Source organism: Lutjanus erythropterus, chromosome 8 (genome assembly GCF_056507025.1).
Source record: "Lutjanus erythropterus isolate fLutEry1 chromosome 8, fLutEry1.hap2, whole genome shotgun sequence".
NCBI lineage: Eukaryota > Metazoa > Chordata > Actinopteri > Lutjaniformes > Lutjanidae > Lutjanus > Lutjanus erythropterus.
This window is the reverse complement of record NC_139324.1, coordinates 28,807,948-28,952,126: the sequence shown is the minus strand read 5'-3', so window position 1 is coordinate 28,952,126 and position 144,179 is coordinate 28,807,948. Positions and strand designations below refer to the sequence as shown.

Sequence of the window (144,179 nt, the reverse complement as noted above, 5' to 3'; positions counted from 1 at the left end):
TGTATGTTATAATAAAAAAGAACTCACAGCTCCACTAAGTGATCATGAAAATGCACAAACTTAAAGACAAACCTTGGACATTTTCATCTACAGGAACTGGTTCTTGGACAGCAGCACTCGGGGACGTGGGGGGCGGAGGAGCTTTGCGTTTGGTTCTCTTCAGTGAAGACTCTGCTGACGACCCACGACTTAAACCAGACATCTTTGAGACGTAACAAGATTTAATTAAGTTATGAACACAGGAATCGCATGTCATTCTTTTACTACAGCTGTAATATTCGCCCCACTCTCACCTGGTCGCTGCCAAGCTGGCCAGTAGGTTCAGAGTTGAGTCTCCGGCGGGCGCTGGGGTCCGAGGAGCAGCTCTGGGACACGAGGATCGGGGGCTGGGGTGCACGTCTCTTCTTTGGCACTTCGGTGGGGAACGTAGGGGAGCCGAGCGGAGATGAATTTGAGCTGGGTAAGGCCATGCTGAGCGGTCGAGGCTTGCTCACGAGCACAGGAGAGGCAGGGGCACTGGCTGTCATTGCCTTTAAAGAACAAACATCCAATCAGAACATGATAAGAGGCCTGTTCCCAAACAACATAGTGCACTTCAACCAATGGCAAACCAAAGTAAACAAACCTCCCTCTGAACATTTAAAGTTTCTTTCTCATACGGCTGTATCTTTGCATAACCAGTGCATAAGAAAGTAGGGTCTGACCGGTACAGGATTTCTGGGGCCGATGCAGATACCAATATTAGGGAGTTTAAAAAAAAAATCAGTAATGATAAATTGGTCGATATTCTTTATATAGATTATAATACACAGAATATAGAATATATATTCATAAACACCCCTCAAAAGTGGTTAACTCTTGTGACAAAGATATGTAATGGACGCAGAATATTTTACAGTTTAACAATAAACTTGATTGTGCAAAACGACATCAGGGCACTGAAACAGTAAATGTTCACCAGTATTTCTTAATAATTATAAATAACAATGAATAAAAAAACACACATGGAGAAAAATACATGTAGATATTAAGCCTGAATTAAGAAAAATGATTGAATATACATAAAACGCTGCCCATAGAGCTAAACATTTAAAACAATCTGCATTACGTCAAAAAAAAGTTTTCATAAAGGCACACATCAGACAACTTATATGCCGATACCATTATAGACCGATATATTATCAGGCTGATAATATGATGATAAAAGATTCATTACCTGGTCCGATTTTTTCTTGCTTTTTCTAAACTTGCTGAAGAGGCCTTTGTTTTCTTCCTCCTTCTGATTTTTATCTTTTCCTGGGATGACTGTGACTGAAAAAATAAAATGAAAGAAAGATGAAAGAAAACTGCGAGATAACAGTCAGACGTGTGGACAGCTGTGCGTGGAAACCGATCACACACTTTACAAACCGGCATACCTGAATGAGATGGTGAGGCTGGACACACAGGAGAAGGAGGTGGTCCTGCAGAGCAAAACGAGCATGAGATTCAGCACAGAAAAACACTGAATAATTAACATGCTAAGAATATGTAAAACTTTCATTGCTTTTTTTAATACAACCCCAATTCGTCTTTGTACTGTATTCAAGTTAATATAGGTTTTATTATGTTTTACCCAGCATTCCATCTTTTTTGGAACTGGGGTTGTAGATTAGTACTTACCTCTTGTGTCTCTTGCATAAACCTCCCTTATTGCATAATCATTAAGAGAGCTGGACAGGTCTAAAGGGGCCAGTGATTGGACATCTCTCAACAGAACTGTAGTCTCCGGGTTAAATTCACATTTCTCACAGATGGCTGGTAAGTGCTCGGCCAGGGGAACTCTGGGATTGACTCGTAGTATTGTTTTCTGGGTCTTTTTGTAGTTTATCACCATCCGAACAGTTGCCTGGAGAAAAAAAAATCTGTTTACTCAACACGAACCACGGCGTGGTGTCATCTCACGTGTTTAATTTACCTCTGGCATCTGGGGTCCTGTCTTCTTATTTTTATCTTCCCCTTTAGGTTTCAGTATGATCTTCTCTGCGTCCAGAGCTCCTATGAGAGCGTTGGGCTTGAGTTTGGTGTTCTTCTTGCTAGCGGTGACCAGTTCTAAGGTGTGGCTCGATGGGTTCAGGTGATACTTTGCACAAAGCGCCACTAATAGATCCATGAGGGGTTTGCTGAAAGACACAATGGACGCAGTTAAACAAAGGGGAGAGGAGATGCAACGAAATGTGGTGCAAGTGCCAGTTACACAGTGCAAAATAAAACATCAAATTCAATTAAATTTTATGTATATAGCAGCAAGTCATAACGGACTTGAACTGAGGACATTTTTTTTTATCTTATTTACAGACAGAGACTCAACAACTGCAAGCACTAAGCAACAGCGGTGAGGAAAAACTTCGTTTTAACAGGCAGAAACCTCGAGGAGCTCCAGACTGTGTGGTTTGATCAGAGCAGTTTTAAAATAGTAAAAAAATGCATGATTTGACATTTCATTCATTAATTATTTTCTCAATAAAAAATGTAAATGGAAACTGCCTCACTTATCAATTGATTCTATGCTTTGATTTTTAGTTAGTTTGATGATTTTTAGGGCTTTGAGGGCTGTAGCTGATTATTTCCTGATGCACCAATAAAATAAAATGTCAGAAACTATAAAATAAGTCCAAAGTGTGGTCTTCAAATGTCTTATTTTGTCAAACAAATGGTCCAAAACACAAATATATTCGGTTTACATAGAGAAAAACATAAATTTATCATGTTTAGGAGGCTGAAACCAGGGAATATTTGTCATTTCACTTTAAAAAATGACTTAAAGGTCCAGTGTGTAAGATCCATGAGGATTTATTGATAGAAAATGGCAGAAATGGAATTGCAGCTGCACTATACAGTTATAAAAACTATAGATATTGCCATGCCTTTTTTTCAAAATGTTCATTTTTACTGACAAAAACTATTACATGATGATGTGACAGTTATTGAGATCTGTGCAAAATGTTTTCTTACATCTGGAGAGTAGGATTTATAGTCCAGGGCGTCTCTGCAGCACTACAAAACTTCATCATAATGCTGTTTTGTCACACCTTTATCAGAAAATTGCAGCTCCTGCAATTTGGATATTTGACTATTGCACTTGGCCATATTGCAATTGTGCTTATATTTCAACTAACTGTTCAGCTCCAGAATATAATACTCAGAAATATGTTTTCATTGGTGTATAATCTCCTCAAAATATGAATCACAGTCTGCCATGTTGCACCATCGCGTTTCTACAGAAGCCCAGAATAGACAAACCAAACGCTGGCTATCTGCAAAATAATTTTTGGTTGATGCTGTTGTTGCAGCTCTAATCATTTTGAAAAATGAAACACAGCTGATTTTGTAGCTCGGTACACTGGTGCACAGTGGTTACGGTAAGTTACCGTGGCAACAGTAGCCCCATGAAGCTTTGCAGACACCGATAATGCAGTTTAAATGCGACGCCTTAAACTTAATCCTCAAAACAGTAACATTAGCGTTAACTCTGCAGTCCAGGCACTTAGAGCAGGTTTACAGGGAGAAAAGAAGGTAAAGAATTCAGTGCTTAATCCCCTCATAATGGATCGGTCTCAGTACTTTCTCAAGAGGCCAAGGTGCAAAAGACACCCAGGAGAAAATGTTTGTAAACTGTGTGCATTATGTGGAAGATAATGATATCTTAAGTAAACTCTGGTGATGGAAAGTCTGAGACTCCCAGAAGGACACACAGACCTTGTTCTGAAAAACTTTGACATAGAGGTGTGTTGACACATGCTGATCTGATTATGCGGCGCAGTCACAGCTGAAGACGTGAACAGTAAGATCTGTATCTGTCCTCGTGGCACTGGAGCGTGCAAGAATACAGAGTTTCAAAATCAAAATTTATTACTCCCTTTAATGGGAGAACAAAAACGAAATGCAATCAATTTTGCTCCTAGTACAAATATTAACTGAAAGCACACATTCGGCTACTCCACCTCTCTGACTCAGCCTTACTGGAGCTGAACTTTACGAGATGACTTAATGTGACATCAGTCTCATGATGTGGTGCTTGAATGCAATACTGAAAAGTTCAGCATGAACAAATGAACAGTGTTGTTCTTGTTCAAACTGCAAACGTAATCATCCTTTATACAGAATGTACAGGGTTCTTATGGATGCTGGAAATCACTGAAAACACTTGAATGTCATGTTTTCAAGGTTGGAAAAGTGCTTGGATTTTGGATAAACTGCTTGAAAACGCAATTGCATTATTTTCATAATAAATCTCTCTCTGGCTGAATTATTTGATTTTAGATAAAGGAGTAAATAGGTCGGGGAGAGGCTAATTGCCGTTTCCTTTCGCACAACAAATGAAGCCTCTGTTGATATGTGCCCACTGATGGAACAGTGAGTGGGAGGCTAGCAGGCTGGTTTTTACATGGTGAAACCTTCATGCAGCTCGCTACAGGTTGCAAATTGTATTAAACAAACTCCATGCAAGCTGACAGTTACATGAAACATTTAAAAAACAAATTAAAGTCTTATGCAACACAATTTAATAGTTTATTTCAATAACATTTGATTGCTAGATCAGTATTTTTCAAAGAATAATTGTTTCCTTGCAAGATCGTTGTTACTACATTTGCATCTCTGTGAAATGTTTCGCATCATTTTCTCATTGGATAAATATCAATTTGGACATGCATCGCTATTTCTTCTGGCACTGACTGGATACTGCCGATTACTTTATTTTGTAAAGGCTGTCATGGAGAAAAGGAAGAGAACTATCAGTGCATTAATGTTTATTAATCTACTGGAAGAAAAAACACTCTCTTGGTTACTCAAACGAAAGACCAGTTGATCGTTTCACACTGATCTAATAAATCTCCGATGAACAGAATCAAATCTGTTGCCACCGTCTGACATCAGTATGACATTTGTCCCTTGACATATGATGGTATTTTATGTAACAGCTCTGATTCTCATTAAAACTTTATATTAAAGCATAATCTAGCTATAACTAAGGTAGCAGTAGCATTAATCACCTGCTAACTGCAATGAAAACCAGCTGTTTCTCACTCATGTTTGTTTTTGTTGACAGCATTACCAACCCTGCATGAAGTCTCATGTTTTATTATTTTGTTCACGTTAGTGATGAGCTGTTATCAAGTCGAAAGCAGGTGAGTGTTTGGAACGTCGTCACGTGACACCTTCCGAGCGTTTTGATTGGCTGTTGCGTGGAACTTGTTTCGCCAAGTTTTGCAGGTGCATCGCAGACGGCTTCACACCGTGCAGCTCTGTGGCAACTTAGCTTCACCTCAGTTTCAACAAGCTGAGGTTGTGTGAAACTTTCACGCAACGAGATCACAATAAACAAGATTTTTAAAAGAATTTAGACCATTCTGTTGAAATCGCAGTAATTTGTCTAGTTTTATTTGATAGTTTGAGTCTCAGTCAGGTTATACAGGATGTCAAGAAGAAATGAAATAATGCCTGATCATCATCAAATTGAGCATATACATAAAACGCATATATAAATATGTCATTTACCACAGCTGTATTTTGGTGGAAAAGCTTGAAAGTGCAACTTGAAACTGTTTGACAAGTGCTTAAATGTGACTTTGGAGAAGGTGTAGGAACACACTGCACACGACCGTATGATTTTAAACTTCCCACATCGTGATTTAAAGACGCTGATTTAGACACAGCGGTGTCCTCTAAACTGTACCTTCCGTGGACTGTGGTCATCTTCTCTTCTCCGCCAGGCAGAACCACGACCAGAGAGAGGTCTTTATCAGTGAGGTTCTCTTTCTGGTCCATGGCTAAATGAGGGTTTCCTGGGTACCACTGGGAGAAACCTGGGGAGTCCAGCTGCTTCAGTCCTGGCGGGGATGGTGCTTTGCTTTTGGTCGACACCCTGCAGTTGGAAAAGAACATGTAAATTACTCCCAGGGTTGCTCCAGCATTTGTTAAAGTCTGACTTTTGCTTCGGCAGAAACAAGATAAACACTTCAGAGACCGACTGTGAACGGTTTTACATTTTTGTGTGCATGTGTGGGAATTTTAAAAAAATGTCACTAAAATTGTTTCAGACAATAATCTGATTGAAAATCAATGTGCACCAGACAGCATGAAAGGAATCCTTTCTTCCTCAGGTTTTAGAAAGCAATGAGGCTGTTACATGAAAGAGCTCAAGTCCACTTTGCAAACAAGTCACAAGACAACCGAGTGGACAGATTTACTCATTGAGCCTGAAGAAATGGCTGCGAATGGACAGACATGTGAGAGAGACTGATAAAAAGATGCAAGATGGAGACCACAGTCTCTGTAGCTGCACACACTGAGTTTTACAGTGTAAGCTCTGGTAAAAAATGGCTTTACAGAGCGCCATGTGTTCTTTTAAGGCAGCCTTGGCAAACATTCCTCTGTGTGCTAGATTTAGTTTTTTTTTAAGTGCGACTGACTATGACAAACACATTTCAGTTTTAAAGTGTGTTTTTGAGTGTTTATCTTGACTTAACATTCCTGAAAACTGTGTCAATACAGTGCGGGAGAGAGGAGTGCAGTCATGTGAGAGTTACAGACCGAGCAGGTATTCAAACCACACACAACAACAACAACAACAAAAAAACAAAAAACTAGAAGAGTTCACTCAGTGCAGATATGTGCCAGGCTGCCAAAAAGAATATCTGGATGCAACCCCTTTATAATCACCAACATTTTGATTAGTAACTATAATTTGATTACATATTTTTCTCTGTAACTATAATTACATTTATTTTGCAATTTAATTACATGTAAGTCATCAGTATACTGACATGTGTGATTGCAGTGAATAATTTCCAGTAAGAAACATGCTGTCCTCACTTAGAGACCTTTACAGAGGAGTACAGATGACACAGTGAAGTTGACCTTCGACCTTTTGGATATAAAATGTCACCACTTCATTATATGATCCTATGGAGAGGCAAAGTCACGCCCCTTCCAGTCGACCACCATGAGGCTTAACTACAGAAAAAATATTAACGGCAGTCAATTATTTTTTGATCCCGTTTGAATTGTGCCACTGAATTACACATATGATGTTTGATAATTTAAAAGACAATTTTAGAAGTCAAGAAAGTCTCCATTTGTTGTAGAACTGTTAAAGTATTAGACTGAAAAGATGCATGACTTCATGACTTTCTCCCTCAAAAAGCTTTCGTTAGCCGCTGAAGTCTTACAACAGCGGGTCTTACTTTTTCTTTCCCAGCTGATAAAAGGACCAGGAGTCGCTACATTAAACACTTCAGTTTCTATAACGTTACACAGGGAAGTGAGATTGCTGTTGGTGATGTACTGTATGTTGTGTTAGTGAGTGTTCACCAAGCAGTTTCTCACAAAACTAAACTATGACAAACCTACGACAAATTGTGATTTTCTTGTCTTGTAAAATTAGGTTTTAAATTGATAAACAATATTTGTGCAATTCATAGTACATTGCCACAACTCAAATCTTGAGTTATGGCAAAGAATGGTTGACTGATACCATAAAAAGTATCCAGGTTTGGTACCCAGCCCTGTATATACACCACTGATTTCATTCATCTTGTTGGACAGCCATTCATTAAATCGATGACGCGTTCCTGTTCAGATAATTACATCTTTCACATGATGCACCTGAGAGGCGGTGGTAAAAACCTGCTGTCTGTAAACAAACAACTGATTTGATTTGAACGGGCTCGTGATTACAGGGTTGTAAGTCTTGCTGTGACACATTTTGTTTTGTGTTACTGTTATGGTAACAAATCGACGCAAACACAGGATCACGTCACGTCAGCGAAGGTCCCATGACTGTTCTGCATCCATCAGGTTGTTCAGAGGCCCGAGGAATCAGTTAGTTCGCAGACATTCAAGTGTCACATCAGTCAGTCAGCATATAGATAAAACAGGGTTCTGCAGACCCAGTGCCTTGAATTATGGCCTGTAAAGTCTCACGTGGGGGCACCGCTTATTCAAACAGAGGAATCCCAGCAATGCAAGGTCACCGGCTCCACTGAGGCACGTCTAGCAAAGGATTATTAGTCTTGCTGTGGGGGCAGCTGTCCTTAAACTCTGTGACTATGACATATACGTAAACACACACAGAGTTATCATAGTGTGTAGATGTGCTAATCATGACATCAATATACTGTGGCTGCTACACCGTATGTCAAAATGACATCAGCCCAGCTCTACAAATGACTGCATTCTTGTTTCAGTCATGTTTCTTGAAATGGTATTTTCAAAGATTAGTTGGGGGAGAGTGGGGCATCTTGCCACATGGGTACGTTATAGCGCTGGCTATATCTCAAACACAAGAGGGAGCGATCTAAAAAAAACAGTTCAAGTGCAACTCACTGTACTGATTTTGCCCTGGACATGTAGTCACTGTATTCTAAGATGAGAACAATTTTCGTATTATTTAACCATGAAAGTAAAAAACTAAACTGCAATATTTCTGTAATAAAGTGAGAAAGTAACTATGCTCAGTTATATTATTTTTGTACAGAATACACAAGAGAAAAGGTTTATTTTGATAACTAAATCAAAGTTCTGTACTAAAACTAGCTTGTGCTATAGCTAGCAACTGCACACATGTCACTCTGGGGCAAATTGTCTCCTGTGACGATTTGACCCGTTGTGAAGACGTCTTTTGTAGCTGCAAAAGTTCATGGTTGCTCTGCAACGTGTAAAGAACAACATGTGTGTTGATATGCTGTTTGACACAGTATTAGTAGCAATTAAATTGTAATATAACTTAATTCTAATTAACATAACAAAGATTTTTAATGATAAAATATGTTCTTGCAGGAAAATGCAATCAGAAGGGGAAAAAAAGACGGAAGGAAGGACAAAAGAAAGCCAATTAAAATGTTTCAAAATGGAAAAAGTAGGACCAACAATGGCAGCAGACCACACGTAATAATGCTGATAGCAGTGAACAAGGTAAAGCTGGAAATTCTTAATAATACGCAAAATATCTGTCTAAATAAATCTGACAATTAACTGCAAAAATTAGCGTGGAAAGCTTCTGTTTCTATACATGTTCTTATTTGTTGACAAATATAATGTGACACCTTACCCCTCGTGGTGTTACAACTTAGACGGTGCAACTTGTGTACATTCTGTACTTAACCATTTATAACTCTATATTAAAATGAGATGTAAAAATCTAAAGTTTATACATTTGTGCACAAGAATCTAATACTTGATTTATTATGGAAAATGACTGACTGTGATATACTGAGTCTGAGAAATTGAAGTGAAAGCAAAAAATGTGACAAGACACCCCAGTCTCCCCTACTCTAAGTGCAATTTTAACACAAAAGAGTCAGGTGGAACAGCACTATGCAATTAACCTATTAAGTAGAGCTAAGAAATATTGTGCTGATACAACTGTTATACCACCATGATATAAAACTCATTATCATCACCCTTTCCTTCGCATGTGGACAAACAGCCCCACCATCTAGAACTAATTCTGAAACTATAAATAAGTCTGTGGTTCTACAGTTTAGAGTGCTGTGAAAGATCAGTTACTCAAGTGATGGTACGAGGATAACAATTAGGAGTACAAGCTTGAAAGGAAACGCTCACAGAAACCTCTTTTAAGTTTATTATGTTTGAAAGAAGCTACATGCACCCACAGATTCGTGTAGCTAACATTTTAGCATGCTATTGCTAAAGTAACTCCTGCTACTTAAGATCTCCAAGACTCTAGGTGTGTCTGAAATCATTCAGTATTTATCTTTATTTAATTTAGCATCCAGTAAGACTTGTCACTTCTCTGATAAAGAACTGAAATAAACCCTAATGCATGAAGTAAACAAGCAATGGTTACTAACAAAACTCACATCACTCATCATGACCTAAAATGACCTTTGTAGTTTTTTGACAACTGACAATATATTTCATGTTTTTTGTGCATAGTGAACAAGTTTAACAACTTCAGCCTCAGCCATATCTACAAATGTCAGAAAGCATTTTTTTACATGAATGATTATTGTTTGCTCTTCCTCGAGCAACGAGATGGAATCGATCGGATCGTGAAGCGGACAGCAGACTGCAGGCAGCACACAGGAGGACACACAATAATTTGAGAAGTTGCCAAAAAGAGCTGAGGCAGCAAGAGAAAAACAAACAAGCGGTGAGCAGTGGGACACAACAGAAACATGCTGGTTTATCTGCTCATCTCTGAGCAAATAGCACCAGCAGCCGGGACGATAAAACCACACTATCCACAGAAGCACAGAAGATAATGAGCAAAACCAAACGATATACTGCCGTGACTTGTGAACTGTTTATTTTTGCTAATTGATCTGCTCCTGCGTGTCAATAACTAACAGTTACTTGAGGTTGAAACTTCCTCAAAAAAAATAAACAAAGGAACAACAACTGAGAACCAAGCAAGGAGCTCTGCAGACCTCTCTGCTGGGGACCCCTGGATTGGGTTGCATCTATTCCTAAATCCAACATATAATCCATCAGTTTGTGTGCAAAGCCTGTCCTAACTTCTTAATAACTAGCTAGTTTTGCAGCACAGGAAATGATTCCTGCCTGTGGCCATCAAACTGCACGACTCCTCCCTCTGAGTGGCCCTTGGACTATTTCACCCCCGTCAACAACTCTAACCCCTTAATTTATTCCATATTTATACTGCGACAGTGCACTGCTGACCGACTACAATAATCCTGTGTAATTACTGAACAGTGCAATTATTCAACTTGTGCATTAACTGTCACACAGCATTTCTATTTACACTCATATATAAATCTTGATTTTTTGTACCATGATGCACACTGTGTTTGGGAAAACAAGGCGCAAAATGTACCTTTATATTTTTTTTTATTATCTATTATTGCCATTTTGTCTCTATATGTTTGGTATATGTTTTCTTCTAATTGCTCTATGCAATAAATTGTCCTATTCTTGAATGGGAGCATCTGTAATAAAAACCTGAAGTATTTCTGATTCTGATTCTGTTTGAAACTAGTGATTTACTAAATCAGATTGCACCAGTAAAACCTAGGAAACATTACAAACACTTTAATGTGTACGTCATTGGGAAACATCTATCGCAGCTACACAACCACAATCAGTGTAACGTCATGAGCTGAAACATATTCTGACCCCCAACAGGAAGCCAAACTATATATTAATCTAAAGTGACAGTCTTTAAATGTAAGTATGACTTTGCTTTTTGTGCAGAAAAATGGAGAATTATGTCCTTCTGAGTTCAAAAGTACGCTAACCATCATTATTTTGTGATTTAGTCCAACATTATTGGCATAATGTTTTGAAATTGGAGGTCTAGTTTGTGACATTTTGAGTTTTTATATATATCAATGCATTGATAAAGAGGCAAACAATAAATCATTAAATAATAATTATACCAATTAAAGAACAGTACTTTTTTCCTTTCTCTTACCAAGTTAGTAACTTAACATATAATCACACTACAGCCACACTAATGTGACATTTACACTATTAAACATCATTTTGATGAAGTGTCAGGTCAGATACAGAATGGCGACCATATAGAGTGAATCACAATGTTTGTTTAGAATTAAAAAACCTCTGGGCTGCAGTTTCAGGTTTGTAACAAATATCCACAGAACACTGTCGGCTCTACTGTCATTTGCATATGTTATTTATTATTGTGCAAATACTAATACAGAGATTTGGAGAAAAAAAATAATGTGTCTAATGCTAAGAACAGTCCCAGTATCATAACTGAAGACTATGAACAGAAGACTGAAGAAGAATAAATCTTTTGGACAACATTGGATGCTTCTCAGGAAGTTTTGCTGCTAAAAAAAAAAACAGTGACTGACAAAAAACAACCATTTATGTGACAATGTGAGGTGTCTTGCTACATAAAAATAACAACTTGTCCATCATTTTCTATATCAGGACACCACAGAGTGTAAATTTGCACTTAAAACGGCCAATTCCCACAGGAAAAAGAGACACTTATGTTCAAATCATTATACATTTAAAAATGTTTGTGGTCTCTGGTCTGTTTTACCAGTGACTTATAATGCACTGAGAGGAAGTTTTGTTGCTATGGTTACTTGTAGTTTAATATTTAGCATGATTAAACTGCCAACCAGTTCCTTCTTTGACGTACATACTGACCTTGAATCAAATGACTTATTTCAAATGGGCCACACATAGTGGCCAAGACGGAGAATTATCACCTACTTATGAAGCGGAGGTCTACACAGATTTTTTGGCCAATTTAAGCTCATCATTTTGGTTTTACAGCCCAGAAATTTATGGCATGGTTCGGTCTTACCACTCTCACCAGCCTGGTTTCAGTGGCAGGCAGTCGTTTTCAGCAAACAAGACAAAATAAACCCAACGCTGATCAGACAGCGGACAAAATTAGCAAGCAGCTGGTAAAGACAGACAAACATCTAGCATCAACTGCCATACATTTTTCTCAGGAGTTTCTGGAGATCAGCTGGAGTCAGAAGTGAATAATTGACTTAAAATTTGTCCAGTGGCGGAAAAAAAAAACCTCCAAGAAGGAAACGGTATGCTGACTTGTTAGCCATAACAACATTATAAGGTCAGGTTCTCCAGATACTGTTGTTTTTGGAGTTCATCCGTCTTCTAGACAATGCAATCCAACTTCTGAACAGTGATGGGTAAATGCCTCTCTCAGCCTGCCTATCAGCACTTCCACTGAAAAAACCAACAAAACCTGTTCCAGTGAGGTGTTAGCTGGAGCAGACATCAGAGGGAAAAAGGAGGGAACTGCACTCTCACAGCTCTGATGCAGTCCTGATATATCTCAGGGCTGGGCAGTATATCAATACTAGATATCGTCTTTTGACATTTCAGCTTCTGATCAAGTTTGGATATCGTCATATATCATAAATGTCGTCTTTTCTTGGCTGTTAAGGCTGCATTACAGTTAAGTGATGTAATTTTCTGAACATACCGGACTGTTGAACTTTACACACTTTCATTTTTACCAATGATAATTTATCAAAAATGTTACTGTGTTACTACTTTGTGAAAGAAAAAATAACGATATTTGATTTTATCCATATTGGCCAGCAGTGTTTAAAAATTTATGGTATGTTATATTAGAGAAAATGTATATATCAAGGTAAATATTTTTTAAGCCATGTCGCCCAGCGCTAATATATCTACATTCAACATTTGACTCACATTGGCAATTTTTTTCATGTACATATGGCCTGTACGTCTCTACTTTGAAAAAATAATAGTGAAGATGTGCAACAATTCTTAGGTAAAAACACAGCAGGACTACAGATCAACAATTAACACTTCTGCTGAAATTTTGTATTTCAATTTGTTAGATTAAAGATCTAAATGTATCCAAATCATTTTGATCTGATCATTTCAAAATCAATGCAGTTCAAAGTCTTGCAGTTACATAGTCTGAGATTAATATTGACACATTACTTTTTTTTTTTTCAAAATCTAAAAAAGTTACCATAACACTTTTGTTTTTTTTTCTGGAGACCCACTTTTAAAAATGACCAACCCCGCCCCCCAGTTCACAACAGGCCTAATCAATAAATGAATGTCCTTGACCCTTTTTACTGACATATGCACATGTTAAATACCTTATAAATGAAAAATAAATGCATTTAGGCTGAATTAACAGGCCATCACATTGATTTCATTTCCTCTCATCTGGAAAACAATATAGGACATTTTAGCAGGCTCATAAATACAGCAAAATAAGTTAATTTAGGCTCAGTAAAACAACATACTTATTATACTATTTATTTGGCAACCCAAATAAAATCTCCTGTGACCCACCTGTGGGTCTCAACTCAACAGACTCTGTCCATTTTGACCCGACGTGAACTTTGCATTAGTCCCACCCATAACGTTTATCAGGTTGATTTTAATTTTGTGTCTGTGTGACAGTGCATGTGAAATATCTTCCTTATTTTCAAAAATGTGACATGCACACTGGCCTCTGTCCACGCTTCCACAGTGATACTCGGGTGTGACACACTAACTGCAGCAAATCTGCATCTGTTTGTGTGTGTGTGTTTGTGGCTTTCTTTTGCATGCAATCCTGCCATCTGTAATGTCTGCTTCATGTTAATCTGAATGCTGCTTTAAGCAACATCAACACTGTCCCCTAGAAGACTCATTCCTGGCAGAACTGCTGTGACCTTTGCTGTTAATATTCACTGTCCCCAAAGGATAAAACACTGCAACAACAATTTCATAATTTAACAGGCTCATTTCCATCACATTTGCAAACCCAGACACTCCCAAGAGCAGCGTGGTAGTTTCACCCCGAATGTTTAATCTTTGGCCCATCTGAATGGTCTAAAAACAGCTAAACTGTCAGCGGCTTCACTCATACAGTATTATGGGGTGTAACTGTACCGCTGTAACTGAAACACAACCACCTCTGAGGACCAGCAGTGGTGCTTTACACATTTCTGTCGTGTGAATAATATCAAAAGGGATCAAAAACTCACAGTAAATGCAGTCCAGCATCGACCAAAGTTAGCAGTTAACAGTCTCCCAGACACATTTTAGCAAAACCACAATAATAATAATAATAATAATAATAATAATAATAATAACAATAATAACAATAATAATTAAAGCTGCAAGCAGCTGTGACCGGGCCCGAGCACCCCCGCGCCACTCGGGGGGGCCGGCCACCGCCGCCCGCCGGCCGGACCCGCCCCGGGAGCGGAGAGGCCACGCGTCGCCGCGACCGTCGGACGTCGCCCCGAAGCCACAGTGAGCCCGGAAAACCAAACGGCATTCGACACCCACTCTCCCCCGTGCCGATGCGAGGACGGGCGAAGACCTCAAGTGCGCACAAATAACCCACAAACTGTCTCCGTACCGCTCCCGTGGTGTGATTTAAGTGTCTGTAAGAGGTGACAGTAAAATGTAACCCAAAAAGACACCATTTACACCGTGTTTTCAGCCTCATTGCCAACTGTAGCCTCTGAGACTGGAAATGCATGCACACGGCTGAAGCTGGTACACAAGCTCTATCCCAAGCGGCACAGCTGCAGCCATAAAAACACTGTTTCTCCTCTATGTCCAAGTGCTCAGACATTTTCTTCCTTTTTGAAAGTTTGCTAAGGAAACTCTATGCATAACAGGTCACTGTTTCTGAGAAAAACTCTGTCTGTTGTCTGAGTGGTTTCCAGGATTAAATCATTCATGCAGCATGGAGACATTTGTGGGCTTTTTGTGTTCATTTTTTCATTATAAAACTGATCACTCTTCACTTCAATTGCACTGGATGTCACTATGGTTTTGTTTCCTGTTGAAACTCAGGGAGTGTCTTGTGAACTGGAGATCTTCATCCATCCTCACATCAGCACAGGAATGAGTAGATATTGAGTGCAAGTTCATTTTAGGGTGAACTCCTTTTCAAAGGAATTCACTGTCATTTCATGCCCCCAGTATTACATTGCTGTGTTCAGGGCATGCCTATTATCCCACATGTTAAGTTTGATGCAGATTGGTCAATTTACACTAAACTTACAGCAATTTCCTGTTTCATGGCGAAACGCCAAAATTCAGCGCCACGCCACAGCCACAGTGTTTAATGCTGACCAAATCTTTTCAGAAGTTTTAATTACACACTTGTCTAGATGCTCCAGGCCAGTGTTGAAGTAAATTGAAGAATTTTTGTAGGAGGAATTAGTTAAAATAGGTCATGTGAAAAACGCCAAAATTGAGCACGAAATTCAAAATTGCCGACTTCCTGTTGACTTTAGCCTATGGGTCCAAGAGGCTTTTTTGTTCATCTCCCTGTGTTACATATGTGTACCAATTTTTGTAAACATCGGCGAAACTCACTATTTGCGGCGCCGCACGTCAAAGGGCGTGGTCAAGCCATTTGGCCACGCCCATGTACAAAACTCATATCACATGTTCAGACTGGGACTGTTAATGAACATGTAAAGTTTCAGGCAGTTTTGACCAAGTACAGGGAGGCTAAAGCCACTTCCTGTGTTTTGGCGAAACGCATTAATGGGCGTGGCCAAGCCATTTGGCCACAGACATGGACGAAACTCATACCATATGTTCAGACCGGCACTCTTAATAAACATGTGAAGTTTCAGGCAGATCAGAGCACGTACAGTCCAGTTATAGCAACTTCCTGTGTGTTGGCGAAACATGGACCTTCGCCATGCCGCCAGGGCCACGCCGTTTCACGAGATGCCCTGATCTTCATGATGTAGCATCATCATGGTCTTAAGGCTTTTCAGACCAGATTGGAGTTTGATATGGTCAACGTGGTGGGAGCAGGACCTCAAACAGTAAAACAAATCATTTCCTGTCGCCAACAGGGGGCGCTATGAGAATTATTGAATATTTTCATATAGGCCTGTTCAGGGCTGGACTATTATCAGACATGTGAAGTTTGGTGCAAATTGAACCATTTACACAGAAGTTATAGCAAAAAATTAAAAAATTGAATTCATGGCGAAACGCCAACATTCGCCGCCCCACTATGGCCACGCCCTTCAATTTGAAGAATATCTTTCAATAACTTTTGCTGAGAGTGTAGTGCAGAAGGTAGCCAGCGAATTTGACACTGTTCTGACTCTTCCTGTAAGAGGAGTTCGTTAAAATGCGAGACAAGTGAAACGCCAAAATGACCAGGAAATTCAAAATGGCCGACTTCCTGTCGGGTTTAGCCTATGGGTCCAAGAGACTTTTTTGTGCGTCTGGGTGTGATACACATGTGTACCAAGTTTCGTGCACGTCGGTCAAACGTGGCGGGGGGGCTGCTGTTTAAAGGGCGTGGTCAAGCCGTTTGGCCACGCCCATCGACGAAATTAATATCATACGTTCAGGCCAAGACCTGTCATGCACACATGAAATTTCATGCTGATACAAACTTGTACACAAAAGTTATTGATGAATATGTCGTTTTTTCGGACCGCGGTCCTTCGCCGCTCTCTAGCGTCGACACCCTTCGCCGGACCGTCACGCCCTTCAAAATGTAGCATCACCCACTTGTTAAGGTCATCTTCACCAAATTTGACCTAGAAATAATGAATGCATTTGGAGCAGCATGTCAAAACCCGGAAAAAGTCATTTTCTGCCACCACCAGGGGGCGCTATGACAATTATGGAATATTTTCATATATTTGTGTTCAGGCCCATACACTGATCATACACATGAAGTTTGGTGCAGATCTGACCATGTACCCCAAAATTATAGCCATTTCCTGTTTCATGGCGAGACATCAAAATTCGCCGCCACCTGACGCGCAGGCCCTTCATCAAAAACGTAAACCTTCAATAACTTTTGATCACACAGTTGTCTAGATGGTACACAGCGATTTTGAAGTTGATACGACGAATCGTGTGGGACGAGTTCGTTCAAATACGACACGTGCGAAACGCCAAAATTGGCCGCGCCGTTCAAAATGGCCGCCTTCCTGTACGTTTTAGGCTCTTGGTACATACAGACTTTTTTGTGCGTCTGGGCATGTTCTATCTGTGTGCCAAGTTTCGTGCATGTCGGACAAACATGCCGTCGGGGCTCGCCTTTAGATGGCGCTATTGAGCCAATTCGCCGCGCGCATTTTCGAGACCCTTAAAATACGTAATTTTTCGCCGGGACTGACGCGCCCGCCAAATTTGGCGGCCCTACCTATATGGCAAGTCCCCCAAAAATGCGATTAAGTATTGTGAACGAGAATAATAATAATAATAATAATAATAATTCTTGCGATTTCAATAGGGTCCTCGCACCGGTTCGGTGCTCGGGCCCTAATAATAATAATGATAATAATAATAATAATGATAATAATAATAATAATAATAATAATAATAAATGTTATCTATAATCGTGATATGAAATTTTCAATGAGTTAAGAAGTAGGGCTATGATGATAACCGTGTTACAGTGGCCATGTGATGCCTACCGCAACGTTTAGCTCGTTGCCGTCAGCATCACAAATATTATTTTGAAGGGTCGACATGAGATTGACACTTGAAAACAAAATTTTGAAGGGTCAATCTTTTCGATCTCAGATCAGCATATCTAGATCTATTAATACATCTATGGATCAGCACTGTCATACAATAACTAAGGAGCACAACCTCTGATTGGCTGACAAGTCAGGAACAAAGCCTCTGATTGGTTGACACTCAACCCTAGGCATCATAGGGTTGCCAGTGGATGGCTAACAACAACTGTTTTCAACATGGGAAAACGGTTCAATTATCATAGTGGACATTCAGTGTTGGATTTATCAGCATGTATTCATTTTACGAAACAGACATTATAGTTTAAAGGGGCAGTTCACCCCACAATCAAAAATACACATTCCCCATTTCCCCTAGCCTAGTTATCCATCTAAACTTTTTTGAGTTGCTTAGTTTTGGAGATATCCGCTCTAAAGATGTCTGCCATCTCTCCAATATACAAGGAACTGTCTTTCTAGTTGAAAATAAAGTAGTTCTGGTAGATTGTAAAGTAGTTTCCGTTGGCTCTACAGCAGGAAGTAGTTCCTCCATGAAACTCACAAGAAGCTCAGAACAAGGTCTGTGCTTACTTCAGGGTTAAAATCCCTTCAGTTATGAGACAACAGACGAGACTTCTCTTGGTCTTGAGAAGCTGCAGTGTTTAACTGTCACACTTTAACCTATATTGTGTATTTACTGCCAGAGTGACAACTTACTGCCAAGTTTAAATCTCTGCTCCCCCTGCAGCACCGTCACTTATCTGCTGCACGCTCGCTCTCACTTATGTGTACTTCCTTATTTCTTAAAGGAGGTATGCTGTGACCCTTCAATAAAATCCAGTAAAATGTCATTTTTTTTGGACAGTCACAGGAATATGTTGCTTTTTCACCATGGTCAGAAAAAATCTATATGGTCACAGCTCTATAGAGAAGTGGTTCTTCTCACGCCCAGCAGGGGAAGAAGGAGAGTGTTAGATGAATAATCATATACAGTAGGGCTGCACAATTAATCACAATACTATCAAAATTGCAGAACCAGAACCAAATTGCAATTATTTCAGAAAACAGCATTATAATGAGGTACTGTAGCGCTGCATAGATGCCCTGGTCAAAAGAAAACATGTTTGTTTGGTACAGACCCCAACAAATATCACATCATCGCTATTTAATAGTTTTATTTCCAATTAAAGTGAAAATTTTAATGCAAAAATAATCATTTCCACCAATTGCACTGGATATTGCAATCAGTCAAAATAATAGCAATATGACTTTTTTTTTTTTTTACCATATTCTGCAGCCCTAATATCTTGATTACACTCACTGTGTAGAATCAATAAATATGACCATAAATGCCATGAATCCCCTGAATATTATGTCAACAGACAGACTAACTAAAACAGACCTTCACATTGTGGTCTCTACTGGGTACAAAGTCCTGATTCATGGCTCTGGCTGTTTATTTGGCAATGAGATTATAACCCTTTAGCGCTGTGTCTAAACTTTTTCTTTTTCCACATATTTCAAATGCTCCAAAACTGGGTCTTTTTACTAGATTTATTTAATTGATAATTTTCCTCGTCAATGGAGGGAAAAAAAAACTCCATCATGTGATATGTTGACTATGAATGCCCCAAATAGAAACAATAATAAATGATTATGGAAAAAGTACACAACGGCCATGCGTCAGGTTCAGGGTCAGCCTGGTTTATACAGCTGTGTCATCAGTGATTGTATCAAGACACCTCGTGCAGGTGACAGACACTGACACACAGGCCGGTTTGTTTTTGCCATCCAGGCCTGTGTTTTCTCAGAGGCCCAGGATGTGTTGCTGAATAAGAGGAGACGTGTTGAAGCTTGACTGTGCTGATGCCTCATTCACAGGGTTTCCCTGGGAGGTCTGACACTCACAAACAGGCCCATTCAATACCAGAGGACATGCTCGACAGATGTGATCACAGGCTACCAGGAAATAACAGGCCTGTTGTCATTGTGCCATTTGTTATGTTTCATCGCGCAATAATCTTGTGAACTTCAGTAGCGCAAACAAACAGATTCTGAAATAGATATGTGCTGTGATAAATAAATACTGCCTGCTATGATGTGTCATGGTTTAGAGGTGCGGTAGTATTCTGGAGAAAGATAGTTGATTGTTGAGTCTGATTTCCTGGTCGTCAAATTCCCAACGCTTTCGGAATGAGACTCAAGGATCAACTACCTTAACGGCTTGGCCAAAGTTTTCTGTCATGGACTAGATTTTCTAAAGCCTAAAACAGAGTCAAGAGGAGAGAAAAAGGCCCGTTTTCTCTCAGACCACTTAAATTACATTATGCTAAAAATATGTCAATTCTGTCACCAGGGCTTTCTCACACATTAAAGTCATAACAAAAGAGGATGTAGTTTGATGTCGTCATGGAGTCGTCATTTTACGCGTCACTTAAAAAGACAGGAGACAGGAGCAAAAACAATGAATTTCAGGACAGATGAGTTAGAGGTTTTGGTGACATCTGAACAGAAATGCAAAAACGTCATTTTGGGGACATGTACAACAATGTTAACTCAAGAGTTAAAACAAAGAGTGAGGGCAAAGACAGCAGAAACAGTCTCTGGTCTCCTGTATCCAGCATCCGTTGTGTAAAAGCAATAAAAGAGCAGTCAGGCATTAAGAAAGTTAAAAAAGTTAGCTAATACTACTGTTAGCTACTGCTAACTTACACTAATTTTAGCGAGAAAATGTTACTATTTGCTAACACAACGATTAGCTACTGTTAGAGAAAAGAAAAGTTAGCGACTGTTCGAGAACATTATTGCTTGCTAACACAACTGTTAGCTACTGTTACAGAGCACTACAATTAGCTAGTGTTAGCTAGTTAGTAAAATAGCTACTACTACTGGTGGAAACATGAAAATTAGGACAGCTTAAAAGTTATCTTAAAGTTAGGAGAGTTTATTTAAGGTTTTGGGAAGATGCATTTTCCTATCATAAGATAGATGATATTCATCTAGCTTTTTCCTTAAATCAGGTCCTAACCCTAATTACCAGACTGTTAAGATAGGATCTGTAAGTTAGGACGTTTCTGTAATTCGGCCCCTGGACCCTATCACCTACAGTGTGAATGGTGTTTTCTGCAGATTTGATGGAAGTGTTTGATGTGATAAAAAAAAGGTGTAGCTTTGTTTAGCAAACAGTACACTGTCTGTCGCGAAAGCAATAAATTTTGCCAGTATGCAATAAGTTCTCACTGTCCCGTCCTTGCACTTTCTCAGGCACAAATCATGTTCATAATTAAGGTAATGTATTAAAGTTTTATTCACATTTGACATATTTCATGTATCTCTTAATTTTCCAGAAGTTATAGCTACTAGCAACTAGCTAAAAATGGCTGGCAGGAAACGCATCATTACCTTGAATAAAAAACAGATATCTCTGGGTTAAAACATTGTTGTAAACATTTGTATGTCCAGCGTTTTTAGACATTTTAATACAGAAATTATGCATATTATTGCTTTAAAGATAATTGTGGAGATTTTGCCAAATGACGCCAAAAATAAACTGCCTACCCCAGCTTTAAGCACGACCATTAACTACTTTGTGATGTGAATCAATTAAAACAGATGTCTTTTGCTCTGCCTGAGATAAATGGGCAGGATAAGTTGAGACAGAGGGGGAAAAATATGTTTTAGCAACTTCTACTGACAAACCTCAAAATGATAAAGGAAAATGAAAAGCCAGTATAAAATCCAGATGCTACCGCTCGTGTAAAAATACTTCAAATAGTTTTGTGCTTATGTGTGAAAAGGGCAGAATGACAGAGAGAGGCAGGTGGAAAGAGAGAGTCTGAATGGTGGAAACGCATATCTGTACTTTCTTATAAGTAATAAAAACTGAAAAATAATTGTAATATCAGCAGGAGTCGAGCAGCTCAACAAAAGAATATCCAAATTCCCTACATTCCTTTACACTTTGTTCCAGCTGGCACGACTTTTACCAGAAACATTTCAGTCACTTTTATGTAGGACTGTTCATTTCCACCCAATCAATTAAAATCCCCTCAGGCAAATCCTGAATCAAATGTAACGATGAGCAGGTGGGAGCAGCTCAGAGAAGAAACCAGACCGTCAGAATAAAGAACTTTTCTTTGAGGTTCTGAGAAGGTGCAGCAGGATTAGCAAATATGCCCGGTGTGGTATGTTAGCAGCTGCTGGGTAGCAGGATGGCCCCTGGGGGAATGGTGGGTTCACATACAAAGAAACAAACAAGTTTTCAAGGAGGACCCTTCTGCTCTGTGTTACTTTCAGACAACACCCTGATTATTTTAAGAAACAAGAGCAACAACTCAATGCTCCGGTGACCAAACCACTCTTAAGACTCTACAAGCAGTAGTTTAGTAGGTAGCTGCACAGCCACAGTTACAGGCTCAAACATGCCACGGTGCTGCAAGTCCAACACACCCTCCACTTCAAGTCAAAACACATAGACCCTGAACTGTTTGAATAAAAACATTTAGGACATTTCAAGGTCCTCTCCAGCACTTTTAGAAGAAGTCAGTGACAGCCCTGCTCTGCTGCAGAGATCACACTGCGAGCAGTACAAGAAGAAAGAAGCAGAAATTTGGAGAGCAGGTGTGACCGACCTGCTTTTCCTCTCAGTTTGCCAACATTTCATTCCACGCTCTTACCTCTTTGCCTAAGGTTGCCTCCACTCAAATAATTTCCATTCTGCTGTGTGTCTCCCATGAGTAGCCAGACAAGACTAAACTCTAATCAGCACAGCTTCAAAAGGCCCACCTTAATGCCACGCCCAAAGCTGTGACATCAGAAATCTGCCACCCTCTACCTAAATCCTGTCAGCCCCCTGACAGCGTCTCTGAAAGCTCCAGCGCGCGCACATTGTGTAGGTAGGCAGCACTCCCCCCGCGGACATGAGCAGAAAGGTAAGCAGCTTTGCTTCCCTGTGCAGACATGAACCTGTGGGTGGGGCCAAAACTGTGGAGCAACAGTGAACCGAAACACACTGCAGCATGTGCTCAGGAACTTAGACAGAGAGCAGGAATATGCTCCGTTTTAATCATGAATGAGCCTTTATTCTGATCATGCCTTTGATGATGTGATTATCAGAGTAAAACAACCAGGGGAGGCAGAGGGACTCTGTTCTCCTTCGACAGTGTTTTACACAGTTTTGGAGTCCTCCCCACTCCCTAATTTAATCAGGTATTTCTACTGTGTTTGCTTTTCGTTACGAAAAACACTGCCAGCTTTTCAAAACCACACCTTACTCAGAACTGACTCACTCCAGAGTCATGTTAGAAGTCTTGACTGGTGAGCGTAATGACAATGATGGTGACAGAAGGTTAAAACAACATAGATTTCCTTCCAATAAGCAGTTATACTGAGGAGCCTCACATTTGCAAAGACTGAATTATTTTTGCAGCGTGTAGATATAAAAGATAAAAAACTGACTAGACCTTTTCCACAGTAAGTGGAGGAAATATATAGGTCTTATTACGGGGCCATGATGCTCAATAACGAACACCTCATATGAATTTAAGGGATATTTCTTCTGCCACACAGTCAACAATGGACTGTAAAAGGGTGAAAAGCTGTAACCACCAGGCAGGTATTTTAAATCTACCAAGCTTGACTCATCTCGGTGAGGCGTTTAATCCCCGTAGCTTGAAGCTGCTGACATTAAAGTCGACTAACGGTAGACAACTAAATACTGCACACTGCAATTTAATTACATATACGTGTATATTTATTTTGCCTTCTGTGTCTTTTTAATTTTTTTATTCTAATTATTTATATTCTTTTGGTTATGTTTATCCTGTCCTTGCACTTGCTGGTGAATACCTGTCTCTAGGTTTTTGTGCGGTCATTTTTTGTGCTAATGTTATGGAAATGTGGAAAACAGTGACATGATTTTATCATAAAAACAATTAAACATACTTTCAGACAACAAAAGTTAAAAGACAAGTGTGCAGGATTTAGTGCCATCTAGTGGTGTGTCTGCAGATTGCATACATATTGTCTCATCCTCTCCTTCCAAATGTGCAAAATTGTGTTAGCAAATGCTAAACGCCCTCTCTAGAGCGTTTGGCTTGTCCATTCCAAATTACTGTAAAAACACAGTAGTTCAACATGGTGGCCTCCGTGAAAAAGGCCTGTGCCCTCAGTTTGGGTGATTATATACTAATGAGAACATACTTATGAATATTATCCTCCATTTCTGCCATATTCTGCCAATAAATCCCCCTAAATCTTACACATTGGACCTTTAAATAAATAAAGATATTCATGAAAGCAGTGGAGCACAATTGCTAGTAAAAGCTGTCAAAAGAGTCTGTCAGCACCTTGCACTAACTGTGACACACTGAGCCCCAGAAAGCGCTGCCTTTGTTAGGTTTTCTGATGTCATTGTTCACTTAATCAACACTTCACAATAGATTCAAATTAAAAAGCACTCTGTGTAAGAGGAGAAAATGTATCATTTCCTGATAAGGAATGACAAGTAAATATGAGACTTATTTTTCCCACATTTATTATGTTTGTTTTTTCTGTATATACAGAAGCATGTTTTCACAGAATAGATGCTTCCTTTCTTTAAAGTTGTAACCAAAAGCAGGAAGCTGTGAACTTGGCCTTGAGCAACAGCAACATGAGTCAGCCATTGTAGCTTATCTATAATGTATATTACTAAGCATTAGATTTAATCATTCCATTTCCTGAGGCTGTATAGGTCTTAAATTAAGATAGAAGGAGTCTAAGACAGGATTTTTCCCAAGTTGGTATTACAGAAGCAACTCCAAACTAACTTAAGGAAACATATCTTACTTCATCACATGTAATCTCATGTTATGAAATTCTAAATAGTCAATTCAACATCGCTTATCAATTTATAGGTTTGTTAGTGAGCAACTAACACTACTTTTGCCATTTCACCAAGCTAAAAAACTTAATAACCATTGTTTTTTTTGTCAATAAAATACAAAAAAATAATGCAAAATCAACTATGGGAACTAAGAGGTTTTACTAAGATCTCTAGAGAAATTGAGTGTTGAAGTGTTGTTCTTTTTGAGAAATGTACTTGCTAACTTGAGGGAACAAATGTATCTGGCATCCATAAAAACAATAAAGGAGAAGCCATGGAGATTAAACAAATTAGCTACTGTTAGCTAACATTACAGTTAGCTACCTTTAGAGAACTCTGCTATCTACTGTTAGTTAACAATGCTGTTAGCTACTGTTAGAGAAATCTACCATTAGCTACTGTTAACTAACACTACAGTTAGCTACTATTAGAGAACTCCGCTATTAGCTACTGTTAGCTAACACTACCATTAGTTACTGTTAGAGAAGTCTGTCTGTTACAGACCTCTGCTGTTAACTACTGTTAGAGAACTCTGCTTTTAGCTACTGTTAGAGAACCCTGCTATTAGCTACTGTTTGTTAATACTACCGTTAGCTACTGTTAGAGAACTCTGCCATTAGCTACTGTTAGCTAACACTACTGTTAGCTACTGTCAGCTAACACTACTGTTAGCTACTGTTAAAGAACACTGCCATTAGCTACTGATAGCTAATACTACCGTTAACTTCTGTTAGAGAACTCTGCCATTAGCTTAAGTATGAATGTGGTTTTCTGCAAATTCAATGCTTCATTCAATATAAAAGCTGTGGCTTTGTTTACTGTACACCGTCTGGTACGGAAGTAATAAATTTGACTTTCCATTATGAAATAAGTGCTCATTGCCAGTCCTTTATCAGTATCTTTGCACTTTCACTTAAGAATGTGCAGCCCAATCTACAAACACCACCAGCAAATGATAAGGATGTTAAGTGGTGAATGGAGATGTTAGTGTGTAGGAGCAGGCTGCAGGGGTGGAGTTAAGGAGTTACACAGAAGGGGGCGGTGGAGGGAGGAGTGGGGGGGGTGGGTGGTGGTCCCTGAGGAAAGACAAAACACAGGACCAGAGCCACAGCTGGTAATTTGGTGAGAGGTCACTCACAGTAAACACAAGCTTTTTAAAGAGGGTCTGGAAAGGCCATTACTTCATAAGCAGTGTGGGATGGAAAGAGATTAGGGAGAAAAGCAGCACAGGGGACCCTATGAGAACTTCCCACTTCCTATGTGTATCGTTTATTATTGCAGGCAAAACAAAAACTTTTTCCCACAGCGTCCTCCAGCACAGGCCTGGGCAAACTCAAAGTCTCGGTGCGTCCCTAACATCATTATGTGTTCTGATGAATATTTAAAAAGCAGGGACGTCTCTGAAAAAGACATTGTCTGGATGGCAGCATATTTTACTCCAAAACTGGTATTACCCATGATGCCATGGGCACTAACACACCCCCAAGGGATGTTCCTGGCGACTAATTTCCTTTGCTGTTAAAAACATCTGGAGTAGCGTGGGCCATCAGCACATAGGCACTGGGTGAGAGCAAGTGGCAGCAAGCGGCTTCATGACACCTTAGAGGCAACAGTTAACTTGCACTGTACGTGAATAAAACACTGATAAATAGTTTAACTGACTCGTATTTCTGGTGCCGACTAGCGAGGGTTGTGACAGTTAATCATGTAGTCGACTAATTGCACACATCCCTACCCGATACCCCATATTTCATCTCTAGCCCAGAGGAAACGATGTCCATAATTTCAGAAAACAATCTGAAATGTGAACCAATAGCTGTAAATAAAGCTGGAGTCACCATACCTTGTTCTCGCCCACACAGCCAACTGGCTCAATCACGGCATAAAACCCCGTTTTTTATCATCAAGTAACTAATTAAGAACAAACTGATCAGAAAAATGAAAACTTCAAACAAAAACAAACATCAGCATGATAAGAACTACCTGAAATGACAGAAATCGTCTTTGGGAAAATGTTATTTGACGTGCACTTTGATGTTTTAGTTTGGCCCATGTGCTGTCAGTCTTGTCAGGCCACAGCACACTTTTACACTTTGCGTAAGTCCATTCTCAGATAAACTCGGGCCCAGACAAGTCAGCTGTGTTTCTGGCTTTTGTTGACATATGGCTTTCACTTTGCAAGGCAGGGTCTTAACTTGCATTTGTAGCTGCAGCAACAAACTGTGTTTACTGGCGGTTTTCCATGTGTTTTCTTTTTTTTCTTAAACTGTTTGACTGTTTACCTACAGTTTTGCACAAAGTGGTGAACCTCACCCCATCCACTCTTGCGATGGCCCTTTAATATCCATTCATGATACAATCATCTGTTATCAGTTAACCTGTTTCCCTATCGAATATTCCACACCTACATTTTTGAGCTTACCACAACTTTCCAAGCCTTTTGTCGCCCTGTCTCAGCTTTTTTTTTAATTGTGTTGCAGGCATCAACTGCAGAATGAGTTTATATTTACAAAAAACAATAAAGTTAATCAGTTTGAACATTAGATATCCTGTCTTTGTATTGCCTTCAATCGATTGCAAGTCAAAAAGGATTTGAAAGTCATTGTATTCTGTTTTTATTTACAGATCGGCCCAACTTTTTTTGGCATTGGGGTTGTACTACCATTACTGAAAAGCCTGAGTAAGCTAACAGATCTGCAAGCCAGTTAGGTAATGAGATCTGAGATTACAATGCACAAGGCCCCAAACGGCCGACGCCACTCTCGTCTGTGAACTGGTGTATGCTATGGTACATTACCCTCACCTTATCTCAGAGCAGCTCAAGTATTTTACTCTAAACATTGCAGTGTAACAAACCAATGGTTCAGGAAGTGTTTCAGTCTCTGTTTATGTGCAAACACATGTCTTTGAAATTAATAAACCTGCTGAAAAGGTGAACTTAGGATAAGCTGTTTGGGTTTTTGCAGGCATTCATCTCCACATATGCACAATAGCCCTACTCAGCACAGAGAAGATAAGGTAATTATCACTCTAACCTCTGGTGACCAAATGTGAGCTTTTTTTTTTTTAAAGTGAGACCAACATTTAGATAAAATATCTTTGTGAGAGAAAAAAGCTCCCCCCTGAGTCATAATTATAACTATGACACTGTGTCCTTTCATCTGAAACAATGCAGCATTGTCTGCAGCGGGGCATCTTTCAAACAGCACACCAGCATGCTTTCCCTCTTTTGCCGATCACATGAACTGAGGTTTTTCTAAAGTGAGCGTGCACACGGTCATTCTGCTCTAAAACAGGCGCCTTCAGTGTCTTATTTCATTGCTAATAGTGTAAACAGAATATTCAGTGTTGCACAACCCTCAAGGTCTCAAAATGAAAACTTGATTGCATCTTAATGTCGCTGAGGTTACGCCCGTTCTCACATGCAATCTCAAGGCAACACAACCGACAAGAACTCTCAATGTCATGGTCAGAGGAGGAGCTTTTGCACCTTTACTTCAACTTTCTCTCTCTAAAAAAAACAACTGAGTGGCTTTTTCATAACCTGCATAAAGTTTCACAGACTTCTGTAAACAAAAATGAGCATCTCAGAGGCGTATTGTATGATGAAATACAGCTGGAATAGAAACAAAGTGATTGGATCTTCAGTACAAAGTAGCTCTACTTGCTTTATTAATGTTCGCCGTTGGTGTGAATATCCTCAACCAAACTGCTGGCTGCTGTTTGTTTTTTGATGTGCTGTGGTTCATTAACTTGCTACAGTGTATTTTAGATTATAATAAGGTTATCACTTCATTACCAGTCTGATATTTTAACACAGAAATTGGTTTTACCATAAACATTTGCACAAACAACTGAGTGGATATGAACATATGCACAGTGATAGTGCCATCTAGAGAACCATCTCAAGGTGTGCAATTTTGCATTTCCTGTTTTATTCCTGCCCTTTGTTGTCCTAATATTGCTTTAAGCTTGGATTACTAGTCTTATGAATTTAAAGTGTTTCCGACAAACTTTATCTATTTATTTTATTTATCTTTATTTAATTTTCATCTATCGGCCTGGTGGTTGAAGTTCAACATGGTTGCTGAGTTGCATGTTGGGCAATTTGCATAATTAGCTCATTATCAGGTAAAATAAAGAGAGTAAATTTATTTTAATTCTAATGAACTACAAAGTATATATGAAATTTAAGAAAACATTTCTAAATAAAAGTTGAGAAGTTTAGAAATAAACTTGACAAACCGACCTGTGATCTTTTGTTGAGATAATTTATGTTTCTTCTTCAGATAAACATGAATCTTTGAGTTTTAGAACCCCAGAAGATTTTGCATTTCAAAAATTGTTCACAGTGAGCTGTGAACCTGATTTGTCATAATATGAAAGCTTAAAAATTAGATGTTTGCAACTGAAAAGATCAAAACATTAACCATTATTCACTTTTACTTCAATTGATTTACTCAGCAATTTTTGAAATATAGTTTCTAAAACTCAAAGATTCAAATTTATCCAAAGAAGAAAAGTAATTTATCTCAACAAAACATTATTAGTTGGTAAAACTTTTTCAAACCTTAAGGGTCTAAGTTGGGATCGAAACTCATAAAGAGGTTAAATGATGTTTGCAGTTGCTCTCCATGTTGGCTAACCAGCAACAATAAGTAAAAAACATGAGCTTGTTGTAATGAAAATGTATCATGTCAGCTAAAGTTAGCTAAGTGGCAATGAAGTTAACTAACACACAATTTCATAACAGTGACATACCTTTATCCTACAGGGGACTGCACTGCTCACAGAAAAGTTTTACATCATGTTAGGAAACATTTGGAGCTTCAGGATTTCTGGACATTATAAATATGGAATTAGACTCTTAGATCAACTTTCAAAGTTAACAAAAAATTATAGCTATTTCCAGTTTTTGACAGATAATTACCTCATTATGCTAATTACTTAAGGTGCCCAACATGCAGCTCTTAGCAACCAAGCTCAATTTAATCTGCTAATCCTACAGATGACATTTTAATCACATGATTTCATAGAAAACAATATTACTGGGTCTTATTTAGGCCACATAGGAATATCCAGTCAGCTACTATGATTTGTCATTAGTTGAATAATTTCTAGCTTGTCAAGGTCCTGTCAACAGACCTGTAGTCTGCTCGGCCGATGCCTTTTTGATAAATATCTCATCTAAACTACACAAGCTCTGATAATGAAGGTTAAGCAAATGAACGCAGTTTGTTCCTTTGTCACATAGAATGTTTGAATGTTAGCGGAGATAAGTAAAAGTTCCTATTGAGAGCACACAAAGGACTAATTCATGTTAGGTCATTCTGAATGTTACACAGGCTGAGAGTAGGAGGCATTCAACTGTTATGCCCTGGAAGAGTGAATAACAGACGCACAATGAGGGGCCGAGACCGTTTAGCCAGTCAGGATCTGTGCAGCAAATCAGTCTGCACCAGGGACAGAAGCTAATAGTTTAGGCACCGGCCTCATGGGTCACTGAGCCCCTAAATTTTGTGGCTTAAATGTGAACTTATGTACAGAAGAGGCAAGCCTTCCTTAACTATGTCACTTGTGCTGTCCACTGTTCCCATGAATTGTGATGTGGCATTTCCTGAGGGCATTGTTTCCATTGAAAAATGAACTAGACTTCTTGGCTAGTTGAGGACACTGGTGGCACACATCACAGTACATTACGTCCTCAGATGTGTCACACTGAACTCATGCTTTCCATTTGGTTTTGTCACAGTCCATCTTTTGTGTCTGGGTCTTCTGTAAGGATCACATTAGTTTGAGCAGGCTTGGAAAACCCATACTTCAGTAGCCCTGACAGATCGTGCTGAATACCGGCCACATAGTAACTTTTTGGTGTCACGGGCCCAAACCTTGTAGACTCAACAAAAACACAAATGCCACAATTTTGCTTTTGCTCCCATTTTTCATGAGAGGTTTATTTCTCTCCAATTTTGTTCACAAATTTGTTCAAATCAGTGTTAGTGAGCACTTCTCCTTTGCCGAGCAAATCCATCCACCTGACGGATGTGGCATATAGATACGATGATTAAACAGCAGGATTATTGCACAGATATATGTCCTGAACTGGTCACAATAATAGGCCCCTCTAAAATATGCAGTTTTATCTTGAAAAAGAAATATTAGGCACGGAACTATGGTTATTTCACAATGGACTACAGATAACATTTTTCCCAGGGGGGCAAATCTGCAACTCAGCCTACTCTGCCTTTGATTGGTTTACCCTGATATTCTTACTCTAACGATAACCAATCACTCCTTATGCCTAAACCTAACCAACCCAACCAACACCCAGCAATCAGTACTAGTTTCAAAATAAAACTACATATTCTTTTTATTGTGAACAGTCCAAGGCACACCTGTACAATGATCGCCATCTCTATATGACACACCTGTCAGGTGTGACAGATTTGTGAACAATTTGAGATAAATAAACCTTTTGTGTGCATTAAACAAGTCTTGCATTTTTAACTTCAACTCATAAATAATGGGAGCAAAAACAAAAGTTTTGCATGTTGAGTGTAAACAGGCTCTTGTGCACAACATCAGTATTATAACGTCTACTTTAGAGATAAAAAGAAAAATTACAAAATTAGGTATAATAACCAACACACTGTGTTTGATAATATTCATAACTGTCCAGTGAGAAGCGTCCCCTGGTATTCACGGTCACTGCGTTGGTTTCAGAGTGGTAACAAAGACGATCCATTATTCCCTGGTGCCTGGATGTTGGCCATTTTGTCTGTTTTAGCCCTGTGAGGCAGAAATCATCCACGAGATGAAACATCCAGCATTCAAAAGGACACACCAGCTCATTGCCAGGACGAACTCGCTGGGCCTTAATGCTGATTTTCCTCTTGCTTAATTACATCTAGTGGGTGGAGATCTCTGAATGACACTCTTTATCTTGCATTTTGAGCGCAGACGATCTGAGTGGGCTTTCTGAGGGCAGCATGCTTCAGACCAAATGATATATTTTCCTGAGCGAACAAAGCCTCGCTGTCTCTGGGGATAATTCTGAGGAGAAACCGCAGCGTTATGCTTTAGTGTACTCTGAGGCCCTGCGATGTTGGCCTACAGACAAGAAACCTAAAATCACACACATATATATAAAAGAGGTGCAGAGATGTCATAGTTTGTATCTGTATCTGTTCAACCAACAAAATTATCTGTCTTTTATATCTGTATTCAGATATAAGACTAGAAGTGGGTGCGGTTTATACCGGAAGTCACGTTAAATTGGCCAAATGTTGTATTTTGTCACTTAATATTTATTGTCAGAAATCTGCGTCCATTTTTTCTAGCCCCTAAATAAATTGTTTTAATTCTCAGCAGTTAGCAAAGAACAAAGACTAAAGCTAACTGTCATGTTTAATCTGAGGTTGCAACATCTATAAAATGTCATAAAACGGTGAAAAATGTCAATCCCGGTTTTAAAAATCCAACGTCTTGTTTTGTCAGTCAAACATATTCAGGTTAATATTATGATGAACAGAGAAAAGCAGGAAATCTCTGTATTTCAGAGACTGAAAACAGCATTTCCTGCTATTTTTGCATGAAAAATAATTTAACAAATCGATCAATTATCAACAAACTTTAATTCTTTTTTTAAGAATTGCCCAATGCATCGTTTTTTTAATTATGCAGACGTGATCATGCAGTGGACTTTCTGAATAATAACAAGCAACTTCCAAAAGCATAAACATTTGTTTTCTTCTCATCATTTGTGCTTTTCTAAATAACATATTCGGATTTGGGTGCATCCCTTATATACTGCTGTGAGAAGTCACAACAAACACAACAGACGAATAAAGTTTTAGGGATGTCACAATTTCAATATTAGACATTTAGACAGACACATTTGACACCATATACACTTTCCGTATAAACTGTTTTTAAAGAAGTATTTGAAAATGTAAATGAAAGAGCATAAAGCCAGTGATCTGTTGATCTTTACTAATCAAAACTCAACAGTCTAACAGTGACATCAGTTCTAAAAAAGTTATGTTTAAAACAAATCTTGACCTTAAAAAGTCAAATCATGGATTTGGAGACACACCTACCAAGTTTCAACACTTTCCTTAAGAGTCTGAGTTTTCACCAGTCACTCTTGTTTTAATTTTCATCTGTAGACTCATGTGAGCAGCTGTGCCCTTGGACTGCCTGCATGTGGGGAAACAGCTGTGGGGATTCACAATACCTTAACTAATTCCACATTCTGCCCTGAGGAAAGCCAGCCATGTGAGATCATAGTTTAAGGTGTGTCCAATTAACGGGGTCAGCTCCGAGCAGCGCGCTGTTGGACTGAGCATGAATAAATGAATACGCCTCATCAACATCTGCAATTAAGGACCACAGAAAAAGTGTGTTAAAGCCTCTGGAAATGTGGCTTTATGTAGTAAAAATGCAGATCTGATATCAAAGTTTAGTGTCTCATTAAGCATCCACAAAAAGCTGGATGAAAATAAATGTTCATTGCTATTAGAAAATAGTTCAAAAATTGCTTATTTTCCCGTTTAGACCATTTTTGAAGACTTTGTGGGTGCGACAGATCACATTTTGATTGACAGCTCCCCCAGGAATCCCAACACAGAAACTATGCAGTGAAGCTCCTGCTGCGTACGCTATATTTGGAATATTTTCATTGTTTTACTTTGCCAGGCGGGGAACTGAAGCCGTCCGAGTCGCTGGACTATTGCTGTTTGTTCAGATCCAAACTAACGTTACTCGTCGTGGATCGAGGCAGCGGTAGACCAGCAGCTCCTGCGTCCTGAGAGGAAAAATGACTGAGCTGGTTGCTTTGAGGAGAGTACAGACGGCAGCTTCAGCTCCCTGTCGGAAAAGGCTGTCTGATGGCAAAGCAAAGCTGTGAAAATCTTTTAAATATAGCGAACACTTAAACTGATACTGATTTCTGCACGGTAAAATTACTGTTTGTGTCAAAGGGGTCTGGAGCGATATGACAGCTTCAGCTCCCCGTTGTTATCTCAAATAGACTCACAGAGGCAGATTTAACAGCAGGAGCAGAGATATGTTGCAGCCGGTTGAAAGGATGTGATTTTTTTACGATTAATTTGTGAAATTAATTGTATAATTTTCGTAATAAATGTCACAAGCACTATGGATTAAAGTAGTTATGTTTGTGTTACTTTTATTTTGTATGGTTGCGCCATTAATAAGCCTTTTCCACCAACATGGAATCTGCCCCGTTCCAATTCCTGCACCTAATTTTGAACTGTTCTGAGCATTTCAACCAAAAACTATTTGGTTCAGAAGCTGAATAGTCAGTTCCCAGGTGGAACCAACTTTGTTGGTGTGACCAACTCAAACCAACTTTGTTGATGCATGTCCTTGATGACAATGGTTCCACTCAAAACTGGTGGGAACGTGGGCTGGTTCATTAATAGCACCAAGGTTAAAGGATCTTGAACGGGACTGGTTCAAAAACCAGAGCTAATCTGGTGGAAAAAGGGTCCTGTTAGACTGTTGAGTCTTGATTTGTAAAGACCAATAGATCGCTGGTTTTATGTCCTGATAAGAGTCATTTGTATTTTCAAATTCTTCTTTAAAAAGTCTATAAGGAAAGTCTGTATGGTTTAAAGTGAACTGTAGCAGCCGGTAAGGTACACTGTCGCCTTTGACATGTTGTTCTTCAGACACACACTGGAGGCAAGCAGGTTGGAGAGACAAAATATACTGTGACAAACGCCAATTCTGCCTTTGATTTGAATTCTTAAAGGTCATTTTGATCAATTTTCAATTTAATATCAAAACTGTGACACCCTTAACCACATCCACAGTAACATTTTAAGAAAATATATAACATCTGGCATTTTAAAGACATTTAAATGTGGAAATATGACACGTTATAGTTTTAAGACTACCTTACGTTACCTGCTACCGTCTTTCTTTCTCGCCTGCAGCGTCTCTGCCCAGACCTCAGCCTGCCCAGCGATTCTGGCAGAGTCAGCATTTGGACAAGAAATGTAGCGTAGCTTTGGGGGTCACATGAAATCTGCACATCTGACTGCATTTGAAGACGTGAAAGGCGGTTTATTGGCTCCAAATATAAGAAGCCACAAATAGGACAGAGAACATGTGCCTTCACTCACACCCCAGCAGCTTATGGAAGAGTGCGGTTTACTTTTCCAAATAAGAGTCAAACCGCAGAGAGATTTAGGTAGTCTGCTGCTCTCCACTGCCAGGGAGCGTGGCTCTGCTCCCAGATTACACAATGCTTATGAAATATGAACACAAGTCACACTGAGAGAGTGTCTTTTTTTTTTTTTCGTTGAGGAGACTGTATATGATATGCCTGAATACTATTTTTACAAATGGGAAATTGCAGTTTGCAGGGCAGGACTGGAAACTTTGCACAGCTTTCATGGAATACTGGATTGGAAACTATCATATGTTCAAATTCTCCATCTCACCTCTAATTTAAATCTCAAAAACTCGGCAGATCTCACCCTGAATGCCAAAGGAGTGAGTAGTGACTCTGGAAACTCACTCCCCCCCGTTTTTAATGATTCCAACCACTGGAATACAAGCAGCTGACATCATCTCCAAGTCCCTGAACCAAACCTGATGGGAAATTCCACCCTGTCATACACTCACAGACCTTTTTTTTTAACCGTGATTTTCTTTGACTGTTGCACGTGACGAATCAGTATTTTATAGAATATCGGTTTCAAGCCCAGTGAACGCTTGATTTCCACAAGAAAAACGACCATCAGGCTCATCACAGAGACAGAGGAGGCTGAATGTTTTGCCTGCAGAATACTTCCCATGACCTCTGCATATGGTCAAGGCAATTTCTCAGTAAAACTCGGGGAGAGCAGGAAATGAGGAGAGTTCAAAGGTTGAGACGTCTGCAACAACTGGGATGCACTGAGAGGAAGGAATGTTACTTGAAAGTTTGTCGTGCAGATGCATTATTTGACAAAGGTGGCATTATACTCATAGTGGGTCAGAAAACAGCTGGTTCCCTGCACCACCACTCAGAGGCGGAGGAGCATGAGCTTACATTTATGCACAAGGGTTATCTCTTTTGTAATTTTGTTTTCCAAACAATTTTAGGAGGTCTGTCTCTCTTAGAAATACATTTTGATCAATATTCATTAATTTCCAATACAAAAAAGCCACAGAACAACCTTAGTTCTCTTTGATTTTATGGATTTCTCTGTTATTGTCAAATAAAACACACAGAAACAACAGCCGGTGATCCAAAATGACAGTTCTACTACATACCTCAGTCCAGAGCCCCGTGGATGTGGATGTGGCTGAGATCCATGATCATCCATGACTAAACTCATTGGTTTAACAAAATCCCTCGGACTGGCCAAACACAAACAAAAAGGACAATTCATTTTTAGTGACAGTTTACATACTAAATGCTGCAAAAGCCGCTCTGACCTGCTGCTTTTCAAGTGATGCAAACTGGCAAATACTGAAATATGGGCGAATCCCTCATGAGGTCATCAGTTTTTCAGTCATATGAACCGTTTTTTCCTTCTTCTTCTTTACTGGGATAATTTTAACGATCAAAAGCGACTCTTACCATGAATGTAGTTGGTTTTCGACGCAGATTTCAGCTTCCATCAGTCTTTACAAAGGTAACGCTGGTTGTTGACTGCTACAAACAGATTTTTTGTTAGGATAAATGAGCCATAATTCCGCTCTCAAGTTCCGCGTTTTGCGTCTTTTTACGCAAAAACCACTCCAGTGTGGGCGAATGTTTCTCCTCTCCTTTTAAACCGCGCAGTCAGACAGATCTAAATCATTTTGTCTCTGACACCGTGGACAAGTCTGCCAACTTTTCTCTGTACATCCAACACACTGCATCGCAGCATTGAGCTGTAAAAGTGGGGCGTCCCTCGGATCCAGTTTACCTTCCCTCCAGGATCCCGGAGAGGCTCGATAACGGTCCGTGTTCACATCTGGAGCGAGAACAAACAGAGCAGCGACACAGAGCCACGCCTTCAAAAACAACACAACCAAATCCGCTCATTTAGTTTGAAATAAGCTGAATCAAAACACATCAGCGTTGTTGTTTTGTACTTCCTTTTAATCAATCTTTGTTTGTCTACAGTGACACCGTGTGGCTCGGTGTAGAAACAACCGATCACCCCTCTGTGTCAAATAATCCACAGTAACAAATATCAAGACAGACTTTTAATTACAAAAGTATGTGGACAGCTCAACATCACACCCATGTGTCTCTCTCAGATGAGACATTAAAGGGACAGTTCACTCCAAAATCCAAAATACGCATTTTTCCTCTTACCTGTAGAACTGTTTATTCATCTAGATTGTGTTGGTGTGAGTTGCAGAGTTTTGGAGATATCAGCCGTAGAGATGTCTGCCTTCTCTCCAATATAATGGAAATAAATGGCACTCAGCTTATGGTGCTCACCTCATGACCCAGTTACTACAGATAATCCAGACTTTGTGAGCAGTTTCATGCAGGAACTACTTTCTTTCTACAGTAGAATCTACTGGAACTACTTTCTTTCTACTAGCAGTACAGTTTCTACATAAAGCTTTTCACAACAAGCCATTTACTTCTATAATATTGGAGAGAAGGCTGACGTCTCTATGGCTGATATCTCCAAAACTCTGCTCAAACAATCCAAATGAATAAATAGCTCCACAGGTAAGAGGGAAAAAACATGTCTTTTTGAATTTGGGGTGAACTGTCCCTTTATGTGCTGCTATAATAGCACTTTTCTCTGAAGGCTTCTGACAATATATTTTGAACCTGGCTGCAGTAATTTGCTCCTATTCAGCCAAAAGAACTTCGGTGATGTTGGGCTCAGCTCATCTCAGAGGCGCTGGTCAAGTTCCTCCACAGAAAAACATGATGAACATTTCTTTATATATACCTGTGGTTGTGTATGGAGGCATCATCTAGTGGCTACAAAGTTGGAGGAATATTATTTTCTGAAATTTCATTCACTTGTGGGTCAGAAATGTACTTGCCCAAAATCAATTTCTACTTCTACTACAAGAAAGACTGCAGTTAAATGTTTTGTTCAATCTAAGGTTGCAACATTTACAAAACAGTCCAAGGTCATGTCTGTAAATACCTTGTTTTATCAGTCTAAAATCTGAAGATATTCAGCTGAATATGATAATAAACTGAGAAAAGCAGGAAATCTCCACATTTGGGAGGCTGAAAACAGCATTTTCTGACATTTTTGCATGGACAATTACATTAACCAATAATCTATTATTAAAACATTTTAATTGATTATTTCTTTTTTATTATTTCTCTGGGAGCCCCAGACAGGGTCTCCAAAGCTTCATGGGGGGTTACAAGGCCTTTAAAGGATATAAACATTTAAAAAAAAAAACAACAAACATACAGTTGGCCTGTGTCTCAGCATTTCACACATTTCTGTGAAGAAAAAGAAGAATGAAATTGTCACGTATGAGATAAACAAACAACAACAAAAATCTAATAGTTGTGAGGGCAACTAAAGAGCAGGGGTCTTAAATTGCAAATGAACACAATTGAAAAAAAAATTAAATAAAAACACAGTCCAATTTAAAAATGTATTGTATGCATGTATTTCTAAAGGACTGTGTGTTGCAGTTCGCTGTTCAGAAAAGTCAAAGTGGCCCATGAGGTCCATCGATGTCCCCAAGCCAATTAGAGTTTGAGACCCCTGTAATAGCAAAATGGCTAGAAGAAAACACTGACTTTTTTTTTGAAAAGAAGCCTATTAAATATGTATGATTGGTAAAACTTTAAAAAATAAATAATTAAATACATACAGACAGAGAATTATATAAAAAGTTTGTAAAAACATCAGTGAAATCATCTCTGCTGCAATATTCACAGGAAATAATCTGCTCAAAATTCAGCCAAATCACTCACTTTACACAAACGTCCTGCAGTTATTGTTGTCACTATTTGTGTTAATTATACAGTTTATCAGTTGTTCTGTACTGTTAGTATTATGCATTGAATATAATAAGAAATATCCATAAAATATGTCACTCAGTCGGTGGTCGTCAGTTTACTCAGTGATGGAAAATAGATCCCTGAAGGAAAACGGTTGGAAACCACTGGTGTAAACGCTGTTTAAAAAAAGCTGAAGAATATTTGTTGGAAGTCCATTTCATACAGGTGGTACAGTGGCAGAGACATTGGCGTCCGCACAGTAGAACATCTCCACTCCATGTGAACAGTCCTGAGGGTAGAGGCCAGTCATGATCAAACCGGTGATCATGACAAACAGGCCTACTACTATCAAGATGGCGGGGATCAAGTTTTCACTGTGGAACCAGCGGCCGGTGGAGAGTTTGAGGAAGCACGCAGATGGGATGATGAAGATTAGAGGTGTGGCACTCAGAACGCCCTGGAAGGTAAAACAACCCTCATAAATAATGATTGAAAAGAAACAAACCCCAAGTCCAAAAAAGCTGGCATGCTATATAAAATTTGCAAATCATTTTCAACTTGTATTCAGTTGAATACAGAACAAAGACAAGATATTTAATATTCAAACTGACATTCTCTGTAAATCTTCACTCCTTCTGAATTTGATGCTTTGGGACAGGGGCAACAAGAGAATGGGATCTGACTGGGTATTAAAGGGTCATCCTCGAAACGCTCAGTATTTCACAAGCATGGATGAAGTGAAGTTCACCGCTTTGTGTGTTGGCAAATAGTCCATAAAGTTAAGAACAACATTTCTCAACACAAAACTAAAGGAATTCAGGGTTTTCACCGTGCAAAGAGAAAGCCATGTGTCAACATCATCTAGAAACACACTGACTTCTGTGGGGTCCTACTTGTCTGAGATGGACTGACAGGAAGTGGGAAAGTGTGCTGTGGTCTGACGAGTACACATTTCAGATTGTTTTCAGAAATCACACACATCTTGTCCTGCAGTCAAAAGCAAAGACAGACCATGCAGACTGCAACCAACACTAACTTCTGATGGGATGCCCATGGCATCATGGGTAACTGTCACATCTGTGAAGGCACCATTAATGCTGACAGACACATGCAGGTTTTGGAGCGACATATGCTGCCATCCAGATGGTGTTCTTTTAGAGCTGTCCCTGCTTATTTCAGCAAAACAACGGCAAGACAAATTCCTCGTGTGTTACAACAGCATGGCTCCGTAGTAAAAACTGTTCAACTTCCAGACTGCCTGCAGTCCTGATCTGTCTCCTATTGAAAATGTGTGGTGCATTATGAAGTGCAAAAAAAGACAACAGAGACCCTGGACTGTTCAGCACCTGAAGCCATACATCAAGCAGAATAAGTGTATATTTACAATAAAGCAAAAAATCATTGCATCCTATTTTTATTTGCATTTTATACAACATCCCAACTTTTTTGGAATTGGGCTTTGTAAATAGGTGCAGACGGCCAAGTTCACATGACTTACATTCAGTTCCAAAACAACTCCCAGACAGTCGAAGCCCAGAGACAGTGCCGTGCAAACTGCGACTATGAGCAGCGTTATGGCCACATGTTCAGCTTTTGAAAGATCCCTCCTGCAAATGACATTGGATACCACCTGAGAAGATAAGCAAGAACATTAAAATGAATTGTTCCCACTGCACACATTTAAATGTATGCATTTCCTGCAATTTGAAAAACAATTCTAATTAGAATTATATTTACAAGTTGAGAGAGGACCTCGTGATAAGTCTGTACAGCTGACATTGTTGCACTGTTACCCACTGATCAGCTCTGCAGGAGCAGCTGGGTGTAAAGCGCTAAGCTTTCTTTTTGTTCATTTTGTTACGAAGCCTTCAAGCCTTTCAAATACCACTTTTCCTCACATATGTAAACGCTTAGCTGTTAAATTCTTAGGTTGGCGTATGAGAAAGTATCACTTACCTCTCGTGTAACAAAACACTCCAGCGGAAATGTGGTTATTATGCTGAGGCCAAAACAGAAGCGACCGAATGTTGCCAGGTTATCATTTCTGCAGTAGTTCTCGAATATGTCTCCTAAAAAGTGGAAATACGAGATTGTAAAAACACATTTTCCGATATTAAAAAGAAATTATAGGCATGTAGTTTACCTTGTGTGTAGCCAGTGAAGGTGGTGTAGCCAGCAACAGCAAACGCAGCACTGATTATTAGTGCAGAGACGACAGACACGTGGGTGACCCGAGACCAGTTAGCCAGTGTGGGCTGCTCCAGGGAACCATAGATGAGAAAGCTGTTGTGGTGGCATATGAAGGCTAAAGAGACAAACAGGGGCAAAACAAGTTCAGAATAAACAGAGGTGTAGTGCTGTTTGTATATACAGAATGCATGCATGAACACACTTAAATCGTGGCTACTTTCAGGTCTAATGTGGCAAGTTTATATACAAGTACACATACAAGTTTACATACATACATTAGTCAACTACAGTATAACTGACCATGCAATTGAATGTTCGACTTTAGGAGTTTCATCATGTTGAATAGCAGCAGTCACACTTTTGTCATTAATTAAATATCAATATGACAACTTTGACAATTTTGTTTGATTTTATTGGCTCTCATCTTCTCTCATTTAAAACATGAGGCGCCCTGGGTGCGTTAGCAGCGTGTAAAATGCCTACTAAGAATTGGAAAAAGACGACTCTCGCTGCAAAAACTGCACTTTGGGAAAAAAAATGGATTATGCAGACTTATGTGCAAAAAAAGGTAAGGTTTCTTTCTTCACTGCAGAATGGATTTGATGGTAAATTGAGCATATCCATCCCCTTTAAGACTACACCACGCTGTATTTTCCTAAGAGTATTCACATACCCATCTAAATGGCCTCCTTTGTAGCAGTAGTAGCTATTATCATCAAGCCACTTGATTCAAGGCCATAATTTTCACCGCGTGTCTGAAGGTGGACTAGAAAAGAGCCAGAGCTCCACTCGCAGGAGGCACTGATGGTCAGAGTCTCAGTCAGAAGGTGACGAAATCACACATTCTTTGAGATGTTGTGCACTGATTTCACAAAGGCAGAGCAACGTGTAGACAGTGTGCCAACTAAATGAACAGCCTCAATCTCTTTATATATAATCTGGATTGCATGTCTTATGCTGAATGGGCAACATGCTGCATTAAAGCTGTGGGCTTCGGCTCTTTGAAAGGATCAATTTAATGACATCAAATTAAAGCTGCATTAATCGATTTCTGGCCACTAAGGGGCAGAAAAACTCCAAAACAAGCTGCAAGGCACTAGACGTTTTCTCACTTAATTTAAGTTATTACAGCTAACATGATAGCAAACCAACTGCCATACAGACATAGAACAACAATATACAGTTTGCAGTTTCCAGTTTTAAATGTTAGGTAAGACTTGGTTATCCACAGGTTTTTGGACGTACGGAAATATTGCAATGCCGACCTTTTCAAGAAGATAGTTGAATGAATGAAACAAACTATTGAAAGAATAGAATGAATGTAAACAGCTTAGTAAGAATATTGTCCTTTTTGGAGTTAAAGTAATGGTGCATGAAGCGTAGACCTGTCTCAGGTGTATGACGATGCACTTGATACTGCTTTTATCCCATTTTCTAGGTTTTGTTGATCATCTGTTTTTGTTTGTCTTTGTTTTCTATTGTTAAAATATGTCTGATGGTCAACTTGGCTTGTAGTTCTGTCTGCAGTAGGGCTGGGTATCGGTATTGATTGAAATAACCTAGAACCAAGCAGTACTGAAACTTCTCCAGTCAAACGAGAACTGCATTTGACCACTGGGTACCCAGATCTAGAACAACATGGCAATTTATATGGTTTCTTCATGAAGAAGAACCTTCGAAAAAAGGTACTGAATGAAGCACTACATTGGTGTCTGTATCACTTTAATGGTACTGATTTTTTTTAAATGATACCCAGCTCTAGTCTGCAGTACATACTTTTTAGTCTACCAACAACAAATAATCTGGGCGTCTTCATCATCAGCAGCAGCATCATGCAGACAAACTCACCAAAAGACATCACACCGACTGCCTGAATTGCGTTCCACTTTGCAAACGCCCATGCATTCTCTGTGGGGACGCTAAAAAATGATACTCATATTCAGTCATCAAGGGAACACGATTGTGTTTTTATGACAGCATTTTAGTGGCTATTCATTAAAAAAGAACCCCATGGTTCATGCAGTAACATTTAAATTAAAATCACTAATTGCAAAAAAAAAAATCATTCATACATTTGGGGTCCAAAGGTAGCTGCTCTGATGATTACAATGATGAGGATGGTGAGTGTCAGCACCATTGACAGGAAGGACACCTGGTAACACACATGGACATTTTAAAGGCAGCTTTAAAGCACTGAATGACACTGACGACTGTGTAATAGTGTGACTTACCTTCCCCAGTTTCTCGATGTTTCGATAAAGTGAAAGAGGCAGTGTGAACGCAACGGTGGATAGCAAGATCACAAAGTGACGCTCTGCAAGTATGTGATCCGGACCAACTGCAAACACAAAACAACTTACACATGAATCATTTCAAGCATCTTCATATTCTACACGCACTGTGTTTCTTTTAATTTAGCAACCTCACATTGCACATGTGCTGTTGTTTGGCTTTTATCTGAGGTAGAGTAAACTAAAAGCAGCAAACCTCCAGGTATCCTCTGAAATACTTTGGTCAGCGTGTCACCAGTTGTGATGTTATAGCTGATCATAGCTGAAGAGTAAAACAGGAGCCTCATTTTATTATTTATGTTCATCTGCAGGGTTATTCAGACGGCACCAAAAGTAAAAGAATACAGCAGAAATAAAACTGATTAAATACAATAAAATTCTTTGACAGACAACAATGGAAATTACACATAAAATGTTTCATATCTCGATATAATATTGAACTTTATAGTCAACTGCTTGCATACTGTAAACAACTTACCAATGAAAGGATAAAGGAACTGCAGCCCAGATAAAACAAGAAATCCGGGGAAACCAAATGTGCTTTGCACCAGTGACTGATAGCTGTTTGTCCCTGACAGGTTGCCTCCTTTAATTAGTAAGATTATTGAGTAATCTGCCATGAAATGCAAACACAATGTGATTAGTTTTGTCATTTGATTAATTCTTGTAGATTTTTGTAATGACTGTATACCCACCTGTGATGAACGCAACAACTATCAAAAGCAGAAGGCCAAAGGGGAGCCCTGCCTGGCTCAGTGCATATGGTAAACCTGGTCAAAAAATATATATGTAAATTTAGTGAATAATAACTGCAACTAAATTCCTTAAGGGAATAAAAACATATCAGGAAAGCCCAAAGGTAACACACAACAGCCCTCCGCCTGGATTTTCTTATTTTCTCTTTATTTAGGTCAGCTAAGGACGGTTCACCATCCCAAAGTGAACTGAGGTCTTGAATGAGTGTTTTCTTTTATAGCTTTAGTACTGAAAATTGAAATGAAATTTGATTATTGTATTGATATTAAAGATGTGGTCTTGAAAAAGTATCAACACTTTGACATTTTTTACAACATTAGATTGCATGCCTACGTCTTTAATGAAGTTGCAGAATAAATATAGAAATTGTATTCAAGCAAAATGAATGTAACAATGTAGAGAAAAGGTTTAACTCGTACTGTTTGGTTTGTCCTGCATAAGGTGCACAAAAGGTTTGCATTAAATACTGTGTCTTAAAATTGCTCTGCAGATTCTTTGCTCTTATGTTTAGTTTCTGTTGCTGCATAATGACTCAGGAAATTTGTGAGGATGAAAGGGTTAAAGGAGAGAGTGGGGCAACAGGCGCTAGTCATATGATACTGAGGGTTTAAAACTGCAGGCTGCAGGGCTTGAATGGTATGAATGCTGCTGCTTGTTGCACCAAATTTAGCCAAATGTAACACATTATTTGTGATGCACCATGTCAACATTAAGAGTTTGATATGCTACAGTTTATCATCCATATAATCGATTGCATATAGTTTAATTATTGGGTTTGGCTTGGCAATGTAATGTTTAATAGAAAAACAATATTAGTAATGATTGAGTAGTTACCTATGATTCCAGATCCTATAATGGAATTGATGAAATTAAAAGACGCAGATATGATTGAACCTCTTCTCTCTCCTGCCGTTTTTTGTAGAGGAATTAATGTGGTCCCTTCTTCATCGTTTTGCTGGAAAACAATAACACAAAGCAGCGATAAAAACAAGAAAAAATACGAGTCTGTTTGTTGATGTCCTAAAACAACAGCATCACTTGTTTGAACCCACCTGCTGAGCCATGTTGAGCACCTGCGGGTCGCCGCTTTGGTTCCTCTGTGTCCAGCTCTCTCTCTCCACTGTTCCACTCTCACATATCTTCGCTGTGACTGAATTGGGCAAAGTTAGTAAGAAGTCTGTCAATTTTACTCAACTAAAGCCTCGCTCGATCTCAACAGCGCCCCAGCTCGGCCGTGGACCTGCACTCAGGGGTTAGCTCGGGTCGGAGCCCCCCGGAGCTGCGCTCCGCCCTCTGACATCCACAACTCGTTCTGCCTGAGCTCCTAAAACATCTAAAACTTTCATACAACTTTCATACACACCGATCGAAAAACATGCAGACATTCTTCTTTTATTACTTTATGAAGTACTTGTGGCCAGCTCACAGCAGCAGGATCAACCTGAGGCTGTGCGCAATTTACGCACGTGGTGTTGTTATCATTTAATTCTTATATACATATATTTTTTTAAACTCTTGATGGCACTGTGATACAGTCATTTGACATGCTGGGGGGGGGGGTATTAATTTGGCACACTTTTTATCATGAGAAACACTGAAGGGGGGGATGGGTCAAGACATCAGGTCATGTGACTTCATGCCAACATTCAAAAATATACTTATTATTTGGTATTTAAAAAAATCCAACATGGCAGCGCGCGTAAATAAAGAAACTCATGTTTATTATATTTTTGATTGAAATTGTTGGATGGTTTTATAATTTCTGGCTGAAAAATCCCCCCCCCCAACTTTGATACTCAGGTATTGAATGTCTGTATGCTGGAGGATATGTTGCCCAAATAAACTAAACTTTACAGATAATCAATGACAGCAATAATATTAGGGTGTAAAATATCGATCACTCTTTATTTCAGTCTTTAATGTGTGTTATTGATTAATTCACCTGTGTACGCATATTTTTAACTTTTCCATTGCTGACAGGATATAGAAATGCATGGAAGATTTTATTATATTAGGAAAAAGAAGTTTTGTCTATAAATATTAATAGCTTGTTGTTTATTAAAAAAATTAAATTTGTTTCCAGCATGCAAAACATATGTAAATAGTGCACCCCCACACAGTTTTTTGAAAACTGAAATAAATGAAAGAAACTAGCTAATTAATTGTTCATAAAATGTTTTAAAAGTTGGCACATTAACAATTATATATAAAAAAAGGAAAATTGTTAGTTATACTATAAAATGGCAGCATATCTCAGGAGATACAGAGTGTACGCTGAAAAATAAAGATCATATGTCGAAAAAATCATGGGGCTTTTTGTTATTATATATTAGAAAACAGCAGTTAATGATTTTTCCATCATATTTATATGTGGTTGCCCAGTTAAGGATCAAGCTAAATGCTTTTCTGCACAGCAAACTGGTGAACTGTTGCACAGATTCCAAGTTCACACAGTGAAATCTTGGGAACAGAGCGGTCGTGCTCAGGGTGAGTCCAGCTCCATCAAAGCTTCCACTTGTGCTGCTTACAGGAAATCACATTTGCATTAGTGGCTTTACCACAGTCATGGAATTTATCTAATTGTCTCCTTAAATAAATAATAAATCGTAAATAAATAATCCAGCAGATAGCAAGCTTAATAATGAAAACATAACTCGTAATTGCCAAATGTATGTGTATTCATGTGAGTGAACAGGAGGTTCAGTGTTGAGATTTTTGTTGAAAGACGTGTAAGTTTGGGACATTGTATTATTGTGTTTTGGAAATTCACAGATTTGTTTAGATATTTAACAATATTTATCAGCTAATATATGCTGATAGTTACATAAACTGATCTAACTGAAGAGGCCAATAATTAATTGGTCCTGATATTTATTGTACATCCCCAAAAGTGATGCAAACCTAAAGTAAATGAAACATACAGTTGATCTTCTAATGTGTCAGGCAGGTATTAATTCAACTAACTTTAAAGAGGTTGGACTTTGACCCTTGATCCCAAAATACTGTATGTAATGACACATCAATGGAAATTATAAACATGAATGGAAAGTACGAATTAAAGGATTTAAGGATTATACAATAAAGCTGACTGTTAAAAAGACGCCTTTGTTCAGTGACAGAAATGATTTGCAGATGTACTGTATAGAAAGAAAAAAGGGAATTGTTTCCCACGTGAAGAATTATGAACTTTGTTGAGAAATTTAATCAATTTAGGTCAGAAGTTGCGTCTGTTATTCTAACAATGATAAACTACGTTCATGTGGCAGAGAAGGTCACCAAAGTAGAATCAAAACATTGTCAGGGAATAGATGTATTGATACTTATGTAAGCCAAGTTTTCCATAAACTTGTGAAAATAAAGAGCAGACGTTGGTTACATGACAAAGTCTAAACCTGACATTGATGTGAATTGTTCATAAACAGATTTGCAGCCATTTCAGGTGTTTATTAATATACAGTATTTGTCGACAATTATAACACTTCAAACATCCAGTTATGGAGGCTTCATAGATGCAGTTTGGCCTATAATTGTTGACAAATACATGAATAATACTTACAAATATCCTGCGTGCATCTTAAAACATTAGATAGATGAGATTGAACTAGAATGTTCTCTTGTCATGTTAACTTTTAATGTTTCCATACTTCCAAACATCATGTACAGAGATGCAAATGTTTTAACACCAAACCTTTATATTCTGTTTTCTTAACATAAGAAAAAAATAAATGAAATTAAAAAAATAACTTTATGTTCAAACTATTTCATCTTTAAAGGGACAGTTCACCCCCAAATAAAAAGTACATATTTATCCGCCTCCCTGTAGTGCTTGTTGTTGCAGAGTTTTTGAGATTTTGGCCATAAAGATTTCCTTCTTCTCTCCTGTAGGATGAAACTAGATGGCACTCGACTTCTGGTGCTAAAAACACCAAAAAAAATACATTTGAAAAACTCAGCAGCAGTGTCTCTTTCCAGAAATCATGACCCGGTTCCTCAAGATAATCCACAGACCTTGTTGTGAGCAGCTTCATGAAGGAACTATTTACTTGAACTGCACCTGCCAACCAAATTGCCGTCTATCTACGCATGAACAAGAGGCTCCTGCTGGTCATAACGCAGGATGAGGCGTTATTCGTGGTGTTATTCTGCATGATGAAATGGTTGGCATGTGTAGCGAGAAAATAGTTTCCCCATCAAACTGCTCATAACAAGGTCTGTGGATTATTTTAAGTATCTGGACGGGTCTGGAAAGAGACACTGGGTGTTGAATTATTCAAATATATTTTTTGGCGCTTTAAGCACCACAGTGCCATTACACATTATACATTATATATTATATCCGATAGAAGGCTGAAATCTCTACTGATATCTCCAAAACTGTGTTACTCCAACTGCAACAGCACAACAACGTAGATATATAAACTACAGATAAGGGTAAAATATATATATTTTTGAATTTGGGTTGAACCGCTCATTTCAAAGAAATGTACAATTATCATTCTTTTTATCCTATAAATGACTACTTACATTCATTCATTTATTTTTATAGGGCATGACAAATACTGGATTTTTGTGGTAGACACTGATACCAATATTAGGGACTCAAGAAATATCAATATATCAGCTGATATTCTTTTTACAGAATGTAAAATACTGAATATAGAATATAAACATAAAGGCACATTTTGTTGCAATGATCCCTCAAAAGTTGTCAACACATATGGCAAAGATTTGTAATTCAGGCAGGACAGCTACAGTTTAACAATAAACTTAATTGTCCGAAATGATTTTAGCAGCATTTTTAATAATTATAAATAATTATGAATAATGGCATGCGGGCACCTTGCCACTGCAAAGGACTGGCAGTAAGATGACCTAAGGAAGCAGCTTTAGTTTCCAGAGAACATCCCAGTGACCACATTAAGGCCAGATGTGGTCTGATGTATGAAACATTAAGGCAAGTGGTCCTGCTGGAGCTGACTGATCTCTGGGAAGACCGGATGGAGGAGGCCTGGTAGGCGAGTGCCAGAGGCAGGGGTGGCATGCGCAGTGCGTCCCTACTGAGGTGGGCTGCAGAGGCTTTGCTGGCCAGTTGTTCCACGGGGCCCTGAAGCTCCTGGACACAAGCTAGGGCCTCAACAACCCTGGCTGGGTCGCCTGAACGAGGCTAAGACCTGAAACACCTGATGACCCCAGGTTACATCACTGATGATGTGTCCTAATGCTTCAGAAGATGTGTGTAACTAACTTAACCAAAGTTACAAACAGAGTAAAATATATGTAGACATCAAACCTGAATTCAGAAAAAAGGATCAGACATACACAGAATGTCGCATTATAAAGCTAACAAGCAAAAACAATCTGCATCATGTACTGTAAAAGAAGAAAAAAAATTCTTGCATATCAGAACAACTTATATTCCAAAACCAATATAGACTGATAAAACTGCTGACTGCGGTCAACTGATATATCTGTTAGGTTTTAAGACACACACACACAGAGCTTGAGTTGGTGTGTTTTTCCACTCTGGAAACTTTATGATACTTGAAGTCAAAGACCTGATAAAATTCTCGGACGGTGCTTTCTGTATCCACCAGGGGGCGTCAGTCTCACACTAAATGTCCTGCCCCGCAGTCAGGTCACCCACCCAACTTTACAAAATAAATGATCACTCACAATACAACACATACAGGGCAGGTACACATAAACCTGTGTGGTTCACTAAAACTACAGTGTGAGTTGTTGTTTTCCCCTGGCTTCAGTCAGCTGGTGTAATGGCTTAATACTTGACATAACTATAGGCTACAAACTATTCCACAACACACAGATGCACACACACACACACACACACACAAACACACAGAGAGTTTTAGAGCACACTCTGATTTATAGTTGTGGCTTTAGCTTTTAGTTTGTGATACACACTGGATTGCAAACATCTGTATTCCCGACAATTACGCACGATAATGTCCACCACAGTATCATCTCCACAGCCGGTCTGGCATCATCTCTGCCCTCACTGGGTGCCCACCAGGAACATCCGGAAGCGCAGCAGCAGCAGCAGCAGTCCAGTACTCCCAGTCCTCTTACTGACTGCCTGACTGACTGCCGCACGGAACAGAGGGGCGGATGAAACGCGCACACGCTCTCTCTCTCAGCTTTCCCTGTCCGAACCGTGGAAAATACCAGCCGTGCGCCCTGGAGAGGCGTCAAACACCTTCAACGGACGAACAGGTTTATTTTAAACAAACATTTAAAAACACTCTGAAGCTCTTCAACGTCGTTTTTTTTTTACCACTCACATGTCGAGGATGGAACACTGATGGTGAGTTAAAGTTGTATCCGAGTGCCTTTTTACGCAAGAAATTGGACTGAAATTGATTGAAAAGTTTAATTCTCTGAATGATTTATGGGAGTCTGTAGCTGAGAGAAACCTGAAAGTTTTGCGCATTCAGAATCTATCTATCTATCTATCTATCTATCTATCTATCTATCTATCTATCTATCTATCTATCTATATCAAAATATTTGATGTCCTTTTATTTTTAAGAACTGTGCCCGAGGAGTTTCACACTTTAAACTGTGATGTAGCCTCTGTATTTCACATCCTATCATATAGTTAAATGTCTTCTTTAACAGTGTTGAAAGACCTGTGTTGAAAAAGCAGTGATTGATCTTTTATAGTTGTTATGATAAAAGGCTAGAGTGCAAATCATGTGCTACAATATATTACAGAAGTTAATGGGCATGGCAGCAATTATTAGCCCACACTCCATCTCAGACGACTTCCTGCTTTCCTGACTGTCAACATCTTTATTAGATTGCTGTCAATTAGAGATTAGACTGTCCTGTTTGCTCTCTATCCAGGCTGTACACAGGCACAGTGGAGCCAGGCAGGTTATATGTAGGTAAAAAAAAAAAAAAAAAAAGTATTTATATGAATTTGATCCAGAGGGAATCATGTTAACAGATCATCACCGGTTATTTTGCCAACGCCCTGAGTGAGCAGATCTAACCAGGATCCTGTAGTCTGTGAGAGGCAGCAGCCAGCATTAGTTGTGAGCACTTAAGAGCTGTGAGTGTTGGTCCCTCAGGAGCCCACAGACACTGAGCTGTGATCACGCTGTACACAGGTATGTTTATGTCGAACAACATGTTATTTCTTCTCTTCTGAATTAACCTACAGATGCCTTTGCAACAACTCTGCAGGCCTGTTGTCATGGTCAGAATAACAGATCAGCATTGACTGGAACTGAGTAGCTTGTGTTGTCATGTTGCAGAACAACGATAGTCTTGATCTGTACTGTCGGGAAAGTGGGTTGCTAAAATTCACTTGGCAAGTGATAACTATTTTGTCAATTGATTAATAATTATTCACGCAAAAATGGCAGAAAATTCTGTTTTCAGCCTCTCGCATATGGAGATTTGCTTCATGTATTATCATATTAAATTGAATATTTTGGGGTTTTAGACATTGTGACGTGACATTTTTCACTATTTTCTTACACTTTATAGACTTCGCAGCCCCATATTAAACATGATAATTAACTCCGCTAAGATCCGCTAATATATAAAACTATTTGTACAGGGGCAAGTAGATTTCTGAAAAACAGTGACGTTGAACCCTGTACAGTATATCTCACAGAAGAAGTAAAAATTTTATCAGGACATCAGATCAGGGCTGCACAATTGATCAAAAATATTATCAAAATTGCAATATGGCTAAGTGCAATATCCAAATCACAGAAGCTGGATTTTTATTAATTGAGGAAAAACAGCAGTGGTGGAAAGAGAACTAAAAGTCTGTACTCAAACACAAGTACTGTTTCTTTACTTAAATATTACCCAACTGTAAGAAAAAATGCTGGTGTTAAAGAAATACTCAAAGTATTCGTCTCAAAAGCTACTTAGAGTATGAGTTACGTTTTAATTTAATGATGTTAAATGCTTTATCAAGAGGATGCACTGAATTTAATCTGTTTCTCTTTAGTCCTCCCACGCTGCTCTGCTCAACTCTCCAAATCTGTGTCTCTTGCAGCATTTTTTGTCTTATTTTTCACCTTTATGTCACACTTTAATTGTGCCGTTTGTTATAACATTATTGGCTACAAAAAACAGAGAAATTGTAGGCCTATTGAGTACTTAATTATGATTTTAAAGTAACTAAGTGGATTACATAGTAAAATGAATACTTAAGTGAGGAAAAATACTAAAAAAAGACTTAATTACAGCAATTTGAATAGTTGTAGTTAGTTATGTCCACCCAGGAAGAGCAGCATTATAACAAAGTACTATAGCGCTGCAGAGATGTTGTTGACAACAAATTTTGTTCTCTTGATGTAAAATAACTTTTTTTTTTTGATAACGACCCCAACAAATGTAACATCATCATGATTTTAATAATTTTTTCAGTGAATATAAGAATTCTGGTCCAAAAATTGTCTTTCCCACTAATTGTGAATCTGTCAAATAATCGCAGTATGATTTTTTTTTCTTACCATGTCGTACTTCAATTGTAATTCCAGCTTGTAATAATACCCTCCTGCCCTCATGTACATTGTTGGTGTTTTTGTTCATACAGCCCCTGTAGAGACGCCTTGCTTATGTGAGGACAAATGAGGACAAAATTCACCATCTTTACTCTGTGTAAAAAAAAAAAAATCCCTCCTTTCAAAGTTACAGTCTTTTCAATATATAAATAATATTGTGTTACTGTCTCTCCACTGCAGCCCAGGAGGGAAAAGATCTTTCCAGAGCCAGTACAGACACGAGAAACCAATAACTCTTTCACTATACATCTGGGGAAGTGTGTATTGTATTGAGACAGACGGAGTTTAGAGATTAGTTGTTTGGTCCATAAAATGTAAAAACAAAATGGTGAAAAATGTCAATCAGTGCTTCCCAAAGCCCAAGATGACGTCCTCAAATGTCTTGTTCATCCACAACCAAAAAGATGTTCAGCTTACTGTCATAGAGGAGTAAAAAAAACTGCAAAAAATTCTCACTCGAAAAAGGTAACATCAAGTTTTGTCTCAAAAAATGACTTAAAACAATTTATCAATTATCAGAATAGTTTGTGATGAATTTAATAGTTGACAACTAGTTGATTAACTGACTAATCGTTGCAGCTCTAGAGTCTATCTCCATCCCAGAAACCTCCAGCAGCGCTGTTTTCTGTTGTAAAAAAGCATTGTGTACAATAGCTGCTCCTTATTTCTCTTCTCTCAACCTTTGTAAAAGTCTACTTGTCTTTATTTTCCAAGCTTGTGGCTCACAGACTGGTTTGAAGTCTGCTTTTAGTCGCCTCGTCACTTTCAAGACAGGGTCAAAATTGTGAATGCAGAGGTAGGACTCCGATGAGAACATCGGCCACTTTGCTTTATGGAGCAAAGACACTGTATCAAGCCTCGCTTAGTTTATTCATCAAATAATCAGAATTTAGAAAATGTTTTTCTTTAAGGAGACAGACAGACAGAAATCAAAAATGCATGTTTTTGTAGAGATTGGCTGTAGAGAAGTTTGCCTTCTCTCACATACAAAGGGACTCTGCTTGTGGAGCTCGAAGCACCAAAAAATACATTTGAAAAACAGCAGTCTCTCTTTCCAAGAAATTATGACGTGGTTACTCAAGATAATCATCAGACTTTGTTGTGAGCAGTTTCATGTAGGAGCTACATTTTTTTTTTAGAGTAGAATCTACCAGAACTACTTTCCTTCTACTGGAAAGAAAGTAGTTCCTGCATGCTCACAAGGTGTGTGTATTATCTTGAGTAAAGGGGTCATGAGTCACCGGTGTTGAAACTGTCAAATGTAATTTCTAGCCGTTTGAGCACGACAGGCCGTGGGCCATTCAGTCCCGTTATACTGGAGAGAAACCAGACATCTTCACGGTAGAGATCTCCAAAACTCAGCAACTCTGACCAAAATATCTAGTACAAGATAAATAGCACCACATGCCAGAGGAAAACTATGTATTTTGGGGTGAACATGCTCCTACAGTAGCTTTACCCTGCTACGTTTGGTTTTATTTGGATGCCAGGAAGCTACAATCTGTCACAAACCATCTCTGACTTCATCTAAGTAATAAGAAGCATTTTGAGGTCAGTGCAATTAAGTTTTGAAATGAGTGATGCACATTAAATATTCAAGCTGAGCTTGTGTTTGACATTGCGTGCATGTTCAATATCCTTGTAGGAGAATGAGGAGGCCTTGAGTCGGGGTCAGCCATCACTTTAAGTTCATCATCAGGACACAGTTAAACGTTTAGCTAATTCCGAGTGAACGTGTTGAAGTGTTGCTCCGGTGAGAGTTGAGGGAAAGTAAATGCGTCCATTTAGGGTCAGTCAGGACAAGGTCATGATGGCGACAGGTTGCTGAGATAAAATTAAGTGGGCCTATTTGAAGCTTCAGAGTGGCAGCTCATATCTCAAGTTGTGTGTAATGAGTTGGGAACAGATTGACAGAATGATGCATACCTCTGTAGAGGTTCGTCCGTGCAGCTTGACCTTGATGGGTTAACATCGAATCAAGATTTGTTTTATTTTATGTTTTTAGACACTTAAAGGAGAAATTAGTAACATATTGACTGTAATAAATCATATTTATAAGCTATATGTCATCAGAGATCAAAGAAACATGTTAAGTTGAAGTACAGCCATAGTAGTAGAAGTTTCTATTCTTGCCCGTAACTTGCGTTTCTCTTTGCCTGTTTGCGTTCATTAGAGTTCAAATTAATGCTGAATCTTTGCTGAACGAGAACGTGTCATAAGAAATTAGGGCTGGGCGGTATGACAAAATTTTCATACCACGGTTTTTTTAAAAATCATATCGGTTTCACGGTATTTGACGTTTTTTTTTTTTTTTTCATGCAACAGTGTTCTTACCCACTTCTTCTACTGAGAACAGAATTACTGCAGTTGATTATCTTCAAATAGCCCATTTTACTGTCACAAGGACTGTATCATGTTTTTGTTTTTTTTTATGTCCAGAAAGGTAAAAGCATGACCCCTTCAAAGTATGGTTACCATCACATGGACGACTATACAATTAAACGTCCCCACCCACGCTAGTCGGAACCAGAAATACTAGTCATTTAAAATATTTGTCAATATTTCATTCATGTATGATGCCAGTTATCTGTTGCCGCACGCCACTAGTCGGGGCTGCGTCTCTGTCAGACGGAAGCCCCTCTGACCCTGCTTGTATGAACCGATCGCCGTGGCAACACCGGATGTTTACATCAGCGAGGTCGGACGGATGATTGTAGACTGTGACAGAATAAGCTGATATATATTCACTCGACTGGAGAAACGTGACCGCATTAAACACAGACACAGACATAAACCTGCAGGCGGAGCTGCTGCTGCTGCTGCTACTACTAGCTGCTAACGTTAGCCACACTGTGTGTCAGGCTGGAAGCTAACGTTAGCCACACTGTGTGTCAGGCTGGAAGCTAACGTTAGCTCTGGGTCCTTTAGCTGCAGACACTGTGACCCTCTTCGGTCTAAAAAGGTGAAGCATAAGCGTGTAAGGTTTGTCTTGCACAGCGCGAAGTAGCGCGCATTTCAGCGGCATTTAAAGTACGATTTTGCGATTGTAGACTGTGATTAACTTCTTCAAATGGCTCTTAAAACACACAGTATTTTTTCGGACAGTGTTTAACATTATAAATTAATAAATTTTGCGTTCTGTTTTCTTAGTGACTATTCTAAATTAAATTTGGCATCTAATCAACAGAGAAATTAGTTGTCAGGAACATCCCTGGTACACACGCTCAAGCAAGCATACCTGTGGTGTTGGTGTGCAGCAGTGAAATGGGTCCCCGCTGAAACACTTTGCCGCCGCGCACGTTCTGGACGTTGTTTGGGCTATTCACCGGTATGGCGGTATATGAAAAATTCATATCATAACGAAAATAAAGACCGGTTTTCGGTACGAACCAGTATACCGCCCAGCCCTATGAGAAATTATTAATAGATTTTGTAGAAGGAGTAGAGGTTTATAACAATTAAATTGAACAATATGTCAATAGAGTCTGGCAGACAGTGAGACAGGCAGTCACTGAACTCCAACTCCAGAGTGTGTGTTTTCAGAGCAGTGGGCTTTTGTTTTCAACAAACAACAATAACAGGTTTAGCTTTACATTGGCAGACACTTGGCAGTTATTAACAGCGCTGCTGCACTTGTCTTGTGCTCCTGCAGTGTTCCTGCAACCTGCCTGAGCTTCCTTAAGTCTGAGGAGGAGGGGGTGGGGGAAACAACTCACTTGTCTCATAAAATGGCATATTAAATAGGATTTCAACCTATTTAATATTCCATCTATGGCTCCAACTCCCTATTTAATGTGCTGTATTCATTTTTGGATGTGCAGCTGTAACATGTTGCTCCTTCAAAAGGTTTGTCTTACTGTTGTTTAAATGTTGTTCCTTAATTGTCACTTATAACCAAGACTGTGGTATTCCTTTGCAATCGTTATATATTTAATGATTATTTTCATTATCAATTAATCTGTCGATCATTTTCTCGATTAATCAGTTACTTGTTTGGTCCATAAAATGTCGGAAAATGGTGAAAAATGTTAATAAGTGTTTCCCAAAGCCCAAGGTGATGTCCTCACATGTCTTGCTATTCAGTATACTGTCATAAAGAGCTAAAGAAACCAGAAAATAATCTCCTTTAAGAAGCTAAAATCAGAGAATTTGGCCAATTTTTTTCTTTAAAAAATTACTCAAAATAATCAATTATCAAATAGTTGGCAATTAATTTAACAGTTGACAACTAATCGATTAATTGACTAATCATTGCAGGTCTGTATATGCTGTAGTTACAGTTGTATTGAGTGAACGTTGCCTTTTAAGAGGGACTTTATCAATACACTTGATGCAGATGAAAGCTATGAGCTCAGTGCTTACTCTACCATACATTATGTCAACAATATGCGGTGCACTGTAACAAAGGGCTGCACGTTTTACCGTAAACTGTGATGGTAAACACATTCATGTACATATACATTTCACTCATAAAGCCACAGAGCAGAGTGGATGCACCATAAACAACAGCATCCATTAAAGCATGTTTGCACCACTTACTAATACCCATACACAGCCAGTACAATCCATCCTGAAATTTTCACACAGTCACTTTAATGAAAAACATTAAACAGTGTTTTCTGTCAAATGTGACTGGAAATTATATAGAACTAAGACTAAGACGACTAAGACTTTAATTTTCTTGTTGGAGCTGGATTTTGTCATTTAAGATTAAGGTAGAATCAGCAGGATTTGTCTGAGCTGTTTGCAAACACTCCAGAAAGATCGCTGATTGCTGTGTCTCATTGCCAGGATGTCAGATGCTGATGTTCTGGGTTGGTAAAGCGTCCTTAGCGTGGCAAACTTAGGAGGAATACAGGAAGTGTGCAGAGTCTCTGCAGATACAGACCCCACCACACACTTGTTACTTGTGTAAAGTGTGTATAAACGAGAGGCCAGCCTCCAGCCTTAAAGGTTGATACCAGGCAGAGCTGCACCTGTCAGGCGATTATTTTATTTTATTTTATTTTATTATTTTAGTCTTTTTTCAAGCAGAAATGTTGAACATCTGTTGAGAGTTAGCTAGGGATTTGCAGCCTTTCTTTGTCATTTATGGTACTAAATAAAGAATCGTTGGGTTTCGGACTGTTGGTTGGACAAAAGAAGCAATTTGAAGATGTTACTTTAGACTCTGGAAAACTGTGATGAGCATTTTTTCACATATTTGACACTTTTTAGACTAAATGTGTAATTAATTAATTCTGAATAATAATAATAATTGCTAGTCCTTATAAAATAATCCTACTCATGCTTATTTTGTTGTTAGCATAAATGTTTTTCATATGGTTGTATGTATTTATTATTATGTTTTGTTGTGCACTGTACTGTCCTGTTGCTCTGCTGCACTGTTCTGAGATGCTACTCAGGATGCTTTATTTGTTTGTCATGTTTGTGCTGTGATATTGTACTGTGCTCATGGTAATTGCACCTGTAATCGGCCTATTACCCAAGCCAAATTTCCCCTCAGGGACAATAAAGTATATCTCATCTTATCTTAGCCGCAGCCCTAATTCCAGATTTATAGACACTCGTCCATAATGACAATGACTCTGGCAAACATTTGGGGATTTATTCCACAAGTTGATTTTATTGGGCATATTTAGATATGATGAATGACACAGTAGGTGTAAATATTTGCAACCAATAATTTGTGCTTCCAAAGGCTTGTCCACACTACATTTGACTAGTTCAGCAATTCGGTGTTTGGTCGTCTTTCTGTCCCGAGGTGTCAGCGCCACTGATGCACGTGTGCAAATGATCATCTCTGCATGGTGCAAGGCAAACAGGGAATCTGTCAACAACTAGAGGCAGTTTTAACCCTGTTGACTTTTAGTACAGTACTTTGTACGCAAGATATTGATATTGTACAATACCAAGAAGGACCAGTAACTACCTGCTGAGTGTCGTCTGTAGTGTGTCTGTTCAGTTGTGTGAGACAGGTTTGTCTCAGTGTCACATTTAAAGGTGCAGAAAATGATTTTGGACAAAGACAATTCATTGTTGAGTCTTCTTCCAAATTACTAACACTTTGGATTGGTGGCTTCAAGATGATTGTTGAATCTCATTTGTGGGTCCTGTTATTATTATTAATTATTATTATCATTATTATTAGTAGTAGTAGTAGTGGCAGTAGTCATAGTCGTAGTAGTATTACTAGTAAGATTACATGAGGCTGAACTGAACTTCAGTCTGGAAAGTTTGTATAGTTCATGTAATGTAACTTGCGTAATGTGACCTTCAACCATTGTGGGGTGCTGTAGGATTCTGGCCTTTGACATTCACATGTGCAGGCCCTCATTTGCATAATTTCCCATGATGCCTTGCTAATAGTTTTTTGCTGTTTCATTTCCAAAATGTAAATGTTACTGTTTGTTAGTGTTTGTAATGTGGTTTTTGAGAACATGTTGGTTTATGATGGTTACTGTCTTTTTTGTGCTGTTTATTGTTACGTCATGATTACATCACTCCAGCTGTATCGTACCATAGTGATTTTGCAACACGCTTCCCTTATGTTACATGTAAATACAGAGTAGAAGTGAAAAGTGCTCTTCAGTTCTCAAAACTGCACTGCTGAGGATAAAGACCAATACCCTATCAATGCATTTCATCAATATTGGGCCCTAATGTTGATACTGGATCGAATCGGCCCCATCTTTATCAAAAATCAACTATCTTGATTTAACACAAAAGTTCTGGTGGTGCTCTAAATTAGTTTTGAGGGTCAATTTTTTTTTATTTCTGCAATACTACGAATTTAAATTTCACCATCCCCTCACAAAGAATTTTTTGGGAGATCAGAGGAAAATAACATCACAACAAACACTCAAAGTAATGTAACTGCTTTCACCTCCTTAAGTACTGATTCGTCTTCTTTACTCAACTAAGGTACAGGCTCTGAAATATACTCAAAGTATTAAAGTAAAAAGTCTCTAAAAGGACTTTTCTACCAGGTCTTTCCATCTGAACCTCACCTTTTCTCCACGTTCGAGTCCGTCTGCTTTATCTTCTTAAGTCTTTTTTTTTTTTCTTGTTGGGTCTTTGACATTGTTTTTGTCTTGTCACGTGTTGTTAAGTCTTTTATCTCGTTTTTGTCTTAAATTTAATTAGCATACAGAGACCGTTTAACAGTTGTTTTCATCTTGTCACGTCGTAACATTCATTTTGTATTGTTTTGTTTTTGTCCCATGTCTTGTTATAATTTTTTTTTGTCTTGTTGTGTGTTTTGTCTTTTTCTACAATTTACTATGATATTTTTCAATCCAACTGCAAATCCCATTGTCATTATATACCTTTACTGCTATTACTGTTAGATACTACCAATCAGGTTGTCCTTTGTAGGAGGGGCTTTTGGGCTGGGGTGTGGGTAGAGGGACTAAGGAGGTTCTGGGCTGGGAAGAAAGACTGAAAAACTGAAAATGCCTTGTGTACTGTACAACCAACTGCTCCATTTCCTCCCATTAAGTCTTGTTAAAAAGAAAATAAAACGAATAAAGACAAAACAGCTATCAGCTATCAGCTGTCTTACTGACCTGTGGTTGGTCAAAGTCTCCTGTCATGCATGAGCTGGATTTTCTAAAGCTAAAAAACAGAGCCAAGAGGAGGAACAAAAGTCTCATTTTCTCTCAGACCACTTAATTTACATCATGCCTAAAGGTTATAATGGTACTTTAGCCCAATGATGCGTAAAATAAACGGCCTACCCCAGCTTTAAGTAGATCTGAAAAAAAAAACACATGCACAGACATATATCAAACATCAAAGCTTTTTTTTTTTTTTTTTTTAGTGGCCGGACCCTCCTCTGTTGTTGAAATTACATCACACATGTGCAACCCAGTGCTGTGGGCAGTTGATTGACCAGTGTGTTTGTGATTGATTTCTTGCATCACAGCGTGTGGAAGTATTCTATTACACTATTACATTCAGACCAGGCAAAAGCTCTCAGTGGCAGGGCACCCGGAGAGATGCAGTGCAGTCTGTAGTGCATTCATATTTAATACTGCATAGGTCTGCCTAACACATCATACCAGTCAGGCCTATTAGTAGGATGGATCTCCTCCTCCCTCCGCTCTGTCTCAGGCTCTGAGCAGGAGAAAAGTGGACTCTTTTCATTTTGAGGGATGGAGGAGAGGAGCAAGAATCTCACCTGGAATTGATCATTGTCATGTCAAATCTTAATTTTATCTACAGAAGAGCAGATAATTAGATCTAATTTTACCATAGCTGGCAGGAATGTATGTGCATGACAGCCATCTCTAGGCTCATTATAGCCTGCCACTTCCTGAGATGATTATCTCTGACTAAAGAGCAGAACCACACCCACCTTCCTTTCCTCTCCATTTAAAGCAGCTCTAATCTGCTGGTAGAAATACTTTCAATTATTTGTTTCCAATTAAATTATAGTTCATGTTAGATCAGAGGATGCACTTTATGGGAAAGGGTGTGCGTCAGACTGTTATTACACTATCATAACCGTATCAGTATACCTGCATGAACATGAAGGAGTTCTTAGGAATGTTTTTGACTGTTTGTCATTAAGTGTCATTGGGTCAGTGATGTCATTTTTAATGCAGAGTGGACGTTTGAGATGTCTCTGTTACAACAGTTTGACATTAACCAAGACAAAAATGTCTTTGTTATGAAGAGGTGCGCATAAGCCTGGCATTACCCTGTCATAACCATGTCATGACATGTTTCAATAACATGAAACATTCTTCAACATTCTTTATGAATGTAAACGACTGCTGTTATTAAGTGTCTTCGGTCAATTATGTCATGACACTGTCTGAGATGTCTTTGTTATGAAAACCTGACATTAACCAAGACAAAAATGTCTTTGGTATGAAGGGGTGTCCATAGAACCATCATTATATTGTCATAACCATGTCATGACACCTGTCATGAAGTGTCATTTGTTCAATTATGTAATTTTTAATGAACAGTTGACGTTGTTTGAGAAGTGTTTGCCATGACAACTTGACATAAACCAAGACAAAAGGGTGTATAAAAGGATTTCTGATGTGTAAATTTGAATTTCCCATAAGTTCTTTTTTCTATGGTATGTCAAGTTTTATTACACTGTCAAATGCTTTTGTAATGATGTCATGAATAATTGACTGGACTTCAGCTAGAGTGGTAACAGACAGAGTACAGTACCAAGGTGATTTAGCTTACAGAGTAACTCAACATACAGGTAGCTTGGCTTTGATACCACTTCCTGAATGATTCTTTTTTTGATACCAAATCCATTTGAAACAAAAAGAAAATTATGTAACACGTAGAAGAAGAAGAAGAAGAAGAAGAAAAAGAAGAAGAGGTAGAATTAAAGGGAGAAGCTTTACAAAGACCTGGTGGTAAAAAACAAACAAAAAAATGAGTTCTGTCTGGTTGTAAGTTTTTTTCTTGCATTCCTCTATGACATGCAACATTAGAAAGCCAGTCACCAGCATTATTAGATCCTGGTGCGAGATCCAATAATGGTGCTGCGTGCTAATTTGCTTACTGACATTGATGAGATTTACTAATGTGGTATGAAATGACAAAGCATTTTTCGATATTTGATAGTATTAGTGCCAAGTGTCTGATAATCAACCCCACAGATAGCGGTTAGCTAGTTTACATGTTGCCAAGGCAGGCTAACCACTGTTTGCTGTCATCTGTGGCTGGCGTTAGCTTGTTAGCTCAATTAGATAGATGCCTAATTAGCTAACTCAGTCTTTGGGTACCAGGAGCCAAATCCATCAAAGAAACCACATCAGTACTGTATTCACTGCCATCAAACTGGACACTGTCTGTCTTGCCTGGTCCGGCTTGGATCTCTGATCCAGCCAGACTCAACTAGATGCTGATGACACAAGCATGGCAAGAGAAAGTGCCAACTGGTACTGTGCATGTAAAACACAATGTGAATTCAAAATATTATTGGTGGAGACTTTTACAAACAAGTTTAAACATATCCTGGATGCTGTCTGTTTTAAAAAGGTCAGAAATAAAGTGTTAACTCAGCTTTTTAAGAGGTTGTCAGTCTGTAATGAAGCCCTCTATCTGTTCTGTTCTTCAGGCCTTTCTCATGTTGGAGGCTAGCTGTTCATTCTGAAGGTGCAGGATGAAAAGATGGCACAGCTGCTTGTACCACCAGGTCCAGACAGCTTCCGCCCTTTTAGTCGTGAGTCCCTCAAAGCCATTGAGAAACGGATCGCCGAGGAGAACACCAAGAAGCCAAAAGGAGAGAAGAGAAAACGCAATGATGAGAACAATCTCAAGCCCAGCAGTGACCTGGAGGCGGGCAAATCGCTCCCTCTTCTGTATGGGGACGTTCCTAAAGGCATGGTGTCGAAACCGCTGGAGGACCTGGATCCGTACTACAGCAATCAAAAAGTAGGTTTTCTTGAATTGACACTTGAGCCTAAAGTCTGAAATATGAAGCTACTGTTTAAAGGGTCAAGAATCAACATCAAATGACTTGGACTTGAAGAGTCAAATCACAAATTTGGTAACTTTAGACTCGACAAAAGCAAAAATGACTTGCAGCACAACTTGGACTTTAAGTGACTCATGGCATCACTTGGACTTGAGCCTTCTGACTTTAAAATACTTGATACCTTTCTCCAAACTAAAAGGGTTGTTTTGTTTGCATACAGAAACTATTCAATGGGCAACAAGAAATGAACTGCAGTATGCACAACATGTGGGTCAGAAATTACAGACAAAGATGCAACAATTTTGTTTAAAATTTGAAGTTGTACAAAGAACAGAAGTTGATGCTCTGTTGTTACAGGCCAGAAATGTAAATATGTATATATATATATATATGTATATATACATATACACATATATATTTTCATTAGAGTATAATACCCAAAAATAAGCTGCATCCTCTTTACCTTAGAATAAGCTGTTTATATCTACAGAGGGCGCAGGTCCTCTTCCGCAGAGGCTGCCATGTTGCATTGCCATGTTTCTACAGTAGCCCAGAACGGACAGAAGGGGAGGGTGAGAAGATGTGTTTGCAATAAGCAAGCACACTGCTAGATACCACTAAATCCTACACACTGGTCTTTAAAAATGGCATAACATTTGGTGAAGAGTGCATAATGACTTGTTTTGGACTCAAAATACAAAGTTTAGGACTTGGGACTTGCCTGTTTTGACTTGGGACTTGCATACAAAAACCTGAGACTTACTTGTGACTTGCAAAACAATAACTTGGTCCTATCTGTGCTAGGTCTTATTTGTGGTTTGATATTCTTTAAGAAGGTGGATGAGGATTCTCTCATCTAGCACTGCATGCAGCTGTTATCTTGGCAGTGTTGTCATCCAGCCATTAAATCATAGATGACAAGAAGACAAGACCAGGGGAAGAGATTTATATGAGGTTCATCAGCAATTTACAAAATGTGATTAGTGATTTGCACACTGAAATGTGTGCTGTAAATCGTATGGGCTAAAGTAGTCTACTTTGCTGGGTTGCACAAACAAGGATTATTTTTAAAACCTAATTAAAATTTATGTTTTAGCAAACTTTTAAATTAGCTTAAAAATAAGAAAGATTGAATTTAAACTTGTTAAACATTAGTTTAGTTTTTCAAAACCTAAATTACATTTAATTCTGTCGCACCAAAACTTTAAAGTTTAAAATGTGATCGAAGTAGCTTTTACCTTACAAATGGCTGCCTTTTTGAGATGGATTGAGAAGAATAATCAAGATCCTTCAAAATAGTTAAGGGAAAGCTCAGAGATGGACAGACACTGAGTTTTATAATGTGCCTCTTTTTTCTTTCATTCCAGTTGATAATCTGGTGGACTTAGTTTGTCTTGAAGGGTCATGAGTACGCTAACTAGGCTAGATAACTTTTTAGCTAGCCAGCAAACAGTGTAACTTTTCGTTAACTTTTTAGCTAGCTAGTTAACAATATAACTTTTATTTTATTTTTTTAGGTAGCTAGCAAACAATGTAAAGCTTTGTTAACTTTTTAAGCTGGCTAACAAACACCATAACTTAAGAAAAAAACATTTTAGCTAGCTGGCAAACAATATGTTTTTTTTAACCATTTAAACTAGCTAGCAAAGAATGTTATGTTTTGATAACCTTTTAGCTAGTTAGCAAACAATACAATGTTTCCCCTCTTCTTTTATACTTGCTCTATCCTATCAACACTCAAATAATTAATTGGTTTATTTGGGTAGACAAGCATCTTCATATTGATTACACTCTATTCAATTTTGTTTTGCTGAACTCTGATTAGAGCTAATTAAAAATAATATTGGTTAGTGCAACCAATCATTTACTATGTTTAAACAATGAGATACTGCACGTCAGTCAAGTAGAAATAATAGTATTTTATACGTATCTCTGTTTTTTTCTGTCAGACTTTCATAGTATTAAACAAAGGAAATTTCATCTTCCGCTTCAACGCCGCTCCTGCCTTGTACCTCCTGAGCCCCTTCAATCCTCTCAGAAGAATATCAATTTGGATTTTGGTACACTCATATCCTTTCATCAAGACATCAGTCTGATAAGCATTAATCATATTTATGTATCTATCCATGAAAGTTGACTTGTTTACATTGCTGTCTTGCGTGAGATATGATGAATTAAAAACAAACAAGATGTCAGTTACCCAATAAAATAAGTGGCTTCCTTGACAACTGCCTGCAAATTGTTCAGTGTGGTGATCATGTGCACTATCATCGCCAACTGTGTATTTATGACATTTAGTCGACCTCCTGACTGGGCAAAGTATATAGAGTAAGTTTCCCATGATTTGCACATTGAATCACATGCTCAGTCACAAATATATTACGTAGTAAAAATGCAGTTTAGTTTAACATCTTTATTTTGTCTCCAACAGGTACACATTTACTGCAGTCTATACGTTTGAATCCCTTGTTAAAATTTTAGCTCGAGGGTTCTGCATAGGGAAGTTCACATTTCTGAGAGACCCCTGGAACTGGCTGGATTTCAGTGTCATTGTCATGGCGTAAGTACTTGCCAAACGTTCAGTCAATTAGAAAAATGTCTGAACAGGTGTGACATCTTTTCCCCAAAGCTTCCTCAGCAGACAGCCTGTGTTGAATGTGCATAAGCAAACAAAAAGCAAATTTTAGGTTTTGCTGGTTTCACTGTTGGTAACAAAAGCAACACAATGTGTCACTATGTGTAATAGTATATTTAAAACTTTATTATTATTTATCATTTATTTTAGAGCCTATTTTGGGGGGGTCTTAATGTTTAAGTCTGGTGTTTTATATTATATATTATAGTGTATATTCTGTTTTTATATTATATGGTGATTCGATAACAATCACAATACAGGGTTTATAATTCAGTATATTACAATATCCTGTAATACTGTAAGCAATGTGATGTAGTACTAAGTTTTACTTTTTTATGCAGTCACATCTTAACAGATAAGTCTGGTGTTATTTTATATTATGTAAAAAATACAGTGGAAACTACTTATAGTGACCAGGATCAAAATGTTTGGGACAGAATCATTCGTCAACAAACACTGTTTAAATAATAAATATTTTGTGATAATGAAAAATAAAGAAAAACAGTTTGGTTTTAATTATCACCTAATTAGAGAGATTGTTTTGGTCCAGACAGACCTGATGAGACATTTCCACTATAGTTGAATTAAAAAAAAACAGAAGCGTTTTAAAACAGCTGGACATTTTATTTTCTAGCAAACATTTTTTTTGTTTCCCCATTAGGCTTTATTTTTAGCTGTCAAGTAACAAGAGCAAGAATCTTGTAACACGATACAAATTGCAATACAGGGATTATGACTCAGTATATCAATATTTTCTTACACCCCTAGGATTAATTTACATTTGGAAGTGAATATGGGATTGATTCAAAATAAACTTATGAACTAATGAAGGAACATGTCACCCAGTGCAACAGTGTGACTTATTTATGTGTTTTTGACAGAGATGGGAAGTAACAAAGCAACAAACATAGATTTTCCACATATCTGACTTTACTTGTGTATGTCTTTTTCTTACAACTTTTTACTTTTACTCCCTAAATTTTAACACAAATATCTGTACTTTCTACTCCTTGCGTTTTCAAAACAGACTCATTACTTTGGTTTTAATGCAATGCGAAGACAACATAAGAAGATGTAACAAGACATAAAGAACATAAGAAGACGTAATAATACGGGAATGACAAAAGGAAAGGAAGATAGGTAACAACACTGCCCTCTATTGGTCGGGGGTTGAAAGACGGCATGAAATGAACCACTGCTGCGAGTTTTTGCTTGTATCACAATATCATGATACAGTCTTTTGAGAATTGACACAGCATTACAAAATATAATATTGCAATACTCAATGTTTTTCAATATTTTCTTACACCCCTGTATAATAATGAGACAAAAACAACTAGAAGACATAACAAGATGAAAATTATGTAAAAGGTATGACAAGACAAATATGACATAACAATACCAAAACAATGTAACGAGATTAAAACAACATAATAATACATAACAAGACGAAAATGATGCAACAAGACCTAAAAATTATAGAAAAGATGTAACAAGATGAAATCAAGATAAAAGATGTAACAGGATGTAACAAGACAAAAACGTTCGGAGAGGGAGAGTCAACCAGAACAGATGAGTTTCACTTTACTTTGCTACTTTGCTACATTTATACTTTTACACAAGTACCTGTACTTTTACTTGAGTACAGAATGGGTGTGCTTCTATCACCTCTGGTTTTTGAGCTCTGTGTTACAAATGAATAAGCTGTATCCATACCACTGTTAGTTTTACTCTTTTTATGGGATTTGTTGACAAAAACAAAACCAATGTTGAATATCACCAGACTTATCCTTTAAGTTTGTGTCACATGGGCCCTGGTGCACATCTTCTTGCTCATCACAATATCCTCATCATCATTTTACCTTCAGTGTGCATGCTCCTGTTTATACTGTCTGACTGCTTCAGCTGATGTACTAAAATGTAACCCTGTAGTTAATCTGTTTATTCTTGGCTTCGGTCTGTTACATGTATTGTTGTCTCAGTCAATATCTCAAAGTAATTCTAAGTTTCCCTGCAGGTATGTAACAGAGTTTGTAAACCTAGGCAATTTTTCAGCTCTTCGCACATTCAGAGTGCTGAGAGCTTTTAAAGCTATTTCAGTCATTCCAGGTAAGCGGTGGGAGCAAGTGCATGTTAGTTAGCCTCTTGCACGATTTCCTCCTGCTGCACCTCAGCGTCCCCCCTCTCCAGTTATCTCCCCTCTTGCAACTGTCCTGACGTGAACGCAGGATGTGCTCCCTGAACCCACCTGTCCACCTCCCTGTCACAGATACGTCACAGAGTTGCTTCAGCGATCTGAACATCCACAATCCTAAAAGCAGTCCTGGTGAGGGCTAGTTCAGATGGGTGTGTCTTCGGGTCTTTAATGGATCGGTTCATTGGTCCAGCTGTTTGACTCTCACGCACAGTGTAGCCAGTTAAATCGGGAGGATTTAGTAGATTCATAGTTCATAGTTACTCTGTGAGATCTGTGCCATTTGCTTATGTCTTTTGAACAATCTGCTTCCTTGACTGCCGTCTGCTCCTCTTTGCGTGTGCTCCATTATTATTGCATGTGCATCATCACTGACATGCATGACCCTCAGTCCCTGTGTTGCTTTCTTCTGTCTGATTACCATGTTGAGTTTTGACTGACATAATTGACCCTTCCTAAGCCCCGCCCTTTTCACTTTATGCTCCAATGACAGTTGAGTCAACTTTCTGCTTTCCTGTTTCCTGTACTTAAATGTGCTGTTTGTAGGGCTCATATTTGCTGAAAAAGACAACAAAACTTTTGAAGAGAGTTAAAAGATGTTGCTCTTACTTCTGTAAGAGTGACATATTCACATCATAAGCTTGCTAATGTTAGCAACGATCCGGTTAACTAGCAAGCTAATCTACACCAATCATTAGCCAGTTAGTTGCCTAGCATTTTGTTAACATTTATTTATGGCAAAAATGGCAACTCCACCAGTGTAAGATAGCAATGTCACTTGTGCCACCGGCGCACCTGCTTTGAACTAGGCGCATATGTCGCTTTTCCAGGAAAAGGAGAAAATTGACTGAGGTACCAAGTTTGGTCAACTGTTATTGGAACACAGACCAAAAAGGGGCGGGACTTAAAAAAAAAAGGTCAATTGTGAAAGAGATTTGTCTCATGGCTTAAATGATAGTGAGAACGAATGTGGTACTTTAACCCTTTAAAGGTCTTGGGATGTATAACTGCATATTTGGAGGAAATTTTATGTGGTCAAGGCTGTATGACGGCAAGATAAAGCTGTAAAAATAATCTAAATACAGCAGACAGATTTTTAAAGATTTTTTTTTATGGCTAAAATTTTGCTGCTGACCCTGTTCACAGCAGTACATTACCACTTTCTGTTTCCTGTAGGTAATACACTTACTGTTGATTAAGTACCTCATACAACCCAACATCAAATTAAAGACTGCAAATTTGAAAATGAAAAAAATCTAGGGTGAGGAGCTTACCAGACCCACTCCTCATCTCTACCTGAAGCTAGAGGCTTGATGCTACATTAGCTGCAAATAACATAACACACCTGAATCTCCAACAGAAGTGCAAGGTAGTTGAGTTGTTTTGTGAATAATGTACATGCCAGGTTTTAACAAGGACGAAGAATGTGTGTAATAAAAAAGATGCTATCTCTGGTGCTGCTACTTCGATTTAGATTTTTTATCGAAAGAGAGAGCACAGTTTTAAATAGGTGGAGTACTCTTCTACAGGCAGAGCTCACTGGCTTCACTTTATACTGTTTGCACATGTCTGCTGTTAATGTTGTCAATGTGTTGTAATTGACTAATTAAGAGTAACGAGTGATACTGTATCTGGCAGGCCTGAAAACCATCGTGGGTGCGTTGTTCCAGTCTGTAAAGAAGCTTGCAGACGTGATGATTCTCACCGTCTTCTGCTTGAGCGTCTTTGCTCTGATAGGATTACAACTGTTTATGGGACATTTAAGGCACAAATGTGTACGGTCAGCAGGAAATGAGACCAACCTAACAGACCCTAAAAACTGGACTGCGTATGTGCTCAATAAGGGTGAGTATTTAATTACATAAATTATTAAAGATATTAATTATATACAGGAACAACTGGATGTTTTTTGATTTGGAGTGGTTATACTCTTAAGTCTGTTGTAATTAATGTTTATATTTTTCCAATGTACTCTGAGTTACCAGTTTATTAGGTACACCTCTACAATCTAATACAATCAAATACAACAACCCTGTAATATATGCATATCCCATCAATGCAAGGTCTCCTGTCAGAGATACAATATATCAACTAAAATTCAAAGAGGTCCAGTTAGAGAAAATTTCCTAAAGCAAAGTGATATATACTGAAGTAGTGTAGTAGTTGTGATGTCTGTAGTATCAATGTCTACATCAGGGGTGTCAAACTCATTTTAGTTCAGGGGCCACATACAGCTGAATTTGATCTCAAGTGGGCCCGACCAGTAAAATTAAAGCATAATGTATCGATTATTCTCCCCAGAGGACTGGTTCACCAACATGCCACCTTTTTCTCCTCTTATGAGTTTGCAGGTCTGTATTTAGTAATAAAAAAATAATGATAAGAATAAAATTTAAGTATAACAACAGCAATAAAAATGTTGATTTTTCAAAAAAGGAAACAATAACGTGCAAAATTTTTAAATTGTAATTAAGTAAAAACACTAATACCACAATGTAAAAATACCTAAGTAAAGAATCTGAAGAATCTTTTGCGGGTCTAGGGTTCCCTTCTAGACAGGACCCTCTCTGTCTCTCTGTCAAACTAATGACAGCAGGCTGTCTGTAAACAGAGCACAACAAGACTCACAGACAGGTGATTTCACTAGAAATGTCAGTATACTCTTGTACTGTGTTGCATCAGTTTCTAAAGGTGCATGTTCCAGTCGAATTCAGCGTCTATCTTGGGCTTGTTTGCAACCACTGCTGACAGCCACAGTCCTCACAGATAGCAAAACTGTGTTTTTCTTTCTGTCCCTTTCAGAAAATCATTACTACCTTAAGGGCAAACGAGATCCATTGCTTTGTGGAAATGGCAGTGAAGCTGGGTAAGTTTAATCCCCAATCCCCAACTACCAGCAGCCGTACAGTTTGAATAAGTGGCATAACAATTCCTTCTGGGCTTCACAGACTCTCTCTTTTTCTTTTTTTTTTTTGCAGGCAGTGTCCAGAGGGGTACGACTGCATCAAGATAGGGAAGAACCCAGACTATGATTACACCAGCTTTGACAGCTTTGGTTGGGCCTTCCTCTCACTGTTTAGACTGATGACACAGGATTACTGGGAAAACCTTTACCAGCAGGTAGGCAGCAGAATTAGAAAGACAGGAGGAACTTCTCCAAGCATATAAGTTAGGAATAATGTACACTGAGTGATTATTGAAAAACCAAAAGATTTACCAAGAAATCAATAATTTGACACAAAATAGTCATTTTAAAATGATTTTGGTGATTTAAAAATGATTTTATTGCTCCTCCAGTCTATGATCAGATCTGTTTCTGCAGCAACGGTCTGTTCTTCATAACAACGGTCTGTTGTATGTAGCAGCGGTCTGCAGTACAGAAATAACAGACCTTATAATGCTGTAACTGAAAAGTTAGAATCAACTGGTTAACAAAGCCTTATACTGTGCATGCATGTAGGTAGGTACAATCTTCAGTAAATACTTTTTTGTGAAGTTGCAAACTTTTCAGCACAGAGGATCCCAGCACACAGCACATCTAAGAACAGGAAACAGGGAATTAAGTAAATTGAGTGGGGTACCGAGTTTACTCAACTGGAGCACAGAGTGAAAAGGGGAAGGACTGAGGAAGAGTCAATTGAATAAGCGAGCAGCGGGATGTACTCAACCGTTAATTTAGTCCAGATGCTCCTGTGTCGCTGTGTTTTTTATTAAGCTAATTCAAGTAACATAAGTGCCATTATGGGTCTTCCTCTGTCCTGTGGTTGCTAGGTAACTCTAAACGTATTTGGTGGCAGGTTGATGAAATGTTTGTCCTCATGTGTGGTGGAGGATTTGCTGCTTCTCTGAATACATATAAACCGACAGCACTTGTTGTGTTAAGGACGGTCTCTGCCAAGACAAGACAAAGCTTACTCACATTACAATGTTGGCATTAAAATTGTTCAAACAAACCTCTAAATGAAGGGCAGGTGCATCTTGGTCGAAAGGGACAAAGGTGACTCAGGCAAACTCAACTTGAACGGCACTAAAAGCAAATAAGTGTCCGCTGAATAGACCACAACACACTGTAAATCAAAGAATAACACGACAAAGCTCCCATGAGCAAATCTTTGTAGCACTGTGTGTCATTGTGTCATATTACCTGTTTGGGACCATTAACAAGCTCTTTTATGTCAGTGTCTGTTGTTCATGATAGGGAGCAGCGAAAGATGTTCTTTTTATTACAACCATATCCAAAGCCGAAATTGACAAGCCTTGAATAAATGAAAGTAATCGCTAAAGGTATCTGATATTTCTTATAGAAGAAAATCACAGTGGCCGCATAATAACCACAGCAGCAGCCAGAAAAGTCAACTGTATGCACTCAAATCTCTGCCCTGATTCAATAATCTCCCTAGTTGCTTTCACAGTCAACGCTGTACTGGATAAATGATGCATTAGACTGACCTGAGGTGACACTAGCATGGCGTATGAATCTGCAACATGATAGTTTTTTACTCTTTAGAATATCTATCATTTTATTATGCTAACATGGCTGCCCTTGGCCAAGGATTTTCCTAGTCAATTAGCAGTCGTTATTTGACTGCACATATTCATAAGAGGTTGTGCTTTCTTTAGCCATTGTTGAGAGACAAGCCAACAACAACAGTTAAGGTACATATGAAGTATTGAATAAAAGTATAAAATAAGTGTAAGTATACCAGCGCTATGTTTTGTGTGTTTTTTTCCTTCCAGACATTGCGGGCTTCAGGGAAACCCTACATGATCTTTTTTGTGCTGGTGATATTCCTTGGTTCCTTCTACCTGATCAACCTGATCTTGGCGGTAGTAGCTATGGCCTACGAGGAGCAGAGCCAGGCTACCATAAAGGAAGCTCAGGAGAAGGAGGAGGAGTATCAGGCCATGCTGGAGCAGCTGAAACGGCAGCAGGAGGACGCTCAGGTGCGTTAAAGCTGTAACTCCATGTCAGACCATTGCTCAGCACATTAATTCCTAACAAAAACAGATTCCAACTGAATAGCACAATGTTAAGCCTTTTGTTTTCTGCAGTTATTTATTTTTTTTACCATAGCCCACACCTGTGAATATATATATATATATATTTTTTTTTACTTTTCTGAAGGATACCCAACCTGGTGCAGGTCTCTGCAATACGTTTCTTAAGTAAGAGTTGTAATAACACACTTATTCAAAAGAGTTTGTATTGAAGATTAAACTTGAGTAGCAGTATTTTTGGCAAAATGCATCAAAAGCGCAAGAGAAAAACACTCCAATGGGGGTTATACCATCATTATGGTTGCAGCTTCCCTTGAGGACACTGAGGTTATGTCTTCTGTATGTTCTCTGGTAATTTGGGGGGATTTAAAGCAACCTGGGAGGAGCTGACATACTACAATTCAAAACTTACACAGGATGTTTTTTTTTATAGATTGATTTCAGTATTCCAGACTGAATTTATTTAAATTTGACCAGTTGTAGGTGTATGAGTAAATAAATAAATGATTGAGAATTTCCCCAACAGAATTTCAGGCTTTGAAATATATTTTGACTTTAATGTTGGGGAATAAAGTTACGCAAAACATTGAAAACAAAAACTTTTAAACTTAATAGCTCGCATACTAGGAAATCCAAGCAATTAAAAATATTTACAGATGGAATGGGGATCCTGGACTGTAAGCTGCAGCCCTGACTATTATCTTACTGTAATACCATTACTGTTGCATTAACATGCAAGCAATATTTTCCAGTTCTGGCTGGTGGAGGTGGGGCTAATTTACAGGGAGTGGCATTTTCGTGCTTTCTTCCAAATAAGCTGCTACCCAACCAATTGTAGTTTTCTTTCCGACTGAAAAAGTGAACCACTTTTGCCACTTCCATAATTTTAGAGTTTCTAATTAATGAGTACGATTCCAAAAGACATGTCTGTGCAATTAAAAGACAGACAACAGAAAATCTTGAAACTGAATCGAAACCCCTCCATGCATTTGACTGTCAGATACAGTGCCAGAAAAATGAATATGAGAATGGCAAAGAAATTTCCAGCTGTTGACCTCTTTTATTTCTTTCCTCTTGTAGGCAGCAGCATCTGCAGCTGCTGCAGAGAGCGGGGAGGCTGGTGCGAAAGTCGGCGGCACCGAGAGCTCCTCTGACACCTCCAAGCTCAGCTCCAAAAGCGCCAAAGAGAGACGCAACAGGCGGAGAAAAAGAAAGGAGGAGGAGGGCAAAGGGGGTGATGATAAGTTCCCTAAATCCGAGTCACAGGACAGTATAAAGAAAGCTCGCTGCCGCTTCTCTATGAATGCAAACCTGCTCAACTACGACATGAAATGCTCATCGGCACATCAGGTTCAGTACGATCTGTCAGTATGATTTGACTATGAAAACTGATATTCTGCTAATTGTGTATCTTGAAGTGTTACCCTGCTTTCAACTTATTATGTCCCCTAAAGTACCTCTTTTATGAGGTGCATTATTTTTACTCATGTATATTTTCATAACAGTAACTGAGCCTTCTGAAGACCCGCCCCTTTTTGCTCTGTGGTCCAGTAGAGAGGCGAAGTCTAGCCCCTTCTGTTGGACCAACATGGGACCTTACTTTGGAAAAAATATGAATGGTAGTCATAATTTTTTGATCCCATTTGAATTGCGTCACACTTTTGTCAGTTTAAAAGATCATTTTACAAGTCAAAAGAGTCACTGTTTGCAGTACGCAGTTAAAAAGACTACACACCCAGAGGTTGCATTCTCCTTCCAAATGCTAAAGTTAGCTACTGAAGCTACAATGCCTACGTTTTTTCGTATTGGATGAAAAAAAACTAAAATAAACTATGACAAATTGCGACTTTCTTGACCTGTACATTTTTTTAATTTAGATATATATAAAATTTGTGGCACAATTAAACAAAAAAAAAAAAAATCAGGAACAAAAAAATTATTTGCCTTTTTCCATAGACTACCGTTCATATTTTTTCCAAACTAATGTCCCATGGGGTACACCGGAAGGGGAGGGACTATGTGTCTCTACTGCAGTTGAGCACGCCTGGTAGCTGGCGGTACCTCGGTCAACTTTTCCCTTTCCTGTTTCCTGTATTTAGATGTGCTGTGTTGAAAAGAAAACCACAGTTTGAAGATGATTGACATAGTTAATGATGGACATAGTGTGCAAAACAAACTCCATTGTCTAAGAAGTATTGTCTTAATTAAATGGCAGATAGCTCTGTTGAACTTTTGTCAATTAGAAGACAGAGTGAGAGACAGGAGAAGTGAATTTTTTGATAATGTGATGATTGAGCTTTTATCACAGCTGTTTGAATAGTTATGAGCAATATTATTGTCCAAGTATCTGATTTGAGAATATTCTGTATGCATTTACAAATTTTGTGATTCATTTCATGTCATTTTAAGCTTCTTCTTCTTTAAGTTTCTTTCCATCATCTATCACAATGACATTTTTTTCTTTTCATTGTCATTATCATCATCGTCTTCTTCTTCTGTCTTCATTGACTTCTTATATTCGTGTCACTGTTAGTCATCAAGATGCATTTTTATTTTGCAGTTTCCCTTCTTGCAGTGCTTATCATTTTTATGACCAACATCATCATCACACCCACCATCATCATCTTTATCTTTTCTTCATCATAACCACGATCATCATCCTCAGTCATCACAAAATTGCTTTTGTTTAATTTTGCAGTTTCCTTGCAATTATCATAAACATCTTCATGACCATCATCATCATCATCATCATCATCATCACCATCATCATCATCATCATCATCATGACCATTATCATTATCATTATCATTATCATTATCATCATCTTTATCTTTTTCTTCTTCATCATAACCATGAGCATCATCCTTACCATTCTGAGTCATCACCTACACTTTTTTTTAATTTTGCAGTTTCCTTGCAATTTCACCATCATCATGACCATCATCATCATCATCATCCCCATCATCATCATCTTTATCTTTTTCTTCTTCATCATCACCATCATCACAGTCCTCACCAGCAGCTTTTTCTTTTTATTTTGGCAATGTCTTGCAATTCTCACCAACATCATCATGATCATGATCATCATCGTCATCAATTTTTTTTCTTCGCATCGCCACTTTTTCATTTAATTTGTAGACACGACGATTGTTGTCATCATCGTTCTTTCCTCTTTACGATCGGCATGTATCCACTGAAGAGTGTCTTTCTTTCCCAGTCCTTTCTGAGTTTTCGTGGACCACTCTTCTCACCTAGAAGGAACAGCAAGACCAGCCTTTTCAGTTTCCGAAGCCACGGGCAGGACGTGGGCTCAGAAAATGAGTTTGCCGATGATGAGAACAGCATTTTTGAGGACACCCTGAGTCGGAGGGGCTCTTTGTTTATTCCCAGGAGTTATGATCGACGTAGCCGCAGTATGAGCCAGTGCAGCTTCTTGTCGCATCTCCGTCCTCCACCCAACGGCATCAAGCACGGCCCTGTAGACTGTAATGGGGTTGTGTCTCTGGTGGGTCGGAATTCCCTCCCATCATCACCTGTGGGGCTCCTTCTGCCTAAAGTGATGGTAGATATGGCCTCCACCGGAGATAATGTAAGAAAGGGTTGTCTAGCCCAGGTGGCCCTATTTTACTGCTTACAGCCAACAGCCCAGCTCTGTCCTTCCATTTTGGATGTAATTTTTCCTTTTTCTGTCTGGGTCACACTATGTGTTGTACTGTTTACCTTATTTGAAGTTAAAAGGCTATACCAGCATTAACTACACATACTTTTTTCATTGATAATTTTTTTTCCAAAGCATGTTTTTTTTTTTTTTTTTTTAAGAATAATTTATATGTTTAAGGGCAGCCACTGGATTATATTAATTTCAGGTGGCAAAAGTGTGAACATTATGTGGTCTATATTTCTCTAATAGTTTTGCGTAGTTTTGTGTTGAGTTGAAGCAGTTACAAACAGTGTTTTATGCTAAATGCTAACATCAGCATGCGAACATGCTCACAGTGACAATGCTAACATGCTGATGTTATGCAGGTCTGTTTACAAGCTTAGTTTAGCAATTTAGAATGCAAACATAGCAAAAATCAGCTAGGAAAAACACAAAGTACAGCTGAGACTGATAGGACTCATAAGTGTAGCAGGTATTTGGTCATAAATCAATGTATTTAAAAAATTAAAGTCTCAGGTGAAGGTAAATGAAATGTATCACCAAAGTCATATTTGGCTAACACTTTATTTTAAGGGATGCACATAAGACTGTCATTACATTGTCATAACCATGTCATGACACCTGCCAGTTCTTCTGTCATCTTTCATGAAAGCTGACATTGTTTGAGATGCCTTTGTCATGGCAACTTGACAGTCATCAAACTTAAAGACACATACGTGGTTCAGACCGTCATGAGACCGTTATAAGTGTGTACATTTTGGATTTGTCACAAGATGTAATTAAGTTTTATTACACTGTCAAATTCTTTTGTAATGGTGTCATGAATAATTTCCATGATAAATTTGTCATTAATTGTGAGTGCAGCACAAATTTGACTTACAGTGTTAGCTGATGGATGCACAGTGGTTAGCTTGTTTAACTGCTGTCTGCTGTTCTCTGTAGCTGGAATTAGCTGGTCACCTAATTAGCTGACTTAGCCCCAGAATGCTGGGAGCCAAATCCAGCAGGAAAACCACATCAGTACTGTATTCTTTGTCAAACTAGCCGCCATTCCTCTCAGAGTCTGTGCACGTTCCTGCTCCGGCAGGGACCTCCAGAGTTAGATAGATGTTGATGACGCTAGCATGGCCGGGGAAAGTGCCGATCAGTATTGCACATCATCAGTCTCATGCACACCCCTTCAAATAAAGTGTTGCCATATCTGTACCAGCCATCCAACCAATATTTGTAATATAGCCTAGCCTACTGGCACGAACTTTCAGTGACAAACACGAAGGGAAGCATGTCACTAGACTTCCCACTACCCTTGTTAGGTGGATGCTAAAGCTAACTTTGAACTGGTAGTGGTGTTATTAATGGTCAGGAATGACAAGAACAATGTTCTTACCATTACACTTTTACTTCTTGATCCACTATGATTGTCAAGCAGGTTGTGATTATCTGACCAAGGTGCCATCATTGTGCGGATTTATTACATGGTGCTTATTTCTGTTTCTGTTCTTTTTCTCTTTTACGTTTGCAGCTTAGCTGCATGTAATTCTAAATACTGACATTTTTATTCATGTCGGTAGCTACTGAGTATCCATGGTAACTGTTAACTTATTTTCTGTAGCAGTGTTGTATCTGTAACAGTGGTTTCTATCTGCAGGCTGACACCACCGACACAGAGTATAGACCGGCCAGTGGAGGACCACACCAGGAGCATCTCGACCTCCTCGAGGGCCCAGAGGCCAGACAGAGAGCTCTTAGTATAGCTAGTGTCATCACCAGCACAATGGAGGGTAGGTATTCTACACCATGGCATGAGTATCCTACACTCTTAGGAATAAGGGTCTCAAAAGGGTTCTTCTTGAAGGGCTGAGGTTCTTCCCAGAACTCTTTGCTTCTGATGAACCTTTTTTGCAGAGGGGGTTTGTCAAAGGTTCTTTGTAAGACTCAGGGTTCCATTAAAAACCCCTTTCATCCAGAGAACCATTTTTGGAAAGTTGTTCTTTAAGGACTGTTGACATCCTTGAAGAATATAATGGTTCCCGGTAGAACCCCCGAGTGTGTTCTAGATAAAATCCTTGGAATACAAGATGGTTCTTTGTAGAAGCCCCTGGGTGGGTGCTAGATAAAACCCTTGGACTATTAAAAGGTTCAGAGTAGAACCCATAAGTGTGGTCTAGATAAAACCCTTGGAATATTAAAAGTTTCCCAGTTGAACCCCTTAAGTATGTTCAAGATAAATATAAGGTTCCTGGTATAACTAATTAAGCGTGTTCTAGATAAAACCCTTGGAATACAAGATGGCTCATAGTAGAACCCCCTGGGTGGGTCCTAGATAAAACCCTTGGAATATAAAAAGATTCTTGGTTGAACCCCCTGAGCATTAGAAGGTGGAATGGTTCTGAATAGAACCCCTAGAGATGACTCTGGGTGAAACCAGTACACCATAAAAGGCTTCTCTGTGAAAACTCTCATAAGGGGTTCTGGGTGATACGTTTTACAGATTGTTGGTAGTATAACCCTTCATGCTGGGTTCTAGATAGAACTTTCTGAAAGTGTTTCATATGGAACCTTTTCAAAAAGTTACCAGGCACCAGGCTACCAGTAACCAAAACGGGTTCTCCCCATGGGGACAAGCTGTAGAACCCTAAAGTATAAAGTTCTTGTTCAGCCTTTTATGTCTAAGAGTGTGTCTTGATTATTTCTTGGGTATTGAAAAGATAAATGATAGTCTATTTTCAAATATGCTTTTTTGTTTTGCCATCTTTTCTGTTCATCAGAGCTGGAAGAGTCCAGACAGAAATGTCCTCCTTGCTGGTACAACTTTGCCGAAACCTTTCTCATCTGGGAGTGTTGTCCACTGTGGCTGGAGATCAAGAAGAAAGTCAAACTAATTGTGATGGATCCATTTGCGGACTTAACGATCACCATTTGCATTGTGCTCAACACACTGTTTATGGCCATGGAACATCATCCAATGTCCAAAGGTTTCAGCGATATGCTGGCTGTGGGCAATGTGGTGAGTGGACAGTAGAGTGTAGAGTACTGATTTTTTTTTTTTTGCAAAATAGATATCATGTTTATAAAGGGTCAATATATCTGTTTGTTTTTTTAATGAAGGTATTCACTGGCATCTTCACGGCTGAAATGGTTCTCAAGATCATTGCTATGGATCCGTACTATTACTTTCAGAAAGGATGGAACATTTTTGATGCAGTTATTGTCAGTTTAAGCTTGATGGAGCTTTGTTTGGCAAATGTGGTTGGCATGTCTGTTCTGAGGTCATTCAGATTGGTAAGTCTAAATATATAATATATAACCCCAGTCCAAAAAAAGTTGGGATGTTGTGTAAAACGAAAATAAAAAGTCTTTGCACTGTATTCAGTTGAATACAGGTCGAAAAGTTTTTGCAAATCATTGAATTATGTTTTTATTTTAGTTGTTCTTCACAATGTCCCGACTATTTTGGAATTGGGGTTGTAGTATATTTGTATACATAGTCAATATGTTCAAGTGCATTTTGAGTGCAGAAACATGTGAAATGACTTGCTTTTCTTTTCTTTTTACAGCTGAGAGTGTTCAAATTGGCTAAGTCGTGGCCCACCCTTAACACACTGATCAAAATAATTGGTAATTCAGTGGGGGCTTTGGGCAACCTGACGCTGGTGCTGGCCATCATCGTGTTCATCTTTGCTGTGGTGGGCATGCAGCTGTTTGGGAAAAACTACAAGGAATGTGTGTGTAAAATCTCTGACGACTGCACTCTGCCCCGCTGGCACATGAATGACTTCTTCCATTCATTCCTCATTGTGTTCCGAGTGCTTTGTGGAGAGTGGATAGAGACCATGTGGGACTGTATGGAGGTGTCTGGGATGCACATGTGCATCATTCTCTACATGATGGTCATGGTTATTGGAAACCTGGTGGTACATTATCATCTCTTATCGTCAATTCATGAGTCCAACTTGTCTAACTTTTTGATGCAGCTCTATACATACTTTGTTGTTAACATAGTACAATTCATCAAATGCACATGGCGGCCGTTTTCCCCTGATATCACTCTCAGGGTGGGAAGCTCAAATGATGTACTGCTCTGATCTGGGTTGTAAGTCATATAAAAGTAGAGAGTCTGACAAAATGTTTTAACATTTCATCACTTCCCAAATGATCTACAACTGAAAACGAAAAGGATTAATCTGGAGGGACATCAGGCCATATTTCAAGCTCAAATCTGATAACCCATTGTCTACTTTGAGATAGAGTTTGAGATCTGATGGGACCCAACAGGACAGTAAAGTTCTACCGTGAGACAGTAGTTAATTTTAGCATTCAACCACTTCAACCACTTCAACCCTAGCTATCATCATCATCATTACTGTCATACAAACACACACTGCCTAAGTGGTTGTAACACTTAAATGTTGGATGTAATGTGTATGAGCACTAGACAGAAATATGTGTTCCAGTGTCACATTACTGATGTACCCAGAACAATTTCTGAGGTTGGATGAAGGGACAGCAAGACAGCTAGCTAACGATACATTGTAAGCTTGATTACATCCAGTGTGTTTTACTTTCAGGCTCAAATAAACATGTCCGAGATTTGTGTTGATATTTCAGAATTTTTTATGCCTTTCCTAGTGCATCATCTAATTCTATCAAACAATAATGTTAGCTAGGAAGTGGTTGAATGCTAACGTTCGCTATGGAAGCTAATAGGTTATCAAATATGTTGATTTTCATTATCCATTGTCTCTCCCAACACATCCCCATGTCTGAATGCCAGAATAGGTCGACTGTCAATTACTATCACCCGTGGACAGCACCAGCAGCGACAGATTTGCTGGACCTTAACTACGTTACGTAGATCAGGTGATGTAACTCATGTGAGGTTACACCTTAAACGGTTGCAGTTAAGTTAGGTTTAGGCAGTAAAATGACTTGGTTAGGTTAAGTAAAGATCATGGTTTGGGTTAAAATAACTACGTTACGTATGTCACGTGACAGAAATGATGTCACTCACAAAATGACAGAGGTGATGCAGCAACTTTCCGCTTGCTTTTTGTTCCACACAGGACTCGATTCCCGGTCTCCTGGGTAAAAGTGAGGAAAGCCCTGTGCTTGTCTGAGCCATCCATCCATCCCACCTTCTCCAAATGCAGACTCTCACTCCTTATAATTTTCCTGTCAAACTTAATACAATGACAAGGGGGCACTGCCTAACAATAAACAGACATTTCAGCCAGAATTAGCTGCTTGCACTAATGAAAATATGCATGTTTTACTGGTGAGGACACACTAGTCTTTAAAGTTGCTGATCAATCAGGAGGGAAAGAAATAACAACCTGGAACACAGCAGTATGACATTTAAGCTTCCCACCTTGAATGTGTTGTCAGAGGCCACTGTGTGAATATGGTGAATAGCTAAAAGATATCAAAATTTTACATGAAGTTATGTCGTTATCTGATAGGTGCTGAATCTGTTCCTGGCTCTGCTGCTGAGTTCATTCAGTGCTGACAACCTGAAACCAACAGAAGATGAGGGCGACAACAGTTTGCAGATTGCCATTGCACGGATACACAAAGGCATTGCCTACGCCAAGTCCATGCTGCGAAGCAGTTGCAGCAGTGCCTGTCTCAGGAATAAGAAGAAAGGGAAAGGCGAGGACAAATCTCTGGATGAGCTCCACAAACCTTTAGGGCCGAATGGTGTCCCCAACCATACCATCAAAGATTTTTCTAAGAATGGCAATGGGGAAGTGACTGGAGTGGACAAAAATGGAGACAAGTACATTGTCTGCAGCAAGAGCGATGAATCTATAATGTCTTTCATCAACAATCCTACCGTGACCGTCACTGTTCCTATCGCTGTGGGAGAGTCTGACTTTGAAAACCTCAACACAGAGGACTTCAGCAGTGCCTCATCTGATCCAGCATGCCGTATGGTAAGGATGCTCATGTGGATTGGTCTAGTTGGTCTGTCAAGGTGGTAGAGATAAGTTAAAGGAGAAATCTGGAATATATTTATGCACTAAATCTAAACTAAAATGGCCATGATATGTCATCAAATTAAGGAAATACTGGTTGCTCCTTGGAAATTTTCCTTCTATTAGAATTAAAATTAATGCTGAATGTGTGCTGAATGTTAATATGAATGTGAATCTTGTAGAAGGAGTAGATGTCAGACAGGCAGTCACTGAATTCAAACTCCAGAGGGTATTTTCTGAGCAGTAGGTTGTTGTTATCCGCATAATAGGCTTGGCTTTAATTTGACAGTTAATTGACAGTTCTAAGCAGCTGAATAGCTTACATTGTAGGACATGACGTTGATTGTCATTGTCAAAGTATAATGTTGCGTTTGTCTTGAGCTTGTGTAATTTCAGTGTCCCTGCAGGATAGGATAGGGTCAGGGGAAACAGCTTGCTTCAACCACAGTATATTAGATAGAGATCCAGTCTATTTAATATACCATCAATGGCTTGAACTTGCTATTTGGACTTGTGCACTCATTTTTAAACACTAGGATCTTATATATTGCTTCTAAATAATGCTTCTTTAAAACCAAACCTTATCAGATTTATGTTTGTGATATTTGATGAATAACAAAGGATTTCACTGTTGGTTGTGGCTCATGGCGAACACATCTGTTGTTGTAGCTAAGTGGTCTGGCCTGTCGCAGTATCATGTTTAAACACTTTGCCTAAAGTCCATAGCAATGAGGCATGAGCACGTCACGTGACGTTTCCCCTGAAGAGGCCATACATACAGCACAACCCTTTAACAAGGAGAGGCCATATAGACAGGAAAATACCAGTGTGGAGATTACATTATGTGCCATTTAGGTCTGAGTGCTTGGCAGCAGAATGCTTCTCTTTAGGGGGAGGCTTTGATTTGTATTGGAGAAAAGCTTGCAGTTCAAAAGAATAAAAGAAAAACACTCTCTTATATGATTATTGCAGTGTTATTGTTGCATATTTACTTCTTTGTTTACTTTGTGAAATTTACCTTAACAAATTTTGCCTCAGCTTTAAATTATTTTGACTATAGGCAATATTTTATGCAAATATTTGTAAGCAAAGTCATTGTTATCGCTTGCTTGATGCTGTTTTACAGATGCTCTCAAAGACCTGTAAGAACTTTTAACTATACATTACAGTCATCATGGAGATTGCCTGCCTCATTTATAATAACCATCCAGTAACCTTTTTCTGAGATCACTCATCCTTCTTTTCTTCATTCCCCCACCTGAATTTGTATTGTGGCTAGTTCTGGAATATTGTTATTGATTCAAACATCAGTGAAACCCCCTTTTTTTTGTAAAATTACTAAAGCAACACATTAGATTTTCTTTCATTGAATTGATTATTTGGTTAGTCGAGTGTACTAATTCAATTTAAATTATGTTTTGTGTGGTTTTGCTTTGTTTTCTTTTGTTTTCTGGGATTTTGACAAAATTGAGAATGGTTTTTGCATCGTGACATCAAATCCATTGAACTAAAGTGATGTATTGCCCAACTAGGATATATATAATACAATATTCACAATAGGATGATAAATACACATTTTCTGATATCAGCACACACACAAAAAGGCTTTCAGCTAACCATGCTGTAAATAATTAAAAATTAAGCTCAGTATTCCAAAACAAGTATAACATTTAATGTTCCACAGTTTACTGAAACAGAAAAACAATGCATGGATTGAAGTATAAACCATCAACACATTGACTTCAGTGCTCATACTATATTGCAGTAACATGCTTACATCATTCCCTGCACTGCATTAGCCGGTCCCAGGACAGGCAAGTGCTCCTGCTTTCTCCAGGAAGGCATTCAAGCTGTTCTCATCCACCAGCTATTAGGAGACACACCCTGCAGAAAGCCATGCAACAACAGACTGAAGCAGAGACCATGTGTCTACTGTACAATACCACCAGCCTTTTATTTCATAGAACAGGCTGCATAGAACAAGTACTGTGCATATTTTGTGCCTCACTAAGACTGGGTTGCACCAACAAGAATTAATTTAATCTCAGAGTAAAGGTATTCAAAATCAGAATTTAGCAAAAATAGGTTTAAAATAAGAAATTCCAGATGTAAAATTAAGCAAAGCTCTTGCTCTTGTCTGATTTGCTTACCCAAATTAAAATAAATTAAAATAAATCTACATCCTGTCAGGACTAAATTTTGGCTTTTCTGTATTCCTTAACAAAATGTTACATTGTTTGCCAGCTAAAAAGTCAACAAAACGTTGCAATGTCTGCTAGCTAGCTGATAGATTAACAAATACATTACATAGCAAGCAAGTAAAAAAAGTCAACAAAAAGTTAGCTAAAAAGAAGTCAACCAAAGTTACGTCAAAAAAGTTGCATCCAAAATTTCCAACACATGCAAGGTGCATACTGTCTCCAGGGAAATATTATAGTATGCGAGCACTGGACACTGTGTTGGCTTAAATATCCCATAATACAGTGCAGTAGTGACAACAGCAACAACTTCATGACAAAGGCAGAATTGGTAGGTATTAGCTAGGCAGAATATATTTTTTAAATTAGTTCATTGCTGGCATGTTACAGCCAACTGATTTTGTTAAAACCTGAATGGAATGGAACCTTAATTAGTATCATTGATAACAGTCATGTTTACCAGATCATTTCATGTCCAAAATGGCTGCTGTGAAACAGGTCTACTGAGCTGAGGATGTCCCTGAACTTTTTTCGAGATGAGGAACTTGAATATTCTGCTCAATCCAAGTTTTAGTGCCATGTAATGCAATGTAAAAACTAAACTGAGATTCATTTAAATTTAGCATTTCTTTGTTTTGAGCTACTTTTTAAGTTTGATGCAATATAACTTGAAGTAAAATGGGTTTAAAAGTCAATCCTTGTTGGTGCAACTCAGCCTGAGGCTAAACTTTTGACAGTTAAAACAAGTCATGCTGCAGACAGTTGTAGCGTGCTCTTTTCTTAGATAATCTTATCTTAAATAAATAATATCAACTTTAATTAAAACATTACAGTTATAGTGACTAATTGGTGTCACCATCACCTTTGAACACAGAGGTACAACATTTGAGCTTTCCACATTGTATTGTCAGAGAAAAATGGCCGCTGTGTGAATATGACGACTTGACTTCTCCATTGATAAGCACTGACTGCTCTTGGGCTATCATGCTAGTGAGGGTGCCCTAATGTTGGTTTTCAGTTTTCAGAAAGAGAACATGCAGATGGCTTTTGTATCTACATTTAATCATAAAATTTGTTAAATCTTGTTGAAGTAAAGAGTGATTCATGCATGTTCTTTTTTTTAGCCATCACCCATTAATTCAAAATTGAACAGAATGCATGCGAATGATTCTTGTGAAGTCTTTCTTACCAACAGCCTTAAACAAGACACATAGTAGACATCTGTGTAACACTTTATCATAACCATCCTTAACAAAAGGCAATTCATAGTTAAATAAACTTTAGTTAACTGTTATAAGAATCAGAATAATCAGAAATACTTCATTTTTCCTATGGGGGTAACTAGTCACATCACATTTCAAAAACTAAAGATAAAATAACATTAACTGTAGCATTGTTAATAAATGGTCTTCATAATTAATTGCCATTTGTTTGTTTAACAGTGAAATAACTATTAACTAAAGTTTAGAGCCTCTTTGAAATCAGATGAAACTACAACAACTACCACATCATCTTCCCAGCAGAGGTTACAGTGAGTAGTGTGTTGTCCAAGTAAAAAGAAGCAGGAACAGATTTTTATTATTTTATTTTTTAAGTTAAATATCACTGTGGAAACACTACCACTTTTATCCACAGGGGCCTCCAAAGTCAACAAAATATGAAAGTTCCTTGGAGTAGCTTTAAAACAAATTATCATTTAGTAATGGTTAAGATAAAGTGTTACCAACATCTGTTTCAGTGGCAGCACCAATTCCTCATGTCTGTCTGTAAGTCTCTTGGTATTTTATGACTGTTTTTGTATGAGAAGAACTTGATCTTGAAGAGGTATGGAGTGCATGAGGTGTGTGGACAGACGGGCGCGCAGCATGTCAGCCCCTTACGTTTGCCATGGCTCTGTCGTATTTGCTCATCTAATACTGGTTTAACTGGTCTTCATATGCAGAATGTATACGATGATGACGACCAGTTCAGCTCCTCTGAGGGCAGCACAGTGGACGGTCTGCCAGGCGGGGAGGGAGCAGATTCTTTAGACTTCGAAGTGGAAGAATACATGGAACCTGACCCCTGCTTTCCTTACGGTGAGCACACTACAACCACTGCCGCCACTTACACTACTACAGCCTTGGTGTCAATCTGATACTGCACATTACACTGGTGAATCACCGTTGCTCGTTTGTCTCTGCTCAGGCTGTGTGCAAAGGTTCAAGTGTTGTCAGGTAAATGTCGAGGTGGGACGGTGGAAAATGTGGTGGACGCTAAGAAAGACCTGTTTCCGGATAGTGGAGCACAACTGGTTTGAGAGCTTCATCATCCTCATGATCCTGCTTAGCAGTGGAGCACTGGTAAGTCTGTGCTGGAAGAGAAATGTTGATTTTAAATGCTGGTCTTACTGCTTAATGCATTTATATATTGTATCTGACATCTGTTGTAAGGCAGTAGATTCTCTTTTGGGTTCAGTTGGTTTTCTTTTCAACACAGACAAGCCCAACACATAGCATATCTAAGTACAGAAAACAAGAAAGGAGAAAGTTGACTTGAGGTTTTTAGCTTTGTGATCCAGCAACAGTTGAGCAACCTGGCAGAAACTCTGCGAACTTTCTCCTTTCCTGTTTTCTGTATTTAAATATGCTGTGTGTCAGATTTGTCTACGTTGAAAAGCAAACAAAATTTTGAAAATAGTTAAAAGATGTTGCTGGGGGACCTGTAAAACTATATACACAGTTGTGGTCACGTCTTAAGTTAGCTACTGTTACCAAAACTATCTACATCAATCATTAACTAAACTGTGTCAACTGCGGAGGTCATCTGTGATATTCTTAATCCAGAATCTGACATGTCTGTATTTTTTAAAGTAAAACTTTGATCCCAAATTACCTACTATATTTCACAGAGGTCCTGTTATAATATTAGCCTTGTGCAAAATAGGGCTTTGGTCTGTTTTCACTGCTATTTTTTGTTACACATGTAGAAAATTTCTCATTCTATGCAAAGTAAGGTATAGATTCTGAATAAGACGTATTTATATTATTTTTATTTATATTAACAGTTAATTAGTCACTATCATTTTCTTCAATCACAGGCTTTTGAAGACGTCTACATCGAGAGGAGGAAGACCATTAAAACAATTTTAGAGTTTGCAGACAAAATCTTCACCTACATCTTTATTCTGGAGATGTTGCTGAAGTGGGTTGCATATGGATTTGCCAAGTATTTCACAAATGCCTGGTGCTGGCTGGACTTCCTCATTGTTGATGTAGGTTTCAACACAGAAACACACATACATTTTTTTTTTTCGACAATTCTTAGTTTCAGTTTTATTATTCTTATTCTTATTTTATGACGGGACATATGTGTGTGTGTGTGTGTGTGTGTGTGTGTGTGTGTGTGTGTGCATGCATGTATTTTAGGTCTCTCTGGTCAGTTTGGTAGCTAATGCCATGGGATGTTCTGACCTTGGGGCCATCAAGTCTCTGAGAACCCTGCGAGCTCTGAGGCCCCTGAGAGCCCTGTCACGGTTCGAAGGCATGAGGGTAAGACTCGCTGGATATCCCCGCCTGCTCTGAGTCAATGTGCACTGTCTACCACGAGCACTGTAGTGATGCGTGGGCCGCACTCATCCGATCCACCATGAGAGCCAATCTGACCGCAAAAATTTGTGTCAATCAACGACCCGAACCTGCAACTAACTAACCATCTTTGTGAATTATAGTAGCACAGTTGTCAGGAATATCTTTGATATTTTTTAGCAAGACGACCTGCGCATGACTACTGCACTGGTACAGACTGGGGCACAGACACTCTGCAGTCTGATGAAGAGCAGCAGAAAGCTCTGTGACTTTGCAAGACCTAAAGAAAAGATACCCCAAAATGTGTTGCATGAAAATGAAGCATTCCTTTTCATTCCTCAATCCTCTTTCTCCAGCTGTCATTTGTCCTCAGCGTTGATAAAGCTGATTCCATAACTTTCTTTTTCTATATTACCATCAAAATATACACCAGTGATGCAGGATTTTAACTAAAGGGATAGTTTGATGTTTTAGGAAATAGGTTTATTTGTTTTCTTGCTGAAAGTTACACGACAAGTTTAGCAATAAAGAAGTTAAACACTGTCACTGTGAAAAGGCAAAAGAAATCTGACTAAAACGAAAGTGCAAAACCAACAAGTTGTTGTTTCATGAGGAGCTGTGTGCAGTGACTTCCAGAAGTCTACATTGGCTGACAGGAAACACTTTGAAAAGTCACTGTTCCAGGCATGAAAAATACGGGTTAATAGATTTTCCTATATACTTATATAACCCCTTTCAATCATTACTTAGAAGTGAATGTAGGTGTCTGTATCTGCAGAGACCCTGCAGCTCTCTGCAGATGCTCTGGATGTTTTACCACCCCAAAACATCAGCATCTGACATCCTGGCTATGAGACTCAACAATCAACTGTCTTGTTGCAGCAAACCTCTAGCAAACCTCTAAGTCTAGAGGATTTTATCCATCCACTGAAGCACAAACTTTACATCTTCATTGTTTAATATTTTGAAATATTTCCACACAAAGCTGGTGGCAGACGTGTTGTGTGTCTAATTCAGGTGGTAGAGACACAAGTTACTGTATAAGAGCATTAATGATCAGAGCTGTTTGAATTCTTGGCACTTTTTGATTATTAACTAATTAATTAAAGCCTGTGTGATCTCAGCTGATAACACGTAAGAGCAACAAAACATACTACCTCGCATGAAAATTAAATCTTAAGAATAATGTAACACATGCTATGACTTTTATTTTCCTTTCTTGTCAAATGCCAATGAAATTGATTAGTCTGTGACTATTTTACAACTGCATTTTTTCCTGCTTTGCAAGACTGGGGGGGTCACTGCATCCCCAGCTTCAACTTTGGGGGTCATGAAATCCAGTGCCTTCCCTGTAGATGGTGCCTGTGAACACAGATGTGGGTAAACTCTGGGTTTCCCCTCATTGATTGATCCATTTGATCTGAAATAGATGAGTAAACTCTCATTTCAAAGAGATGGATAAAATCAGGTTTACCCTGTCTACGCCCCTCAATGTGTTTTCTTAGGATTTAAATAAATAAAGTGATGATATCTCACAGATTGATATAGGGTGATGTCTCTAACTCTCAGCAAGAAAGCAAATAAGCTGTCAAACTATTTCTTTAAGTTGCACTATGTCTGTTGTGACAGCAGTAAAATAATATTTTTGTCTTTAATATTTCATCTCATACCATTACAACATTTTGCTCTGCAATGCAAGCATGGTCTAAACAGGGTTTGACAACTTATGTAACTGAAGGGGGAGGGTTGGTCGGCTGCTGAAATCAATGTAGCATGTATTGATCAGTTGCTTTCATATTGTGGTGGTCTAGATTTGCAGCACTGTTAAGATGATGGTCTTTCCTCACGTGGCAGCCAGTGAATTCCCTCATTTGCATGAACAGCTTTCCATGTGCGTCAGTTGGGCTGCATTAGTTATAATTTTACTGTTGTGGATATTGTTTGCTGGGTTCTTTAACATGATTTCTTCATGTTTGTTTTGATTTATGTTTCTGTTTACAGTAAGCAAATATTGTGGTGTCGCCCAGCCTCTACAAGGTGTTCTGTTTCAATGTTTCTCTAAAATTTAGTTGAAACCCATTAAAAAATCCACTTTTAGGTAGATAGCATCAATCTCCAGCCTCCTCTCCTAATTCTTTTCCCGTCCTGACCATGCAGTAACTGTTCTTCAGCTTTGGTGTTAGACATAGCCGTGCTTATGTTGATGTGTATCACTCTTGTGTTTTCCTTTTCTTACCATTACCATTAGTATACAGCATTGTGCATTTATTCTACATGATTTGATCTTCACCTGCTGCACAGATGGGTAATGCTTGTGTGTTGGTGTGCAGGTGGTTGTCAATGCCTTGCTGGGAGCCATTCCTTCCATCTTCAATGTGCTGCTGGTATGTCTCATCTTCTGGCTCATCTTCAGCATCATGGGAGTGAATTTATTTGCGGGAAAGCTCCAGGGGTGCATCAACATAACTACAGAAGAGCCTTTCCTTCCATCAGAGGTGAAATTCAAGAATGAGTGTGTGTACAGTGATGCTCGCTGGAAGAACCTCAAAATCAACTTTGATAATGTTGGCTTGGGATACCTTGCACTGCTGCAAGTGGTAAGCAGCTGAGTGATTCATCATTTCTGAGTGTTTATTGGTAGAAAATTTGAGAAAATTGACAGTGATGAAAATATAAAAGGGCGATTACAATGTTTTTCTTGGATATTGTTAATTTCCATACAGGCTACATTCAAGGGCTGGATGGACATCATGTATGCTGCTGTGGACTCTCCAAACAAGGTAACTCAATATTCATGTTTCTTACATTTTTCATCAAAATCACAGTGATCCTCCACTCATAGAAATTCAGGGGCTAGCAAGAACCATAAAGGGTTCTTCAGCATGTCCTCACACAAGAACCTGTTTTTGTTCCTGGTAGAAACTTTTATAAAATGTTACCTTTCAGAGAGTTCTACCCAGAACAGAACATGAAGCGTTATACCTAGAGCCATCTGTGAAAGGTTTCATCCAGAACCCCCTATAAGAGGTTTTTCAGAGAACCCTTCTATGGTGTAATGGCTCTACCCAGAACCCTCTCTGGTAGTTCTATTCAGAATCTTTCCATATTCTGAGTGCTAACAAGAACCATCCCAGGTGGTTCTACCAGGAACCCTTTTATATTTCAATTGTTTCATCTCAATTCCACTCAGGGCTTTCAGCAAGAACCCTTTTAGATTCCAAAGGTTTTCTCTAGAACCCACACAGGGGCATCTAACATTAGTGGATGGTCTGGGTAGTTCACGCTATAAGTTCATCTGTGTAGCTAACGTTAGTGTTAGTGTAGTGTTAGTTGTTGGTATATGTAGCTAATGTTAGCAGTTAGACTATGTAGCTAATTTTATTGGTTGGTCTGTAGAACTAACATTAGCAGTTGTTATGTAGCTAATGTTTGTAGTTTGACTGTATAGCTAACATTAGCAGTTGTTTTGTGTAGTTAATGTTAGTAGTTAGACTGTAGAGCTAATGTTAGCAGTTGTTTTGTGTAGCTAATGTTAGTAGTTAGACTGTGTAGCTAATGTTAGCAGTTACTAGTGGTTGGTCTGTGTAACTAACATTAGAGGCTAGTCTCTGTAGCTAATGTTAGTAGTTAGACTGTTTTGCTAATGAAAGGATTTTCCCTCTCTCTCCCACCCAACCCTAACATATTGCTGGTACAAAAAGTATTACAAATAAAATGCTAATACATTAAATAAACATTGATGACAGTAATAACAATTATAAGAAATCCAAAAATCTGACATTTCTGGCATAATTCTGTTCAATAAAAACCCACATAAATCTTACACACTGGACCTTTAATTTTCTCTTGCTTTGACATATCACTTGCAACTGACATATCACTTTAACATACTAATGTCTCCATTTTCTGTCACTATTTTAGCCAGGGGAACAACCAGAGTATGAGATCAACCTGAAGATGTATATGTATTTTGTTGTTTTCATCATATTTGGAGCCTTCTTCACACTCAATCTCTTTATTGGTGTCATCATAGACAATTTCAATCAGCAAAAGAAAAAGATAAGTATAAAATATGCTAAACAAAATCTGATATTTTTACTTTTTTTTTTTTAGACGGCAGTGCAATATTTTAAAGAATTACCATCAGTGTCTCTTTCCGCAGTATCTCCTCATCACCTTTGCTGTTATTTAATGTGCCTCATATCCGTTCTTTACCTAGGAGGTCAAGATATTTTCATGACTGAAGAACAGAAGAAATACTACAATGCCATGAAAAAGTTGGGGTCAAAGAAACCACAAAAACCTATTCCTAGACCATTAGTATGTAACTTTAATCTTGACAGCATCCAATCTGCATTACAGATCAATACTATTACTTTGTTCCACAGCACCTAAAATGCATTTTTGTTTCTCCACCTTGTGTCTTTTTCAGAACAAAATTCAAGGATACATCTTTGACTTCACCACAAAACAGGCGTTTGATATTGTGATAATGGTTCTGATAGTGCTTAACATGGTAACCATGATGGTGGAGTCTGCTGACCAGACAAAAGAAATGACAAACATTCTCTACTGGATTAATGTTGTATTCATTGTCATCTTCACTGGAGAGTGCTTGTTGAAGATGATCTCGCTTCGACATTACTATTTCACCAATGGTTGGAATGTATTTGATTTCATCGTAGTCATCCTGTCAATCATTGGTACGACTCATCTCTGTTCACTGAAATGCTCAAATACAAACCTAATTCCAAAAAAGCTGTGATATTGTGTAAAAAGTAAACAAATAACAACAGACTTGTATTCAGTTGAATACAGCACAAAGACAAGATGTTTAATTTCATTAATTTCATGCTGATTAACTTCACTGTTTTCTGTAAAAGTTTGCACAGGGGCGACAAAAGACTGGGAAAGTTGTGAACTGCTCAAAAAAAAACAAAAAAAAAACACCTGTTTGGAACATTCAAAAGTTTAACAGGTGACCTGGTAACAGGTGATAGTATCTCAAAAGGATTAGTCATTCAAAAGCAAGCAACTTTGTGAAAAACTATGTAGACAAATACTTGAAGAGCAAAGTTCCTCAATTATACCATTGCAAAGAATTCATTTAACAACATTAAAAGATTCAGAGAATCCAAAGAACTCTCTGCACATAAGGGGGCAAGGCCAAAAACTAACATTGAATGCCTGTGACCTTTTGTCCCTCAGGTTTTGCAGCATTAAGACCCATAAAACTGGTAGAAAGGACACATGCTCTGTTGTAAACACAGTCTGTCACTGCATGTACAAATGTTAAGACTCTACCATGTAAAGAGAAAGCAAGACAATTCTGCAAGACACATTCTGCAAGTGTTGCAATAGTGAGGAATCAGGTACTAGACTGGCCTTCCTGCAGTCCAGACCTGTCTCCCATTGAAAATGTGTGTTGCATTATGAAGTTAAAAATACAACAGAGACCCCGAACTGTTGAGCTCCTGAAGTTATATATCAAGCAAGAATGTGAAAGAATTTCACTTTCATTCCTGAATGCTTACTGAGTGTGGTGAAAAGAAAAGGGGATGTATCACTATGGCTGGGTATTGGTGCTCAGTACCTATTGATTGAAATAACCCAGTACCAAACTTCTCTAGTCAAATGATACCTGCACTCAATCTTTTTATGGTATGTGGACCTAGAAAAAAAAATTACTATTTGTATGGTTTTTTTCGCAGCCAAGCATTGCAAGCCCCCTAAATAAAGAAGAACCTTTTAGAAGAAGTATCAAATGAATCACTTTATTGGTATCGGTACCACTTTAAGGGTACTGGTACTGGTACTGGTATTGGTATTGGTACTGGTATTGTAATTGTCTAAGTGATGTTTAGCCCTGTTAATCACAGTGGTAAACATGCTCATGTCCAAACATGTTGCAGGCATTAAATGCAGAATGTGTGTATATTTACAAAGAACAATAAGGTTAATCATTTTGAACATTAAATATATTGTCTTTGTACTGTATTCAAGACAATTTAGGTGGAAAAGCTTTTGCAAGTCACTGTTTTGGAATTGAGGTTTAGATTACAATGATTTATTCTTGTCAATATACATGTATTGTTCCAGTTTGTTTACTCTGTTTTGCTTTCTTTCCCAAGGTATGTTTCTCTCAGATGTGATAGAGAAGTACTTTGTTTCACCAACCTTGTTCAGAGTCATCCGATTGGCTCGGATTGGCCGCGTCCTCCGCCTTATTAAAAGTGCCAAAGGAATCCGCACACTCCTGTTTGCCTTGATGATGTCACTTCCTGCCTTGTTCAACATTGGTCTTTTGCTCTTCTTGGTGATGTTTATCTATGCCATCTTTGGCATGTCAAACTTTGCTTATGTCAAGCGGAGAAAAGGCATCGATGACCTTTTCAATTTTGAGACATTTGGCAACAGCATGATCTGTTTGTTTCAGATCACCACCTCAGCAGGGTGGGATGGCCTGCTAGATCCCATTCTCAGCAAATATGAAGATGATTGCAGCAATTCTACAGAGCATCCCGGCAGTTATGTTAAAGGAGACTGTGGAAATCCTCCTGTGGGAATTGCCTTCTTTGTGAGCTACATCATTATATGTTTCCTGATTGTGATAAACATGTACATTGCAGTCATCCTGGAAAACTTCAGTGTGGCCACTGAGGAGAGTGCGGACCCACTGAGTGAGGATGATTTTGAAATGTTTTATGAGGTCTGGGAAAGGTTTGATCCTCATGCAACGCAGTTTATGGAGTACAATAAGCTGTCAGAATTCGCAGATGCTCTGGACCCACCATTACGCATAGCCAAGCCTAACAAGATCGAACTGATCTCTATGGATCTACCCATGGTGAGTGGTGAACGCATTCACTGTCTGGACATCCTGTTTGCATTCACAAAACGGGTTCTGGGCGAGGGTGGGGAGATGGACATCCTAAGGGGGCAGATGGAGGAGCGTTTCATGGCCTCCAATCCTTCCAAAGTGTCCTACGAACCCATCACTACCACCCTCCGCCGCAAACAGGAGGACTCATCAGCCGTCGTCATCCAGAGAGCATACAGACAGTATGCAAAGAAACATGCAGCTGTTAAGCACCCTGTCTTTTCTGATGATGACATGCAAAAAGATGAAACGATCATTGATAAAGAGGATCTTGTCACAGACAAACTCAAAGAAAATTCCAGCACTGATAAAAGCGAACTGACACCTTCGATGGCCCCTCAAACTTCATGTAACAGTGGGACAACAAATGGAAGAAACAAATACGAAAAAGACAAAAGTGAAAGGGAGGTTGTGAGCAAAGATGTCGGAGAGCAAGATATATAAAATAACACTGGAGATGCAACAAAGACATTTTAATTAATGACAAAATGTTTACAATCTTTGAAAGTGACTAAGACATCCATTGGACTCTTCCTCTTCTTTAGTGTGGATATCTATGGCAAACTGACCATGCTTACTTGAGTCTAAAGGTTGGTGCCTAAAGTGCAAAAGTGGCTCATTCAGGCTGTAGTGGGACCACTGTGGCTGTGTTCAGGAGCTGTTTGTGGGGATGGGCAAGTGTTCTGAAAGACACATTAGTTAATGCTTTAACTTCTATTGCAGCTAGTTCTGCTATCCAGTGTCTTGAATTATTGTTATATCACTGACTGTTGTATTACTTTACCTGCAGTTATAATGTTATTAATTTAAGAATTCTTAGTTTGTTTAATTGACTTTTTATACAGTTTTTTTTTACTCTTCAAAAGGGTTTTCCCGGGTTGTTCCTTCAGGGGTAGTCTTTACAACGAACAGCGTTGCTTTAAGGCCGGTCTTGCTAACTGATAGCACTTAGAATACTTGACAAATCCAAGAGACCATGTTGGAGTTGCTGCAGTTAACTAAAAATGTGTAGACCTGCATGAGTGTTTCTCCATGATTATGCATGCTAGACTGTAGCTCTCTCCCTGTCCATTACACTTCATTATGCGAAGTATGCAGTCAGGACATAGCTGTTTTTTAATACATTGCAGAAACATGACCTTAGCCTACAGTCCAAACAAATCCAGCCGAGTGCGTCGATTATGTTTGATTATCAGAGTCAGAGCAGTAACACTTGGCAGATATACTTTGCACATTCAGTTTTACTCAGTCAACAAAATCATGCACATAGTTCATCTCAGCCTGCTCTCTGCTTACTATGTATATTTACAATATTGCTTATTATGTACAAATTTTTATCATGAAACTGTGCTGAAAACAGTCTTCAACTGAAAGCTTGTCTTTCAAAGCTGGAAATTCAAGAAACAGCCAATGTTGTTTGCACATTGTAACTGACCCTGTTATAAGTTACCTCTCTCAACCACAAATCTCTCCGTTTGTTGTAGGAGGAGGTTATCTGTAATTTTGTCCATTTGTGGGATGGCAGCATCAATTAAAATTGCCATAGTATGCTAATTTTCAAGCTAATACTTTTGGGTTTCTACTAGAATAGGTTTACATATTGTCATGCTCAAAAACTAGGCTATAGCCTCTGTTTGAAACACCATCCATTTTATCTCCTGACACTTCCTAATTCCCACCCCCTTTTCACTCTGTGCTCCAATAACAGTTGAGCAAACTTGGTACCAGGCAGAACTTCAGTCATCTTTACTGTACTTAAATATGCTATGTGCTAGGCTCAAGCTACTTAATGTTGGCAAAACACTAGCTAAGTAATCTACATCAATTGGTAGACAGCTAGTCAGCTGGACTTTTGCTCTGTAGAAAAACACTAGCTAAATCAATTGCTAATCTACATCAATCATTAACTAGCTATCACATCTGATGGCTAATGTTAGCAAAATACTGACTAGCTAGCTTGCCAATCCACATGAATCAGATGTAAGTAGGTACTTAATGATTGATGTAGATTAGCAAAGTATTTAGCTTGTGTTTTGCTGCAGAGCAGAAGTCTAGCTAACTAGCTGCCTAACAATTGATGTGCATTGGTTGAGCTTATGTTTTGCTAACATTAGCAAAAGATGTCACTTTCACAGGTCCAAAACTCCAAAATTTGGTTTTCTTTTGAAAATAGACTAGCTTACCACATAGCATGTCAAAATACAAGAAACAGGAGAGAAGAAAGTTGACCAAGGTTCCACCAGGTACCAAGCTCCCTCAATTATGCAAATGTGTTACATAGTGATGTCACCAAGTAACGTATCAAAGGCTGGCTTACAAATGAGTAACTCCCTCAGGCATGCACTTTAGTCTTTGTGATTTTGCAGACCTTTTACATGCACAAAAAAAATATATATATAGCACATTAAAGGAAAGGGGTAAACCCAAAAAGCATAATATGGCCACTTCAAAAATGTTTTGACTCCAAAATATAGGTCTCCTCCATGTGTCCACCTTTTCCTCTTAATGTCTGTTTTCATTCTAAGGTGTGTTTGAAGATGAACCTCAACATGTATACTGTAATGATTATGAAATGATGAGGTTTATGGAACAATTATTATTTATGACCGGTGATATGAAATCAAATTCTCCCCGTTCTCCTGCGTCCAGGTAGACAAGGATATTATGCACTCAGCAGGAGCCGTGAGGTGAAAAGTGTAAATGCTCATGAAAACTGTAATAAGGACAAAGCCCTGTGTTTGATTACTTGTGATGCTAAATGATTCTGCCATCTAAACATCTAAACTTTATTCAACCATCATTAACTGCATATTTTTATTTGGAAATGGGGACCGGAAAAAAGGGTAGCTTTATGTTTTTGTGCGTGTGTTTTTTTGTTTTTTTTTTACAGTTTACCTCTCAATTTTTATCATGATAAATATCTAAGCTGGATGAAAGACGGTTCAGAGTATTGGGTATGATTGTCTCAAGGACATGGCATCACACATCTCATGTGCCCTTTGCTGTTTCCTACATCTGTTTACATTTTATAGTGGCAGTTGTGTTACTTTTTTCAGTTCTTCCCCATAGCTATGACATCCACCCTGAACTGTGTCACAACTACATCTGTTGTTCCATGTTATAAAAGTATAATTCCATTCATGTAAGTATATTTTGCATGTAATTAAAAAGTTCAGTACTTACACTATACTTTATGCATAATGAAAGAATGTTTTGATTACACAGAATTTCACATCTCCCATCATTCATATTCATAATGCTTGTAGTGTATAAATAAACTGCATGCAAGACACTCTTATAACCCATTTCACTGAAACGTCAAAAGAATAAAGGTTACATGTACCTCAAGTATGCGTAAAACATTTATTTTACCATGCTATATAAAAGACTTATATACATTATGAGGTCCAGTTTGAGTTCAGTGTCTTTCTTTTTGAGTTGCCTGCTCATTATGCTTTGCTTTATGTAATTTGTTTTTTCCTGTAAGAATAAGCCTGTTATCATAATGTTCAGATGAAACTGTGTACTTCTTATGTCTGTCTCTCTGTTAACTGTTCTATTTTATCTTTCAACACTCAGCAACACTTGTTTTTATCTTATCTTTTTACTTGAACTTAAAGTAGATTGAAGTGTTATTGAATTAATGCCTTTCAGTTTAAGATTCATATTGTTATCAGCTGATTATTCATCCGATGTTCCAAGCAGAAAATTTATATTCAGTCATAATTAAAACAAACATTTTAGTCGGTTGCTCAGAGCTGCTAGTCCGGCACACAAGAGAGCAGCTGTTTGTGAGGGAGCTTTATTATTATCTACAATGTTTAGGACCCGAGCTTCTCTGCAACTGTGTGCTTCATTTGTCTTTCTGTTATGTGCAGGTACACTATATGCCTTGTTTATTCATGCAAAGTGCTCACATTTCTGGACATTTGATGTGATTTTCTACATTTCCTACACTAAATGTATAAAAATGTGCACAATTTTATTCACAGGAACCAATACAGAGATCCTAGAAATACATTTTTCTTAATATTACCATTTTGGTAACACTTTACAATAATCACCATTAATAAATGGTAAATTGATAATTAATAAAACTCTAGTCAAAAGTTATTTGATTACATTTTTTTAATATTTCTTGCTAACAAACATTCAATCAATGTTTATATTTTAAACATTTTGAAAGCAGTTTATTAAGCAGTTGACTCCTCCTAAGTCCCACCCCTTTTTGCTTCAGTTCTTAAACCTAACCAAGTAGTTTTGGTGCATAAATTTAAAGTATTTTTTGCACCTAAACCAGACCAATTAGTTCTTGTCCCCTAACCTAACCAAGTAGTTTTTTGCACCTAAACCTAACCAAGTAATTCCGGTGCCTTAACCAAGCCAAGTAGTTTTTTGTGCCTCAACCTAAGTACTTTTTTTGCATCTAAACCAGACCAATTAGTTTTTGTGCCCCAACCTAACCAAGGACTTTTTTGAGCCTAAGCCTAACCAAGTAGGTTTTTGCACCTATAATAATCAAGTAATTTTGGTGCCTAAACCAAACTAAGTTTTTTTTTGTGTGTGTGTTTTTTTTTTTTTAGCTTAAGCCTAACCAAGTAGTTTGTGTACTCTAACCTAAACAAGTACTTTTGGTGCCTAAATCTAACCATGTAGTTTTTTGCACCTAAACATAATCAAGTAATTTTGGTGTCTAAACCTTGCTGTGGCATTAATCATGTGTTCAAAAGACTTTCTGTCCGTGTGTTACATATTGCTCCTTTTATATCATGCAGACAAGGATTTTTGACCTACTTGGGTGAAACTGATGAGTAATCATCAGACTGCTGTGATTGCTTTCAGTCAAGCGAGGGGATTTAATTTTGAAAAATGGATCTAAAGCACTAACCACATTTAGAGGCATTAAGCATCAGCCTTTACAGTTACAAGCTTTATGACTGTTACAATGCCGATTGCTAACCACAATTAGCATTAGTGTCATTTCAGAACCTGTAAAATGCTGAAGTTATCAGTGTCCATCTAATGAGCACTTTAACTGTAAATGGTTCAAATATTGATTTCTTGAATCCCTTGAGATATTGAGAGCACTTATGAATGTATGACTTCAAATAATCCTGAGTGACATGACAATTAGTAAGTACACATTTCGTCAAATTGTAGTCAGTCCTGGCCAAGAATGGAGCTTCAGAGTGAAAATGTGTGCAGGTTTATGACATTTTCCTTTCAGTGTGCAGTGTGATTTAGCAAACATCTGAGCAAGAAGCCAGAATCTGGTTTCTGAGTGTGCTTTGTGGCTCCTGCCGGAAACTATTAGCATCTTAAGTGGGTGGAACATTTTTTTAATTATTAATAACAGCCCAAATATTCATTACAGTTCGACATGGCTTTTACCTATTGCGGCTGCTGAATCCTGAGGGCAGTAAACAAGAGACTGATGGCAAAGTGCTGATTATTCCTGCCATTCAGTCTCACTGTGATAATGTGATTATCAGTTTTTGCCACACCCACTCACAGTACTTTATGGCTCATGGGGTTTTCTTGACAAGCAAGCAAGTCAGCAAAACAATTCAGCTGTCTTCGAATAACGATCGCATGCTCCCGCAACATACAGCTACACATTATGACAAAAACAAACCGGCCAATTATTTCACACATTCTTGACAATTGGAACAAATCATGTCCTACTGAAACCCCCCCCCCGCCCAAAACATTAAAATTATTAATACCAACACTAATTCAATTCTTTTGTGGTGAAAATGTATTCTTTAAGGATTTACCTATATGAAATTTGTGTAAAATAATATATAAATTTATGGTTTATAACATGTTTTGGTTTGCTTTGTTTTTTAAAAGTTTTTCTTGCTCTGTGTCAGAAAATACTCGTCTCAGATGAGAATTCACAGCATCAAACAATTAATAGACGTGTTAAATGCCTTTAAAATCTAAAATTAACAATATTTACGTATGACGTAGGATTAAAATGTGCTATTATAATTATCTTTGTTTGAAAATCAATTTTTCTATGTAAATGTTGTCTCCCAGATTTCTACCAACTCTGTCTGTTTGTACAAAAATATGATTTAATCAGGTATAAAGAGGTTTAGCCAGACCCTGAGCTCCCCTGTCTCACTCCATAGTTTTAAAAATGCAAGAATACTACTCAAGTACTGGGTAGCTTTCTGTTTTTCAAGAAATTATTGAAATAATATTGCAGTCAGATGCGTCTCAACCATCACAAATCAGCTCCATAGCCCTTCTTAATCAAAGCCAAGTAAGAATTATGGTTTAAAAAAATATGCATTTTTATTAACATTAAGAAGACTTTGCAAGACATCAACAGATTTTCCATTTGACGGAGTTGACTTATACATTAATTAAATAATGTAATTACTGAGAATTTGGCTGGTTGCAAGGTTTAATAGCCAAGAGTTTGATCTTTTAAAATATATTTTTAAGTAAGTACAGTTTTGTCCTTTTTCTCATGAATGTATCATTTACATCAAAAGATCCTTATTCTTTTTTAAAATAAAAACACTTTACCTATAATGTCAGTGTAAGAGAGCCAATGTAGTGTGAAATGTGTCTTACGACTGAAACCAGCACACTGCTCCACTGATGGCAACAGATGGGGTTACAGATTGCCTTTTTTTTAATGACCAGTAAATCAAGAGTGATTCTGCAGATTCTCCTTGCCGGTTGCCCAGCAACATGACATCAAGCTCCTTTGTTAGACTGCATTAGGGTGGAAGGTCGGAAGTTGGTCTGCCGTCCCCACCCGGGGAGACTTGCAAGCTGGGCAATAATATGTGGACATGTTATATGTGGAAGGATGTGTGTTTGGCTGGGGCTCTCGCCACTGGCATGCATGGTGGAGGGGCAGGGTGAAAAACAATTCAGAGGGAAATCTGAGAATGCTACCCATAACAGCTCTGTAATTTTATTTGCTGTAGATAGATGGGAAGAATATCCCATTAGATTAGGTGGTGGTGAGTAGCCCCCTACCTTCCCAGTGTGCTAATAGACACACAGACAGACACACACACACACACTCGCTTTTTTTTTTTTTTTTTTATCTCAACCACTAAATCACACACACTCGTTCAAGTGAACCACTCCCTCACTAACTCACAACAATACACACAAACGCCACAGTTTACAGACACATAGAAATCCAACAGAGAACTGTGTTTTTTTCTGTTTACAAGAATATAATTACTGCACTTATGAAATAAAGAAGAAGAAATCAGTGACCATCACTGTAATATGACACCTGATATTTATTTACACGGGTAAACTAGCACATGCATCTGTACCAGCAAATTTCAAGCAACTTTTTTTTTATTGCAACATGTGGAAAAAGAAATAAAAAGAGTTCATTAGCAAATGAGCTGCTTGTATTATTGGGCATGGCTCTTTGATCAATAATGGTCTGTACAAACCACAATGGATATAGCCATTAGAATGCTATAGCACTACATCCCAGGGGGTACATATTCCACAGTCTTTCCTCTAATAGGTTTTCAAATGCATTCTTTGTAAGTGCAACAACACATGCAGTATTTATTGCTCTCTCTAAGTACAACACCTTCCTTATCTACCTACTCCGAGTACTATTGAAAACAGAATTTATTTTGTTTGGATTGATGGATTCATAAACACCAAAATAGTTCGTATTAAATAGACAATGTCAATTACCACGTGTATTTCTTCTGGTAAAATAACAATGCGGGTTCAAAGCTGTGAGCTAAATTGTGTGATACAGCACACAGACATTTCCCATTGCTGCACATGCTCAGAGCTCGATACCAACCTGATTTACTCTTCCATTGATGTGCGCTGCAGAGAGTAATGATTATGTGCCAGAGTTAGTGCTAAATAGTATCTGACAAGGCATGGAAAGGTCTCTCTTGGAACAGTTGCACCCATGCTGGACACTGGCTGCTCCTGCCATGGACTCGACGCTGTAGACATCAAAAGTTCATACTTAACAGTCAATGCTTGGTGTTGCATAACATTGAGTGACCAATTACCACTGGCTGGATGGAAACATGTTTCCACTACGCATGGTAAACTATGTAAAGATGTGTAAATAGGTGAAAATTTTCTTGTTTCAGTGAGTTGAACAATAATATGAGGTTGCACTTTATTTTACAGTACACTAATAAAATGGAACAACTTTGTATCAAATCAGATAAAATCTATAAATATGTTATGCTCTATTCAGACGCCATACACCTCATGGTACACAATAAAATGTAACGAGCCATCTAGAACTAATGTGTTCTTTATTAGACAGTATTAGATCCTTTATTAGACCCTTATGAGACTTTTTAAAGGGTCATTTGGGACACATGACAACAGAACTGTATTGTAAACTAAAGTGTATTGTTACAATTGGACCCTTATTAGACTTTATTAGAGGGCAAGTGTGGAGGAATTAGAACAGAACTGTACTGTAAACTAAAGTGAAGTAACATATCTGTTTCTTCCCCCATTTAAAACAATATGTGAAGTTGTTCTACCAGGTAAAAGCCAAAATTGTGGCTGCACAGACTTAACTGTAATACTAAAGGCAGATAATTTGATATTTGATCAAACAAGCAGATATCAGTCTTGGCTACTCTGCCAACTGGACAAGCAAAAGAAGGTGTGTCTCAAGTAGGAGATGTGTGATTTCTCTTTAGTTTATGTTACACCAGTCGGATGTATGAAAGAGGTGTGGAAAGTTTTCCTCCCTGTAATCACAGAATTTCTACTGTGCAGCTGCACTGACTCAGCATCACACTGTTTGATCAATTGCTTTCCCTTAAAAACAAATAGAATCTATTGTTTCAAAATAAATAAATTTAGTTTATAGTACTGGTCTGTTGTAGTGAATGAGGGTCTAATAATGTTTTTTTGTCTAATTTAATACAAAGTACAGCTTGTTAGGTCTTATTAGTGGACTGTGACACAACATGAAAACAAAAATCAGACAGGATGTTGACATTACCTTTAAATGTATTTCTTAGACTGTGGATGGTAAATTGTGTAGGTCTTGCAGAAAGGCAGCCCAACAACAAGCCTACTGACCACATTAATCAAACCACTGTGAGTGCAAAGCTCAAATCATTTCCATATATTCAAAGTAGGTTTAACTTTTACATGCAATATGTCCTAACTCTAAACATGATAACTTATAAAATCAAGGCGCACAGTAAAACACACGCAAATCCTCCTCCTGCACCTTCCGTAAATGCACTTCATTATTGGGCTATTAATATTAGTAATATTAGTAGTTGTAGTTCTTGTAGCAGTGGTACTACCTGCAGTAGCAGCAGCAGAGCTGCATATTAAGCATGACTGCGCCACCTGGAGATACAAAGGCGAAACTAGACTGAGTCATAATAAAATGGCGTCTTGTTATTTTCCGATATGTCCTCAGTTTGGACTGTCAGGCTTTCTACCACGGTGAAAGAACTAAACCTGTTTACTAATCACTACCTGACAAACTTTACAGACTAAATGTTTAAAGCAGGATGCAGATGAAGTATAAACTGTTGGGTCTGGATTTGCTAATCATACCAAAGGAGGTTGGATACACAGGCAGCCTGAGAGGTGCATGCTTAGAAGGGAACTCCAGATCTGCGAAATATCTCGCGAGAGTGATAAATTTAACAAAAAACATCTGGCCAGAACAACGTGATTTTGTTTCTAACCCTAAGCAGATCTTAACCACATAATTATCGCATTAGAAAATGTCTCATCATTTCATACAAAGTGCACAATGAGCAAATCTCGCGAGAAATTCGCAAATCTATGGTTCCATTCTAAACAGGACCGCCGGAAGGAAGTGGTACCTGAAAGGAAAACTACAGGGAATAGTCATCCCGTTTACGCGGTTGTTAGTTGCCCTGGCAACGCTGAGGGAGTTGTTGCAAGATGGCGAGAACACAACGAAAACTGCAGTAACACCTTTCTCATGCTGAAGTATAACTAACGCAGACTGGGTAAATCGGCAGTTATTTTCTCTGCAGTTACTGTTTAAGAACAAAGCGACTCAGCCAAGATGGAGGATGAAGAAACAACGTTGGTAAGCTAACGTGTTTTATTGATACAGCGACAGAGGCTTCAGGTAAAAGAGATTCACAAATTAGTGAACGAACGTTAAAATTCTAATAATATTCCAGTTTAGCCAGTCAGGACAGTGTAAATATTAATGGTATGTAACGTAATGAACTATAAATTATAGTGAAAATTGCAAAACGTGGCTTTGGTGGAACGTTAAAGATGTTATTTAACGTCAACTAACGTTAAGTTAGCTTTGTTATTGCTAATGAAGCTAAACCAAGGATTCCTCTTTTAACTTGGGTTTGCGTGCTACTTTGTTCTGTTATGAAAGTAACATTACAATATGTGATTGAGAGCATATTTTACAAGCCGTTATTTGCTAACTGTTATCTGTGGCTAAACTACAAACGCAGTGTCATCTCTGTTTTCCCACAGGCTTTGATCAGGTGTTATTGCTATGAAAAGTATTTCAATCACGCTGTGAACGCTGCAGCAGCTGCTCAGAGGAAATTCAGCAATGCTCCCATCTACACTTTTTTCCATGCATATGGTACCCTCATGCAAGGTAAGCTTGGCAGAATCAAATAAAGTTAGTCTATATCATGGGTCCTTACTGGTGTCTCTCTGTCATACATGCTCATATGTAGGACTGGCAATATATGGATATTAAACTGATATTGTGATATGAGATTAGTTTTAGTCTTAGCTTTTGGATATCATGATATTGTGATATGGCAGTGTTGTCTTTTCTTGGTTTTAAAGGATGCATTATAGTAAAGTGATGTAACATTTTTCAGTATTTCAGTCTGTTCTTGCTGCTCTATTATATGCCTTTACACACTCAGTGATTACATCTACATGGCTGATAATTATTTATCAAAAAATCTTATTGTGCTAATATTTTATGAAACCGATGTATAAATGTTTTGTCTGTTTTTTTTCCAATTGCCCAACTGGTCAAGTGGATCAGATATCTACTTACCTGAAGCCAGTTTTTACTTGCCCCTATCTAAATTCAGAAAATAGTGAAAATGTTCATCTCAGTTTTTTTTTTTCATAGTTCTAGGTGATTTCTTCAAGTTGTGTCAGTCTAAAAACCAAAGATGTTCAGTTTGATGTGATAATAATCAAAAAAAGTGTTAAAACTCCACATATGAGGGGCTGAAAATAACATTAAGTTTACTCCGCAAATTCTTTTTGAGCATTTGCGCAGTCGGGGCAATGGCATTTTACTTGCTCTGGGCAAGTGGGCAAGCCTTATTGTTGAGCTCTGATACTGCCCTGCATTAACTACTGTATATACTGTTGGGTAGTTCAATCTACAGTAATGCATCATATTCTATAAGATCATCATAGGTTTGCACTATCTGAGAATTTACGGTGTATTATTTTAGAAAAAATGTGTATATCAAGATATATGTTTTATATTGCAGAATAGCCTTAAAATACTGAGACATTATTTATGAGGCATATATAGTAGCCCTGTCCTAATCTTCTGCCATTATTTTACTACAGGTCAAATTCAAGAAGCCTCAGCAGAGTTGGAAACAGTAAGAGATAGTCGAGATGTTTCTCTCTGCACATTAATGGCCCTTGTTTATGCTGAGAAGAAAAAGACAAACCCAGGTAAGCCAGCTTAGTCACAGGAGTTTTCTCAGACTCAGACGTACGTGATGGTGATATCCGTGTTTTTCTCTTCACAGACAGAGAAATCATTCAAGAACTTGATGCAAAGGTCAAAGAGGATCGTAAAAGTGCATCTCCCAAGAGTCTGTACTATGCTGGAATGTTTCTCTGGCTACTAGGGCGAAATGATAAGGCAAGGGAGTACACAGAGAGAATGATTAAACTCTCCAATGGCTCTAAAGAGGTGAGATTTTTATCCAAAGTCCTGGAGTACATGTCATGATGAGCAGGACATTTTGGCTTCTCATATAGTATTTGCACTTTTGTAAAATTTGGATTCATATTTGTTGTTCAGGGAATAATCTTGAAAGCCTGGATAGATGTGACATCTGGTAAGGACGCCTACGCCAGAAAGGCTGGAAAATACTTTGATGAGGGGCTGAAAGAGAGAGCAGATGTTTTTGCCCTGATGGGAAAGGTGAGATGGGAATTACAAATCCATATTGAATAATCTTCCTCAGCCACAGCTGAAAATGTTACGATGCTACAATTTCTCTTAATTCCTCTGCCTTTTACAGTACTTATTGTGGTTGTAATTGACTCATTGTTTAATTTAATGTGTCCCTTGCCATCACTGTGATTGATGTATGGCTATTCCATCCATCCATATAAAATATCTTCAGTTCTTTTGGAAAGTACATCATCTGGAATATTCCTCTGTGACTGTGGAAATATTGCTTGGACTATTTGTCCAGATAGGTTTTTTTTTACCTTTAAACATTTAGACGTTTCATTCATATTGAAAAGTAAATTAATAGTCATGTCGTGTACCAGTCTGAGTTGTTTGATGAGTAAGTGACATCTGGTTTGTCCTAGGCTCAATACTATGAATATCGTCAGAACTACTCTGGAGCATTGGAGATGGTTAACCAGGTCGTTGTTAGTTTCCCTGGGTTCCTGCCTGCCCTCACCAAGAAGATGAAACTGTTGCTCAGCCTTCAAGACTGGGAGCAAACTATAGATGCAGCACACAGGTAACTGATGAGGACATGAAGAGACTTCTTCAAAATCATACACAAGCCACATCTGCCTCAGGCCCTGTTCATCTTGCTTAATACCATCTCTAGAAATGTCTGTGTACTTCCCTCACCCTCACTTTTGTCAGTTGAATGTCCATTGCCGTCCATTCAGCAGTTATTTGTTCCTTTTTTGAATTCAGCGTCACACTAAACTCCTCTATAAGCCCACAATGAGCCTAATGTTTTAACTGCACTGTCAACAGCCTGACAGGAGAGCTCTGATGCCCAACGTGATTTTATAGCTTTACTATAAGCAGGATGATGCATGCCTTTATCTTTTCTGACTGTGTAAATCTCATGTTGTCACATAACAGATGACAAAGAAAGGCATTACTGACAGAGTCAGAGGGCTGAGCTGAGAAAGTAAAAGTGTGCGCACCAGCAGCGCCTCTCCTGTCTACTCTTCACAGCAACGCAATGATTTTTACAAGGAAAGAAACATCTTAATGTATTAAATTTAATGCCAAATTTACAAGAAGACACAAATGATTAAGAATTAATCATGGCCAGTTTATTTCCCCACACTTTATGCAAATAAACACATTTGCCAAATACATTGTTACATCGTACATCGGCTTTCTGGGACAAATGGACATGTTTTTATTGTGTTTTTTTAAACAAAGAAAGAAATAACAGAATGTATAATATTTGCCCAATTTATAAAAAGGCCTAAATAGTTAAGAATTTGTCAGAGACAACATTTCACAAAGTTTGTAAAGTTCCTCCTCACTTAGTAATTTTTCAGTGGAGTCTAGGGTTACTTGACACACACATCCACTGCAGTTAAGAAAGCCCATATGTATTTTTTATTACAATGAACCAAATTGTGTACTCACAGGATGTCAGCTAAGTAGGTGGTCTTTGAAATGTGGCCCAGACCACCTTCAAATGTAGCCTGAGTGATTGGATCTAAAATGTGCACTGAGTGCATTCACATCTGTTCTTAAAGCTGTCCACTTGTGATCAGATCACCCAGGACGCATGTTAATATCAGGTCTGAAGAGGGCCTATGTGCAAACTTTTCTAAGCTCTCTTCCCCAGACACTAAAACAGGACCTTAATGAAGCGTTACGATGTCTCTGGTGTGATGATAAAACATTAAAAAACATTTGTAATCACCACCAGGGATGTAAGAAAAGTCTGTCTTTACTAATGGCTCAGCATTCAAGTGCAAATGAAATACTAGCGTGATGCCTCAAACCAGTGCATACTGATTAAGCCATTGTTTGTGCTCGCCCCTCTGGACCTTGGCCAGTGTCAGACAGCATAAAAAGGCCTTTGAGCCAAAGTGCAGAAGTCGAACACAATTTCAAGGATTTGCTGCTTCAGAACAGGAGGAAGAGTGATTAGTGAAGTTGTGAAGTGCACCATGTTTAGAGCCGCTGTGGTGCCCTCACTGGGATGCTGTGAAGTTGGAGGTGGGGGGCACAATCAGCATACAGTATAGCTTACATCTTTTAGCTCACAGTTCCTTTTAGTTTTAATGTTATTTGTCTAGAAGCTCAACACAGTCCTGCAGCAGTATCAGATATTCTATTACTACCAATCAAAGAAATCCAAGCTTATTAACTGTAGGAGATGGACTTCATTCACAGCACCTTGTGTCATATTTCAGGCTTTTACAGAAGGATAAAAATAACCTGGAGGCGCTACGGATGCTAGCTCTACATTCCTTATGTAGAGACGGAGATGTTACTGAGGTAAAGTTCACATTTTCACATGGTTATAATTTGAACTTGTAGGAGTGCAAATCATCAGGAATCCAAATAAAATTGTAAATACTGGCATTTATGATGGAGTTGTGGCTAAGTGCTGATCAATTTACATTTTTATTGTCTCCCTTGGCAGTCAGTGAAGCAGCTTTCAAACCTCATCAGCAGCTTGGAGATCCTGGAACCACACAACCCAGACCTTTTCTTCAGGATGTCTCTAGCCTTCACACGTGTTGTAAGGCTGTTGAATATTCTTTGTAAATTCTTGATTCTACAATTTATGGAATTTCAGCATTTACAGCATTTCTTTGGTTTTGGTTTTGACATAGTGTGGACGACATGAGAAAGTAATTGAACAGACATTTAGGATGGTGGAAAGAGCCTTCTCTGTGGCATCGGGGGACTCAGATCTAGCCACAGAGCTGGGCTACCAAATGGTGCTTCAGGGCAGAATCAAGGAGGCTATGAAGTGGTACAAGACTGCCATGGCTTTGGATGAGACAAGTGTTTCTGCTTTGACAGGTATCATCTTAAAAACCTAAATCTGTTGTATGCATGACACAAGGGTCCATACATACACATTTTTTCTGAAGATATAACATCTTTTATTTCTGTTTTGTAGGTATAATTCGTTGCCAGCTGATAGAGGGACACCTTGTAGACGCAGAACAACAGTTGGAATTTCTCACAGAGGTTCAACAATCTATTGGAAAATCAGGGGTAACGTTTTTTTTTATAACTGCTGACCAATGACATCACGAAATGTCTTTAATGATATTAAGGCTGTGTTGTACCAACGAGAGTTAATTTTTAAACCCGACTTTTAACTTTAAATTATGTTGCTCCAAGCTTTTAAACTAGCTTAAAATGTAGAAAGATTCAATTTAAACCACTCTTTAAATCCCAGTTAACTTTTTACTCTAAACATAGATACAATTTAATTCTGCTGCACCAAAATGTTAAACTACAGTTTAAAACACAATCCAGTATTAGCTTTGAACTTACGCTTGATGGGGTATAACTTTTGAAATAGCTCCCTTTTTGAGATAAATTGAGCAAGTTGAAGAAAGTTAAGGGACAGATTCGACCCAGCTGATTTTTTATGATGTGTCTCTTTTTTCCTTTCCCTTCAGTTGATAATGTGGCCAACAAGTTTTTCTTAAAGGAAGAGAGATTTGATCTTCTTTGCCAAGCCATCATGTGTGGGCGAAACAGTCTAACTGACTGTTTGGCTAGCAAGCAAACATAGCTTTATTTATTTATTCATTTTTTTATTTTTAGCTAGCTGGCAAACAATGCAATGTTTTGTTAAGGATCACAGGGCAGCGGAAAGTTTTCCTACCTCTTAATACTAAACTGATTAGAATTAATCTTAGGTTAAATTTGTTTTAAGAGTATCCTAGAGGAAGAGGCTTATTATTGTTAAGAGCAGCAGTTGCTCCTGTGAGTCTTAAGTATTTCCTTGTCAGTTGTTCTTCCTGGGAGACTGATGCTGATGCTAATGTTGTCGATCAATCTCGTACAGAATGTCACGTTTAACTCTGCTTCCCTGCTTCTACCGCCTTTTCTTTTATCATTTTCTTTCTTTTTTCTCCTTATATTAGTTAATTTCTTTCTTTCTCTCCACTCTCCACCCAATTAGGAGCTCCTGTACCTACGGGCTGTTCTGGCAGTGAAGAAACGTCGGCCCCAGGAAGAGGTGACCAATCTGTTAAATGATGCAGTGGACACACACTTCTCCAACATGCAGGGTCTGCCTCTGGGGGTGGAGTACTTTGAGAAGCTGAACCCCGACTTCCTGTTGGAAATTGTCAAAGAGTATCTTGCACTGTGTCCTGCTAAGGTAAGACTGTGAGGCTAATCAACAACAGTGTGTTCATTAAAATACAAATTATTGGCCTTAAATTTGTGCAGTACAAGGGAGCCTTAGTCAGATGTGTGTTTATTTTGCTTTGAATGATTGAGTTTTTTATTTCACATATTTAGGAATAGTATAATAAGGATATGCATATTTAATCCTCTTGCAATGAGACTAATTATACAAAAAAAATGCAGGAAATAAAACTTTAACTATTTTTGTTTTAGCCTCCAGCCCAGGGACAGCCCCCTGCTCCTCAGCTCCAGCACTGTGCCACGTTGTTGGATACTGTGGTGAAGATTGTGCCAGGTCTCCCTCAGGGAGTCTATCTGCTTGCCAAAGTCCGATATCAGTCTGGTAAACACTGTATTTAAAATATGTCTTAGTTTCTTTTACACAAATGTTTTTTTAAACAATAGACAGCACTACTGCTACTACAACTACGTTTGCATATCTTAACTGATTTCAATGAGTCCTTTTCATATATAAGGGTTCATGATCTACATGAAGTAAGTTAGAAAAAATGAAACTTTTTTTCCACTCTTGTTCACAGGCCAGCCTTGCCCTGTCTCATATGATGGCAGCGTTGTTGTAACACAGCAGCAGGACGAAGCGGTCAATGCAGTGTCTACGTATTATATGTCTATGCATTCAACTGTATTGCTGCTGTGTTCATTCAGGTGACACTGAAGCTGCTCAGAGCAGTCTACAACATTGCCTGGACCAGTGTCCATCCCATGCAGATGCTCATCTGCTAATGGCACAGATTCACCTGCTGCAGGGCAACATCTCCTTGTGCACCCAGTCTCTTGAGCTCTGCCTCAGCCACAACTTTGAGGTAAGATCACCATCAAGGCTCCTAAATGTTTATGATCCATGGCAAGTGTGCAAAACACAGGTCTGCCACCTTTATCTGTAACATTTAGGAGCATGTCAGCCTGTCCTCAGTTTGGCATGTTAACACAGCAAAGCATGCAGATGAAACAAAGAAATAAGTTGCACTGTGTGTATTGTGAAATGCCAACAGTTCAAAAATGTATAATCATATCTGGACTTGATTGCAGGGACCATGTATCCAAATGGGTCATGACTTCTTGTCCATTTCAGATCCGAGAACATCCGTTGTACCACCTGATCAAGGCTCAGGCTAAGAAGAAAACGGGCGAGCTGACAGAAGCTATCCAGACGCTTCAGATGGCCATGAGTCTTCCAGGTGTACGCAGAGCTGGATCCTCATCCAAGTCCAGGAACAAGAAGACTGAGCTGAGTCCTGCTGACTGTGTCTCTGTCTTCTTGGAGTTAGCTGAGGCCCTGTGGCTCAATGGAGAACAGGTAAAGTAGTGAGTTTTGCCTTTAACACACAAGTGGATCAGCCTCATATTTTGCCCTCAACACGCTCAAATTCAACCATAAATGGTCAGTGAAAAGGACGTCATGAACAACGATGCATAGAAATAAGCCTGCTGATATATGGTTCCTTTACAGTGATTCATACCAGATAAGATACCAGACACATACCTGTTGGTTATTTGCCGCTGGTAACATTCACTTCCCAGAAACCCCAAAGTGGTCAGTAGTTGTATTTGTATGGGGATGGCGCCACTCTGTCTGTTGGGTTTGTCTGTCTAATGCTGGACACAGTTCAGCACATAGATCCAACAGCGCGACTCCAGGGAATCTAAATTGGTTTATTAGCCAGTCATCATCGTGGGCCAGGAAGTCTTCATAGCCCCTGAGCTATCGTTCCCTCCTGATTCTTCCAATCACATAGTCCTCCAGCAATGGCAGTGTATCCATGTTGAGTGTCACTGCAGTATTTATACGCTCACAGCAACAAGACTGATTGCTTCACACCTTGCCAAAATAATCATGACAATCAGTGGTTCCCCCTGGAATATAATTTGAAATGTAAATCTGACGTGTGAACACAGTTTATTTATTTACTTATTTGAGTTTTGCTATGGTATTTTTAGGACTCATAATGAGGAAATGGGGTGTGAGATTGTGTCACTGGCTTTATTTCCAGACTTAACTTATTTACATAATCCATATGCTGAGGTGACTGAGAGCGCAGTGTTTAGCAGCCACTGCAGTATCCCCAGTGTGCTGTGTGCATCTGACAGCACAGTTATTGATCGCAGCAATATTACACACAAAAACTAAAACCGTACCTGGTAACATCACATTATATGGTGTTAGAAGAAATTAAAAACTTTTGACGCAGTGTTCTGAAATTCTTTAATGCTATTTCTTAGATTTCTATAATCGATGATGATCATTTTAGTTCCCATACAGTCAGGCTGTGGAGGATGTGATGGTGAGACATCGCTGTAATGAAGTATTGAGTGGACTTTGATTTAAGATTTGAGTTGGCTTGCCTTTTCAGATTGAAAGGTTGTTATGAAATAGTTATGACTCACTACAAGCACAAGCAGAAATAACACAGCTGGTTTGGATATTTATGATAACATGAATCTAACATGTGATATGAAGTGAATTTTAATGTGTGAGATGCATTATATGGTCAGGTGGCACATTCTCTTATCAAGTTTGTTTTTATAGATCACAATTTAAGTGGCATATGTTCTTTCAGACCCTGATTTGTGAATACACAATGATTATTAAAGAGACAATGGTATACACTTCTGACTGGATTTAATATTTCAGCACGAGGCAGCAAAGGTGATGCAGGACGCCATCAATGAGTTCTCAGGAACCCCTGAGGAGCTGCGTGTCACTATTGCCAATGCGGACCTGGCACTGCTGCGCGGCGACACTGAGCTGGCGCTGAGTATGCTCAGAAACATTACCCCTGAGCAGCCCTACTACGTCCAGGCCAAGGAGAAAATGGGAGACATATATCTGAACCACAGAAAAGATAAACGTCTGTATGCAAGCTGTTACAGGTGAGCAGTAAAATTGAATCCAAATGAACACAAAAAGCATACTGAAATCTTTAGGTGATCTTGATGTAAGATAGCAGCTGAACATACGAGCGGCTCCATCTGAAACCTAATGTATTGTAAATGTTTGTCTGAACAGTAATGGCTGAAACTTAATTAAATACATGACTCTGGGATATTCAGTCATAATGCACCAACATTTCATCCAGCTGAGACGGGTTTAGAGGACCACAAAACATGAAGTAAATCAAATCAAATTTAACTGAAGCCATTCATGCAGCTAAGAAGAAATGTGCACCGTTGTATTCCAGTCTTCTGCTGCTCTCTGATGCTACTTGTTTCAACAGCTGAGACGTAGTAAAGCATGACTGAACCGCAGACCAACAGAGACATACTGTATGGCTACATAATGAAGTACGCCATTTGTGATGTGATATATCTTGTCTTTTCTCCAGAGAAATGGTGGAGAAGCTGCCCTGCCCTCACACGTACCTCTTGCTAGGTGATGCCTACATTAACATTCAAGAAGTAAGTGCGAGGTGTGATTGATCTGCGTCTGATTTGATTTTTTTTTATCCCATAGCCACTGATTTGTGTAAATATATTGATTAACTCAAAGGTAGGGCTGGACAATATGGGTTATGTATGCCTTACAAATAATATCTCAATATTTTTAGGTGATGCCACAATACTTGTTATTTACAATAAAAAGTTATTTATAATAAGTCTTTAAAATAACATACAGTAAATTTTCAAACAGTACAAACATTTGATCTTATAGAATTTAATGCATTGCTATGGATTAAACTTCTCAACAGTAATTTGACTGTGCGGCAGGGACAAAATCAAATATCACTGTGAGAGCTGCAACGATTAATCGATTGATCTATTAGTTTTCAAATATTAAATTAATCACCAACTATCAATTGATTTATAGTTTATAGTCATTTATTAAAAGAAATATAAACATCCAGATTCTCTGATTCCAGCTTCTTCTTCCTAAATGTGAATATTTAACAAGACATTTGAGGACATCACCTTATGCTTTGGGAAATGACTATCAACATGTTTCACTATTTTCGACCTTTTATAGACCAAACAGCAGTTAATATATCTATAAAATCATCATTTATCAACATATGTGATAGCAAATGAAGAGTCTTTGGATTTTGGACTGTTGTTTTGACAAAATATAGTATCGATATGTTTCCAAGCCCTACTCAAAGGAGCAGAGAGAAACTGTCTTTCATAGAAAAATTATTAATAGAGTAGTTATATAAATGTGTAGCCTCTGTAATGTAACTGCTGTTCTGAGTCTCATTATATTTTTACATTTTTCTTCTTATCATTCATGTAAAGGAGTTTGGCTGTTTTCTGATCTTTCCTCTTCCACTGTGTGTGTGTTGGATCTGTAATTAAATCCATTACCTTGGATGATTTGTGTCTAAAAGGAACACAGGCCTTCCCTCTGCGGTTAAGAGCAGTATGATGAAACTGAATAGTTTTGAATACTCTTCTTAAAATATTTTAAAAAAACATGCAAGTAATGCTCCACAATGCCACTGCATGTATTTCAGAAAGAGTAATCCATTCACAGTCAGCCAGGATAAATGATCAAACTGAGAGGTTCTCGTTGAACATTATTTACAATTTGTTAAACATTATTTAGACGCAGGATTTCTTCTTTGTTTGCACCCTCACTCAACATTAGAGGAATAGGTCCAGCTTTTTTGGAGTGGTGCTGTATGAGTTACTTATCCACAGTCAATGTATTTCCTACAGCAGATCACAGTCAGCACGCCCCCAGTTTGAAGGAGCAGAAGGAGTACCGGTGAAGCAAGCTAAGAAATGTACTGCTGTGGACAGGATCAGCAGCAAAACACATTTTAGCCACCTAAAAAAGCATTATCAGTGTACGCTATATTTAGAATGTTTTCACCACTTTAATTTGCTGTCAGACGGCTCTTTTCAACAGGAGACCACCTTTATATACACCAAATATTGCCCTCAAAAACAGTAATTTGCAGAACATAGGAGTTTCTGGTCTACCGCTGCCCCCTTTCAGTTAGTTTGTGATATTGTGTGACTTGTTGAATCTGAACTAACCCTTTAAAACACAGAAGTCACAAAATAACACAAACTAACAGATCAAGGCATTCCTGACACAAAAGGGTGCCTGATGGCGAGGTAAAGCAATGAAAATATTCTATATACAGTGTACACTTACATTAATTTAGATTTTTTTAGGTGGCAACATACATTTTTGCTGCTGACCCTGTCCACTGCACTACATTGCCTAACTTCTCACACCGGGACTTTTGCTGCATCAACAAACTGGGGGATTGTCAACCGCCACTTACTGTAGGGAATGCATGGATAAGTACCTCATACAACGCCGTTTTGAAAATGCAGACAATTAGGACTGCAACCTATGACTGGTTTTGGTTGATTATTTTCTCGATTAATTGATTGATAGTTGTTTGGTTTGAAGTGTCAGAAAATGGTGAAAAATAACAGTCAGTGTTTCCAAAAGGCTGAGATGTCATCTTCAAATGTCTTGTTTTACTCACAACCCAAAGGTATTCAGTTTATTGTCTTAGAAGAGTAAAGAAATAGAAGAAATCACATTTAAGAAGCTGAAATCAGAGAATTGTGACCCTTTTTTCTTAAAAAAAAATACTCAAATTGATTAATCAATTATCACAATATTTGGCAATTTATTTAATAAATAATTAATAAATGATTAATTGTTGAAGCTCTACAAACAATCCCTTTAAGTAAACAAATTTGCTTGCCTCTTTGCACAGTTGAAATGCATTTATCTCAGTAATTATTAATGATAATAATTTGGCCTAGTGTCAGTTTTCCATGTGTCCTGGAAAACCTGTGAAAATGATAGACTAGTTGCCACAGCAAACAGCTAAAACAGCTATGTTTAGGACTAGATAGTAATCAAGTATTTAAAATCACCCGCTGCATATTCATTCCCTGGGGATCATTAGCAGCACACCATCTGTGAACAGAAGCTTAACAAATATAATAAACAACTTATATTTAAGTCAGTGGGAACATTAGTAGAAGACTGTGATGCAGCATCTTATATAGGCTACATAAAGGAGGAGGCATTATGAATAGTTAAGCGACAGTGCTTTATCAGCTAGGCAGTACTCAAGAAATAATTGGTTGTGTATGAATATTCTCATTCATACAGAACCCAGAATGTTATTTAATAGGAAAGAGCTGACTTTCTAATTACTGTAGGAAGTGATTATTTTGTTTTCTCGTCCATATTGTCAAGAAATAACTACTTGAAATAAACAACATAACCCTCACATTGGGTAAAAAAAACATGTCTCATCAGAAAGTTGTTCAATAATGATTAACAACGGGAAGAGACACAGTGTGCTTCCAACTATGTGAGTAGAGTTAGCTGAAGATGAATCAGGTCACCTGAACAATTTAATGGGAGGCGAGCTGACCCAGGGAAGGTCAGTCATGTTGACACTCTGGATGTGATGGTTGGTAAGATGGCGTCATTCAAGGCTTAAATAGATTTTCCCAGCTCGATCAGATATCTTTATGTAGCTTTTAATTTCAAGCACATAGCAATTTAGGGTGCTTAAGCTTTAAGGTGTTTACCACATTTTCGCAACAGTTTGTAAATAATGAAACGTATTAAACTTCCTGAATAATATTTACAGAAACTTCAAACCAAAACCAGATTGTGACACCACTCACCATGTGACGTGTTTATCCTCAGCCAGAGAAAGCCATCGAGGTCTACGAGCAGGCTCTGAAGAAAAACCCCAAAGATGGTGCTTTAGCCAGCAAGATGGGAAAGGCCCTGGTCAAGACCCATAACTATGTCAAGGTTTGTGTTGTACACTCATTTAAAGATAAACACCATTCACTCACTGAAAACAAACAGTGTTGACACAACGCTGCTGTTACACAGGCAATAAATTACTATGAAGCAGCCCTGAAGACCGAGCAGCAGAACTTCCTGCGCTATGACCTGGCTGAGCTGCTGATGAAGATGAAGCAGTATGAGCGCTCTGAGAAAGTCCTGCATGAAGCTCTGGCTCATGAACCAGGTACTGAAGACTCCAGACGTCAAACACAGACACAATTCAAATAATATCTAACTATAAACAACTTGATGCAAATATAGAACAAACACATTAGTGAATATTGTTTATGGCAATGCCAAACTGCTTTGAATTTGTAAAGCACTGACTTGATGAACCCTGAGAAACCGAGATTAAGCGCCTAACTGATACTCCCATTTAAAATGTGATCCAGTATTAACTTTAAACTTAGACTTTAGAAGGTTTAACTTTTAAAATAGCTGCCTTTTTGAGATGGATTGAGCAAAATAATCAAGTTCCGTGAAGAAAGTTAAGGGTCAGACTCAAGCCAAATGTGTTTTATGATGCGTCTCCTCTGTCTTTCACTGTATTTGATAATTCGGCAAACAAATTTTCTCTCAAAGGAGGAGAAATTAGAGCTTCTATCCTGAGCCATCATGAGTAGACTAACTAGACTAACCTTTTAAGCTAGTTTGTTAAAATGTTAGCTAGTTAGTGAACAGTATACCTTTTTAACAAAAAACTTTTTAGCCAGCTAGCAAACTAACACTTTGTTAACTTTTCAGGTTAGCAAGCATTTTCTTTTATCTATTCAGTTGTTTGTTTCAAGCTTCATAGTGATTTTTAAATTTACACATTATGTGCAACAAACTTTTGAGTGGTGTTGCTCTAACAGACTGACAATAACTTCAGTTAGTCCTGAGTAACAAACTAGTATCCAAACAGGATTCTGATTCAGGCAGACAGTAAACCTTCAATATGTACGTGCTTTGATACAGACTGAATCAAGCAAGAAATGAGACAGTGTGTCTGGCTGTGAAAGAGGAAGAAAAGAGAGAGAAACTCAGGGTTTGCTGAAGAAAACTTGCTTTTTGGCAGGTTAGGTTCACAGAGTCAGTTACCATGGTAACTGACAGAGTTTAACTTAACTGTCTCTCGAACTGAAATCCCAAAGTTTTACTCATCTGAGGGTTAAACCTGCTTTCTGGAATAGAGCCCAGATTGTTTGTAGTTGCTCATTGTTTATGTGTCTAACATCATTTTTTTCTTCAAACCCACCCAGTAAACGAACTGCTGGCGCTCTCAGATGATTGCCGTTACCTCGTCCTGTTGGCAAAGATCCAAAATAAGGTTGACAAAAATGAGGAAGCTTTACTTTCCCTCCAACGAGTAAGTGGTTCCAGTTATGTGGCTTTCAGACATTTTGTTTTAAATATTTTGCATGATTATTTCAAAGCAAAACCTCCTGCTCTGCCTCAAAAGTAGTAGTAGTAGTAATAGTCTAGTGTGTAGAGCTGCATCTAACCATTATTTTCATTATTGATTAATCTGCTGATTATTTTCACAAGTAATAAATTAATTGTTTAGTCTATAAAATGTCAAAACACGGAAAAATGCACAATTTCCCAGAGGCCAAAGTGATGTCTTCAAATGCTTCTTTTGTCCAACCAACTGTCTAAAATCCAAAGACTCTTGATTTAGTGTCATAAATGACAAAGACAAGCAGCAAATCCTCACATTTAAGAAGCTGAAACCAGCAAATGTTTGACATATTTGCTTGAAAAAAATACTGAAATTATTAATTGTCTAACTGTCTTTTGATCAACCAATTGTTGCAGCCTTAAAATTATGCAAAATATTGTGCATGCAAATGTCTCAAACTCTTTCCTACAGCAGTGACGAGGATTATGCTTGGTGCTGTTGTTGTATTCAAAACAAGGTTGTGTTTTTGCTGCATTTAGGCCCGAGATGTGCAGGCCAAGGTGCTGAAGCGGGTGCAGTTGGAACAGCCCGATGCCGTCCCCGTGCAGAAGCAGCTTGCTGCCGAGATCTGCGCCGAGATCGCTAAACACTACACAAGTCAGAGGGGCTATGAGAGAGCAGTCAAATTCTACAAAGAAGCTCTTGTGTATTGTGAGACCGATCGCAAGGTCAGTGCAGCTGAATCAAAAACGTCCTGTGTACTCACTGCAGCTGTGGTTAACAAGCACTGGCATCTTTTAGAGTCTGCTGCTTGTGTTTTGAAATTTTGAGATCTCAGTTGTTGATAGTTTGATGTAAGTGAACGGTCTGATTTAACTTCCCTGCATTATTCTATCAGGAGTCTTGTCGCATGAATTCAAATGAATGCAGTCCCTGTTCCCAGGTGATGCTGGAGTTGGCACGGTTGTACCTCACACTCGATGAGGCTGATGCGTGCCAGGAGCAATGCAGCATCATTTTGAAGAGTGACCAGTTCAATGAAGATGCAACTCTGGTTTGTTCTGTCTCTTTTGCCACTTTTGACCTTAACATTTTCATTTTTGGCACTACTTTATACACATTATTTCTAACACATGCTTGTCTTTAGATGATGGCCGACATTATGTTTAGGAAGCAGGACTACGAACAGGCAGTTTTCCACTTTCAGCAACTCCTGGAGCGCAAACCAGGTGCAGTAGAGCCACGTTTCTCTTTTTCCTTACATAAATTTGTGGTGAATGTAAAAGTAAATTGATGAGTCTCTAAACGGAAAACATAATAACTTACAGCTGTTGCTTTCAGACAACTACCCAACACTGTCACGTCTTATTGACTTGTTGAGGAGGGCCGGGAAGTTGGAAGAAGTTCCCAGATTCATTGATATGGCAGAAAAACATTCTTCCAGGACTAAGTTTGACCCCGGCTTCAACTACTGCAAAGGACTTTATCTTTGGTAAGTTTGGAAGGGTGCATTCACCTGTAACAGCCACTAAGTTGAAAGAAAACCTTTATCATGTTTTTGACCACAGCATCATGATGACATTCCAACAGCTTATTACTAAAACAAACAACACTTTCAAAACAGCTAAAAACTAAATTTCTCTAAAATACACCTGGAAGAACCACCGTTATTGGACAGCATCAGTAAAACTTCCAAATCAAACAAAGCACTCTCAAAACTGCACAAACTCATATCTTCTAGAGACTCAATGTTATGTTCCAGTAAACAAATGGGAAAGAAACCTCAGCATCTGTCAACAGAATTAGGGGTGGGGGAGTTCTTTCCCTCTGTTTGATTTAATGAGCGTGGATGAGTGAGAAATGGCTGGAACAAACGTTACAGACAGCCTCGAATTTGTTTCAGTTATTTTTCTTGCTTCACACAGATGCAAGAATATATTGTCAGTGATGATCATACCTGTATATTACTGCAGTGATAAAATAAATCCATGTCATATTCAACCAGTTTAAGTTTTCTGATTGTCCAGTTAAGTGATGAATTGACATAGTGATTGGTTATTAAATTAATGTGCTTCACAGATTACTTTGAATTTGAGTTGCAGTATTTTTCTGATCAGGCATCTGACATGGAGTCTGTAAAATAGGGTGGAATTAAGACCAACATTAAAATACACCACGATTATCATTAATCTAATGTGCTTTATGTGTCTATTTTATAGGATTGTGATTCAATAAACTATTGAAATATTAATGAGTTTGAAATGTATTTTAGGTAAATTAATTGTCATATCAATCGATTAATAAAAAATAATCGTTAGAATAATGGTTTAAAAAATAGTCTTAAGGTGCAGCCCTACATGGAAGACTAAGGTAAGGTTAATACAATACAAGAACACTCACAGGACACACATCACAAGACGCACATATCGGATCTAATCGGATCAGACACATGCACTCATTGTACACAACTGACGTCTACCTCCTCGTACTCTGGCTCTGACCAACAATACAATACTTCTGGGAAGAAGTAACCACCGCGCTATTCCTGATCCTTGGCTGTAGCATTCTGTATGCATACTTGGCCATCTGGAAACGCTCAACACATGTTCACCACAAATCACAATACCACTACTTGTAGCCCGAACTGTCGCCAAGAAAACAATACCTCTAAATCGGAAAAGTAGGACAAAAATCAGCATGTCACAATGGTTCGATTTCCTAACAACAACAAAAAAAAAACAACTCGAACTTTTCAAAAAAAAATATTTAACAAATCTCAGATCTGTTCAACTGTTGGTGAGTTAATGCCACAACACAAGGGAGGGAAAGGTGAAGGCAGAAAAGGAAAAAAGGAAAAAACGTTTGTATGAACAGTAAGAATAATAACACTGTCACCTGCTGTTACCTATCTGTGTCCTTTAATGTTTTTAAGATTATGTATTGTTAGTATGTCCATGTTGTCTGTGTGTGTGCACTAATTGGTGAATAAATGGAAGAAAGTTTGGTTGGACTTTTCCCCGGGAATATGGTGCCATCTGTTGTAAAATGAGTGACTGAACTTGTGTTTGCTGCTCAGGTTCACAGGAGAACCCAACGATGCCCTGCGACACTTCAACAAAGCACGGAAAGACAACGATTGGGGTCAAAACGCCGTGTATAACATGATTGAAATCTACCTAAACCCTGATAATGACACCATGGGAGGAGAAGTGTTTGAGAGTTTAGATGGTGAAATTGGGTGAGTGGCAGCAGGAGCATACTAATTCTTTTCTTTTGTGGGAAAAACCCAGAGACTTACTTCTTAATGCTCACCCCTGTCTCTCATCAGGAACTCCACAGAGAAGCAGGAGTCGGAGCAGGTCGCTGTGAGAACAGCCGAGAAGCTGCTAAAGGAGTTAAAGCCTCAGACGCTGGGCGGACACACGCAGCTCTGCATCCTGGAGAACTACTGCCTGCTGGCTACGAAGCAGAAGACCAATGTAGAGAAAGCCCTCAGTGTTTTCACAGAGATTGCAAACAATGAGGTAAGTAAACTCCAGATGGTGTGCAGGAGTTACATCACTCATGACGCTACTCATGCACACCATCACTCCTGTGTAAATATGCTCACACCAGGAGCTGTGCATTATTTCAGGCTCTGTCTTAAAGGGATAGTTCAGATGATTTGATGTGGGGTTGTATGAGGTACTTATTGATAGTCATTGTAGTAGCTACAGTTTAAGTGTTTGCTGTATTATATCTCATTTTTCTTTTTTAAGACTTCTAAGTCCAGTTTATATTTACTAAATTGCACAGAATTATTAGGACTATAATCATAATATGTATCTCGTAATAAATGGGAGAAATTCCCTTTATAGCTCATTTGATTCGGTCAGGCTTTTGCTTTTTTTTTTTTTTTTGAATGAAACTGTCACATTTCCCCTCTGCTGAGATTTGCATGGTGATTCAACTGGTGCACATTTGGACTGTTTTTCTTTTGCTTACGAATGGGTTCACTTTCAGTATTTTGTATGAATAAGTCAGTTCCACAGTGAAAAAGCAGTTATACAGTGTTGATTCATATTTCATATTTTAATAACTGTTGAAAACATCTCGAGGAAGGGAGATGATAAAACATTTGATAGTAAGAAATATTCTTCACGATGCAAAGCCATGATTTGTCTGAGAGAAGGAAGTAAAATCTGGTTTTTGCACATGCAGATATTCACGCAAGTTATATGTTAAAATGTTTTAATTCAGGAGGCCATGACAGGTATTAGAATTTGTCCTGGAGTCTTTGAGGATTGAAAAACATTTTTTTAAATGGCTGACAGGCTGCAGGATTTGTGCGCCTTACGCCAGCTTGTGTAACTTTGTTTTGACCTTGCTGTCAGACAGCACTTTCTGACAGGAAACCGCCGTAAGATACGCCAAATATCACTCTCTCCAAACCATCCAAACTCTGTAAGCGAAATCAGCAATTTTACCTTGCAGGACACAGAGTTGCTTGTCCACTGCAGCCTTGGTCTGTTAGTTTGTTTGTGTGACTTTGGTGAATCAGAACTATCCTTTTAAAAAACATCAAAGTCACACAATAACACAAATAAACTAACAGACCGAGGCAGCGGTAGCACCTACTGTGTACTGCGCTGTAAAATTTATGATTTTGTCTGTGAAGTTTGGTTTGTTTGGAGGGAGCAATACTTGGGTTATATAACAATGTTTTCCCATCAGATAAGGCTGCCTGACTGCAAGGTAAAGTAATGAAAATACACTTAAATTGATATAGATTTTTCTTAGGCGGACCTTTCTTCAAGAGGCTAAAGTACATTTTTCTGCTGACCTGTCCACAAAAGTTCGTTGCTTAGTTACCATGCTGGTACAGCTCACTGCTTCTCCAGACTGGGTGCACACTGTTCATCATCATCTTTGTCTAACTTGTACAATTATTATTGATAGGTACCTCATGAAACCCCACTTCAAATAATCCAAACTATCCCTTTAATGTCAGTCATTCCTTTTGGTTATTTACTCCACATGACTCTGTATTAGACTGAATTTTAATGGAATATGTACAGTATAGACACGTCGTGGTTAAAGTTAAATGGCATTTAGTTACTTAACTTTATGCATTGAAGTGAAGTCAGTGTGGTTTTGGTATAAACAATCAGCAGTGGGATATTTGGGGGAGGTGTTTCCAGCTTCATCCTCTCTAACCAGGATTCTCTGGTTGGATTCAGAAAGACCACGTGCCGGCACTGTTGGCCATGGCGACAGCTTATATGATGCTGAAACAAACTCCGCGAGCCAGGAACCAGCTCAAACGCATAGCTAAGATGAACTGGAGCATTGTTGACGCCGATGAGTTCGAGAAGAGCTGGCTGCTCTTGGCAGACATCTACATCCATTCGGGGAAGTATGACATGGCCGGGGACCTCTTAAAGAGATGCCTCAATCATAACAAGGTCAGCCTGAAATAAATTGTCACTGCAAGAATATTATGTGGTTTACAAGGCAGTCCAATTCACACAAAACCTCTTTTTTTTTTGGAGATTTGTGTTGCTTTTTACATAGTGGTCGGCTTTTATGTCAATTACTTTGTGATAATAATTGGCCTCTTTTCCACAGTCATGCTCTAAAGCTTATGAATATCAGGGCTACATAATGGAAAAGGAGCAGGCGTTCCGTGATGCAGCACTAAGCTATGAACTGGCTTGGAAATATGGAAATCGGACTAACCCAACTATTGGTACGTCATCCAAAATCACATGCCCAATTCTGTTTTTGAGGGGATTAGGAGAATTATATTACTAACATGTATTGTCTGATTCTCTTTTTCAGGATACAAGCTTGCTTTCAACTATTTAAAAGCAAAGAGGCACGTTGATGCCATAGATGTGTGTCATAAGGTGAGACATCTGTGGATGTTTTCAGTTTGGAAGATTATTTCTGTTTTTAATCGCGTTAATCGTCTCTGCTGCCGTCCACAGGTTCTCGCTGCTCATCCAAATTATCCGAGAATGAGAAAGGACATCCTGGACAAAGCTCGTGCTGCCCTGAGATCTTAGTTTTGAAACTGTGTGTCTGTGTGTGAGAGAGAGAGAAAGATATGAAGCCAATGTTTCTGTTACATTGATTGAATCCATTTTTATTATTTGGCTTTTTCTGTCAAATTAAAACAATGTGCAGCTATTTGTACTATTCCATTGTGAAAAACCCTCAAACACATTATTACGTACTTTTTTTTTTGAGAATATGAATATTTGGGTATTGACATTCCTGAGGGAAATAACCATGCAGAGGGTTTTCAGACAAATGCATTTTTTTCCCCTTCTTTATAAAAGCTGCGTTTCCACCCAAATTACCCTAAACTTTTAGTCCCAGGAACAACTTTTTAAGTAACTCGAAGATACTTCCTTGCGTCTGCGTTTCCATGTTGGTGTAAAGACCTGAAAAAATTTGTCACATTAGTCCGCTGACATATGAAAAAGAGACGTTGTTATTGCGTGTGACTGTATAGCAACAACTACACCGTATTTGTATTTTGTGCTCAGGGCAAATGGTCATTAAAGCCTCGACTTAAGCATTGGTCCATCTATATTTCCATGGTGAAACACTGAAACATGAGGATCAAAAATCAAACTTGTTTGCGACTGCAGATTTTAAAAAAGTAGCTTAGACCCTGGTCCTTGTGATGGAAATGCCAGAGTTCCTTCCAAGGCTCCTTGTCCCTGGGGAAAGTTCCTGCTGTGGAAACGTGGCTATAGTCAAACAAGCATCAAAGCCTAAAAACAAGAGAGTCTTGCAGAAATTGAAGAACATGTAATCTTCATCATGAACTGAGATGTGCTTCTGTGTGTTACACAAACTGTTTTTAATTTGATACATAACATATTCATATTGTATTTGAAATTATTTACTACAGTTCATATGAAAAACAATGTTGAATATTGAAATGTTTTATGTTTTGATGAACATTATTAGGATGGAGATAAATGTAGATATTTGTTACTGTAAAGCTTATATTTAAAAAATAAAATTATTTACATAAAAGACGGTGGATTTTTTGCCTGATTTCTTTTAATTCCTAAGGATTTAATCAATGCTTTATTGATCCCTGGGAGAAATTGGATTGCGTTATAGCTGATGCAGTAACAGAAATGTATAAGCATAGAAAATTAAATAAAAGAAGAGCCTGACGTATGTAAAGGATAATGCACAGTGAGTGATTCATTATGGCAAAATGAACCGTGACAGGGTGATACAGGAGTGGAGGGATCTTGAATCATCTTGAAGGAGTTTATTTTACCATAATGACCTGCTCACTGTACATTATCACACTTATTACGTGGCTACTTATTAAAAAGGTGAATAATTTGATATAAAATAATAATATAATAAAAATAAGGGCTAAAATATGTACATTATACTACAATAAACAATATAGAATATAAATACAGAAGAAATGTGTCAAAATATGTATATTACATGTTGCACAAAAAGACTATACTGTTTGGTCGCTATTACACGGTTGAAGATTTAAATGATAAATAAATGATGGGTAAAAGTTTTTGACAGGCTGAAATAAGTCTTGTCATGGTCTAAAAGGACATTTTTTTTTTCCAGCAGACAATCGCCACATAGACAAACATTTACAAGTGTGAGTGGAAAAAAAGAAGTGGGACACACAGTGAACATTTTAATGGCCATAATAAACTGGATGCCTGCCGTGGATAGGAAGTGCCGGGGAACACAGTCACCACAGATGGAGTCACTGTGCGAGTCAAAGGCAGAGAGGCTTCAAACTGGGCACCAGAGCACCGGAGAAGGCTCCCTGCGGCTGGAATCCACCCGCGTCTCCACTCCTGCAGGCATCCAACTCTTTATGAAGACCATCCGCTGCGGGGAAACCTGGGAAATTAAAGGATCTGACAAACCAGAGTCCGCCGGTGAGTGTCAGCTTTTGCGGCTTTTATCAGAAAGCTCACATGCGACGGTTCGCTTCCATGCGTAAAAGACTTTTCCACATGCGTGCTGCTGGACCATGTGCGTTTTTTAGTTTGTCTCATAAGCTCCATGTGTGTAAGATGTGTTTTCTGAGAGGAGCTGATTGGATGCGGTGGGCTGCTGCGTGTGTGTGTGTGTGTGTGTGCGGGGTATAGCGCGTTCCTCCGTTATTTGTAACCCAGCAACTGTCCCAGTGAATGACCAGTTGAACAAATCCTATTAATGACACCATTATTGAATGTGAGGAACTCAGAGGAGAACACAGTCCGCAGCACTCCTGAAGACAAACTGACCGCAGAGCACTTAAGAGTGTTTACCAACAGGTTTGGCTCGATTCGTTTGATTTTACTGGCAAATTCTGTCTTTAAAATAAGCTGTAACAGGACAAAAAAAAAAAATCAAGCTGTCATCTCTCGTTAACGCTTCGGTTCCTCGTGCGTATTCCCAGGTATGGATTTGGACACGTCCTCTCTGCGCAGGCGCGTCAGCAGCACGTCCCCTCCCTCTACCTGAGAGGAGCGCACCTGGATCCAACGAGACGGAAGTCCGGCGAAGAAGAAGAAGAAGACGGAGCAAGTCTTTTTTGTCTCCGCGAAAAGTTTCTGTGGAGTTGAAACACGCAAAAAAAGAGGATCTCCTGTCGCAGAAGGATGTCATTCAGGAACTGTTTAAAGGGCTGTTCCGACTTAAACCTGTAGCTCAGCGACTCATGGTACGTGGTCTTCTTTACTCCCCCCCCCCCCCCCCCTCTCTCTCTCTGTCTGAAGGAATCCACAGCTGTATTGTTCATTTCATAATCCGATTTTGAAATATGTGATTTGAAGATAGCAGCAGATGCTTGTCCCTTCATGAATGTCACACGCAGGCTGCGACTGTTTTATTACAAAAATGTAAAGCAGAGAATAACTTTAAAAGATGCTGGGACATGACATATCGTGTCTCTGAATCCACACTGTCTTATCAAATGTATCAGTCCTGTTTTTTTTTATATACTGTAGTGTCTCCACTGTCATTGTTGACCATATCCCAGTGCAGTGCTGGAAAGAGTACTGAAAATCTGTGCTCTAGTACAAGTGAAAGTACAAGTAAACCAACAGCACAAGTAGAAGTATTCTACTCAAAGCTACTCAGAGTATTGCTCCTTTGCATTGTCAATAGCAGACATTCAATAAAAAGGGTTTTCTGTCTCTTCAGATCTTCAGTTAAATCAGCTACTTTACTCCAAACTGCTGCTCTGTTCTGCTCAGTGGTCACAGTCACGTCTCCAAACCTGTGCCTGCAGCAGAGTTTTTTAAAAGTAACTAAGTAGATTACATCGTGTATTGAATACTTGAGTGTGAGTGAAATTACAGGCTTCAAATAATGCTCATTAAAGTACAAGTACCTGAAACGACTTAATTGCAGTAGTCTGAGTAGTTGTAATTAGTTACTTCCACCCCTGTTCAAGTGCCTGTTTTTCCCGTAGATAAAGTAGACAGAGGACACTACCTTCATCTTATTCTGTCTTGTCTGTTCTTCTTATTTTGCTCCTCTTTTTCATTCTTGTTTTCTATTAGTTGTGTATTAACCTTTTTCATTCTATATTTATTTAACTTTATTTATTATTGCCTATATTCCATTTTTGTGTTTTTACCCCTTTTCACACCTCTTTTATTGTTGTTTCTTATCCTTTGATTCTTGTTTTTATCTTGTTATTCATGGTTTTTATTAGACCCCGACTGATATATTGGTAAACCGATATTATCGACTTGATATTGACCCATCACAGCTCTATCAGTCATATCATTAGTGGTATATATAACTTTTTTCTTTTCTTTTTTTTTGTCTAATCTCTTCATTGATATTGGTGCAGAAGTCAATAACATACAAATGACAGTTGTACTGATAGTGCTCTGTGATTATCTGTTGTCTGTCCCTCACCATCAACCCAAGAATCACACACACATACTAGAAAACTTTTACAGATTGTTTTTATTTGTGAGCTTTATAGTCAGTGCATATTTGATCCCTTTTCTTAATTCAGGCTTAATATGTACATTTTATTGTTCTATTTGTATTTTTTATGTATAGTAATTTATAATTATTAATCATTTCAGTACACTGGTGTGTTATTGTTTATAATAAAAGTTTGTTAATGTATGTATTTTGTATATTACATTCTGTACACAGAATATTGGCCGATAAAAGATTTTTAGGTTCTGTCATTTATCTTGATTTCTATTGCTGCTAGTCACTGAGACTTAAACATAATTTTGTTGTTTGCCTGTGATAATAAACTCAATCTGAATATCTTCCTTTATTACAGCTGAATCCCAGTCCAAAGCCAGCCTGCTCTCCACTCAAGAAGAATGACGTCTCTCCGCAGAGTGCTCCGAAGGCGACTGCACCCTCTCAAACTGGTGATCGTGGCCCTCGTCTTCGTCACGTTTCTCTTCTTCATACAATGGGAGGTGGGGAGCCAAAGCCAGCAGGAGGAGCCGTGGCTGAAGGAGGTGGCGGTGAAGCGGGACACCATGCTGGGCATGGTGATGGGAGCCGTCAATAACTTCAGGGACGCCATGCCAAAGATGCAGATCAGAGCCCCCGTACGTCAGCAGGACAGCGCGGAGGGCGCGTCCTGTCTGCCGGGTCACTACACCGGCGCTGAGCTCAGGCCGGCTCTGGAACGGCCGCCTCAGAACCCCCTCGCTCCCGGTGCTGCTGGGAAACCTTTTCACACAGACTCGCTGAGCCCTGAGGAGCAGAAGGAGAAGGAGAGGGGTGAAGAGAAACACTGCTTTAACCTGTTTGCCAGTGACCGCATCTCCCTGAGCAGAGACCTGGGCGCAGACACCAGACCGCCAGAGTCAGTTTGTACAATCTTTATTATTCTTTATGATAAAACTGTGCAGAATCCATCATGTTTGCCTAATGTTTCATTCAAAATGTGCAAGTAACCTCAAGAACAGCGCTGTGTTAGTGAGCATAGTGGACAAAATGATGTTCAGTTCAGTCTCCAAATTTTTTTGATTTAGAAACATGTGATTGCACCACCTCGTGGGTTTACACGCAGCTTTGGTTCAGGTTATTTCATGTGTGGTAAAACCAAAGTATTGTGTGGACAGGGACAGCAGCGAAAAGGTATTTTAGCCACTTAAAAAAATCAGTATCAGTTTAGGTTTATGCAATATTTTCATCTCTTTACCTTGCTGTCAGACAGCATGCTTTAATGTCAGGAAACCATTGTCGCATACAGCAAATATTCTCTCCAAACCAACCAAACTCCATTTGTGAAATCGGTAATTTTACCATACGGAACACAGGAGTTGCTGGTCTACCGCTGTTTCTTTGTGCTACGTCTGACTTGTGTGTTTTAAAAGAATAGTTTGGATTCTTCAAAAAGTCACAAAATAACACAAACGAACTAACAGTTGGAGGCAGTGATAGTCCAGCAACTCCTGTGTTTCTTCAAGTTAAAATGACTGATTTCACCAATGGAGTTTGGTTGGTTTGGAGCAGGCATGCAGCTCCACCGCCTCTCTCCAGTGGCTCCAGGTGGCTTTGACAAAAAATACATGTAAATAATTAAAAAAAATATATATTCTGTAATAGTGAAATTTTCATGTCTCATTGTTGTAGGCCTGAAGTAAATTCTTACACACTCCAATTGTAAAATATGTGTGGCCTATACACCAAATTAAATCATTTTTTAAAATATGTTGTCAAGTAAAAGTCCCAGTACCCTTTCCTCTAAATTTTGCTGTTTTAAGTCTTCCTGGGAAGTCAAAAAAGAAGTCTTTGGCCAAAAACTGTTGTTAGTAAAGGTTGCCATCGAAAAGGCTGTCAGACAGCAAGTTAAAGTTAATAAAACTGATTTAGATGGATCTTTTTAAGTGGTTAAAACTTAGCTACTACTACTCAGCTTCTGTGCCGGTGCCCCTCTCTGCCTCTCCAAACTGGGGGTGTGTCGACCTGCGTTTACTGTAGGTAAAACCCTGACTATCAATAAGTACATCACACAACCCCATATTATCTAATCCGAACTACCCCTTTAAAGTCACACGGTGCAACACACCCACACAGATGACTGTAATATAGATGGAAGTTAAGCAGAACTGACTCTCTAACCCAAACACATTCATCATATTTGCTTTCTGCAACAGATCTCAGGCAGAAACCACAGAGATGATTGTTCTGACTGGGACTTTGTTTCAGCACGCCTGCCCAGTTACTGTGGCCAGTTCAGAGAGAAGCACAGTTATGTTTGGCTAATTACAGCACATCCAAGTGCATGTAAGTCCAAGTACATGTCAGTGCACGGTCAGTACGTGACACAGACATAAAGCCCGTCCATGTACTGGCTAGTCTCCGCCGCTCTGATATGGCAGGTATTTCAAAGGCTGCCACACATGCGGTGTCCCAGCTGAAATGGACACCCCACAGGGGAGAGTCTGCAGATGTAATAACTAGACTATTGTGCCACTCAGGAACTGTATGGGACAGTCAGATCTTTGTGCTCTTTTTCCTTCTCGCTGCAGATGTATTGAGCAAACCTTCAAGCGATGCCCCCCCCTGCCGACCACCAGCGTGATAATTGTGTTTCACAATGAGGCTTGGAGCACTCTGCTGAGGACGGTATACAGTGTCCTCCACACCTCCCCTGCCATTCTCCTCAAGGAGATCATCCTGGTGGACGACGCCAGCGTGGATGGTAAAACTCAATAGGGGCCCTTCAGGACCGCCCTGCTCTCTTTTTCGGGTTCGATTTCATGCAGCATGTTGGGTGGGCAGCTCTTTGGTGAGCTGCTCCTGCTCCTTCTGCGGCCCGTGAAGTGGGTTACAACAGGAAGCGAGGCTGCTAGTGAATACTTTCCTAGGACGAATTAGCAGCGGTTGTGCTTAGAAATGAATCAGAGTTGACTCTTGTAAATAGGTCTGATGTAGGAGGGAAACAAAACATTGGAGAGGAGAGAGGTTTCAGGGAATGCAGTTCATCTGACAGTCTAAACTCAAGTTGTATTTTGGGAGCAGACCACAGATGGAGGCCAGCTTTCCTGATAGCCAGCCATGTTGATGATTAAAGAAAGACGGTTTTGTCCTTTTTCATCTGTTTTGAGTCTTACCTCCGAGGCTGAGGACTGAAAATATTAGTCTCATAGACTTAGTTATTGTTAAAGTGGTAGCTGTTTGTATGAGTCAGGGCTCAACAACAAGGACTGCCTGCTTGCCTGTGTCAAGTTAAATGCCACATCAGGCTACTGAATCTAGGAACTGACTTGCCCAGTAGGGGAAGTAGTAAGAAAGAATGAAACTGTTTTGAAAACTGATTAATTGTTAAAGTAATTTTTAATGCAAAAATGGTAGAAAATGCTGTTTTCAGCCTCCCAAATACAAGATTTTCTACTTGTCTCCATTTATTATCATATTTAATTGAATATCTTTGGGTTTTGGACTGACAAAACAAGACATTTAAACCTGGAATTTGTGAATCTGGGATAGACATTTTTCACTATTATAGACATTGCAGCCCTGCATTAAACACGAGAATCAACTTTTACTCTTGTTATTTCATAACTGCTAATAAATAAAACAATTTCTGTAGAGGCAAGTAAAAAAAAAAGATTTCTGACCTACTTGCCTGGCCAAGCAAAGGAAAAAAAGCTACGACTTCTTCTGTGCTAACAGATTTGTTAAAATCCGTGTTAGTGAGCACAAGTCCATCCACATGACAGGTGTGGCATACAGAGATGCTGATTAAATACCATAATTATTGCCCAGGTGTCCCCCGGACTGGTCACACTAAAATTCCACATTAAATGTGCAATATATTTATTAGGCACAGAAATATTACTTTTTTCACACAGGGCTACAAATACCATTTTTTCTCAGGAGGACCCGCCCTTATTTTCCTGTGTCTGACTTGCGCTCATATTCTTACACCAACTCTAATGAATCACTCCTCATGTCTAAATCAACCCAAACAAACAAAGGCAAAGTCAAGACTCACCCTTCTCTGCCAATGAGAGGCAGAAAAGGGTGGGTCATGATTTCGCGCTCCTGGGAAAAACATTTGGGATCTGTGTGGATATTTGTGGCTGTTTCACTCAGGGCCACAGATACCTTTTTTTAACCCTTAACCTGGAGTAACCAATTACTCCTCGTGCCTAAACCTATATAACCCAACCATCAAAGCCAACGGGAACTAGCCAATTAGAGGCAGAGTGGGGGGGGGGGGGGGGGGGTCATGCCTTTGCCCTCCAGGGCAAAAAGTGTTTTTTTCAAGATAAAACTGCGCACTTTAGAGTGCCCTTTTATTGTGACCAGTCCAAGTCACATCTGTGCACTCAGTGTTAACGTCCAGTCTTAAAAAGAGCTGTGTGAAAGTTCAGTTCACAGAGATTTAAATGAAGTGGTTCATGTTCATAGTTCATAGTCCAAAAAAATTGAATGCACCATATTGCATGGGAACTGCAAGAAGATTAGGAGGTGAGACGAGACCGAGGAGACGAGCGAAACTGATTCGGATCTTTGTGTCCTTTTCTCACCGAAAGTTTTTATGTCACTTCAACATTTCTTCCCATATTCTCACGCTTCCTCTCTCTCTGCTGCGATCACACTGTTTTAATCAGCTGACGGTGTGAGCGCCGTTATCTCTCTCAGGAGTGAATGTCGCTCACGTTTATTAATCGTTCACCGGTCGCCATAAACAGGAGCACATTCAGTGACCGCCCCTCTTTTAACACGTTCATGCACAACACTGTGTGCAATACTCAGAAAGTTTAATCAGCATTTCCACTGTATATGCCACATCTGTCAAGTGGCTGGATTCTCTTGGCACAGGAGATGTCCTCACTAAAACGTATTTTGACAAATTTGTAAAAATAAGTCTTTTGTGTGCATAGAGGATGTCTGAAATCTTTTACTTCATCTTATGAAAAATGGGAGTAACAACAAAATGTCTTGTGTGTTATTTCATCAGATTTGTCATAATGTTCTCCTCAACCTCTGAGGTTGTCTGAGGGATTTCCTGTACTTTCAGATGTGCTGAAGGACCAGCTAGACGACTATTTGAAGCAGCTGAGCATTGTTCGTGTCGTCCGCCAGCGTGAAAGGAAAGGACTCATCACCGCTCGGCTGCTGGGCGCCTCCGTCGCCACCGGCGACACCCTCACCTTTCTGGACGCCCACTGTTAGTCAACTCCGCTGACGCCAATCACACATTGAAACCAGTCGTATGCTTGACACACCCTTGCTTACACACCCACTGCTAAACAACCTCATGTTTGCTCTTCCCTTGGCATGGCTTTACACTCCAAAATTAACCCGTCAGTGTGTATTGTCAAGAAAGATGTTGTGATGCAATGTCTTGATTTGCGCGTGTTGACAGGTGAATGCTTTAATGGGTGGCTGGAGCCTCTGCTTGCCAGGATAGCAGAGAACGAGACTGCAGTAGTGAGTCCCGATATAACCACAATTGATCTCAATACCTTTGAGTTCATAAAACCGTCCCCTTATGGACAGAACCACAACCGCGGCAACTTTGACTGGAGCCTCGCCTTCGGCTGGGAGAGTCTACCAGATCATGAGAAACAAAGGAGGAAGGATGAAACATACCCCATCAAGTAATGCATGCACACTTTATTGTACAGTTACAAAATTAGACTTATTAGACTTTCTTGGGGATAATTAGGGCAGAGTTTAAGTGTTTTATTTTCTACAGTTAGACCTGTATAAGACTTAATTAGAGGGTAATTAGGGACACACTATAACTGAAGTGTACGGTAAACTGAAGTGTATTGTTTCCCACTATTAGACCCTTATTAGATGGCAATTATGAGCACATTACAAGAGACATGTCCTGCAAACAAAATTGTATTGTTTCCCTCTTTCTTAGAGGGTAATTTGGGATACATCACAACGGAAATGTACTGTAAACTGAAGTGTATTATCTCCCACTGTTTGACCCTTATTAGCCTTTTTTGGAGGGTAATTAAGGACATTACAATGGAAATGTACTGGCACTTCAGTTTGCAGTACAGTTCTGTTGTAATGTGTCCCTTGTTATCTTCTTGTAAGGTCTAACAGTGGGAAATAATACACTTTAGTTTACAGTACAGTCCTAGGTCTAATACTAAGGGTCTAAGGATCTAATACTGTTAAATAAAGAACATTTTTTGTAGTTTTTGTTTAATTTGATACAGCATACAGCCTATTACACCTTATTAGTGTACTGTAAAAAAAAATTTGACCAACTTTTATGTAAATTTTTGTTTTTTGTTGGAAATCAGTAAAAACCTTGAATAACATTTCTCTGTATAGGACTCCTACTTTTGCTGGTGGGCTCTTCTCCATCTCTAAAGAATATTTCTACCGTATTGGAAGCTATGATGAAGAAATGGAAATCTGGGGCGGCGAGAACATTGAGATGTCATTCAGGGTAAGATGTCACTTAGCTGCCATTCTGGATGTGCAGCACTGAGCCCTTTAACCTGTTGAGTCACTCCAGTGGCCAAACGGCTGCACGGGCGTGTCTTAACTGCACGTCATTACGCGTCTGTTTCTGCTGCCTCCCATTAACCTGCAGGTGTGGCAGTGCGGCGGACAGCTGGAGATCATCCCTTGTTCCATCGTTGGTCATGTTTTCCGCACCAAGAGCCCCCACACCTTCCCCAAGGGCACGCAAGTGATCGCTCGTAACCAGGTTCGACTGGCGGAGGTCTGGATGGACGACTACAAGGAGATCTTTTACCGGCGTAACCTGCAAGCTGCACATCTGGCAAGAGATGTACGTACTCTAGTAGTTGTAGTTTGTAGTTTATTTCAGTCCTTGTTAACATTTTCACAAAAAGACACCTAACAATGAGTCATTAAATTCTCTGACCAAAGTTCCAAACATTTCTTATGTTTGGAACACGTTTACAAAGTGAACTACTATTCTTAATTCCTCGTCACACCTGTTCCACAAGTTGTTGTTTTTTTAATGTTTGTTCTTGCCCTTTGGTCATACTGCAAGTTTGGAAGTAGATTTTTTTGTGTGTACATTTAAAATCAACCAGACAACAAAATTAACACATTTAAATGAGTAAATAATGTATTGATTGGTTCAAATAATTTGATCTATTATAATTCTTATAACTCTCTTCTGTAGCGTTCCACCTAACTCCAGTATATCAGTACAGTATACAGTATAGAAGGACTGAGGTTCTACACAGAACCATTAGCTTTTGACATATCCTTTTTTAAGAAAGGGTTTGTCAAGGGTTTAAGACTCAGGGTTCCATTAAGAACTCCTTTCATTGAGAAGAAAGAGTTCTTCAAGGATTGTTGAAATCCATCAAAAACTCTTTTATCAAAGGTTTGTCGAGGGTTTTTTGTACCGCAATATGAAAGGGTTCTCAGTAGAACCCCCTGGGTGGGTTTTACATAAAACCCTTGGCATGTATAAAGGTTCTGAGTAGAACCCCCTGGGTGGGTTCTAGATACAAACCGTTGGAATATAAAAGGGCTGTTGGTAGAACCCCCTGAGTGCATTCTAAATAAACCCTTGGCATGTATAAAGATTCTCAGTAGAACCCCCACAGTCGGTTCTAGATAAAACCTTTGGGATATAAAAAGGTTCTCAGTAGAACCCCTCAGTGTGTTCTAGATAAAACCTTTGGGATATAAAAAGGTTCTCAGTAGAACCCCTCAGTGTGTTCTAGATAAAACCTTTGGCATATAAAAAGGTTCTCAGTAGAACTCACTTGGCGGGTTCAAGATAAAACCCTTGGAGGTTCACACCCATAGTAGGTGGACAGGTTCCGGACAGATCCTCTGGATGGAACCATTGCACAATAGAAGGGTTCTCTGTAGAACCTCTCATTGGGGGTTCTGGGTAAAGCCTTTTACAGATGGTTCTAGGTGTAAGCCTTTATGTTGGGTTCTATGTAGAACTCTCTGAAAGGGTTGCAAGTGTAACCTCTATAAAAGAGCAGGAACCTGAAATGGTTTTCCTATCGGGACAAGCCGAAGAACCTTTTTATGGTTCTAATTAGCACCTTTAGATATACGTTTTAGATGTGTTTGTTTTTACATTATTTATGTGTAGTGTCCAACATAATTCTCACACCCACTTTAACATTTACTCATGAATTTATCCTAATTTTGGCTTAATTATTGATTTTTTTAAATTACCAAATACACTTTATTTTACTTAAATTCAATGATAACTTGTTAATATCATTTTCTTAAGTATTTTTCATGCCTTAATACTCAGAAGAACATTGCCTCTGACTCTAATGCGCCTCTGAAATCCTGTGAAAAACCGCCTCTGCAGCCTCATCTTTCATTTCTCCTTCTCATGGTCATATGTAAGTGTTTTTAAGACCACTCATTATCCCCGCCTTAAGACAAGTTTGAGCAAATCCACCTCACACACAAGCAGCATTAAGTGTGATCATGACTTACTCAGCATACTCTGCAGGGGGAAGCGCAGATTTAGACTCACCTGGAGAGCCGCAGCGTTCACCGTTGTGGTTCTTAAATGCACGAGTCCTGTGGAACGGAGAGAAACAGACGAGCCGTTAGAGGCTGAAAGCCGTTAACCGTCAGAGAAAAAGAGGCCTGAAGTCATCTCTGGTAAATGACAGGCTCGCCGCGTTTCCCAACATGTGGTCCCGCAGGTGCCATAAACAGTTCCCTCAGGGCTATACCTCACAGAGCGGGCCAGCCCTTTTCCCGCCGGCTTCAAACAGACGCGCCGCCGCCAACAGCTTCGAGGAATCCGCCGCTGTAGCTATCAGTGAGCAGCGTCCTCGTCATTATAGTAAGTGCTCTCATTATTCAGGAGCATGAGGAGCCTGCAGATCCTTTTAAATGTGCCGTTATGCTTCAGTTTAAAAGGAAACACGGCTGAATACTTGTCTGTAGTTAATTTGTTTTACCAGAGTCATTAGAGCATTGAAACACAGTCATTTGGCTTTAGGAAAAAAAAAAAAAATAGTGATGATTTTCAAAGCAAAATAAATAATTCAGTGACAATAACAGTTCAGAGTTTGGCTCTTTTGATGGAAGTGTTGGTCAGTCAGTCTGTCCACCACTTTGTAATAACCAACATTAATAAACGGTTAATTGATAGTTAAATGCATAACATGCAACTATTATATATATATACACTCAGATAATCTATTACAATAATCACATATGACCGACTCAGAGTGTGTGGTGATGTCTGTATCTGCAGAGAACCTCATTATTTTACTGTGTTCGGGACACTTTAACAAACCAAAACATCAGTATTTTACTTTTGTGGTGTGTTTACAAACAGCTTGGGTAAATTATATAGTTTATACCTTTAATTAAACTTTATTTAAAAGTTATTTAACTATTAACAAACAATAAAATGATAATTAATTATGTTTACTAATTATTATTATTAAACACTAATTAGTTAGTTTGTGTGATATAGACTAATTAATGTATAAATTATACTTTGTATAAGAAATATCTACTATAGTATAACAACAAAATGTTTCAATGGGTGCAACAATAAAATAGTTTACTATTGTAATCAGAATGTAACTGTCATCATCTCTTATCAGCTGTGATTCATAATATAAATTTTATTTTATATTACACACACTAATGATAAAATAACAAATTATAGCATTATTAATACTTGGTAAATATTAATATAATGTAATTTTTTTAACAGTAAAATAACTATGAACGATGAAGTTTAATTACCTGTCGACTATTTGTTAATGATGATTATTATGAAGTGTTCCTCTCAGGTTGACATTTGTGGTTTTTAGAGAAATATCTCAACAACTATTGGATGGATAGTCAGAAATTCAGTACAGACGTTCACATCATCCTTGGGGTGAATTTTAATAATTTTGTTGATCCCTTAATATTTCCTGTAGCCCCACCATCAGGTCAGATTTTCACTTTGTCCTTTGACTGCATGATGTGGTGAAATATTTGTATTTGGATTATTTTTACAGATAGTGCAGATGTGATATGATTCACAATTAGAGGGAATGATCATTTTTACGCAATAATTTTCATTTAATCATTTTCTGACATCTTGAGAACAAGACTTATATGTCAGGGCGTCTCTGCAGCACTACAGTTCTTCATTATAACATATATTTTTCCCTTTATCAAAAGCTGCAGCTTCTGCATTTCTGCATTGCACACTCGGCCATATTGTGATTTTGATTAATCGTGCAGCCTTTCTTTGTCTAATACTTTGGTTTATGATCAAACACCTACAAAACTCATCACTAATTCCCATCAGCCTCAGCTTTATTATAAGTTCAGTGCTTATTAGCAAATGTTAGCATGGTGATAGTTTACAGATCTCCTAATGTGGCTGTAGACTCTTAGTCTTCTTGATATAGTCATAGTTCACAAAATATTATTACACTAAAAGTCATGTTTTATGTTTTATATTTTAAGTTTTAAGTGTTATTTTATATCTCATATCTTATATCTGTAAATGATCTAATTGCAGTTATTTTGACTGATATTGCAACTGTGATATGACTTGTGATATTAGAGGGAATGATCATTTTTACATCGTTATTCTTATTTTCCTTAAAAAACAGTAAAGTCTTAAGTTTATAAAATTTGATGTGTAAGCAAGAATGTTTCTGTAACATGATAATATTTAATTTAAAATGGTGTTTTTACACACGTCACCTTTTAAACTGTGTTTATTTGTCTTTAGATAATTAAGTTCTACAGATAAGCACTCTGCAAATAACATGGTTGACTTTTACAATTTGAGCAAGAGAGAAAACTGAATGAATGGTTGACCAAGGATAAAAAAACAAACACAAGAAAGAAGGCAGGATCAAGCTGCTTAAGAATTCAGCATGAGAGGATTCACTGATGCGGTGTATCTAATGATAATAATAATTATAATGACATGACCATGGGACTGAGAGTTACCTGTGAGGCAGATTTAAAGCTCAGATTCTGCACAGACCATGAAGAGACGACACAAACTATTAATCTGAGTTACTCTATTTGTCACTTTTACATAGTACAGCTTTAACAAATAATGCACCCTTTGCAATTTGAAATTTGCAGGAGGCCATATTGCAATTTTGATAAAATATCTAATATTTGCTTGGCTCTACCTTATTCTATACCTGACAGTGTCTTTTTCAGATATTTCACTCTGATAAGAACTAAAATATCTGAAGGTGTAGCATCATTGCTTTGTAGTTCAACCTCGCTCGGTGATCCCTGATAGCATCCAGCATCCCTGCAGGTTGTTGACAAGCAACGTAAAGAAAATACTTTGCTCTCCCGTTTGCATTTGTTTCAACAGAAGGCCTTTGGAGACATCTCCAAACGCGTGGACCTCCGAGAGCGTCTGCAGTGCAAGAGCTTCTCGTGGTATTTGAAGAACGTTTATCCAGAAGTCTTCATGCCTGATCTCAACCCACTCCGCTTTGGCTCAGTAAGATCACACACCCCAAACCCACCAGCTCTTTCCAAACCTCAGAGCTCTGTCTAGCCACTGTGGGTTTCCACTTAGGATCTCCAGAGGGTACCGAGCAGTTCCAATTTGACACCACTGAAAGCACTCCAGAGACTAAAGTTGTTTGAACAGCTTGCACTGGATGTTAGTTTTTCATTTTGTTTCCTTTCACTGCTTTTCCTCCTCCCTCCTCTCCCTCTCTGTAGCTGAAAAATGTCGGCAGAGACTCGTGTCTGGATGCTGGAGAGAACAATGAGGGTGGGAAACAGCTGATCATGTATCCATGCCACGGACTGGGAGGAAACCAGGTCTGTAAGAAAATCTGTCTTTTCTATCTCTGACAAATATATGATTCATTTGAAACACGATGTTATTTTTTCCTTGTTTCTCTTGCCGCAGTATTTTGAGCACTCCACACATCACGAGATTAGACACAACATTCAGAAGGAGCTGTGTTTGCACGGGGCAGAGGGGGGTGTGAAGCTGGAGGACTGCCAGTATAAAGGCAGGAGCACTTTTGTAGGAGCCATGCAGAAATGGGAACTGAAGGATGTGAGTTTGTCTTTTGGATTTTCTGTGCACTGGAGCTGCAACTAATGACTGTTTTCATTATGGATTAATCTGTCGATCATTTCCTCAGTTAATTGATTAGTTGGTTGGTCCCCAGAATGTCAGAAAGTGGTGAGAAATGTTGATCAGTGTTTCTCCGAATAGTCTACTGGAAATGTCTTGGACCCAGTCATGGTGTTTTATGCTTTAAATGTCTTCTGTAGACCTACTGGATGATATTCTACATGGTTGCTATGAGATGCATATTCTGCACCTTGCATAATTAGCTCATTATCAGGTAAAATAAAGGAGAAAACCAGAAATTGTCACAAACGTTCCAGAGTAAGTTTATTTTAATGTTAATAAACGGCACCATGTTTGTTTTGTTTATTTTATTACTGTGTTGCTACTAAGCTTAAAAGCTTAATCTTTCCTATTAATGTAACTGCTACCACAGTAACCTCACAGTAGCAACGTACTAGTTAAAAAAAACAAACAAAATTCATCTTTGATCCTTGATTCAATGAAGTTAAACGATGCTTGCAGTTGCAATCACACCTAAGCTATTTATGTTGGCTAACAAACTACCAGCAAACACTAAGAAACACAAACTTGTTTTAAATGTTATGAAACCTTTGGTGCTTTAGGATTTCTGGACGTCATAAACATGGACTCTCAGATCAACTCTCTAAGTTAATTAAAAGCAAAATCTGGCAAATAATTATATCATTATGCTAATTGATCAAGTTGCTCAATGTGCAGCTCTCAGCAGTGAAGCTCAATCTCATCTGCTAAACCTGTAGATGACATCTTAATCATAAAGGTTCAAAGGAAACACCGGTAGACCAAAACCCCAAAGTGACAACCCAAAGACATTGAGTTTACTGTCATGAAGAATTAAAGAAACCAGAAAATATTCACATTTAAATGGCTGAAATAAGACAATTTGGATATTATTTCTTAAAAACTGACTCAGAACAAACACTTGATTGTGTTGTTTATCCATCTGGATAATTTTGGTGTGGGTTGCAGAGTTTTGGAGATATCGCCTGTTCTGATAGATTCTACTGTAGGAAGAAAATAGTTCCCACATGAAACAGCTCATAACAAAGTCTGTGGATTATCTTGTTTGACCGGGTCATGATTTCTAAAAAGAGACACTGCTGTTGAGTTTCAGATGTATTTTTGTTTGTTTTTTTTGGTGCTTTGAGCACCAGAAGTCGAGTGACATCTAGTCTTAATAAATATCTCCCAAACTCTACAACTCACACTAAAACAATGTAGATGGATTAACAGCACTACAGATAAGAGAAAAATTCTCTATTGTTGATTTTATAGACGACTGTCCCTCAAATTAGTTGCCAACAATTGTGATAATCAAGTGTTCGTTCTGAGACATTTCTTAAGAAAAAATAATAATATCCAAATTCTCTGATTTCAGCTACTTAAATGTGAGTATTTTCTGGTTTCTTTAATTCTTTATGACAGTAGACTGAATATCTTTGGGTTGTGGACAAAACATGACATTTGAAGATTTCACCTTGGGGTTTTAGTCCACTGGAAGCTGACCTTTAAATGGCTGCCAACTAATCGATTAATCACCTAATGTTTGCCCATCTTTATGTGCACTAATTTGCTAAAAAAAATAAAAAATAAAAAAAATAAAAATAACCAGAGTATCTGAAATCACGAAATAACAGTTTTGTCTTCTCTTCATACAGAACCAGTTACTCTACATGCCGGGGTGGAACATGTGTCTGAGTGCCCGTCATGAGCATCCCTCTCTGGGCGCCTGCAACCCCTCTGACAGATACCAGCTCTGGTCCTTCATCTGAATAAGCAAACTACCACGTTACACAATAGCCGCTCTGGATGCATAGGCATACTAGGACACGAGTATACTATACCGTCTGCAGGTAACATGCAGTTTCTTTAGATTAATGACAGTTTTAATTTATTTTTATACATAGAAGAACTGAACTGAACTGCTGCTGCTGGGAAGTTTGGACTTTAGGAGGAACCGTAGTGTGCCACTGCTGGAGGGAGGCGTTCATGCGACGATGCTCCCGATCAGACTGTGAACTGAGATTCTTGGGACAATGAAGATGCACCGCCTTGACAAGTGCCTTCTCTGTGTTTGAGATGTTTTCACCTCTCCAAGTCTTCACAGCCAACACATGCAGTATTAGGTACATAAAGCCAACACGGAACATTTTTACAGTGAGACAAAAAAAAAAAAGACATACAGTCGATCATGTGTATTATAAAGAAACCCCAAATGTTACGCGCCAAAGACACTGAAAGTGAAAACCTGAAGTATGATGTGCATTGTCCCTTTTTTAAAAGAGTTTTTTTTTTGTTTTTTTTTCCTACCGTCCAGTGCCTTCAATGTTATTTTTTTCCTGGGTGGGTGGAGTGGTGGAGGGATGGGTGATTTTGTAGTGGAATAATGGCTTCTACAGTGTTGTGATCAAAAGGGTCTTCAAATCAGGCTTGAAGTGGTTACGTTTAAATTCAATTAGTTCATGAGCTTTTTTTCCTCTTCAA

General features: G+C 38.6%; 5 protein-coding genes across 8 annotated transcripts in view; 3 read left to right on the top strand and 2 right to left on the bottom strand.

Annotated features, from left to right (window-relative positions):
• The window catches only part of cobll1b (cordon-bleu WH2 repeat protein-like 1b), a 45,326-nt gene extending 8,521 nt beyond the window's left edge, over window positions 1-36,805 (bottom strand). The window contains exons 1-9 of one of the 3 annotated variants that reach the window (XM_084725205.1): window positions 36,431-36,805; window positions 36,121-36,207; window positions 5,717-5,905; window positions 1,958-2,162; window positions 1,663-1,888; window positions 1,419-1,463; window positions 1,217-1,311; window positions 294-530; window positions 73-202 (exon numbers count right to left, since the gene is read on the bottom strand). In XM_084725205.1, coding sequence (XP_084581331.1) covers window positions 73-202; window positions 294-530; window positions 1,217-1,311; window positions 1,419-1,463; window positions 1,663-1,888; window positions 1,958-2,162; window positions 5,717-5,905; window positions 36,121-36,207; window positions 36,431-36,471 — 1,255 coding nt within the window. In that variant the 5' untranslated portion in view covers window positions 36,472-36,805. Of the gene's footprint in view, window positions 1-72; window positions 203-293; window positions 531-1,216; window positions 1,312-1,418; window positions 1,464-1,662; window positions 1,889-1,957; window positions 2,163-5,716; window positions 5,906-22,645; window positions 22,811-36,120; window positions 36,208-36,430 lie in introns of those variants that run through there. The other 2 variants (XM_084725206.1, XM_084725207.1) reach the window with 2 other exon arrangements.
• Window positions 36,806-37,292: 487 nt separating this feature from the next.
• On the bottom strand, window positions 37,293-45,353 carry slc38a11 (solute carrier family 38 member 11). The gene is made up of 12 exons (XM_084724091.1): window positions 45,069-45,353; window positions 44,851-44,971; window positions 43,956-44,030; window positions 43,739-43,873; window positions 43,457-43,522; window positions 43,201-43,307; window positions 43,042-43,121; window positions 42,818-42,888; window positions 40,923-41,084; window positions 40,736-40,848; window positions 40,278-40,409; window positions 37,293-39,236 (listed from the first exon to the last, which is right to left on the bottom strand). Exons 1-12 carry the CDS (start codon window positions 45,078-45,080, stop codon window positions 38,997-38,999), a joined length of 1,314 nt encoding a protein of 437 aa, XP_084580217.1. The 5' UTR covers window positions 45,081-45,353; the 3' UTR covers window positions 37,293-38,996.
• Window positions 45,354-62,673: 17,320 nt separating this feature from the next.
• scn1laa (sodium channel, voltage-gated, type I-like, alpha) lies at window positions 62,674-96,115 on the top strand. Its single transcript, XM_084725204.1, has 26 exons — window positions 62,674-62,975; window positions 64,968-65,086; window positions 65,257-65,346; window positions 65,450-65,578; window positions 67,671-67,762; window positions 69,486-69,692; window positions 70,650-70,713; window positions 70,826-70,967; window positions 72,585-72,791; window positions 73,926-74,195; window positions 76,063-76,434; window positions 78,155-78,287; window positions 79,275-79,513; window positions 79,615-79,788; window positions 80,064-80,420; window positions 81,966-82,439; window positions 86,622-86,757; window positions 86,867-87,021; window positions 87,759-87,932; window positions 88,087-88,209; window positions 90,576-90,842; window positions 90,969-91,025; window positions 92,167-92,304; window positions 92,461-92,565; window positions 92,678-92,948; window positions 94,377-96,115. The coding sequence occupies exons 1-26, from the start codon at window positions 62,712-62,714 to the stop codon at window positions 95,567-95,569; spliced, it is 5,952 nt and encodes a 1,983-aa protein (XP_084581330.1). The 5' UTR covers window positions 62,674-62,711; the 3' UTR covers window positions 95,570-96,115.
• An 8,920-nt stretch (window positions 96,116-105,035) lies between these two features.
• ttc21b (tetratricopeptide repeat domain 21B) lies at window positions 105,036-125,717 on the top strand. Its single transcript, XM_084725203.1, has 29 exons — window positions 105,036-105,197; window positions 105,611-105,740; window positions 106,691-106,801; window positions 106,879-107,045; window positions 107,157-107,279; window positions 107,678-107,835; window positions 109,496-109,580; window positions 109,729-109,827; window positions 109,922-110,114; window positions 110,215-110,312; window positions 111,235-111,435; window positions 111,678-111,807; window positions 112,131-112,288; window positions 112,558-112,782; window positions 114,118-114,356; window positions 114,809-114,881; window positions 118,114-118,224; window positions 118,309-118,447; window positions 119,505-119,611; window positions 120,184-120,372; window positions 120,588-120,698; window positions 120,792-120,873; window positions 120,986-121,136; window positions 122,721-122,882; window positions 122,973-123,168; window positions 124,864-125,088; window positions 125,252-125,372; window positions 125,465-125,532; window positions 125,614-125,717. Exons 1-29 carry the CDS (start codon window positions 105,174-105,176, stop codon window positions 125,689-125,691), a joined length of 3,954 nt encoding a protein of 1,317 aa, XP_084581329.1. The 5' UTR covers window positions 105,036-105,173; the 3' UTR covers window positions 125,692-125,717.
• Window positions 125,718-128,202: 2,485 nt separating this feature from the next.
• On the top strand, window positions 128,203-143,567 carry galnt3 (UDP-N-acetyl-alpha-D-galactosamine:polypeptide N-acetylgalactosaminyltransferase 3 (GalNAc-T3)). 2 transcript variants are annotated; one of them, XM_084725201.1, is made up of 11 exons: window positions 128,203-128,342; window positions 129,936-130,475; window positions 132,148-132,320; window positions 134,649-134,798; window positions 134,997-135,231; window positions 135,929-136,046; window positions 136,194-136,394; window positions 140,931-141,062; window positions 141,290-141,391; window positions 141,483-141,635; window positions 143,354-143,567. In XM_084725201.1, the coding sequence occupies exons 2-11, from the start codon at window positions 129,979-129,981 to the stop codon at window positions 143,465-143,467; spliced, it is 1,875 nt and encodes a 624-aa protein (XP_084581327.1). In that variant the 5' UTR covers window positions 128,203-128,342; window positions 129,936-129,978; the 3' UTR covers window positions 143,468-143,567. The 2 variants fall into 2 exon arrangements, with proteins under 2 accessions (XP_084581327.1, XP_084581328.1); XM_084725202.1 differs by lacking the exon at window positions 141,483-141,635.
• Window positions 143,568-144,179: the final 612 nt, after the last annotated feature.

Bases quoted from the DNA above. Each gene is read 5' to 3' on its own strand.
- slc38a11 (XM_084724091.1), bottom strand. The intron at 43,308-43,456 runs GTTTGCTGCTTT...TTGTGTTTGCAG, and splicing joins ATTTCAGAGGATACCTGGAG to TTGGTCCGGATCACATACTT. The intron at 40,849-40,922 runs GTAAACTACATG...TCCACTTTTTAG, and splicing joins CTTCACTGGCTACACACAAG to GAGACATATTCGAGAACTAC.
- ttc21b (XM_084725203.1), top strand. From the start codon at position 105,174: ATGGAGGATGAAGAAACAACGTTG. The intron at 120,699-120,791 runs GTTTGTTCTGTC...GCTTGTCTTTAG, and splicing joins TCAATGAAGATGCAACTCTG to ATGATGGCCGACATTATGTT. The intron at 120,874-120,985 runs GTGCAGTAGAGC...TGTTGCTTTCAG, and splicing joins ACTCCTGGAGCGCAAACCAG to ACAACTACCCAACACTGTCA.
- scn1laa (XM_084725204.1), top strand. From the start codon at position 62,712: ATGGCACAGCTGCTTGTACCACCAGGTCCAGACAGCTTCCGCCCTTTT. The intron at 70,714-70,825 runs GTAAGTTTAATC...TTTTTTTTGCAG, and splicing joins GGAAATGGCAGTGAAGCTGG to GCAGTGTCCAGAGGGGTACG. The intron at 80,421-81,965 runs GTACATTATCAT...GTTATCTGATAG, and splicing joins TGGTTATTGGAAACCTGGTG to GTGCTGAATCTGTTCCTGGC.
- galnt3 (XM_084725201.1), top strand. From the start codon at position 129,979: ATGACGTCTCTCCGCAGAGTGCTCCGAAGGCGACTGCACCCTCTCAAA. The intron at 136,047-136,193 runs GTAAGATGTCAC...ATTAACCTGCAG, and splicing joins ACATTGAGATGTCATTCAGG to GTGTGGCAGTGCGGCGGACA. The intron at 136,395-140,930 runs GTACGTACTCTA...TTGTTTCAACAG, and splicing joins CTGCACATCTGGCAAGAGAT to AAGGCCTTTGGAGACATCTC.